At 43.1% G+C, this 144,179-nt stretch overlaps 1 protein-coding gene across 1 annotated transcript; it reads right to left on the bottom strand.

The window, feature by feature from the left end:
- Positions 1-1,280: 1,280 nt before the first annotated feature.
- FSHR (follicle stimulating hormone receptor) lies at positions 1,281-107,986 on the bottom strand. Its single transcript, XM_056852993.1, has 10 exons — positions 107,832-107,986; positions 67,204-67,275; positions 51,626-51,700; positions 50,178-50,252; positions 31,845-31,916; positions 28,691-28,768; positions 22,662-22,730; positions 18,987-19,061; positions 10,605-10,790; positions 1,281-2,542 (listed from the first exon to the last, which is right to left on the bottom strand). Exons 1-10 carry the CDS (start codon positions 107,984-107,986, stop codon positions 1,339-1,341), a joined length of 2,061 nt encoding a protein of 686 aa, XP_056708971.1. The 3' UTR covers positions 1,281-1,338.
- Between the last annotated feature and the right edge of the window lie 36,193 nt (positions 107,987-144,179).

Genomic DNA, 144,179 nt, shown 5'->3' on the forward strand with positions numbered 1-144,179 from the left:
GAGCATCCCTACTACATCCCAATAACTATGGAAATTTCTTGGAAAAGCCCCCCCCCCCCATCCTAAAAAGACTTGTGGGAGAGAAGGTGGCATGGTGTAGCCCAATCTTGTCAGATCTCAGCAGCTAAACAGGGTCAGTACTTAGAAGGGAGACCGCAGAGGAAGACAATGGCAAACCACCTCATCTTCTTACTTGCCTTGAAAGCCTCTTGCTGGTAACACCATAAGTTGGCTGCGACTTGATGGCACTTTGGCCAAATTAGGATTTCCCTGGTCTCCCAATAGTAATTCATATTCTAAAATCTTGTACCCTTTAAAACTTGTTGAAATCAGCAAGAATATATATATAAAACATTATGTGCTGAATTGCATCTTAACAATTAGGAAGTCTTTTAAAAAGACACTTCGCAAATTAAGGGTTTCTTTGCTGTGGCATTGATGCCAGTCATTTATGAAAATAAACGTACATTAGAAAATGTGAATTTTTCATGAAAAAATGCATGAATTGAGAGCTGAATAAAAGTTTTGTTCCTCAACCAGGCTAACCCCTCTGTTTTCAGATTTACTCTCAGAAAACCACCGAAGGGGGAGAAAACAATTGAAGTTCCACAGACATAATTAAGACATAGCATGGTGGGACCACTCACTTTCCTTGGCTTGGAAGGTTGGGACCAACAGGTAAAAAACAAAAAAAGGAGAAACCATGACCTGTAGCACAGGGAATATGGAACTGGTGTCTCTTTGTCCAGACACCTGGTGCCTGACATTTATTCCCATGATAACAGTTTGGCAGAGAACATACTTTGCATGCAGAAAGTCCTACATTCAATCCCTTGCACCTCCAATTAAAGAAAGGATCTGTGGTTGCAGAGATGGGAAAGACCTCCGCCAGGGAGAGCTGTTGCAAGTTAGGAGGAGATGAATTCTGGGCTAGATGGAAAAATAGTCTTGCTCAGAACAAGGCAGTTTCATATAGTCACTAAATAAGCCTCCAGCAATCAGTAAAGTCTTTGAGGAGGGGGCTGAAGTAAAAATAGAAGATTTTTTTATCATTGTCTCCCAGCACTGAAAGTAAATTCAGTTTGGGGAGTGTATTTTATATTGTGTGCACACTAAAATATAAAATGTGTTTTTTTAAAGTAATCAGTCAAGACCACACAGTGAGGCAGCCAACAGGCTGAAGACTGCCTAAATCTGTGTTACATTTGTACATTTGGAGTTTTGATGGGTAGGGGAGATCAGGAGACTCTTCTGTCTTGTTCTGAAATTGCCTGTTTTCCTAGGGAAGCACAGATTACTCTTTGATAACTCTTGGCAGAAATCTACTGTTGACCTTCTTTAGGTCACATGATTCAAAGGAACCAGTGAATAAATTGTTCCATCACTGGTTTTAGGAGCTGGTGTGTAGTGTCCATTTTTCATATGGGTTGTGTGAACAGAAGAGGAGGTTTCTGTTCTGTAAATCTGAGCATGCATTTCACAGCATCCAAATTTGCTTAGCAAAATGAAGAAATCCCTACGGAAAGTCTTGGTGAAGATGGCATACAGGAAGGGATTGGCACATGAGTTGATGGGATAGAACAAAACAAGGAGGATCTTTGAGTTGGTCACAGTGATGAGAGGGACCTTGAGAGAAGCTGATATGGCAAAAAAGGAGATGGGTGCCATGCAGAGGAAGTCTGTGAAGATCAGTATGGCCATGCGCTTGGCAATTTTGGTATCACTGTTAGACGAGAAGACGTTGGGATTCCTGACAGTGAAGTAAATGCTGATGTAGCAGGTACAAATGATAATGAAGGCCAGAATGTTCAGGATCAACAGAAACATTATATATGCCTGAGCAAGTGGAGTTTCTATATCCATGGGTAGGCAGATGCTGACCTTCATGTAGCTGCTAACTCGAAATATGGGAAGGATGGCCACAGTGAAGGCAAAGATCCATCCCACCAGCATGATGGCCATTGCATGTCGAAAACGGACTTTGCGGTCCAGTTCCATGGCGTAAGTGATGGTGTGCCATCTCTCCAAAGTGATGACGGTCAGAGTATAGACAGAAAGTTCACTGGCAAAAACAGTGAAGAAGCCAGCCGCGTTGCAGCCAGCACCGGTTTGCCAATCTATGGCATAGTTGTAATACTGGCTTCTGGTCTGTACATCTTTGAGTGCAATCAACAATAAATAGATGCCGGTGCACAGATCTGCAAATGCGAGGTTGCACATTAGGAACCGGGGGACAGTGAGCTTATACTGGCTGGTAATTAGAATTATTAACACTACAAGGTTCCCCATGATTGCTAGGATGTTGATGAACCATATGAGGACTCGGAGAATATTGTAGCCCATGATGTCTTCACATGGGTTGAAGGCATCAGGCTCAGGAAAGCAAGTGACTTGAACCTCTTTTTTACACTGGAAGTCAGGGTGGAGATCATCAGTGGAAAAGTCATCTTCAGCTGCAGATCTTTTTTGGACTCTATCTTCAGGATACTCATCAAGGTCTTCTTTGTCAGAAAGTTTATTGCATATTGGGTGCAATGCAGCACTGGAAAGGGGCGGCAGAGAATATAGTTAGAGTCTAAAAAACAAAGCAGCAAAAAAAGAGACACATTTTGCATTTCCCTGAGCAACATTATTAACTAGTTATATATTCCCTACATAATTGATTTAGGGTAGAACTGGTTTAGCACAGTTGGAAGAGAATGAGTTACAAACCAGAGTGTCCCCATTTAAAATCTTGCCTAAGCCATGACTTCTAGATGGCCTGAGGCAAATGAAACTCCCTTAGCCTCAGCCTTCCCACTCCACTATATTCTGACCTACCTGATAGGCAGTTGAAAGGATTAAAAGAAGGTAATATGCACTCTGAACCATCAAAAGTCCTATACAATTTCTAAGCCTTATTAGAACTTTGTAGGACCTTATCTCTAAGCATTTGTGCTTACAGGAAGCTGGCCACTGTGTCACAGGCTGTGGTAAATTCAAAACTGAACTACTCTAATGTACTCTGTGCGAGGTTACCTTTGAAGTTCAGCTAGTCCTGATGGAAGCAACCAGATGATGAGGCGGGAGCTGCCAGCAAAGAACATACACCGCTTATCCTCAATTCAATTCATTTATTACAAGTCAACACATGTTCTCAAACAACTACTTTGGCTTCCAGTTACTGACCAAACACCATCCAGAGTAGTGATCTGGAACATAAAAGCCTTGAGCAGTCTGGTCCTCAGGTCCTAGAGAAACATTTGCTCCAATGTTCCTCTGAGAATTCAGAGACCATCAGACTAGAGCTGTCGATTCGGTTCGTCCCGAACCGAAAAACAGCCAAATATCCCCCGATTCGGCGGTTTTTAGTTCGGGACAAGCCGAACTCAAAAAAAGGTGGGAAACGGGGGAGCCGAATTCGCCGACTTTGGGGTGAATAAATTCGGCAGATTCGGGGTTCGCCCCCCCCGCGCGCCTTCACGGGGCTTCCATGAAGGTGTGCGGGGGGACTCTTTAAACAGATCTGCGCCTCCCGGCTGGAAGGCACACATCTGTTTAAAGAGCCCCCCGCGTGCCTTCATGGAAGCCCCGTGAAGGCGCGCGGGGCCGAATTTTTCCTCAAACTCCGGATCTCGCGCCAAATTTCGCGGATCCGAAGCGGGGGTGTTTGGACTTCGGCACGTCCTGAATTAAAAAGGGCCGAATTCTGCCGAAGCCGAACTTTAACGAATTTTTTTTTCAACAGCCCTACATCAGACGACCCCTACTCTGAGCGCTCCTAAAGTTGGGCATGCAAGCTACAAACAGCAAGGTCTCAGTAATGGCACTCTTCTTGTGGAATGCATTGGTTCAGGATGCCCGTTAACTTGCTCCTTTTGCAAGTTGGCTAAAACCTTTCCATTTAGGCCAGCCCCTGTTTTCCGATTCCATTGTGGCTGTTTGACTGCTGTTGGAAATTGTTTTAAATGTGGTTCTGTTTTGTAATTGTATTGTAGCCCCCCCAGAAAGCTTTGATATTAAGTGGGATACTGACATTTTGAAATGAATAAATACATGCAGAAAAAGCAACCAAGCGAGGCTCCTAACTTCTGACCTCAAAGCCTCCTGAAACAAGAGTCTACTGATGCTGCAACAACATTTGTAGAGTGGAGTTCAATAAGTGACAGCCCGTCAAAAGACAAAAATAACAATGGTAAAGACAAGAGAGATATCATGGCAATGCAGTTCCCTAAGTGACAATCGGATCTTTACGTCAGACAGGACAAGAAAGTGGGCTGCATTTCCTGATGGGCTATCATCTTCACAAGTTTAACCATTTCACAGGCCTAAGTACAAGAGGAAATGAATTGCTGATTCCCAGACAGGTAAAGTAAGAACTTTTCACATCACCTGTGTGGCATACTTTAGAGGATTGGGCTGTAATATGAACCTCATTTGTGTTTTCAAACTTTTACGTGTCTGAAAATCTGTCAGATAATCATGTTCAGGATCAAACTGTAAATGTCTATTTGTTTATTTACTTATACTCTTCTTTTACCCACAGTGGCTTACATCATTTTCCTCTCCTCCATTTTATCCTCACAACAACCCTGTGAGGTAGATTACAGTGAGAGTGTGTGACTGGCCCAAGATCACCCAGCAAACTCTCATAGGTAGAGTGGGGATTCGAACGTAGGATCTCCCAGATCCTAATCCACCACGCTAGCTGCTACATCAAAGCAAGTCCTGCTGAGTTCAATAGTGTTCATTTCCAGGTACGTATGCATATGACTGCAGCATTACACTTCCCATCCTGTTCTTATTATGTGACCCATGATGCTGAGAAAGCCTGAAATAGACAAACTCATAAATGACCCTAGTCATTTATTGTACACTCCTCCTGAATTTCTCTAATAATTAATTCCAAAGTTGGAGCATACGCATTGGAGAACTTGACTTTGCTACCCTTTTCAGTTTTTCAGCTCATTTGCATCATTTCCTCAATTCTGTGTTACCAATATGTACATTGATAAAACACGGCAAAAAAGCCATGTTGATACAGTCATGTTTGATTCCATCCAGATTATTTATAAAGTCCTGTACACAAACAAAGTTCAGGAGTTTATAAGCAAACACTTTGTAAAGAAAATCTTGATGCAATAATAAAATCGGATCAAGATGCCTTTTTTGTGATATTTTAACAAATACAAACAGCTAAGATGTGCATAGGTAGAGAACAACATGAAAAAGGAATTTGGAATGAACTAAAGAAATTGAAATTTGTAGCAAACCACAGATACATTGATTTTGGAATTAATTTTAAAAATTCATCCAGTTAAGCCAGAATTAGGGACGAGTGTAATATTGTATGGAGCAAAATTACAGAACAACAAAAAAGAACGGAATAATCTGCTCATCCCTAGTTGTCATTTCCATTGCTGAGCCATGTGTAAAACACAACAAATTCATAAATGAGCACTTCATTGTGTGTGTGTTTGTGGAATTCAGAATAAGCTAAGTGGGACTCAAGACCTAGTCCCTTGTTATTCCAGGATGTCACATGATCTCTTTGAACAATTTCAGTCAATATGGAACTAGCTTGCCTGAAAGAGTTCATCTTCCCAGCCACATCTGAAATATCCTAAGGGGGGGTATGTAATAATATATGATGAAGCTGAGGAACATCAGAACTCTCGTCAAGATGAAAAATAATTTCTCTGCCATTTCCCTTAATTAGCCCTTGATCTAGCAGTCATCAAAGCTGAGCTGAATCTGTTGGGCAAGGCAATAAGGTCTCTTCAAGTATAACCGAACAGTCTGGAACTTGTCCACATCTGTAAGTCTTTTCAGCCTGGGAGTAAGAGAAGGGACATCTGCATGGAAAAGACTTTTCAGGGGTGACTGCTTTCAGTGGCCGTGGAAAGACAGAATTCAGTTAGTTGCTAGCCTCATGCTTCTTTGTTCCTGTTCCCCCCCCCCCCCAGGTACTACTTAGCAACTTGGAACTCATTCAGACATTCAGCATGCCACACTAAGGAGCAGCATGTCTGAATGTGCCCTAGACATGAAAAGCTTCCGGCATGTGTGCTAGTAATAAGTGATCACAGTGGCATTCTGTTTTTGGTCATTCAGTTGCACTCCATGTGATTCAGTCACAAATATTTCCAAACTATCTGGGAACCAGCCAAGCCATGCTTGCAGATTTACAACCTGCATCCTATTGGGCATGTGAGATTTCGATGAACGGCCTGTTTCTGCTGCCAATCTGGATCTTGCTGCACACCGCTTTCTGAAGTCAAATGGAGATGGATGATGAACGGAGACTCTGTGCCTTCGAAATAGGCTTCCTTGGGAGATTTGCCTGATGCCTTCATTAGTACTGCCTGGATGTCAGACAAAAAGACATTTCTACCAGGCATTTGGTGGACTGGATGTATCCTCTCCCAATTAGTGTTGCAAAGCAGTACTGGTTTTGGTTTGATATAGTGATGCTCATTTCTTTTGTCCCAGTTAAGATCTCTGAAACTTCTGCTGCAGATTGATCAATTTCAGTTGTTCTGTTGAAAATTGTTTATTTATGCTTTATTATTAGCAGCTTTGGGCAAATGTTGCTAATTGACAAAATGGAGTATAAATGATTTTAACAAGCAAATAAATGAAATGGCAACCCTCAGGCTGCATTTTTAGTCTTGGGAAACTACAGCCATCATATATTTTCCCATGCCCCCCCCCCAAAAAAAAGGAAAAAAAGAAAAGAAAAGAAAAAGAGGCTCTAGGGGGGTTATTTTCAGCCAGAAGAAATGTTAAGAAATTTCTCTCCATCCACATATTCTTCCTCTATTCAGGGTTGCAGCCTGCTACATGTTTGGGTTTTTAACTAGTGGGGTCTGGGTTTGCCGTACTCATCTCAGGTTCTCTGAAGCCACACAGCAGCTATCGGGAATGGCTTTTGAAAAATAAAGGAGAGCCCAGATTGCCTTAGAACAGTGCTGCGAGCTGAGAAATACCTCTTGCCTTCTCTCCCCCCCAATCCATTTTCCCGCTCCGAAACAGTGCTGGGAGGAGATTCCCCCATTTTTCCTGCTCCATGTGCACGGAAAACTCTAGGACCCAGACCCAACTTGTTAAGAATCCAAACATGTAGTTTGGCCTTCAGGCTACATTTTAAAACAAACAAACAAAAAAAAAAACAGAGGGAGGAAAGGTCACTCTCTGTGACGTGCAACTTCAGCTTCACTAAGGCAGCAGATTTGTGTCTGGAGTTATACCCTTCAGCCTTCAGCCTGGGGGTGGGGGTGGAGGTTCACATGATTGAATGTGGTTCTGTATAAATGTGAAATCCCCAGTATTCAGAAAACCAGCAAGCCCTTACTAGCAACTGCCCCAGGGATCTGCTACAGCAAAATCAACAACAGCAAGGCTGATTCTGTGAGCTGAGGCAGATCATGAGAGGGAGGGCAGGAAGGATTGTGTCAGTGTTTGGCTCTTTTGGCCTTTTCTTACTTGCTCAGGGAAATGCTGATCACCACCTTGGGGTCAGGAAGCAATTTCCCTCCCAGCCAATTGGCCAGGGATTTTGGAGTAGGGGGTCACTGAGGGTGTAGGGAGGAGGTGGTTGTGAATATCCTGCATTGTGAAGGGGGTTGGACTAGATGACCCTAGAGGTCCCTTCCAACTCTATGCTTCTATGATTCTAACAAAAAGCATCTTGTGGTTCTGTAAAGACTGAGGTTTGGGTTTTGTGTGCAGTTCTCTTCAGCCTTTGTGGAAGCTGCCCTCTGTTGTGGCTTGCACTTTCTCTGGTGCAAGGCACTTCTGTGTATACATAACCAATGTTTTTAAAGTGTCTAGTGTGAGAGGCATATATTCCACAGTGCAGGATTGCCACTGTAACAGCCAAATACCAGGCCATGTGGAATGAAGGCAGAGGATCCAAACCTAACCCATTTATTGAGGGATAGGCTTTGCCCGCGTTGTTAGATAAGACACATCAAGTGGTCACTTAATTAAGTGGTCAAATAAGACACACTGAATGGTCACTTAATGAAGCAATGCAAGAAATGGATGGAGGTGCATCATGGTACTATAGAAATGTCAAATGAATGTAGAGTCCCCTCAGTGAAATGGCATTAGGATGAATCATATGCTAGCAGCTGCTAGTGATGGCCACACACTTTTTGTAGATAACAACCATTGAGAGAGAAGCACTGAATCATTTGTTAACCCAGTGACCATCATCACATTTTGTGGTAGCAATTCTAACTATTAATTATGCACTGTGTGTGGAAGCACTTTCTTCTGTCGGTCCTGAATCCACCCACCAATCATTGGATGACCCCAATTTCTACTGTTAAGAGTAAGGGAGAGAAATTTCTCTCCATTTATTCTCACCATTATTCTATTGGCTTTGGAATGTGCTTCATTTGTTTTATGTTATTATTATAGTATCTTTTTTGTTACTGTACAACATCTTGAGAGCTTGAAGTGGGATGTAGTTGACAACCAACACAACAGAAACCCCGGCCTTCAGGAGAAAAGAGCAAGAGTCCAGTAGCACCTTAAAGACTAACAAAATTTCTGGCAGGGTATGAGCTTTTGTGAACCATAGCTCACTTCTTCAGATACTTCAGGAACTCACAGCTTCCTGCTTCCTGGGAGAAGCAGCTGTGTGGAACCTGAAATCAAGTCTGCATCATTGAATTTGACCCACTCGAAAGAATCATCACCTTTATTTCTTTGATTTGTTTCCTGTAAGCTTGAGGCAGAAAGAAAATCAACTCTTCTGATGATTGTGGCGGAGGCTGTGAGACTAGGCTTTTCATTTTGATGCCAAGGGGCAGTGGAAAAAAGAGCCCTGGCCAACTCCTCTCTGTGTGAGAGAGCTCAGCTGTGAGAAGGCGCTGAGAAAGTGTTTATCTTTCTGAAGTCAAGGGGGGAAACATTACTTGGCAAGGAAATCTTCTCCTACATGGCCAAGGGCACAGTCCTGAGAGGGCAGCTTAAAGAGATTTCATGTAACCCTGCTGTTTCTCCCCCACCTTCTCCTAGGTTTCCTCTAATTTCTCTCAAAAAATGCCTAAAATAATTTAATCTGTTGTGAGGTGTTCTAGTTCATCTTGAATTCTAAATAAATAGAACCACCACCATGGGCATTGCTAGCTGGTACTGAAGACCTCTATTTATTTTTACTATATCTGCATCCATAACCTTTGCTCTACCTGGAAAGCTGCTACAATCAGGGGCTGCATCTCAGTCGCGGTGGGGAGCAAACCTCAGCAAGGTTCAAAGGCCCATTCTTGGAAATAGTCAAAATAGATTTTTAAAAACAATCTAGTGTCTGTAAAGTGCCATTAGGGCACGACAGTTTCTGAAGTCGAGGTCTCAGAGTCCTGGCCTAATTTGTTTCCTAGGATACAAAAATCCCCTGTATATGCTATCAGGAACACTACCAAGAGAGTACTCTCCAGCAATAGTTTTCTTTCCCACGGATGCTGTACAACTGATGCAGAGAACAGGTGGGCAGTGGTCCACAGGCCAATTTCCATGGGGCCTCCTAACACCTGTAGATTATTTTACAAAGAATGCAGCAAATCCCTCATCACAAATCAGCCATACCTAAACTATTAAGAGACTGAGTATTCAGTCTTGCTTTGTACATTTTAAATAACAATGGTAGCCTTTGTGGAATCTAGTATATATCTTTTAAAAACAGTAGACCAACCAGGACAAGTCAAACTACCCCTGCTTTAATGCCTTAAACCAGTAAACCAGTTAAAGTATTATCAGTGACACAAACCAACAGAGCTTGTGGGTTAATTAACTCAATCACTGTGCAAATCTCAAGCAACACTTGAAAAGACAAAGATACTTGATGAGGACCCTTGATATTTGAAGCTCTGCATTATCCCACTGATGACAAATCAGTGGCAAGGAAACCTGATAGAAGAGGCTGAGAAGAATCCATGATTAGCAGCAGTAAAACTCCACAGGAGCGAGTCTTTTTCTTTTTCTTTAGTCAGGGAAGCAGGCACGCAGTGGGTATATCTATTTCATTGTGCACATTTCTATCGTCCTCCAAAGCTGAGCCTAGGGGCCTTATATAATGCCCAAGTCTGCTTTACTCTCTCCACTTTTCCCAACCAATAGGAAGCTCTAAGAGCAACCTAAAGCTGACCAAAGAGACTGTACAGTGTTCCTTAATAGTGGTCTATTCTAAAAAATACATGATGCAAATGGTGGAAATGGCGGAGTAGGTCCTTAAAGCAGCATCTGTTCCTCAAAAGCAAACATCTCCTTCCTATACCCAAAGATGCTTCCTGTGGACCAAGATGGACTCCAAAGTTAAGAAGAAGAAGAGTTGGTTTTTATATGCCGACTTTCTCTACCAGTTAAGGGAGACTCAAACCGGCTTACAATCACCTTCGCTTCCCCTCCCCACAACAGACACCCTGTGAGGTGGGTGGGGCTCAGAGAGAGTGACTTGCCCAAGGTAACCCAGCTGGCTTCACGTGTAGGAGTCAAGAAACAAATCCAGTTCACCAGATTAGCCTCCGCAGCTCATGTGGAGGAGTGGGGAATCAAACCCCGTTCTCCACTCCCAAGTCAACTGACACTCAAAATTCAAGGCTAATGGAGATACTCACTTTTGTTTGGTCCAGTTTGCAAACGCACAGCAGTGGCTTGGGTAAGTAAGGCTTGCTTCTATCAAGGCACGAAACTTCTCCATGGCAGGTAGTTTTTTTAAATTGTAAGTAGATTTTGCAACCAACTTGCTAATGTGCTCCAGTCCAATGCTGGGCAGGAAGCTGATCTTTGTCTCTGAAATATCCCTTTAAGAAGAAATGGGATAGTTTTTCATTCAGAACAACGCACATGGACAATGAAGCTGCCTTACACTGAATCAAACCTTTGGTCTATCCCAGTCAGTATTGTCTACTCAGACTGGCAGCGGCTCTCCAGGGTCTCAAGCCGAGATCTTTCACATTACCTTCTACCTGGTCTTTTCAATGGGAGATGCCAGAGATTGAACCTGGGACCTTCTGCATAACAAGCAGTTGCACTACCACTGAGCCACAGCCCCTCCCCAATTTTTTCTCCCAGTTAGCTGTAAAAAAACCCTTCAAATTCTGGAGACATTTTAGACTCTTCACTGGCAACTTGAAAAAAGCTCTCTGATAAGCCCTGCAGAGTAAAAAGAGAATGGAGTGAGTCCCATTGAACTCAGTGAGCCTTACTTCTGAGTAAGCATTCATAGGCCTGGGCTGGATGACCAGAATATATTTGTTCTCAAGGCACAAGAGCCATGTTCCATGCCATACTGGGGTTATTTTAGAAGAGCTGAAGAAGAAGAGTTGGTTTTTATTCCCGCCGTATGGAGTCTCAAAGCGGCTTACAATCACCTCCCCCTCCCCACAACAAGCGTCTGGTGAGGTAGGGGGGCTGAGAGTTCGGAGAGAACTGTGACTAGCCCAAGGTCACCCAGCAGGCTTCATGTGGAGGAGTGGGGAATCAAACCCGTTTCTCCAGATTAGAATCCACTGCTCATGTGGAGGAGTAGGGAATCAAACCTGGTTCTAAAGTCTGCCACTCTTAACCACTACATCACACTGCACTTTTACCTCCTGATTGTATCAACATTTCCCCCCAGTGTGGAAAAACATTTCAGGATGACATTTTTAGCAGGAAAATGGCATGGGAAGAAGGGGCTAGAAAGACCTTCCTCCCTGCATCCTTCTTCCCTTTAAACAGCAGCTCCAGCAACTGAATGTGGAGAGAAAAATATATTTGAAAATCAGACCAGTACTACACTCAGTGGCAGTTTCAGTCTCATTTGTAGATTCAGATCTTTGTGCTAAGATTACTGATACCGGAGAAACATTGGGCTGGCTATCTCAGCTAGAGTAACAGGATATACACAAAGGCAGAGCTCCTGTGCGCTGGGTTGTAGAAGAGGGAATTCTGGCATGGGCAGTTTTTCCTCACTTCTTCGTTAACAAGCTCCAAGCACTCTCCTCCCCTCCCACCCTAGCAAAGACCCAGGGCTGGACACAGTGGAAGTGCCTCTGAAGACCATCTTGAACAGCACCAGCAAAGACAATGGAGGTGACAACAGGTGCAGATCACACCTGCCCCCTCCTCTCATACTGCCATCTCCGGCCAGTTTGGCACCCCAGGTGGCGGCTGGGGTCACTTGTGTGTAGAACCAGCTCAGCTCCAATGTTCATTTGTTTATCTACTCCTTTCCCAGCCGACAACACACAGCCCTTTCTGTTCTTAGCTTTTGTGCGAAGTTTAATCTCATCCGTACTGATCTTTCACTAATCTCAGAGGAAACACCGCTGTTTGTCAAAGCTTATTTTTATTTATTGTTTTAAAAATGTCTAGCCTACTCCTTTGCAGTACGAAGGGAAAATATAAAAAACACTAAAGGTAAAGGTCCCCTGTGCAAGCATCGGGTCATTCCTGACCAATGGGGTGACATCACATCCAGACGTTTACTAGGCAGACTTTGCTTACGGGGTGGTTTGCTAGTGGCTTCCCCAGTCATCTTCCCTTTACCCCCAGCAAGCTGGGTACTCATTTCACCGACCTTGGAAGGATGGAAGGCTGAGTCAACCTTGAGCCGGCTACCTGAAACCAACTTCCATTGGGATCGAACTCAGGTCGTGAGCAGAGCTTGGACTGCAGTACTGCAGCTTACCACTCTGCGCCATAGGGCACTACATAAACAAAACATAGCGAGGAACATCAACAATAAAATAATTGGGCCCCAAGCTCAATACAAAACAGCCCCCCAAACACTTGAATCCAAACCTAATATCAACACAAGCACAAGCCCAACAAAAGGTTAACAAGTCCAGAAATGCACTTAACAATCCCAAAAATGTGTCAGCAGAGCTAGATTCATCAAAGGTTCTTCTAACAACCTGTTAACATAAAATGACACAAACACAACAGCCAGCAAGAGTGCCCTATGTGCATCCACTACCAGGCCATTCCAGATTGTGGTGTGGATGCAACCACCAAGATTGCTATCAGTGTAACAAAGGCCAAGTGTACCTTGTGAAAAGAGGGGAAGTACAGCAGGAGACATTGGGCAGACTTTCTTTAGATGGTCACCGAAGTTTGGTGAACTTTGGGACAGGGGGTCCAATGTTATGGGCCCACAAAGGGATCACCCTAATCCTCCAGGCATTTGCTGGAGCTGTCCATCAGTTTTCAGGTTCAGAAGTTCAGCATTGCCAAGGACTGGCAGAAAGAGCCAATTGTCAGGCAGTTGGCTCAATGTCTGGGGGCTCCCTTTGTATCTGGGGCACATAGTATGATGTCCATGCAAATTAGCTTCCAAAATGAAAAAAATGGCTTAAATGCAAGAAAAATAAGGCATGGGAAACATTTGTTTTGGTGGCAAATGACATCCTTGAACAGTCCTTTATTGTGGTAATCAAAAATCTGATTTCAAAAGATGGTCACAGTGCGGGGAAATGAAGCCTCTACATGGGGCGACCTTCATTTTCAGAGCAGGTTTTTTTTTTGGGGGGGGGGTTGATATCGGAGCTAGCCAAAGTCTCGACCATGAGAACTGTCTGAAGGAGAATGCTCATCTGCACGGGTGAAGGAGTCTCCTTCAGAAGCCTGGTGGTGTGAGCAGCTGTTGAAGCTAGTTCTTTTTGGTTGGAGGGTATGTCCCTCCAAACAGGACTTGGTGAGCCCCAACTTTTTAAAAAACCCTTATGCTTGATCCATAACAACCCACTAAATGGTTGGTCAGACCAAGTTGGCTCCAATTACACAACCCCAACCTCAAAAGGGCCCCAACTATGGGGCCCTAACCAACCCAGTCAAAAAAAGACAGAAAAATGGGAGAAAGCACAGAGCTGAAAAAACTGAATATTTATTCAACTTTTTCGAGAATTGCCTACTGGCTTTGGGGAGATCCCTTGGTTTCAGTGTTTGGTAAACCCAAAAACCAAATATTGCCAAAGTGGCTGATTTCGGGTTTATTTTCGGTTCGAGTTTATCGATATGCACAGCTTTATTGGTGATAGATCACAGCTAGAATTCCGCTTAGTAGTGAAATGGTAATTGTGTTAAACACAGCCACAGAGCCTGGCTTTCCAAGGGGCAGCCATGCTGAACAGCTATGATTGTTTTCCTTGAGAAAATAGCAATGAGAACTGACAAGGAGAAGGTAACAGGTAATCTAATAGGCTCCATGCCAGCAAAAGAAACTGCTTGTAGCATTAGCAATTAGGTACTGATAAGGAGATTCAGTGTTTTATATGCATCTTTAGAGCTGAGAGCTGCAATAAATGGATACTAATCAGTGTGTGTAGAAAGCATCATGCAAAGCATTCAGTGGCCTGCCATTTAGCCCAATGCTGTTTTCACTACACAACGGTGATCTAAAGGAAAGAATAAATAGAAAACTGCGGGCCTTGGGTGATGTCACCATCATCCAGCTGAGCAAAGAGGGCCAAGCAAGAGAAGGGAGGCTACATTTGAAAGGACCTGGATAGAGCGAGACTCCAGAGCCTGTGTTCATTCTAGAAAACTCCTAGTTACGACAGGATGAATATGAAATGGAAGAAAAAGACAATAGCCCTGTGGAAAGCTATGAGGGTGCAGACACCAGTACGATTGAGAGCCGCACTTCCACAGCTAAAACTCCTACTCCTTTGAGTCCACACAGAATCTCACAGTTCCGTCTGGTTTCTTCACCAACACAATGGGCGATCCCCCATAGATTCCCGAATCACTCCCAGCTCCTACATTTTATTTATTTATTTACATTTCAGTTTATACCCCCCTCAAACCCCAGCCGAGGCCAGGCTCAGGGCTAGCTAACATCAACAGAAAATACAAATAATAAAACCATGAATATAACTTTAAATTTGTTTTAAAATACAAGCAATAAAACCTTTAATATAACTTTAAAATTGTTGAAAAGGCAAATAATAAAACCATGAATATAACTTTAAAATTGTTAAATAATAAAACCATGAATATAACTTTAAAATCATTAATTGATATCTAATCAATTAAATGATTAAAAACAAGTGGTGCTCATCATAAAAGCATAAAGCCGCAGTGGCCTGAAGAAGCAGTTGGGGCCTCCCAATGTAAGTTGATGGCAAAGAGATGAGGGGGATAAGGAGGCCTGTTTTGATGGTAAACCATTGCTGCCCTCAACGGAATAACTCCATTCTACAGGCTCTGTGGAACTCTAAGATCCCACAGGGCCCTGGTCTCACTAGAAAGAGAGCTCCACCAGGCCAGGGCAGAGAAACCCTTGGCCCTAGTTGAGGACACATATCTTCCTCATCTCCTCCTCTACACACTCCACCTTCTTTCCCATAGAAGGGAGCAGAGGAAATGGGACCCTGGTCTCCTGTCAGAGATGGAATGTTGTGCCCAGGAAGTTCTTCCTGGCCTGTTTGATAATGTGGCTCAAAGTGGGTTAGAACCTCTTACATCTGTGTCTTTTTATCAGCCATTAGGCAAAGAGCAAACATCAGCTCCTGTAATCGCCTCATGCCACAACAGAAGTATTTGGCCAAGAATGTCAAAGATACAGGTTGCATTCAGACATCACCAACAAACCACAATTCCTTGGGCTTCCTTGTGTGTGTCTCTCTCCCTACTTTCCTTCTGCTCTGTTCTGCAAGTTTAGAACTAACCACAGTTTATCAGGATGCCCAGATTGGATGGTTTAACAACTTGTGGTTTGATTCTTATCTAAAGCCCAGGTATCTGAACTATGATTGAATCCTGATGTAGAATCCTGGTTTGCAGGCAAGAAACAAGATCCAGTTTGTTGAAGTGACCGATTTGGATGGTTCTAACCAGGAAGTTTTCAATAAAGGTGCAGCATACAAGGTGGTGGTGGGGAGCCCAAAAGCCCGAGAACCTCTGAGGCTGGCTATCACATTAAAACAAACTAGGGCTTATTTGGTCCTCTGAAAGCAGCGGTAATATATAATATTTTGGTCAAACAATGCTTATCAGCTAAGCTTGTTGCTGCTGATGGTACCATTATTTCATTGTTATGTTGCATAGTACAATGACGTAAGTGTGCCTACATACACACAGAATCCATCAGGTTTCAAGCGTTTGAACCAGTCTTTTTAACATCAGTTTAATCTGTAGCTATGACTACTTGATCAAAGTATTTCTGTGCCATGAAAAACTCCATCTGTTAGTTTCTGCATATTAAATGGACAGGAGATGGTAAAGCTATTTTTTGGCCTAACACACCCCTTCAAGGCACTGTGGGTGGATTTTGTTCATCCTCCATAACAAACTGGTACCATTGTTTGGTGGGTCACACAGGGCATTTCATGTCCAGTCAGATTGGCTACAGATTGAAGGACATGTAGCCCTACCATTTGGCATGGTGAAGTGGCCCATTTTAGGAGGTAGATCCTAGGGTATACCATAACAGCAAATCTATCAGCTATTTGATTTATTATATGTTTATATGGTGGTGGTAGTGTTGGAAATGCCATTTGGATTTTCAGCCTCAGACATTCCAATTTTTTTGAATTGGGTCTGATAGGATACTTCATGTTACCCAACTTTGGGTTTTATTGCAATAGACTAACATGGCTCCTCCATTGGAATATGATTCTTATGCTACAACTGGAGGGGACTTCTAGATATTGCAGCATTGGTTTTCAAACCACAGGGTAACCCTTTCAAGGGCTAAGTCTATTGATTTCCATAGAAGGATCCTGAGGCATTGCAGACTTCCTTTGCTCCTCAGCAAAGACTGTCAAATGCAACCTAGCAAAAATTCTTATTGATCCATAATAGATTTCGATTGCACTGTCTGCATCCCACCCCATCCAATCACTCTACCTTGATTTGGAAAGAAGAGACTCATGACTAGCTGCTGCTTTGACCTAATGGTAGTTATTGTTGGGCTCTTCTACACAAATGCCAGTATCCCTATTCATGGAACCTAACAAGTAAGAGCAAGCTGCATTCAGCTGTGTGTGAGAATCTCTGTTGTAGAATTATTATAAGCATTAGAAGAGGGCAGTGTTGGTGGGGTGGGGGAGATCCTCGTCAGGTCTGGTTACCTGGAAGTATTGCTGTCAAGACAGGCTCTTGCTACTGTGGCTTATTCAGTTGTTGTTTTTTTAATCCTGACTGCTGGTTTTACTGCGACTATTTATTTTCTGCTGCTTATTGATGAGGCTGATATTCTTGATCCCAATAATCCTGCTTTTCAGATGTGTTGTTGCTGCTTTTATGATGTTTTATTGGCTTCTGCAGGAATTGTAATTACACTTGTGCCTTGGAAGCTATTGGTAGAGCAGCTCAAGATAGTAGGCTTTCAAATAGATAAATGATAAATCAGTCAGTACATGCAACTGAAATGAATGCATATTCATTTCCTATATCTCTCTGTCTCCATCTCCCCTGCATTGTCTCCTTGGTGTCTCAGAGCTGGACCCTGCCTTCTCATTGTTAGTCTATAAAGCATACAAAGGGTACTATATTAATCAACAAATCAAACCATAAATATTTCTTCCCTCCCAAATACTGACTTGGGAACAACAAAACTCAAGACAACCGATCATGCCATGCCATTTATTAAAATATCATTCTCTGTGCGGCAAAAATATATAAGCAATTCTGTTTTTGCCAAGCAAAGATGTTATTACGGGTCAATCATTCCTGTAAGTGAAAGTATGTTTGGATGTACACTCCAGTGACAGATGACTAGAAGACCTCACTTTCATGATCTTGGCCAGGATAAGAAAGGCAATTTACCATCCACAGAATGGTGTAATAGAACAGAATAATTCTCATAAAAATAACTCAATGTTTGAATTTGAACTATTGGATGAATCTGAACTACAGTGAAATCAATTTGATAACCTATCAGAATGAAATTGTGTTTGGCTCCTGCTTACAAAGGCACTGCATTAACTTTTTATGACAGGAAACGGTGGTGTGGTTTGTAATTTCTTTCTTTTTTGCCAAAGAACTGTTTATTGCTTGGCTGCTAAAAAAGAAGCTTCAGTTACAGACTTATCCAAACATGAATATTATGGCCTCTTGTACCAAAAAAATAAAAAATAAAAAAAATAAAAAATTAAGAAAGACAAAAGAAAACAAAAGAAAAAGCAATAAACACTATTGGGAGCAGAGAGGATAAGTTTGGAAAATAGTGATTTATGTCAGGTTAGGGATGCTGCAAAACTCAGGGACTTTCTCACAGAGAAGCAGGGATCTGGCTGAAAACAAGTCCTGCTAGGATTCACTTCAACATGCACGCATATTAAACTATAAGAGCCAGGCAACACGACTAAAAGAATCACAGAGTGCAAACCTTGATGGACTCTAGGACGAGAGATGTAAAATTTCTGGAAATATTGAAGCCATGGAAGTTAGGATGTGGGTGAGGAAGCGTGTGTACTTTTTTTTTTTTTTTTAAAGAAAGAAATTCGAAGGGAAATTGAAATATATGGAGTACTTACTTGGTTAACAAGCCTAAACAGTTTTAAAGTCTTTAATGATAGAAAATAGTTTCAAAGGGTAGCTGTGTTGGTCTCCAATAGAACAGTTAGATTCAAGTGCAGCAGTGCCTTAGAGACCAACAAGAGTTTTGGGGTATAAGCTTTTGAGAGTCAAAGCTTCCTTCATCAGACACAAGTAGGAATGGAGATCTCTGAGTCCTTTTATCCCATTCAATTTATGCCCTGGCTTTTGCCCCAATGGGGATACAAAGCAGCATACATTATTCTCTTCTCCTCCATAAATAAATAAACAGTATAGGCTGTTTGCGTGGGAGACCACATTAGCCGCTCTGAGCTCTTCAGAGGTACAGTGGGGCATCATAAATATATAAATTTGAAACTGAGAATTTAATTTGGGATTAAAAATTGCGTTAAACATATTCAACCACTACCAGAGTTGACAACATGTCATATTACCTATGGAAGAACATTTATGTCTGATGTGAACACTGGGAGTGTAGCATGAACAAAAAATGAATGTGAATTGGTACTTACAAGAAAACTGGCCCTTGGGCTCCTTGAAAAACTTCATTAGGCAGTTTTTCTAGATTGGAATTACCGCTAAGATTTCTGAATGAATAAATAAAAAAAAAATACACTGTCACCAGTTAATGTTTATTCATCAAATAATTGGCTTGCTTAAATGATTAACATTTGATTGATTATATCTAGTTATCTGCAATGAGTGAAAATATTAGAAAAAGAATCTTAGCACATCCCATGAATTTAGAGATGCATCCACGAAAGCTTATGGCTTCATGAATTCTTGCCTCTTAAAGAATTCAGGGAATACTAGTCTTAATTTGTTATTTGTTAAATGATGTATATCCACAACTTTGATATAAAATAAAAAGGCACATAACCACAATACAAATTAAAACCTCAATATATCTGATAGTCATCTATGGATACTTAAATCTGCAGACTGGGGCTACACTGCGACAAGGGAGACTTTTCTTCAAACTTGGGGGACCCCATAGGTATGCAGAAAAATCCCCAAACAACAACAAAAGGTTTTAAAAACCCAAACAGAATGCAGTTGCCTGTGTTTGGACACTCAACTCCCTTAGAACTCACGCTGTCAGAGCCCAGAGGAAGAAGAGTGGGAGCCTTCCCCCCCATCAGACAATGAGGCCACAGTGTTCACTGAATAGAAAGTGGAAAAGTGGGCAAGAGCCAGTCTCCTCCACCAACCCCCAAGCCAAGGTGCAGCCACTGGAGGCAGATGGGTAGGTAAGGGGAAGTGGGGACATCTGCTGCCAAGCCCCTACCCCCTGCCAAACTGCCTACCGCCTCTACTGCTGCATCAGGGGTTGGGTCAGGAAGAGTAGGAGCCTTCTCCACATTCTTAACATCCCCCATCTCCTGCCAACGCATTATTTGACCTGGAGGCAGGCATGCAGCTGGGCAGCCACAGCAGTGGAGGGGGGGGATGGCTGGGGAGGCAGGTACAATGGTAGAGAGGATGGCCTGCCTAGTAAGCACCTCTGACAGCAAAAGAAAGAGAGAAACAGTGTTAAAGGGAGGTGGAGGGAGGAAGAGTAAGAGAGGCACACAAAATGAAAAAAGAGGTGGGGAAGGGAAAGAGAGACCGAGAGAGTGTGAGAGAGAGAAAGGGTGAGGGAGGGAGAAAGAGACAGAAACACTTATTGGGAGAGAAGAGGTGGGGAGAAAAGCGGAGGAAAGCAGAGGAAGCAAAAGAAGGGGGAATGGAATGCCCTCTCCCTGCAAGTTTCTTGCAGATCTCCGCTTGTATCATATAGAAAATAAAACAATATCCAAACAGATAATAGCAGCAGAATCAATTAGAACAGACCTGACTTGTTACAAAATGTAACATGTGTTTTGGGCCCCAGTTACAGGTTAATACAGTTGAGCAGAGCTGCCAATTCTGGGTTGGGTAATTCCTGGAGATCTGGTGGTGGAGCCTTGGAATGGTGGGTCTTGGGGAAGGGAGAGACCTAAGAAGGGTACAATGCAATAAAGTCCACCTTCCAAAATGGCCATTTTCTCCAGGGAACTGACCTCTGTAGTCTGGAGATCAGTTGTAAGTCCGGGAGATCTCTAAGCCCTCACCTGCAGTAGAGACCTCTCAAAATTTAACTGGAAGAGAATGCCTTGGCCTGATGGCTAAAAACTAACAAGGAAGTGGTATAACAGACCTCTTCAGGGAGGGAATTCCACAATCTTTGTGCCACTGTGGGAAAAGGCCCTGACCTGTCCAGCCATCTCCCGTAGGTTAGAGAGTGAGGACACAGAGCGGGGTCTAGAAAAGTTCATATGGCAGTAGGCCAATTTTGTAGTATCCTGGGTCTAGAATGTTTATGGTTTAACAGTTAAAATCCACATTTTAAATTAATCTTGGTCATATATTGGTTTTAAAATAGTCAAAATTAGCACTCTTTTCTTCAGTTAAATATGGAGAGAATGGGATTTGTTGAGCGTGTCTACGCTACAGACTCATGCTGTCTTCATACTTCTTTAACTCTCATGGCTTTCTGCAAAGAATCCTGGAAACTGTCGTTTGAGATAGTGTTAAATATTTGGGGTCACTAGCCACCATCAAATAACTACAGTTTCCAGAGCTATTTGGGTAGTGGGAATAACAGTTAAACCAGTTTAAGTCTATAATACCTGACATTGTCTATGGGAGGTTACAAATGTAGCCTGAAGATGGCCACTCCCCCCATAAGGAAAAGACAAAACTAGTCAGTGCAAAACAGAACAAAACATAACACCTATTTACTACAAACTATTTATTATTTACTAAATTTTTAGAAGAATTCCTAAAATTCACAATTATGCATTTCAGACCTCCGAGAAAATGTAAATAACCCATAATTATTGTGCTCAAACAGTTCAGAAGAACACTAAAAAGTATAACATTATTGCAATCATATTTACTGACCTATAAATTTCCCAGCATACTTTATCACAGATTGTTTTTGTTTTTGGTTCCTTTTGAGAACCAGTACACATGACGGATCGAGGGCAGGAATATATTCAAGTGCAGATTGCTTTGGCTGGATGCAATTCCAGGTACATCAAGTACACACTGGAGCTGCACATATATATTAATGCAGGCAGGGCATCATTCTGAGTGGCCAACCAGGCAGCTTTCAGAGGTGACACTAAGAACACTACGACACTGTGTGAGGGGAGGAACATACAACTGGGAGCCACAGGTTTTTCTTTAGAACTGCTCTAGGAAATGACATGCTGTTTTCTAGAGTGCAAACATTCTTACATTCAAACATGATTTATAAAGACGGTCATAACACAGATGTAGGAAATAAGCAAACCAAGCAGGGACATGCAAGGCATTGCAAGAGAAGAGGGGAGGAGCACAGAAGAGGAGAAAAGGAGATCCCTTCCTCTGCCACCCTCTGTCTGTGCTGTCCTCAACGGGAGAATCAATGTGAAGGCTCTTTCTTTCTGGCTTGCCCTGTGCCCTCCCCAGCCTCAGCTGTATTCCACTATTGAACTTGTCACAGGTGATTTCTTTGAACTTGGTGGAAGAACTCAGACCAAACCCACCATAACATCAATAGTTGGCCACCTCCTAAGGCTGGAATTGGGAGAGAACTAAGAGTCAAAAGAACAATATAAGAAAAGGTGCGTGTGTATCTTTTCCCCCTTTAATGGGCTAATAACAGCATGAAGGTGGTGTTGATTAGCAAAACCATGCAGGGGTGGAAAGAATGAACCCCTCTCTCCTTCCTGCAAGGGTAGAACTATTCTTTAAGAGATACAGGGAGATCTATGATCCCCATTTTGTCTAGCTTGACCCTTAGCTGACCTTCATCAAGAATAATCAGAGGTATTTTGCTTGCGTTGTCGGGGTGGGGGGGACAGACAATGACTCCATGACAGCAGAATTTCAAGAACAAGCTGAAGAGGTTGGTGGATAACAGAGACTCTATCAAGTCCTCCATGAACTCCCACTCTCCAATTGTAGTTGATTGCATGCATAGCAACCAAATTCAAATATAGATTGTGACGTTAATTTTTTAAAGCTGAAATTTATGTAATCAGGAAACCCAAGGAACAATATGCCCAAGGAACAATCATAATAGTAACCATATAGAAAATTAAAATGGGCATGTTTTCTACAGTAAATATTTCCTACAAAACGTGTCCCAAATAGCCAAAGAAGAAATAAATATTTACAGGTCAAACAAGATAGTCCCGTTGAAGGCATAATTCTCAATCTCTTGTATTCCATTTTGATTCAGCCTGCTGTAATAAAGTAAATAAATAACTTTTATAATTTAAAAAGTAGGTTTGTGTCAAAAATTAATAATCAAAAACTATTGCACTACAGTAGGAAGTTATACATTCTTGGAAACGGCAACATGAATTCAATGGATATTGAATTCAATATCAAGTCCCACTCTCTTCCCACTCAAAGATGGCCAAATTTTGCAACCATAGAGGAGACTTAAATAAAAGTGATAACCCAAACAATGTGAGTCACATTTTCCTAAGTATTGTACAAAGAGTCTGCCATAGATAAACTTCCTCAGTGAAATGAGAGGGTGGTCAAAACAGAGATATCTGCAAGGAAGAAATAAACAAAGGGAGGATGATTGCAAAGGGTAACCGTCCCTATTTTTTGTAGTAGTTAACAAAAGAAGATGCAAGGCAAATGATAAAGAACAAAGAGTTGCATAATTACCAACCAACTTGCAGAATATACAGATTAGATCACCGGATTTGGTAATCCTATCCTAGCCCTCCAACTTCCATCAACCTTTCAAACCAGTTCTTGATCAAGGACTTGAACATGAAACTGGAGACCCAATTAGAGCTGAGGGGGCACTAAGGAGATATAAAGGGCTCTCCGAAGCCATGTCCCTGTGGCTGAGGCTGAGCTCTGGACCAGATATATGCAGCAATAATAAGTTCTCTTCCACCAAATACTGGAGTCCCTAACTCAAACCCCACAGCTCTAATCATAGCCCAGATCTGAGCTAACAGTGGGCATAGTTTTGGTGTGCATCTGACAAGAGAACAGGTAAAATTGTTTCATCACCTGGGATGCTGACAATCATCAGTCTCCTTGCTGATTTACTTGCCCACTCTCTTGTATGATGTTCCAGTGATAGGATTTAGGGTTCACTGGCTTGACTGTTGGCCTTACACTGTGGATACTAAGAGCTAATTATATATAAAAGAGGTAAAGATCCCCTGTGCATGCAACGGGTCATTCCTGACCCATGGGGTGACATTACATCCCAACGTTTACTAGGCAGACTTTGCTTATGGGGTGGTTTGCCAGTGCGTTCTCCAGTCATCTTCTCTTTACCCCCAGCAAGCTGGATACCGACCTCGGAAGCATGGAAGGCTGAGTCAACCTTGAGCCGGCTACCTGAAACCAACTTCTGTCGGGATCGAACTCAGGTCATGAGCAGAGCTTGGACTGCAGTACTGCAGCTTACCACTCTGCGCCACGGAGCTCCTTATATAGTGGCTAAAAATGTAAGCTATGACCCATGAGGCCTATAGTTCAAGCCTTGTCTCAGCCAAGAGCTTGTTAAGTTACCATTAGTCAGGACAATAAGAACACTATTTTGCATGCAGAAGATGCCAGGTTCAGTCCCTAGTGTTTCCCATTGAAGTATCTCAGGTGGTGGGGCTGAAAACATCTTTAAATTTTGGCAAAAGATTAGGAAACACCAAAATGGACAAATGATTTGGCTCAATATAAGGTCGGAAGAGACTTGACGGCACTTCTCACACACACACACACACACACACACACACACACACACGGCAGCATTGTATGTCTAGGGGTGAACTAAAATGAATGGGGGGGGGGGAAAGTATTTTAATTTATATTCAATTTAAAATATTTCCAGTTGTGAATGTTAGTTTTCTTCTTCTTTTTTTAAACAAAAGCAAAAGTATTGAATATAGCAATTATGGCCTTAAAATTTATCCATTGGGATTAATATTTTAAGTTTTTCAAAAGCACCCTCCAAATTTGAATATCCTAAGTAAAACCCAGTCATATTTGATATTCAACTGATCAAAACATTTAAATGTTTGAAACACGGTACAATTTCAAATTTTCGAGAAATTTTATTTCTCTTTTACTTCACTCCTTACTGCTATTACCTCCCTTGGGACAAGTTAAGTTGCCATTTCCGTTTCCCTGCTATAAAGATGCAAGTGCCAAGCGCTTTAAGGCTTTATGGTTTGGGAGCAGCATTTAATGAGTTAAAGCCAACCAAGTTCTTTTGACACTCCAAGTGATACATAAACGACATGACAATAATAACCAGGCATTCAGCACTTGCAACCCCAGAGCTTGCTGGGATTTTTTTTCCTGAGGCACAAAGAAGCTTAATGTGCCTTTCCCTCTCTTGCTCTTAGCTGAGTCCCAGACAATCTCCTACAGTCAGTTATATTTATCACTTCCACTGCATAATTTGCCTTCTCTGCTCCTATTGTGACTCTGCAAGGCTCATCCACTCTTAACTCAAAGTGGCAGGCTTGAGTGATGGGTTGACAATGAATCATTTAATTAAAGTGTCAGGAAACCTCCACACTTGGCCTCTAATCCAGAGTGAAAGCTGCCCGTTCAAGCGATACGCTTATCTAAGGTCCGAAAGGGTGTGCTAAGGTTGACACGGAAATCAATTATGGTCATGGTTGGAGAGATTACCCTTTTGACTGTGAAAGGCACATGCCCCGTGGTGTCACATCTTCGATGTGTGTCAAAGCTGATCAGAGCTTACCAGGAAACCTTCCGTAACCCCCTTGGAGGTGACAAGCCAGCAAAAAATAAAGGGGGGGGGGAGGCTCACAGCCAGACTCTCTGACACAAGCCAGTGGAGGTTCAATGGAGAGAGAACCCATCAGGAGGTGGACGCCCTGAGGCCCAGCTTCCAGGCTTTGACAGAAGGTTCCAAAGGGGAAGTCATTCATTAGCCTCTGTCCTCCTGACAGGAGTTTCCAGGCAGTAAAAGATATCACTTACATTTGCCACTTCATCTTGGTCACACGAAAGAGACTGTAGGGTGGAAACCAGAGGGCTTTGCATGTGGCAAATGGCTTGCTCTTCACCAGTAAGCAAAATGGGTCCCCTCCCTTGGTTAATATGAACAAGGTCTTCCATTTTACATTTCAAACCTCAACGATGGAAGGGAGGATCTGATTGGTGGCCTAAGCATTCAGGGTCTCAGTGAAGTTGGCAGCCTCTATGCTACAAAGGATACCCTCCCGTCTTGCCACCTTCACATGCACACTAAAGGAGGTGGGGAAGGCCTTATTTATAAACTGAAGGCTGCACCAGGGTCTCTCTCTGTCCCGTCATACATTTATAAATTTCTAACATTTTCTACCCTCATACCACTTTGCACCATTTCAGGCTGCATACAAATTAAAGCTAAGAATGTACAGGGATTTGGCAAGATGAGGGAGGAATCAAAACAGCAGTGTTTTAAGTCAGAACTCAGATCTGTACAGTAGGTTGGCATGTCCCTGAATATAACCACTGTCTGTGAACAAAGCTCATGAAAACTTTAAACAAATGGTGACCATCACTATTATAATACTGGAGAGCAGGCATCTATTCCGTATAAATTTAGATATGCATACCCCATAAAAAACAAATTAGGGATGCATGCTGCTTCATTAAGAAACCCAATTGTTCCCACACCACAAGAAGGCTTCTAAGCACACGGCATGACACCACCCTAAGAAGAAGCCTGTAACAATGTTTTAAGATTATGCACAAGTATACCAGATTATCAGTGTCTCCAGCCATTGTTTGTCTGAGTAATGGAATGTCTGCAGCCGACTGGAAATATGAAGAAACCCTGCTGTCTATTAAAGTACCACTTGAATGATGGGGGACTATCTTTGCAAATGTAAAGAGATAATATCCTGGGCATCATTAATTTTTAAATTTGCTCCATGTTGCGATGCTTTAAAAAAAAGCAAGAGAGGGAAGAGAGGGAAGGGAAAGTTGCTGAATGCCTCTCTTCTTTCTCAGTTTTTACAATCTGGATCATTTGGAATCAAGGCCTGTTTTTGGAAGTTGTAAACCTAACCGGATAGAAAGCAGTGGCACCAGCTTCCTGCAGGTAAGTAGTATGAAAAGAAATGGGCAACAGAAGCTCCGGCAGGCTCGTTATTACAGAAGAGGGAGGATTTGGGGGCAATGCCTCCCCCCCCCCCCGGTATGTTATGCCTCACTTCTCCATTCTCAGCTTTCATTTTAAAAAAGCAAGTCTCTGTCCCTAGGGAAATGTGCAAGCACTATTTTTCTTGATTGCCTAGAAGGAATGGGGGAGGGGCAAATGTAACATATCTGGAGCCAGGGTTGATTTTAGGGGTGGAGTCTGAGGAGGGTGGAGTTTGGGGGGAGGGATTTCGACAGGGTATAATGCCATGGAGTCCATCTTCCAAAGCGGTAAACTGATCTCTGTTGCCTGGAGATCAATTGCAATCCCAGGAGATCTCCAGCCACCACCTGGAGGTTGGCAACCCTATCTGAAGTTGACTCAGTTAATATCTTCCTGACCAAATCCATTACCTTCTGCTCTATCCCAGGGATCCCCAACATTTTGCCCACCAACACCTTTTCTAGTGCCCACTAGTGCTTTTAGAAAATGGACAGGGCCAAGTGGGTCTTTTGCCCTGCAAGGCTTCTGATTGGCCACTGGAGATGTGATTGAAAGGGCAGCCCAAGGATTTTCACTGTGTGACTGAAGGTAAGCTGCTGCAGATATTTTGAGGCTAGTTCTGCCTCCTGCAGCAACCCTTTGTATGTGCTTTATTGAGCTTTATACAAGTGCAGACTTTTGATTTCCTAACCTCCAGGTACTAGCTGGAAATCTCCTGCTATTACAACTGATAAGAGTTCAGTTCACCTGGAGAAAATGGCCACTTTGGCAGTTGGACTCTATGACACTGAAGTCCCTCCCCTCACCAAACCCCGCCCTCCTCAGGCTCTGCCCCAAAAACATCCTGCTGGTAGCAAGGAGGGATAGGGCAAACCTAGGCTGTGCCCAACATACTGTTTTAGAATTCCAAAGGTGCTTGCAGGCTCAAAAATGTTGGGGACCTATCCCATAACATTTCCCCCCTGCCCTCTTTGCTTCTTTTGTGTTTGTTTTTTCCTCTTTATTCACCACACCAATAAGTGAGAACGTAGGAGAGCAAACTGAAGCAAGATTTACACTACTTTGGGGTTGTCTTCTCAGTTTTCAATGGGAAATTTGCTTCAGGCGAGGTGAAGCAATTGGGGTGAGGCAATTGGGGGGGAACAGTTTCATTCAGTCTAGTATCAGGTTTTAATTATCAGCTGCAAATTACTTTGCTGTAACTTTCCTGTGTGAAGGAGTACATGCCTCTGAGCATATTCAGAATGCCTTTTACTCATAATGATCAAAAATGCGTAAAGGTTTTATGATAACTGCAATTATTGGCTTGGATCCACCAGAGTGTTTCCTCAAAGACTTCTACCCCTGGAACATGCCTTTCTTGCCCCTCCCTTTCTGCTGCAGCCCAAAATGCCCTCCCAAATGCTGCTTCTGGGGGACAGGGGACCCCTAGAAGTAACAACTTGGGAGGCATTCTCAGCTGCAGCAGGAGTGAGGAAATGAGAAAGTCAAATTCTTTGGGTATAAATATTTTTGCTCCTGAATGCTCTGGTGCATCCAAGCCAACAGTTGTAGTTATCATAACACTTTTACATTTTCTTTAATCATCATGTGTCACCTAGCAGTTTTAGGCTTTTTATAAATAATACATAAAATAAATGCTTTCTTTTGACTTTTTAAATCTCTGCTAAAATTAGGGTTGCCAGGCTGGTGGCAGACTGGATGGGGTAGGGACATTGTGGGGGATGGCTGGCAGCGACTGCATGACTTCACTTCCAGAAGTGACATCACACCTGTCTAGGACTTGCCAGGAACTCTGTGGTAAAACTGTAGAACCTGGGACGATTCCTAGAGAGGAATGATCATGATGGTGCTTTTGGGGTTCCCGGAAAATGAAATCCTGCTGTCTCTGATGGTAATAAAAAAAAAATTCTTTCTCCCACCAGTTGCTGGATTGCTGGCCAGGAGCAAAAGATCTCCCACCTGCAGTGGGTCCATGGCAACTCTAGCTTAAATGAAAGCAGCTTCACAAAGGCACATGCACACTCAGGACCACAAAAATTACATTGAGGAGATTTCACTTACATATCAACACGGTAAGCACTTAGACCCAGGAAAGCATTTCTTCCTATTCTGCGAATGTAGATGTTGTCTTGGATATCTCTGTGATTAAAAAACACACATACATATCAAATCTTAAAACCTGCACTTTTGCTTTTGGCATATAATGCAGAAGCAGAAGAAGAGTTGTTTTTTATATGCCGACTTTCTCTGCCACTTAAGGGAGAAACAAACCGGTTTACAATCACCTTCTCTTCCCCTCCCCACAAGAGACACCCTGTGAGATAGGTGAGGCTGAGAGAGTGTGACTCGCCCGAGGTCATCCAGCTGGCTTCGTGTGTAGGAGTGGGGAAACCAACCTGGTTCACCAGATTAGCCTCCGCCGCTCATGTGGAGGAGTGGGGAATCAAACCCAGTTCTCCTGATCAGACTCCACCTCTCCAAACCACCGCTCTTAACCACTACACCACGCTGGCTCCCCAATCAGAGATAAACAGTTTTTTCCTTCTACCCCAACCCTGGATATCAAGGCTGTGTTATCTCCATAAACAAAACCATTTTATTGAATCAAGACTTATCTTTTGTGTCTTTTAAAAAGAATTTTTAAGGGGCTGGATCATTTTTATTTTATCTGGCTCTTGCTTTCTAAGCCATAATAATTCTGCCAAGGTTTTGGGGGTGGATCTTCACAGGAGTCGGAAACTTCTTTAATTTCCTTGCGATCCTTCAAAAATAAGATGTTACTTTTAATCATAAACAGTTATGGACCTTAATGAATGTCAATTGGAATTTGGAATGTCATAAATGAAATTTGTGGGGTTGGGATTCACAATGAAATCTTCAGCATCAAACCAGAGATCTGCAAAATGGGCAGCATTTGTTGACCTATTTTCTCCTCTGCTAAACACCCATGAGACTGATGCTGTCAACAGCTAGTCAACAAAGAATTGTGTCCAAACAGGTAGAAGGGCTTCATAAGCTCAGCAGTGGGAGACCAGAAGACTATGGATGCATCAACAGTTGTCTGGACTGGAACCAGAAACTACTTGCTCATAATGGAAGAATTTTGTCTTGTTAATGTGATAAGGTGATTGGTGCATTGGAATCTTCCTGAACACAAAACACTGCATTCAAGGCATCAAACTAACAATGATAAAATACCTATATAACATTGCCCTGAAAAAAAAAATGTTTTTGCTCCTGCAATTATAGCACATAGTTTACCCTAGAACATTATTCCTGAAATGTTTTAAGGAAGCCATTTGAGAGCACACAGAGGAATTTTTAAAACATTGTGAAGTTTTGAAGCCAGATTATTTCCACTGGTCTCAGAAACTGGAGAACGGTAAAGTGAACTGGTACAGAGTATTCGTAAGAAAGTAACCAAAGAGGTACATCCCATCTTCTGCTGTGAATCTCTGGAGAGAGACAGTACCAGTAAGAAATTTTCACCACTGAGTCTGGAGTACCTAGCATCTGTTATAGGAAAAAAAACCTTTTTGCTCACTCAATGGAAGGACACAAAATATTGCATTAGTATTAGTATTTTTCCATGGGGGATATTAGATATTAGACACCATGGGATTTAATATTCCAGTTCTAAAGACTTCTTTCTTTTTAACTAGAAATCAGAGGTGGGAGCTATAGCTCAGTGGCAGAGCACAATGTTTGGATGCAGAAAGTCACATGTTCATTCCCTGGTATCTTCAGATAAAGGATCAGGTAGTAGGTATTATGAAAGGCCATTCTGCAGGTGAGAACCACTAAAAGAGTAGACAAAATACAAAATACTGAGCTGGGAAGGGGCCGTGACTCAGTGGCAGAGCATGTGTTTGGCACAAGGATTCCAGGTTTAATCCCCAGTGTCTCAGTCTTAAAAGGGGATAAGGTCATGTGAAAGACCTCAACCAGAGACCCTGAAGACCTGCTGCCAGTCTGAGTAGAAAATACTGACCTTGATGGACCAATGTAAGGTAAGGTAGCTTCAGTGTAAGGTAGCTTCATATGTACATATAGATGGACCAATGGTCTATAGGTATAAGTCACACGTCTTGAGCCAAAAATGTGGTCATTTTAAAAATCTGAAATCCCAAGCTCTAAGAAATCAGGTACTTAAAAGTCAGTGCTAGATCTGGAAGTTTAAAATATAACTTCTGTTTTTTTAGAAGTTGTTTGAATGCATCTTTCAACTTTGAGTGAGATTTCCCACTAAATACATGTATCAGCTTTAGTATTTGCAAAAGAGGTACCTGCCAGGTTTCTCACAGGGGAGGAAAAATCCTGCCCTTACTGGTCCTCACTTCCCCCTGCTGTGTTGTTTTCACTTTCGCCTTTCCTGCCATCCACTGCTTCCTCCCTTCAGTCTTTGCTCTTCCATAACTGACAGCTTCCCCATCCCTCACTTCCACCCTGACTTGGCTTTCATTATCTCCTTGTCCTTGACCTCAGTGTCTCCCCTGCCAACCCCCCTCCAAGCATTTGCTCTGCTTCTCCCCATTTTGTCCCCTTCCTTCCTCCCATTTACCGCCTCCTCCCTGATGTTGTGGCTACTGCCATCACATCATTATGGGTGGCTGCAGCAATCTCCGACAACCTCTCATTCTGTTTCAGAGAATCTAGAGAAGGCTTTAGCATCCTCTGACAATCATCAGACAAGCTACCTGGTACCCAATTCTTGGCAGAGAGAACTAAACAGTACAACCTGAAGCAGAAAGTTCATTGCTATGAGGAGTCACTTCAGCAACCCAAAATGCTGACTCTTGTTTTTTTTGTGTGTGTGTGTGTGCGCGAGCGTGCAGATAAGCAGACAATCAACATTCCTGTTTTGGGTTTTTGTTTCTTCCCAATTTTTTTTGTTTTTAAAACATTTGGTATCTTTCTGCATACCTGGAGGATTCACCTGAGTTTTTTGAAACCTTCACCCTACTTTTAGTTGGCTCTACTGTGTGGGTGTGTGGGAAAAGGACATGCATAAGTATTAGATATATAGATTAATTTATTTTTGAGCTTTTTAATCCCACCTTTCCCCTATACTTATAGCACATAAGGCAGTTAATGAGATCTAAAATGTGTAAAATCACAACATAAAATAAAACCAACAATAAAACTAATATCTTTCCCCCTTGCTTGGGAAATATGTACCCCCCCAATATATTAGAAAAATCCAATAAGAACTTACAACACAAAATTCTGCAAAGAATATATCTGGTTAACGGTTGGTAAAAGCTTGATTCCAGTGTTTGATATCACCCTAGAAGGATAAGAAGTAAATGGATGTAATTAGCTATGGCTCAGAGGAAAACAGAACATAATAGAGGGGATGTTGTCTGAATTTCAACAGCTAAAATGATTTTGGGGAGAAAAATCCTCCATCCCTGATTCATCATTCCCAATTATGGGCATTGCTTGATGGACACTATGGTCCCTGAAGAACATGAGGGTCTTGCATTGAGAATTCTGGCAGCTGGACCCAATTGCCTTATTTGCTATGCCATTGTGCAGCTCATTAGAAGAGAGGAGCATTGGCCTACTGCTCTGTGCTCTCTATAAAGCCTCCAACTCTAGCCTGGCTTCACAGTCTGTGCAAGCGGTATTTAAAGAGAAGACCAAGCCAATGTCAGAATGTATGTACCCTCCTCACCTGCTGCCTCACCAGAGCCTACCTGCACAGTAGCCCATCTGCCTTGAAAGTGCCTCGAGATAGCCAGTTTTCTGACAGTAATTCAGTCTTTGATTCCTGCACTTCAGCATCCCCCCAGGAAATAAATGTGCTAGATGCAGGGGCAACTTATAAAACTATAATTCCCATGGGTCATTTATGCATGGTCGCTGTAACCTCCTTTATTCCCTGTTTCAGCCAGGAGCTATCCTTGTAGGTTATCAAATTGGTTGAAGGAACATTAACAATTTGAAATATGCAGATGACAACACTTTACTGGCTGAAAATAGTGAGGACTTAAAATGACTACCGATTAAGGTTAAAGCAAAAAGTGCCAAAGCAGGATTACAACTGAACATCAACAACACAAAAGTAATGACTACTGAGGAATTACACAAGGTTGATAATAAAGAAACTGAAATTGTTAAAGATGTTCTATTCCTTGGTTCAGCCATCAACCAAAAAGGAGGCTGCAACCAAGAAATCAGAAGGAGATTGAAACTGGGAAGGGCAACCATGAAGGAGTTAGACAAGATTCTTATGTGTAAGGATGTGTCAGTGGAAACCAACTATTCCCCATTACTAGGTATGGGTGTGAAAGTTGGACAATGAAGAAAACTGACAGGAAGAAAGTTGATTTATTTGAAATGTGGTGTTGGAGGAGAGTTTTACGGATACCATGGATGGCCAACAAGTAGGTTCTAGATCAAATCAACCCTGTACTCTCCCTAGAAGCTAAAATGAACAAACTGAGACTATAGTACTTTGGTCACATTAGGAGAAGACAGGAGTCGCTGGAAAAGACAACAGTGCTAGGAAAAGTTGAAGGCAGTAGGTAAGGAGACCCAACATGAGACGGATTGACTCATTAGAGGAAGCCATTGCCAGCAGTTTGCAAGACTAGAGCAAAGCTGTTAATGATAGGACAGTTTTGGAGGTAATTTGGAGGTCATAGGGTTGCCATAAGTTGGAAGTGACTTGACAGCACTTAACACACACAAAGGGTACCAAATGTCCCAAACCCCAACCATTTCCTTCTCTAAAAAAAGCTCGAGAGAGCACTGCCATACAAGCAGAGCTGGATTTATACACAAGCTAAATAGGCTACGATCTTGTCAGATCTCAGAAGCTAAGCAGGGTCAGCCCTGGTTAGTATTTGGATGGGGGACCACCAAGGAAGTCCAGGGCTGCTGTACAGAGGAAGGCACTGGCAAACCACCTCTGTTAGTCTCTTGCTTTGACAACCCCAAAAGGGGTCGCCGTAAGTCGGTTGCGACTTGACGGCACTTTACACACACAAATAGGCCTCAGCATTTTAGGGCCTCAGAATTTTTTAAAAACAAGACAATAAACATTACTAAATCACCATTTGCGGTAATGCTATGGGGCCTCTTAAACTTTACATCATTTAGGGCCTCAGCATCCCTTAATCTGCATCTTCATATAGAGGAAGAGGAACAACACAGGTAGGGAAAAAGTTGCCCTCTCTCACCAGTGCTATGGATAAGATTCCAAAATGCCTCTGACAGCACAAGGAAGAATAATCAGACATTCATGTACAAATGTGAGCATCAAGGCAGTGCATAAACTATTCATATGGGCATTCTAACTGACATCAGGATGAATGCAAGAGCCATTTCCATTCCAAAGTGAGCTCTCAAATACAGCATCCAAATACAAGCGTCAAAAACGTTCTGCACAGTTTCAGTTTGGCCATTCACATTCCAATGAGGGTTCATTATCCATCTCATTTTATATCCCCCAAGCATTTGCTTTACAGCAAACAGCATGAGAAAGAGCAGTTTACATTGCCATGGCTGCACGGATATGAAAGCTTATGAATTTTTGCAATTGTTATGTCCTGGAAGGAAAGGTTGCAAGCCCTGCATCTCAGCTGGTACGACGGGATGTGGCTTGTGTTGCCAACAGCACTGCACAGAAACAAATGTCCAATGGCCCCATCTAAAGTCATGGTTGTAGTTCAGTTCACTTTCACTCAGCCCTCTTTGGAAGGCCTCTGAGACCACGATGAGCAGCTCCCAATGTTCTAGGCAAAACTCCTAGGGACCTCTTCAGCATGGATGCAAAGAGCAACCACCAGCCATGTCAGCCCATAACTAATGGCCATAAAACAATGACAGTAAAACCACTGAAACGTGAAACAATTACATTGGCAGCATTAAAAAAAAATGGCAATGCATTTTTCTCTACAACATCCAAGAACTGGTCAGAAAAAAACTTTCAGAAAATATCATACAGACAGACAACAGCAGCATGACTAATGGCCCAGTGTGTGTGTGTGTGTGTGTGTGTGTGTGTGTGTGTGTGTGTGTGAGTCACAGCTGACTTATGGTGACCCCCATAGGGTTTTCAAGCAAGAAGGTAGCACAGGTGGTTTGCCATTGCCTTCCTCTGCATATCAACCCTGGAATTCCTTGGTGGTCTGTTTAGCTTCCAAGATCTGAGGAGATCAGGCTAGGCTGGAGGATCCAGGTCAGGGCAAGCGGCCCAGTGGCAGCAAGTAATTTCCATTCCACTAAAATCAAGGGGATTCAGGGGGAAATCAGATGAGACAATAGGATCCATGACTGGATTTTCTCAGCATTTTTAAAATAGAAATTACAACTGGTGGGAACTCCAATTCAGAACAGATTTAGCACTTCCAATGCTGCATAGTTTTGCTGTTATGAACTCTGGAAGAGAAAAAGACAGGCACCTAATTTGCTTAACTTTCCCCCCTTCTAGTAACTGTGCATGGATGGGGAAAGGGGAAAGGTTATCACTGGTGAAACCATGCAGGGTGGGAAGATATGAACTTTCTCCTAGCAACTCAGGGTGGCACACTTGCTTCTTCCTTCTTCCATTAATCCTTAGCACAACCATGTGTGGTAGGTTAGGATATGGGAGAATTACTCCCCACCCCCCCTGGCAATCTACTGTGTTTAATGGAAAGCAGAGATTTAAGCATGCATCTCCTCCACTCCTAGTCTGACATACTACCCACTACACCGCACTAGCTTTCTTCTAATGATTTATCTGATTTTGGTCCTTAGAATGAACTAAATATTACATGAAAACTTTACTGTATTTTTTAAAATTTAGAACATTTCTATGCTGCCTCTCCAGAGAACCTGCTTGAGGCAGCTTACAAACTAAAGCATGATTTAAAAAGTTGAAAATTAAAATAAACACAGTGCTTCTTTAGAAAATGGCAACCTCATATCAAATTCTCCTGCTCCATAACAGAAACAAAATGTAACTATGTCTCGACATCATCACACTCCGCTCCCATTCCATATCACTGGTTGCTACTAATGGGGGGGGGGCAGGATACACAACCCAGTGTGATGACATTAGACATAGGTAAAGTTAAAGTTTCTGTGTGGGAGAGGGTGTTCTCAACCCATAGCCACCATTTTTAGTTGCACCAAGTTTACGCAACTATTTACTTCATTTAGAGACTGCCTTTCTTGCTGAATCTCAAGGCAGATTACAAAATATATGTATAAAAAATCAGACAGCATAAGATATCCAATAAACAATGCAACAGGACTAGAATTACAATAGGGCTGCAATAGAATGAGGATTATATCATACTTCTGCTCCCATTTACATGCCAATTAAAACGTTTGAGGGTCTCTCTCTCTTGTCTCAGCCTCTCTCTGACAGAAAGCAACAGTGGACTGTTTATCATTAGTTATTATAAACTGCGACTCCCAGTATTAAACCTCAGCGTACTTTGCTGCATCATTACACAATGTAATGTAAAATTTTCTAATGCTGCATCATTACAAAAAGTAACGATTGGTGCAAAGGAATAACGTTTACTAAATAAAGTACCCCTACGCGTTTTGCACAAGCTTTCTCAGGGGGATCTATTTTCTGCTCAAGTGTCCCATGCAAGCAGTAAAACAATTGAGAAACAGGTTTCTTAATTGTAGGGGTACTTTATTTATTAAATTTTATTCCCTTGCACCAATTGTTGCTTTTTGCCTCCATTTTGTTTTGGTGCCGCCCCCTTTCTTTTTGCATCATTACAAGCAAACAAATGAAAATGCAACCACCTGTGTACTTAAGAATTTGCCTTCATTTTGACCAATCAAGTCTGAAACATTCGAAAATAGTACAACAAGTCAATATCAGTAAACATAAAAACCTAAGAAGAACCCTGTTGGATCAGAACACAAATACCAACAAAGAGCTCGGTGCTTTTTGGTATTGTCTAACAGAATGATACAGGTGGAAATGCCTCCATAATGAGATTTGCCTAGAGACATCATGGACAAAGCAATAGCCTTACTATGCAAGGTCATGACAAAGTTGTCTCTGGTATTTCCTAACCTACGCACATGTCTCTGGTTTGTAAGATAAATTTTTATCATTATTATGTACAAAGAAGAAGAAAAAATACTGTGCCAAATGTGCTAAGATGAGCCCTGATGGATCAGACCAAAGTGCCATCTAATTCAGTGTTTGGTTGGCAGCAGAGGCTGGGAAACTCACAAACATGGCATTAAATTTAGGGCTTAAAAAAAAAATCGGTAAAATTCGGATTTGGCAATATTCAGCCTGTTTTTATCGGGAAATGCCGAAGTCCAAACTCCCCCAATTCGGATCCATGGAATTCAGCACTAAGTTCGGAGTTTGCGAATAAATTCGGCCATTTGAAGCCATTAAAAACACATTCACGCCTTTCCGTGGCTCTGGGGGGGCATGTTTGGAGGTAGAGGTCCCACCTTTCAGTGTAGCTTGAGGGGGCCCTTCTTGCAAGAACCCCCAGGTTTTGTGATGATTGGGTCAGGGGTCCCGAGTTATGGGGCCCGGAAGGGGTCCCTATATCTGCCCATTGCAATAAAGCCATTGCAAACACATTCATGGCTTTCCGTGGCTCCGGGGGGGGGGGGGCATTTTTGAAGGTAGAGGTCCCACACTTTCAGTGTAGCTTGAGGGGACCCTTCTTGCAAGAACCCCCAAGTTTTTTGAAGATTGGGTCAGGGGGTCCCGAATTATGGGGCCTGGAAGGGGTCCCCCACCCATCTGCCCAGCCCGGGGGTCTGGCTGCCTCGGCAGTTGGGCCGTACCATTACCCCGGCCCGGGGGTCTGGTTGCCTCAGCAGTTGGGCTGTACCATTACCCCGGCCCGGGGGTCCCCCCCCATCTGCCCATTGGAACAAAGCCATTAAAAGGGATGTACTAAAGCAAATGACAAGTCAGCCCATTGGAAGCAATGGAAGATGCTGCCCAGCCCATTGAAGATAATGGGAGAGGGGAATGTCGGTTGACTTGCATTGACTCCATTGAAATACATTACAGGGAATGTACTAAAACGAATGACAGGCTAGCCCATTAGAAACAACAGGAGCGGCTGCACAGCCCATTGGAAACAATAGAAACCAGCCAGAGAGAGACTCACTGACCCACAGTTAACTCCACACGAAGTTGGCAACCGGTGAAAACAGCAGAAAGCACAATCCCACACAGAGGCAACCAAGCCCACCCCCCAGCAGAACAGGTAAACCCACCCCCTTTGGCTTCCCCCCTCACACACACACACACACACACACACACACACACACAGAATCTCCCCCCCCACATACACACACACAGGCAAAAATTATAGAGAAAAGCCCCAAAATGGGTCATACTGTGGATGTCTTCTTCTCTTCCATCAGGAGCAGGGACTGGGAGTCAGGACTCAGGAGTAATCCAATATAATTCTAGCAGACTCACACACACAGACTCTCTCTGGCCATTTATGCATGGGAGGTTTTGCCTTGGATTTGCTGCTCTCTAGATGCGCATTAAGGATTGCCTGCTCCCATTCATTCCAAAGGGTGGATGGGGGGACCCCATAACTCGGGATTAATTGCCTTTTAGTCAGACCCCCGGGCCGGGGTAATGGTACGGCCCAACTGCTGAGGCAACCAGACCCCCAGGCCGGGGTAATGGTACGGCCCAATTGCCGAGGCAGCCAGACCCCTGGCCGGGCAGATGGGTGGGGGGACCCCTTCCAGGCCCCATAATTCAGGACCCCCTGACCCAATCTTCAAAAAACTTGGGGGTTCTTGCAAGAAGAGTCCCCTCAAGCTACACTGAAAGTGTGGGACCTCTACCTCCAAAAATGCCCCCCGAGCCATGGAAAGTTGCGAATGTGTTTGTAATGGCTTTATTGCAATGGGCAGATGGGGGGACCCCTTTCGGGCCCCATACCTCGGGACCCCCTGACCCAATCGTCACAAAACTTGGGGGGTCTTGCAAGAAGGGTCCCCTCAAGCTAAACTGGATGGTTGGGACCTCTACCTCCAAACATGCCCCCCCAGAGCCGTGGAAAGGCGCAAATGTGCACACGCACCCCCCCCCACGGGGATCTCTCTCTTACACAAATAGACACTCTCTCTTTCTCTCACCAGGCCGCGCAGCAGCTGGGCTCACGCACTCAACCGTGCCTATTTGGCCAGAAGAAGACCCAGCTTGGCCACTGATTGGCCAAGCTGGAGAATGTTGCTTCGGGGCGCCGAATTTGCCCAAATTTATTCGGCATCCGCCAGTACTCGCCGAATTCGGCTCATCGTTTTCTCGCCTTTTTTTGAATTCGGTTCCATCCAAACTGAAAACCGCCGAATTAGGGAAAATTCAGCTGTTTTTCGGTTTGGAACGAACTGAATCGACAGCCCTAATTAAATTAACAGCCGACCCTGTTGCTTGTCTCCAGCACGTTGTATGCAGAAGTATACTGCCTCTGTGTATGGAGGTTCCACTGCATGACTAACAGCAATTGATAAAACAGCTGTTAAACACAGGGTGTTTTGTTTGTTTATTTGTTTGTTTGTTTTTAAAGAAAGAGGATAACGGAGTGTGGAAATTTCTGTATGTATGGTTCTCTGAAAAGCTTCTGAGATAAAATCACAAGGCTTAATGGCATGGGCAGCAGGATATGGCAACATTCCTGGAAAGAAGCCAAGATCTACACACAAAACAACAGCCACTCTCCCGGCTGCTTTTCCTATGCTGTGCTCCTATGTCCTCTCCAGTCCTTTGGACTAGAGTCAGTAACGACCAGAGTCAAGTAAATGGAGAGTAATGGGCACTCTGCATGTACCGGGCACTAGAGCGGCACTAGAATTTGACCTGTGGCATGTGCCCCCAAAGCAGGAAACTACTGCATACAGCTGGCCTAGGGTTTCCAGGTCCTTCTTCGCCATCAGCAGGAGATTTTGGGGGCAGAGCCTGAGGAGGGTGGGGTTTGGGGAGGGACAGGACTTAAATGCCATAGTGTCTAATTGGCAAAGCGACCATTTTCTCTAGGTGAACTGATCTCTATCGGCTGGAGATCAGTTGTAATAGCAGGAGATCTCCATCTACTACCTGGAGGTTGGCAACCCTAGGCTGGCCCCAACCATCCCTATTTACCAGGGAGAGAGATTTCTTATTAGTACTTTTCCCTGCTAAATTGCTTTCACCGTTTACCCTTTGGAAGGTTTTAAAAAATTGCTAGTGTGGATAAAGATGCGGCAGCTTGTCTTCCCTGTAGGGTTGCCAACCTCCAGGTAGTAGCTGGAGATCTCCTGCTATTACAACTGATCTCCAGCCGACAGAGATCAGTTCATCTGGAGAAAATGGCTTCTTTGACAATTGGACTCTATGGCATTGAAGTCCCTCCCCTCCTCAAACCCCACCCTCCTTAGGCTCTTCCCAATAAACCTCCTGCTGGCGGCAAAGAGGGACCTGGCAACTCTACTTCCCTGTAACTATGTATCCACAGAATGGCAGCTATATATACAACCAGCTATATACAACTATTTTGTTTAGATAGAAGAATCAGTCACCACATGGGGTGATTGCCACATAATGTTTTTGTCACATAATGGTTTTGTGAAAGCATTAAAGTCATCCTGGGAACTTTCCCCCTCGAGAACATAATCTTGCACTTTCATTGGTCAGGTGCCCCAATCACAAGAGGAACATTTTGCCGCATGAAAACTGAAGGGGAAATCCACTTTCTCATCTGCCTCAAAAATGACACAGCAACCCAACCTGGGTTGGCCCTGACAAGGTGTACCTGGATCACAAAAACAGGTACATAAGATCACTGAAGTTTCCTGGAACTTCTATAGATTAGGAAAGCCAGATATAATGACTGATATTTGCTGAATGAAGAAGTCTAAAAGCTGGTGGGGGGAATCAAAATTGGAACATTGCAGCTGGCAGAAACTGGAACTGCTATGAAGAACTGAAAATAACTGCTGAGATTGAACGGTGGTTCATGGATAAATGGAAAAGAGGAAAAACCCACCTGACTCACAATTACAGCAACTAGGTATGAAGAGCAAGAACCTGTTGTGAGAGCCTTATTGAAAGATTCAGAAGATTATCTCTTTTTTTCCACCTGTACTATCAGTGTGAGAGTTCAGAGGTTAAGGAGAAGTTCATGAAAAACTGTGATGGCAGGACCCCCCCCCCAAAAAAACACCCCTAAATCAGAAGATTTATACTTGTTTCTGCAGCTTAAGTGTCTTGACTTTATTTAGTAATTTAAAACAGCCACTCAAGGTTTCTCAGTGGAGTGTGCAGTTCTATGATGAAATGCATGTGGGTTTCTCCATCCTTCTTCAATTCCATCCCATCAGCAGGTCAGCGTGAAACAAAACCGGGGCCAGAGCAGGCTGGTATCATGTTTGTAAATACAATACCATGAAGGAATGAAAAATAAAAATTGACACAGCAACCTGGCACCAGCTGTAGATGGTGAATTTAAGGAACAAATGGCTGCCTGGCTTTCATATAGGTCTCAGCTCCTGAAAAACAAATTGAATCTTAAGGTCACTCTTGTTCCAGAGGTTGAGAGATACATTAGAATAGGTGAAGGGAAGCTCCTATGCCACTGAAGGCTGCAGAGACGCTGGGCCAGTCACACACACTCAGCCTAACCTACCCCACAGGGTTGTTGTTAGGATGAAATGGAGGAGCGGAGAAATGCAAGCCACTTTGGGTCCCTATTAGGGAGAAAGATGGGGTATAACAGAAATAAAGAATAAAGTAAATAATATTCTCAAACTCCTCTCTCCAATCATGAAGTTTGGGGAAGGCCAAAACGTAGTGGTAGAGCACCTGTTTGGCATACAGATGTCTCCCAGTCTAATCCTTTACTTATCCAGTTAAAAGAATGTGCTAGTAGGTGATGTGAAAGACTGCTGCCTGAGATCCTAGAGTGCAGCTGCCAGACGACAAAGTATTGACTTTGATAGGCCAATGGTCTGACTCAGCATAAGGCAGCCTCATGTGTTCACATGAAGCTTGCTTTTGTATCTTTCAGATGAGAGTTAGGGCTGCCAGGTGTCTAATGAGAGCTGACTGGAAGGGCCGTGACTCCATGGCAAAGCACCTGCTTTGTGTACAGAAAGTCCCAGGTCCAATCCCCAGCATCTCCCATTTAAAAGACTCCAGCAGTAAATGATATGAAAGCAGGGTTGACCCCAGCACCCTCCTCCCCTACTAGCCAGCTAGCTTGGGTGTGCCCCGAGTCATTGAGCTGCCAGGAGGCTCAGGGCTCATTTGTCTGTGGATATGGCATGAGAAAGTGGGAGGGGTAACTGCGTCCAAATCCCAGTGTGCCACTTCCAGGCAACACTCTAAGAATCCCTGAAATCTCTATGGTAACGACCACAGAGATTTGAGGGTTCCTAGAGCATCAACTGTCACTTCTGCATTCCAGTGCAACCCTTCCGCACTCCTTAGTCCCACTGCATTGTCAGGCAAGTGAGCCCCAAGATGGCTGGCCAGGATGTGCCCTCAACCACTGGTTGGCCAGCCATCCAGCCAGCTTGGAACCATGGGTACCCCTCCACCCTCTGGTACCCTAGGCTATTGCTTAGGGCTGCCTAGTGGGCTGCCCCTGTGTAAAAGACCTCTACCTGATGGAGACCTCTACCTTGGAGAGCTACTGCCAATCACAGCAGACAATACTGCCCTTGATAGACCAGTAGTCCGACTCAGTATAAGGCAGCTTCACATGTTAATGAGAATGTCAGCTGCAACCAAAATCTTTGTGGGTCATGAGTACTTTGCAAAAACCCTCAGCAGAATCCACCAACTGAAGAGACCTAAACTTTCTGAAGTGGTGGTAGACTTCCATTCCCTTTCTTAGGACTGCATCAAACGGTACACTCTCCTGTTGCAAGCCTGCCACACAGAAGCTCCAGAGCTAACCAAGGAGGCCCACCAGTCATTAGTCGACTCATGTCTGACTATTCAAAAAATAACAAGATGGAGCCATGGCTAAGTGACAGTGCACATTCCTTGCACACAGAACGTCCCAGGTCAAATCCTTTGCATTTCCAGTTAAAGGGTTTCAGGTTGCTAGTATTCAGAAAGACCTTTCTCTGCTGGACAGGTAATGCCTGTCAAAGGTCTAAAACACACGGTCACTTACTCCGGTTTCTGCCCAGTCTCCTCCCTGTTTATTCCCTGTTTCACCCAGGATCAAATCCTCACAAACAAATGGCATCTCAGTTGCTGCTGGCTGAGCACTGTCTCGACCCAAAACGAACCCGGTTTTGCAATTGAGGACCCAAACCGTTACCCCTGGCTCGTTTCAGATTAACATGAGCCGAGTCTTCCAGCATCACAACATCCCGCCCGCCTCCAAACCCCTCCCCTCGCAACCTCACCGCCTTTTTTGTATAATTTCCCCCCCAATATACCGGAAGCAGGGCGTGGACACCAGAGCTGTTACTCTCCTGAACGCCAAATTTTCCCACTCTCACCCTCCTGCCCATTATTTGGCATTCCTGCGTGCTCCCAGTCCTAGCCAAGGAAATGTCTGTCTCAAGCTGCCCAGTTGGGGTGAGGGGAGTCTAAGGAATGAGCTCCCATGCTCTCATTCATCTCCCTAGGGGGAAGCTCCCTCCCCAACATGCACTCACCGCAATCCTATGGATTTGCCGCTCTCTATGTGCACATTTTCCCCATCTGAATTCTCAAAGCTCTGCATGGGGGGCTTATTTTTGAGTTTTTGAGAATTCGGATGGGGAAAATGTGCATCTTCAGAGTGGCAAATCCAAGGCGAAACCTCCCAGGCGTCAATGGCCCATGTCGATTTCAAGGAGCTTTTAATAAGACGCGGAAGAACTCTTCATAGGATCTGGCCCCGACTGTACTGGAGGAAACTGTGCACAGGAGGTTTTGCCTTGGGTTTGTCGCTTTCTAGGTGCACATTTCCCCCATCCCAATTCTCAAAACTCAACAATAAGCCACCCAGGCAGAGTTTTGAGAACTGGGACGGGGGAAATGTGCATCTGGAGAAAGGCACAGGCAAAACCTCCCGTGCATAAATGGCCTGGGTCCACTTTTATCCATAACCCTACCCACCACATTACGGGTTCCCACGAGCCCCGTCTCCGGCATGGGGCTCGCGGGACGCCCCTCCCCCTGGAGCTACCGGACCCCCCCTTCCACCTCCCAAGCGAGGGGGCCTTCTGGGGCTTTCTGCCCCGGCCCGATCCTGCGCGCAAGGCTATCATCGGTCAGTTTGAGTCGACCAATCACCAGGGGGAGGGGGCGTTGCTGAATGGCCAGGAAGTACGTGTCTCCCGCATTTTCTGTTTTGATGGACGGATCAGCACGCTGTTTCGCCACGGATCAACAAAGGTAATGCGCACAGATTCTCCCCCCGCTCGGGTTCATTTAATCCTGGCTGGAACGGGGAGGAGACTGGGCAGAAACCGGAGTAAGTGACCGTGCGTTTTAGACCAAAGAAGACAATACTGAGTTCGAGATCAGTGGCTTGACTTGGTAGAAGGCAGCTTTGAAAGTTCATGGTTAATGTTTCTAGCCATTTTAACCTTTCCCCTATGCTGCCTGCATATTTAAGCCACAACGGAGAGAGCGCTCATGAAACCTTTAAAAACACAGAGAAGGACATAAGGCCAGTAAGGTTTTAACATATTACTGTTCCACCATTTTGTTATGGTTTCCTTTTTCTGTTAGGGTTCTGTTTATGGTTTGTTTTTCCTTTCCCCCCTGGAAAACGTTAGCATTTTATAAATTGATGTTTCCCCTTATCAAATATGGAAGTGCACATCATCTCTAAAAACAGCAGAAAGAGTAACCTCTTGCAGCAAAACTATCTCCCTCTCAGCATGGTTTGCCCACTGCAGCATGGTTTGCCCACTGGTGCTGATTCAGAGCTAGCGAAGCATAGCTAGTGATCCTACGACTTCCTTCAGCTAAGTTGGATCTATGACTCTCTTCTGTTAAGTCTTTCTTCAAAGAAAAAATACTTCCTGCAGTAGAGAATGAATTTTTCTGATGGAGAAAACTCTCCTCTGATGGAAAAATTCTTTTGAAGGAAGTCTGTCTCTGTTGGAGGAAGACTTGGTGGAAGAGAATATTAGGATCCAATTTAGCTAAAGGGAGTCATAGGATTCAACCCTGAATTGCTAACAATAAAATCAGGAGGGGTGTGTGTGGTTGTTAGAGATGCGTCCAAAATTCTCATTAGAATTTCTCCTTGGGATTTGGAGTTCCAAATTGCCTAGTTTTGTTTCTAAAATTGCACTGCTACAACAATTTTTAAAATTTCCACATTTTGCATAGAGCATCCTGCATGGTCCATTTGGTTCACCCTTCAGTTTATTTGTATCTTATTTTCTCTTCTACATCACCACTGGTAAAAGTATAAACAAGAGCAATCTCAAAGTGGTTGTATAAGTATGTATTTCACCCATGGCACTGGGGCACATGTTCACATCAGTAAAACACCACACAGAAAGAATGTTGATGTAATCAAACACATCAAGATTATTTTGGAGTATTTTATCAGTTCACACCTGCTCATCAGCCATATGTGTGTTGGGGGTGTGTGCATAAGAATATGATGAACAGAAACCTGTAGCAAATTGCACATGCTCCAATTCCAGAATTAATTTTAGAAATTCTCCTAGTTAAACTGGAATTAAGGAGGAAAGAGACATGACAACGAGCAGTACATTTCAATACGTGAGGGAATGGAATGGAGGAAGTCCTCTCACTCAGTTTGTTTTCTAGAAAGGTCCTAACCCTTTCTTTTCATTTTAATAGAGCCCACTGGATTTCATTAGTCTTTCTTTTGCTTTCAAATCACAACTGAAGAGATATTATCGGTTAGAGTCAGGTCAGGTGCTAACAGCAGCTTGAGTATTTTTGGATAATACTTTATTCTAAGGGCGGATTTAATTATCCATGAATTATGATGGAAACCCCATGGGAACAGATGTGGAGAGCATGTTGTGAGACCTGGATCCTTTGTGAAGAATGCTATTTAAATGAATGTGGAATTAAGCTTGACTATCAAATGAATTCTTTTTAAGAGGCAGCTCATCACCCAACACTGCATATAAATGGAAACTACTGCTAATGGTTTTCTGTCTTTGGCAGAATGAAGACTTTAAATGTTCACTGTGTAGGAGGTGGGGGGGGGGAGAGGGAGAGGAGGAAAGAGGGGAAATTACTTTCTTGGCTTATCTAGAGGATCAGTGAATGGGTGTCCTTTGCCCCATAGCTGCCCAAGTCCTGACCCAAACATAACAATGCAATATTTAATCCAGAGGTAACTTGTCCTGATGCCACAAGCAAGATCCATGTAAGGATATTCTACCCACGTGGCCAACATTGATGTATCTCCATCCATGCCACAATGCCCATCCAGGTCCCACAACTTGTTGGAAAAGGTATTTTGATGCATATTATTTCTCAGGAGTACATCTGAGTCATGGGTTCGGGGGAGAATCTTATTGGCTATTTTTGCTGTGCTTTCTCACATTGATGTTATGGCATCCCCTCAAAGTTCTATTTTGCCAGCCATGCTATTTAACATCTACATAACTGGCTGAAATCAAGTGAGATTTAGGTGTCATTAGTACATGAACCCAAGCTCTGTTTCTCCTTTTCATCAAGTCAGATGATGCTCTGAACAGATGCTTGGAGATGGTAATGAGTAGTTAATAAACTGTAGCTCAATCCAGACAAAGCTACTGTTGGTTACAGGAAGAGAGCTATTGGTAAAGACACTGAAAAAATCCGCCTCTGCCAAATGTCCCCCGAAATCTGGGGATTCTGTAATACTGGAAATTCCATTTGGAGTGAAACTTATAATGTTAGAGTCCAGGGTTATTTCAGAATTATGTTGTGTGTTTTCTTTTTAAATGCATGCAGAAAAATAAATTTAAATAAAATATAAGAAACCCATTAAAAACTAACTTGTTGTGTGCTAAAAAATGTTTAAAAAATAGATTCTAGAAAACAAAGGCTTATAGTGCAATTCTAAGCAGAGTTACACCCTTCTAAGTCCATTGAAATCAATGGGCTTAGAGGGGTGTAACTCCATTTAAGGGCGTAACTCTATAAAATTGCACTACCAATTTTGTAAGGGGAGATGGGGCGTCTACTTATTATGTTGCATAAGAACACAACTGAATTCTGATGTAACTCGCAAATGAGATAATAAAAGCATTTTTAAAATGTTTTTGGCTCCCAAAGGGCTAATTTTGAATGGGTTTATATTGTTCTTGTTATGTTTTTAACAAAAAACAAAGCAAAAAAAGAAGAAAACCCTTGAACGCTAGTTCTTTATATGCAAAAAATAATTTAAAAAGTAAACACTTTTTTTAACACACAAAGGGTTAGTTTTGAAGGGTTTCTTTTTTTATATAAGCGGCTATTCTTTGCATTTTTGTGGAAAGGCAACACAAATAAATAAAATATATTTTTCTTTCAAGGAAGCCATTGCTTTAATTTTTAAAGTGTATTTATAAATCTCAAAGCTATACATTTTTCCCTTTTGCACAAAATCCATTAACCACATTCTGAAATTCTCCTTTGTTCCTGGAAGACAAGTGGAGCCAGAAAATAAAAATGGAACAGAAATAAAGGAATCTGCACATTCATATTATCAAGCTGTGCCTGATGGGAATACACTCCCCCAAATAATGTTGGCATCTCTGCAGTGGTTTAGGTCCCCCCTTCATCTCTGACTGCTCAAGTGACATCTTCACCTTGAAAAGTTGCTCCCCTTCTTGGAAGAGAATGACCTTGCAACAGTTAGTCAGGCTCTGGTCAGATGGGCTGATCAAGCACTGTGCGCAGTATGCAAAGATGCCTTGGGAGACCACTCAGAGACTCCAAATGGTTCAAAATGCTGCAGAAACATTGTTAACTGGGAGAAGCCATGAGACATTGTGGGGGTTACCGCACTTTGTATTCCCAGCAATGTATTAAGAGTTTTAAAATGTTATAAAAAACATCACTTTAAAAGGGTTTTTGGATACCACGGCTTATAAATGGTTGGAAGACGTCTTCACAGCTAAAGGGGCCAAACAAAGTGCGAACAGTATTTTTTATAACATTTTCAAACTCTTAATACATCGCTGGGAATAAAAATGCAGTAACCCCCATTATCATGTTTACTTTGCAGTTTCCCCCCAATGGTTCCTAATCTATTTCCATATGCAATTCATAGTGTTGCATTTGATGTGGTGGTGATAGAAGGTGCTGTCAAGTCACAGCTGACTTACTGTGTGACCCTGTAAGATTTTCAAGGCAAGAGATGTTCAGAGGTGGTTTGCTATTGCCTGCCTCCGCATCACGATATTGCTTGGAGGTCTCCCATCCACATACTAGCCAGGGCTGACCCTGCTTAGCTTCTGAGAGCCGATGAGATCGGGCTAGCCTGGGATATCCCGGTGTACAAAGCCCTAAATGGCTTTGGCCTAAGGATCTGAGGAACTGCCTTCTTCCTGATAAACCTTTCATTTTTCCTTTCTCTCTCTGTCTTCTGTGGTAAGATAGACAGTGATCAGAGTCAGGACTTTTCTTTTCTAGAATCACACCTCTGGAAATCCCTCCCTTGTGAAGTCCATCAAGTACTGTTGCTGTTGGTGTTCTTGCAAAGAATGTTTTATTTTCATATCCCTGGGGTTATCTCCTCATTTGGGCTTAGCTGTTATGGTCTAACCCGATTGTTGCTCCATTTCCAGTTTTCTTGTTTTAATATTTTTAATGTTAAAAATCTTCCGATTATGTTTTATTGCTCTTGTGAGCTGCTTTGAACATTTTCTTGGAAAAGTGGGATATATTTCAATACATACATACATATACACATACTGTTAAGAACATAAGGAAGGCCTTGCTGGATCAGACCAAGGCCCATCAAGTCCAGCAGTCTGTTCACACAGTGGCCAACCAGGTGCCTCTAGGAAGCCACTAACAAGACGAGTGCAGCAGCACCATCCTGCCTGTGTTCCACTGCACCCAAAATAATAGGCATGCTCCTCTGATACTAGAGAGAATAGGTATGCAGCATGACTAGTATCCATTCTAACTAATAGCCATGAATACCCCTTTCCTCCATGAATATGTCCACTCCCCTCTTAAAGCCCTCCAAGCTGGCAGCCATCACCACATCCTGGGGCAGGGAGTTCCACAATTTAACTATGCGTTGTGTGAAAAAATACTTCCTTTTATTTGTTTTGAATCTCTCACCCTCAAGCTTCAGCAGATGACTCCGCGTTCTAGTATTATGGGAGAGGGAGAAAAACTTCTCCCTGTCCACTCTCTCCAAACCATGCATAATTTGTTAGTCCCCTGTGCAAAACTAATAAAGCCACTGTGGTGTAGAGGTGAGCATATCAGATTAGGATTCAGGAGGTCCTGGCTCAAGTCTCCATTCAGCCAAGACACTTCCCAGGTGACCTGGGCTACTCACTGTCAGCCTAACCTATTTCAGGGGTTGTTATGAGGACAAAATGGAGGAGGAAAGAACCATGTATGCCACCATAATCTCTCTGGGAAAAGGGTGGAGAAAATGCAATAGATATATAATAAAGGCAGGCCAGAGGTTCATTCTAGCATAGGATAAGGCATGCACATAGCTTTCAAAGAAATAAACAGAAGTTTAGATCCATGGACACAAGGACTGTGGATCTTTCAAGAGTTCCTCTTCCTCCAGCAGTCCTTTTTAACCCTGGGAAAGTTTATTTGTGGGTCATGGGATAGCCACTCTAGTCACAAGGCTGCAGGCTGCAGTAGGGAGGGCATAACATCGCCTTCTCCTCTGTCTTCCATCAGTGGAAGTACACTAAAAGAAGAGACGGAAGGGCAATTTTGTCCCTTTCCCATTCCTCGCTGTAGCCTCGTGACCTGTGTGGCTATTAACATGGGATCTGCAAACCAGTAACAAACATTTTTGGTGTCAGAAAAGTCTGTTGAGGGGAGGGGAACATGGGAAATATCCTCAACCATCAGCATCTTCCACTGGCAGATCATGGGATCCAACGCAGACTGTTCTTTAACAAGCAAAAAAGGTACCTAAAAAGTGCCTCTTCCTGACATGGGGGAGGGATTACCTCCTTGCCACTGTTTAAAAACAGAGGTACACTAGTTTTTATTGACAGTTGAGAATTCCTTGTAATTCTTAGTTGTACTCATAGTGGAGGAGTGCTCATATTCTAAACTACTACCAAATGTTTTTAAACTCAAATCATGATATATGCAGGGGTGGGGAAGGAAGACAAAATGTGTTGCACTTCTGAAGTGCTGTCATGGGCAAAACCCAGGAGGATTCCATCAGATTCAGACAACCATTTCTCAGTGCCCTCCCAACCTCAATGGAAGTGTTAGCTGCAGAATAAAAAATACATTTTCGCACTAACAAAATATCACTGGGAAAATGGGCTATACCCACATCTAAGTTGCAATCTTGAGGGACGACAACAAAAATGCAACAAATGAGCTATGCAATTATTGTGCACTCCATCAAGGCAGTGTGAAAAGACCTTTTATGACAAATAATTATGCAACAACAACGTCTGAAATACTTACAAGTACTTGAGGCTGGGAAGAGTCTGGAAGGCATCTTTCTCAATAATTTCAAGATTGACTGCTTTTTCAATTTTTCTGTGAAAAAAATTCAAAAACAATCATTGGAATTTGAACTGTAAGGATGAGGTTTTTGTTAACAATTTCTTTTCTAGTAATGGCTAGTATGGAATTTAATAGTTTCACTGTTGCTGCACACTGATATTTTCCTTTAGGTGTCCACCCCTGACAACCAGATCTTTTTCTTGGTTAGTGACATAACAAAGTATTGAGTCTAATAGAGGTGATTAAGCATGCAATCCTGAAGGGGGTGGTGATGGAGTGGCACAGGAACTGGGGTGACACCATGCAGGCAAGCTAACTGAGAAATCCAATCCCTTTGAAAAAATATATTCCCATTCTTGATCACTCAGTGGTTTATCTAAGTAAATGTTCCATTTCATTAGGAAAGTGATTGAAAATAAGATGGCCAATATTGTAGTGCCCTTGTATGGATCTATGCTGTGGCCTCATTTGGAATACTGCATACAGTTCTGGTTGCCAAACCTTTAAAAAATATATTACAGACCTGAAAAAAGGGCAGAAAAGAGCAATCAAGATGATTAAGAGGTTGAGACACCTTTTGTGTGAGGAAAGGCAAAGAATCAGACTTCAGTTTAGAAGAAAAGATGACTAAGGGGGAACATGACAGAGGTTTATAAAATAATCCACGGGGTGAGAAAGTGGATTAAGAGTTTTTCTCCCTTTCCCATTTTGTTGGAATATGGGGTCACCAGATGGGCAATAGATTCAGGACAGATGAAAGGATCTACTCTACTCAATGAGTAATTACATTGGGGAATTCAGTACCAGCGGATGACGCACAGATGGCTTTATAGAGGGTGAGACAGATTAATGGAGAATACTTCCTTCAATACTTTAGTGACTAAAGGGAACTTCCACATTCAGAGGCAATAAACCTCTGGTTACTAGTGCTAAGAGCCAGCAGCAGGGGAGGACTTCAGCCACTATGCCCTGTTTGTTGGCTCTAGTCTAGGGCAACTAGCTGGCCACAGTGTGAAACAAGATGCTGTACGAGATGGACCATTGATCTGATTCTGCAGGTCTTTTCTCATGTTTGGATGATTCTGCATTACCGCACATTCGATATAGGGTCTCTTCTTATGGTCACCAATGGCTCAGATTCCATCAATTTATATGTGAAGCTGGGAGGAGGCTGCCCCCCCCCCGTGCATCAGATTAAAGTGATTTACACAAGAACTCATTTGTCATTGTAATGGGAAAGGTTCAGCAGGAGGAAAGAGAAACTGGTGCTAAAAAACTTACAGTTGATTTTTGCACAAGGAAGAAATGAAATCAAAATGGAGATAAAGCAAGCCAGACAGCTTGGGAAATCAAGTCTCATCTTTACTTATAATGTCCCCCTCCTCCAGTCCTATTTATTTACTCACATTTCCAGGAGATTGGGAAGGTCAGAGAACACATTCGATTCTATCTTGTGCAAGACATCATTCTGAGAGATTTCTCTGTCAAGAAAATGGAAAGATAAGCCCAAATGACCTCTGTATTTGTCGAAAATGCCAATAGTACAAATACGTGCGAACTGCCAGCTTCAAAGAGTTCACTAATTCTGAACTGACAACCATTAAACCACAACATTGGCTTAAAAATAATAGGAGAGCATTTATACGAACCAGTAGCAGAAATAAGGAGGGGAAAGTACTACTGCACTTTAAGCCCCTTCTTTACACACACAACAGAATGAGGATGTACTGAGGTGACAGAAATCTGAGGTAACAGAATAGACTACAGAATTTCAAAATGTAGGATAATGACGAATAACATTTTGGAAAGCTTCCCCATGTAAAAAAACCCAAAAAAACTATATAAACCAAAAAGTAGCACGTCAAACAAAAAAAGAAGATATAAATTTTTTCCATACTTTCTCTTTTCAGGGAGTTTTTATGCAAAGGAACATGCATATCAATCAACTGTAGTATGAAGTGGTGAGAGCCAGTGTGGTGGTTAGAGTATGAGACTAAGCTCTGAGAGACCCACATTCAAATCCCTACTCTGCCATGGAAGCTGGATGGGTGACTTTGTGCCAGTCACACACTCTCAGCCTGTCCTGCCTTGCAGGGTTGTTGTGAAGATAAAATAGAGAGGAGAAACAATGCCAGCTTCTTTGGGTCCCCACCGGGGAGGAGGTGAGTATAAAAGAAATAAACAAACAAACAAGTAGGCTATTCTGCCACCTCATTCTTCTGCATATGTGAACCAGGCATGATTTACATAAGTAGAACAAGGAGTAGCATGAATTGGACCTCTTCAGACTGCATTTGGAGGAATACTTGTTTGAATGCTCTTCTATGCTAAAAAACATCCTGTAAACAGAAAACTTACACAGTAAGAAGAAGTCTATCTTATAATCCATTATTCTGAATGCTAGTTTCTCTGTGCAGGAATCTTTTTACATTCATGAACATTCCAAAAAAAGCACCCTTATTAGTGGTATGAAGGGGTACAGTCTACTATGTACCGTACGTAAGTGATGTCAAGTTGCAACAGACATATGGGGACCCCAGCAAGGGGCTTTCAAGTAAAATTAGAAGCAGAGGTGGTTTGCTGTTTACTTCCTCTGCAGAGTCTTCCTTGGTAGTGTCCCATCCAAATACTAAACCTGTGTAGCAGCGAAGATCTGACAAGACTGGCCTATACTATGCCACCTTCCCTCCAGTACAGCTTACTACCTCATTCCTAGTTCCACCACATTCTGCTACATGTGAGATGCACAATAGCTTGGGTATAATAACATTCTGTTATCTTGCACTCACGTCAGTATCACAAAAAGAAACCTATGGAAAAGATCTGGTGATGTGCTAATTTATTTAAATTTAATAAATTGAGTTATTGGTTAAAACTAGGATTGCCAACAACCTGGAGAGAGAAAAAATGCCCTGTCCTTTTAACAGAGATTTAATGGGAAGTCATTTACCAGGCGATGTTATTTACTTCTGTGTCATACAGAGCTTCAGCCACACAATTCCATACAACTGGCCATTCCCTTCTGTTAAAGGGGCAAGTCATTTTTTCTCCAGGTTGTTGACAACCCTAGTTAAAGGCAGGTGTTAATCAGCTTATCCTGAGTCAGCTCTGTCTCACCTTACTGAGTATGGTCTACTGAAGTTGGTTTTGGCCCTTAAGGAGACCATCAAAGAACTTTCCCAGCCACCTACTTATGACTCTTTCACCATGAGATGATGGGACTGAACCAGCAACCTAAGAATGCAAGGGCACATATTCTGCCTCTATGCTACGGACCGGTCCCTCATCTTTAACCAGTGAATATCCCTACTGGCTTTTAACCAGGGTATTTATACCGCAATAACTGCCATTTTGTGGTAAGAAAAGCTGATCTTTTGGGAAAGGATTTGGAACTGGTAGAGCAGCACCAATTACCTCAAATTACAGCTTCCTTAATTCTGGCAGCAGATCTGTTCTGTACAGCATCTAAGCGCCTAATGCATTGCTGGTATAAACAGTGAGCACTGGTATTGATATCAGTGGTAAGAGTGACAACTGTCCGGCATATTCCCCATATATAACTTGGCCTTCTGAGATGTCAGAGTGAGGTAAGCTGGTAGCATTTTTTTCTGGCAAGGAAGAAAGAGAAGAAGCACACTTTAACTAACCTTATAGAAATGTAGAGTGAATGGAAAATGCAAAAAAAGTGTATAAATTACCCACTCACACCAAGAAACACCATTAAGAAGAAGTTCTATTGTTAATTCCACTACATTACACATTATGATGAAGCAGGGAACAGCAGGTGCTCTACAGCAACACAGTATATTTCAAAGTTTTTTTTTAAAAACTAAAATGGTAAATTAAACAAAACTTAAAAAACCCAACCCATTCTAACCCATCTCCTATAAAAAACACGCTTTCAAGTTTATGAGCTGTCTCCTGCAATTTACCCAAGCTGAACAAGTGAACGATTCCTATCTCTTTGAATACAAACCCCTCTTAAAATGATCGTTTTTATTTCAAACCATGCTAGTTTCCAAGTAATTATTATCTTTTCTCTTACGGTGTAACAAGGAAAAGTTAGTTGTTTACGAGGGAGGGTAGGGAAACACCATGGCAAGCATGGGGAAAACAGTGGTATTCAGTGGGTTGTTTTTTTTTAAAAGCTTCTGAACACTGATTTGAATATCAGTCGGATTTGTTTAGACCAAACAAATTTTCATATCAAGCATTTTCCACACCTGACCCAGATTTTACACCCAGAACTTTGTTACTTTCTTACTCAAGCCTCCATTGCATTCACTGTCCCTCATTCACTGGGGTTTTCTCTGACTTACACCTTCATTTTGCATTTCCTTCCACCTCTCCACTAGAACTGCGGTGTTACATTACAGCTGTTTATCCAATGACAGCAGAGGTGATGAGACCCTTTTGCTGTAGGCTGGTGTGGGGGGGGATGTTATAGCGAAGGGGTAAAGAGTGCTTGGGCAGGGTCCCACCATATGAGGTAAAATTACTTAAGCCATCATGAATTGCTCTCCCCCTTCCAAATTGCTTGCGTTGAGTACCCCCTGCCTCACACATTTATCTTGCATGCGGGCCTTTGTCTTCTCCATTGTGCCTCCTAACTTTTGCTTTCCCAAAGAGGGAGGGTCAGCCTGATGCAGGCTCCTATATGCCCTTTCCTTGAGCCCCTTTCTTTCTGCATCAGGCCCCAGGTGAAACAGCTGACTGGCTCCCTGTTCCCACCACCAGTGACCAAACCACGCCCCTCCTCTCACTTCCTTCAAGGGTGAGGATGGGGCGGCCTTTGCTGTTCAGCTTTTCCGTGATATCAGACCAGCTCAGCCAATCACTATCAAAGGCATCACTACCACCTCTATCACCAACAAATGCTCACTATCCCTGTAATGCCTGGTTATATAAAGGCATGTAGTGATTATGTACTCATATGCACACACATGGAAGCTTTGGGGAAGTTGGCATCCTGGACCATGAACCAACAAATCATGCTCTCTGGGCCTGGTACGGCCTCACACCAGTAGAGAAAAAGCTCTGAATCACCTTAAACCTTAGGAATGTGTTTTCTACTTCCTAGCTCACAAGATCAAGCACTCACTCAGTGGCGCCTTCGGGCAATATCTATAGGCTATGCTAATTAACGTGGAGTAGAGACCTAATGTGTATTGGTGCTTTTGTGTATCAATCTGCTTGTCAGCAGCTATGGGCCTGCCCCATCCGAATGCATAAATGATACTGAGTTCATTTGTTCTCTGGTGAGTAACCTTGCATCTTATCTTTGGTTATTCCACCCCAGGTCTGTGTTTAGCTAAATAAAGAACTGTTGCCTTTACTTAACCTCCTCCTTGTTGTCTATCATTGGACTATATAAGACAACCAGGCACTTCACCCCTTTACCACAATGCAGTGTAAAATGTCAATTACCTGAGCTGACTTGTTTGGTGTGGTAACCAGTCTAGTACATGCCATATGTTCAGACGGTCACTTTGGTGATTCCACCAATTAAGGTCATAAGTCAACCAATGTTTCAAAGACTTTCCAGGAAGGGGCAAGGATTTGTTTTGGCATTTGTTAGAACATACACACCAGATCACTGTACCCCAAAAGTTTATGATGACAACACTATGTGATCACTTCATGAAAAACGAAGAAACAGTTTACCTGGCAAGCTTTTCCCTGGCATCAAGCAGATTGAAGGATCACAAGCAAAACCCCTCCTCATTCCTGATCCCTTTTAAAATGGTGTTATATCCCTTTATCACTAAACTCTGTGATAAGTACACATTTTAAATATGAAATATTTCACATGTGAGTTCATTAAGAACTCTTGGATTAATATTGTGCGAGCTTTAGGGAGAAACAGTGCTCATGAGATCTCATCCATCAACACTCTCTTCCACAAGAATAAGTATGTCAGAGATCGGTTCGAAATCCAGCGTGGTGTAGTGGTTAGGAGCAGTGGACTCTAATCTGGAGAACCATGTTTGATTCCTCACTCCTCCACAAGAGCGGTGGACTCTAATCTGATGAACCAGGTTGGTTTCCCCACTCCTACACATGAAACCTGTTGGGTGACCTTGATACTCCTTAAAAAAAAAGGTAGAGAAAATTGGCATATAAAAACCAACACCTCCTCCTCCTCCTGAACCACATTTATTGTGGGGAGAGGCTCCTACATACTAAATGAACTCACAAAACTGACCAAGTGAAGGTGAGGTGTTTGTGTCACCAAAATATTAGCAGAAGTTATTAATCACTGCCTCATTTAAGTACTTCCTGTTGCAGCCCCCTTTCAACCTACCGTTGCTGCTGGTTTCAGTAATGGTGTGGAAGGACTCCTACTTTCTCACTGTAGTCAGATCTGCCTCCCTCCCCATTCAGTATAAACCCACCATCCTCCCCTATTCCCTACTGTGGCGTAAGGAGAAGCAAAGAAATCGCCACTATTTCTGTATTATGGACCATTTATTTATAGCCCATCCACCCACACTGCCCGCAAAGGATTACATTTGTGGCTCATCAAGCCTTTGCCTATAAGTGGAAATGTACACCCACGCAGTCCCAACTGAAACTCTAGGAGGAAAGAGGAAAAGTTTTACCCAAAAGTCTCTTGTGGCTAAATTAATTTTTTAAAACACATTCATCCTAAAGCTGCATGGAATTTAGAAAGTTGGGAAATGAACACAACATAACAGGGGTAGCAGCAAGGGGGGGGGGGAGAAACTTCCCCTGTTGCATATCATATTCTTGGTAGAAATTCAGAATTAATTTGAATGAATTATTTCTTAATTTCTAAAGTTTCCATATATTTCTAGCCAACTTCTGTAAGTAGCTTTAAAAATACCAGCATTGTTTCTTTTGGCGCATGACCCAGGAATTACCATAGCAACTTGTCTCCCAATTATCCTTCAGCAGCTCACAATCAATATAATTAGACAAGGTCAGCATCAGAACAAATACTATGGATTTTGTTAAAAGGCAACATCACATCAGAGAAAAAGAGTGGACCACAGAATAATTTTCCTCTCAGGGACAAGAGATTTTTTCAAAAATTGCACAGTAGTAGGTTTTTTTCCTGTTTGTTAATTGTGCAAAAGTTAAAAAATCCAAATAATACAAGCATGCTGATGTACATAATAGACAGGAGAAATGTATGTGTGTGTAAAGTGCCATCAAGTCGCAGCCAACATGGCAAACTCAAGGCAAGTGAGAAGAAGAGGCAGTTTGCCATTGCCTTCCTCTGTAGAGTCTTCCTTCCCATCCAAGTACTGACCCTGCTTAGCTTCTAAGATCTGACAAGATTGGGCTATACCATACCGCCTTGTTTCCTGGAAAAAGATATACAAGGCTTTTAAGAGAGGGATGTTGTTTTCATCCTTTACATTTGGGCATAGATTAGGAGTGCTAAAATTAATGGCATCTATATATAGAAAAACCAGTTCCTTGGTGCCACTAAGAAACTCAACCCAGGGCAAGGTTATTCAGACAGGAGTAGGCTTGGCTCTCAGGGACACCTATTTAGTTCTTTGGAATAAGTTAATGGTCTGCAGTTTGGAACATAGCAGAGAGGGAACCAAACCTATTCCTTTGTGTCATATGGTGTGGTCACAAGGTAAGAGATGGCAGAGTTACCCCCCCCACACACACACAATGGTAGGATTCGCAATACTGCCAAGGCAAATTCCAAGAGATTTTGAGGGCAGTGCCTGTAGAGGGTGGAGTTTAGGAAGGATGCAATGTCACTTCTGGGTGATTCTCTATAAATTTCTGCTAATCTCTGTGGTAAAAACCATAGAGACTGGGGAAAATTCCTAGATCATCACTACAGAGGACATTTTCTCTCTCTCACTACTCACTTTCTTGAGGGTGGGAGATTAGGTCTGGAGGTGAGGAACTCTCTGCCACACACAGGCAATTGGGAAGCCTATGCAATGGTGTCATAAAAACATCAAAAACCCTGCTGAATCTAACAAAACATTCTGTTTCCTACAGTGCCCAGATGCCCTGAAAGACCTTCAGAATGGGAACAGAGGTCAACGCCTCCTGATACTGCTTCTCTCAGCAACTGGTATTCAGAAGTACACTGCATTCAAACATGGAATTCCCATTAAGACATGATTGCCGCTATCTACAGCTTCACCTTTCCTCAATGAATTTGTCCAGCCCCCTTTTAAAGCCATCTAAACTTGTGGTCAGCATTAAGTTCTATGGCAACTGATGGAACAGACAATGTCTGGTGTACAAAGAAGAGAGAAGAAGACCCTGCAGGGGGCAACAAGAGGACAGTTAGATAGGATAGTGAGGTCAGCACCTTCTCTCCTGTTAAGAGTAATTCCTTGTCTGCCTCCAGATTGCTACTCTCAGGGTAATATCCTGCTTCTTCTCAGAAGTTCCACAGTCAGTTTCTCTCTCTCTCTCAGCTTGTGATGTAGCCAGGAACCCATCTGTCTCTTCTCTTTACTATCAGTACGTTCCTGAATAAGGCATATTCTACACTTTAATCAGTTTGTGCATCTCTGCTGTGTTAATTACTCTGCCAACAGCAACAGGTGTATCTGACTATACCCCTCTTTCACCCATATACGCAAATGTACACTTCTGTACACTTTTACTGGAAATGAATGGGTTTCTCCCAGACTGTTACAGTACTAGCATTTTGTTGTATTCCACTCCTCTTTAAATTTGGTTCACCTAAGAGACTTAATAAAATTATTTCTAGAACTAGCATGGTGTAGTGGTTAAGAGCGGTGGTTTGGAGCAGTGGACTCTAATCTGGAGAACCATGTTTGATTCCCCACTCCTCCACATGAAGCCAGCTGGCTGACCTCGGGCTAGTCACAGCTCTCTTAGAGCTCTCTCAGCCCCGCCTACCTCACAAGGTGTCTGAAGATGCCTGCCACAGCTGCTGGCGAAACGTCAGGAAAGAAAATTCCAAGACCACGGTTACACAGCCCGGATAACCTACAAGAACCAATGAACTCTGACCGTGAAAACCTTCGACAATATTTTGAAATAGGGATACTTGCTCTGAACCAGAAAGCTTTTAAAATTCAGTGACATATTTTTTAAAAAGTGCAGTTAACACACTATGAACATCCAGACGTGCCAATGGATGCAGGAGCAGATTAGCCACTATGGCAACTGGGAAAAGCCCCAGTCGGCCAACTGTCTGAGGGGTGGCAGCTTCACCTCACTCTTAGTAAATAATTGGACTCCTCAAAGTGATTGGACTACTTAATTTTTTCCAGGTTAAAAAAGGGCAACCATCGTGTGACTTTGAGTCATATAAAAGTTTGGAGGAAAGTTCTTGGTATCCTGATTAAATTAATAGGCTCCATTTACAAACAATATTTTTGCTCTCTTAATTTGAAAAGTTTTGAAACAGACATCAGGAAAGGTGGCTGACATGGTTTTCCCATACCCATGATATGAAGCAGGTTAAACTGAGCAGGAACGAAAGGCCTAAGATCACTGTGTTTAATTGCTGAGTGGGGATTTCATCCCAAGTTCCCTTGGTCCTAGTTCCAGAAAGACTCTGAGAGTTGCAGCACATGTCAGAGCTGAACCCTAGAAGCTATAGTTGTCTACATGCAGTGGGATAGTTTTCTGGCCTCCAACCAACCAGCCATTTAGTGACTGAGAATCTGAATCAGCACTCTTCTTGAAAAACTGTTGTGGTCAGAAAGAGGTGGTTGGCTGAAGTTCTTGGACAATGGATTCTAATCCATTGGGCAATGACAGTGCAACCTCTCAGAATTTGCTTATTAAAACAGATATTGATCTGGCTCACTGGCTTTCAGTTGACCATTTAACTATCTTTACCATCTCTGGTGTTAATGATGGAAATATTTTTTGCTGGTGCAATGTGCAAAAATACATTTTTTTAAAAAAGCATAAAAGGTTGTTCTCAGTTGCCTAAGAGAAAATGCATATTCAAAGTCATGAAAATTCAGCAGTATGCTTATTGGGCTCAAGACAGAGAGGGGGTTATGCATAATCTTGAGTAATGTAAAGGAAGAGCGTAACACACAAATAGTTGTTCCTTGAAAGTACACCCTTGAGTATTTGAGACCACACCATCGATATGTGGTTCATTGTGCATTTAAATATTTTGGTCAGAGGCATGGTACTCATTCATAAATGCACATACATAAATGTGCATTTATGAATGCACATTCTTTGTCCAGCTGAACAAAATACAAGATTTTCTGCAATGGCTGCTTAAAACAGTATAAGAAAGAATAGTATAAAGTGGAGTGTGTGGTTGGTTAATTTCTGTAACAGCCATTAAAAACTTTTAAGGTAAGTTTCCATTGAGTGACAATTATCACAATGGAGGCATAGAATACATATCACTCCAGATGTTACAACATAATGGACAGTTCCTGTTTTCTGGTACTTTCCTTTTGTAACTCACTATTCCTATTTTGCCTTTGGCGAATACCATTTATATATGTTATTTGTGCGCACTTGTATACTCTAATGTTCCCATCATTGAGGGTTCAGTACCACCCCTCCTCCTAGATCTTGATGTTAAATCTCTGCATGAGTGAATTTTAGTATTATAATCTTTTTTTATTAAATATTTTATTAATTTTTTCAAACAAACAAACATATAATCACACATACATTCATGCACTGTTTATACTCCTTCGGAAAGTCTATTCATCTTACATCTCAAGAATCTTTTATATTATCCTTACAATTTACAAAATAATTTCCTTCTATTCTAATTATTATATTTTATATATGATCTAAATATTATTCCTACAAGTCTAGCCCTCTTGTTGAACATAATCAAAATAGCCTTCCCATTTTCGAAGAAATTCATCCATTGTCTTCTCTTTTATCAGGCTAGTCAACTTGGCCATCACAGCAAATTCTTCCATTTTCTGTCGCCACCTTTCCACCTCCGGGATATCTTCCTGCTTCTAACATGTTGCCGATACCAATCTGGCCACCGTTGTCATATACCCAAATAGTTCTCCCAAGTTTTTATCCAATATGTTAGGTTCAGTTCCCTAATAGCATAGTCTCTGGATTCAACGGTTGGCCAAGTTGGAAAGATACTGCAGACTTGGCCAACCTGAGAAATCAGCAGTGGCTGAACATGGACTGACACAAATAGGACACAGGGTCTTATTCCAAGACACTGAAAGACTGGACAATTCTACCAACTATTTTGTCAGATTGCACAGAAAAGCCATTGAAATTCATAAACATCAGCACAACTTTAACAGAAAAGAGGAGAGTTTAAGAATGAATAAGGCTTGGCTTCCTGTTCTAAAAAACCTCCAGACTAACAAAGACAACACTCAACAATAGCCATGCAGATTAGCTTTGGATTACACACATTAACAGATCACTTCACGATACAATGGTTCCATATTAACATACCATATCCTCATTAGCACATTATCTTGATACTTACAGGACAATGATTAGCACATTACTTTTGCAGGACAATACTCAGCTCAAACCCAACCCCTTTCTGACTATATATTACTCTTCCTACACCCTTGACACTGAGAGACACTGTCCTTCAGTGTTACTACTCTGAAGATGCCTGCCACAGTTGCTGGCGAAACATCAGGAAAGAAAATTCCAAGACCACGGTTACACAGCCCGGATAACCTACAAGAATCCTGTGTACAATTTGTCTCATAGATGAATTTTAGTATTATAATCTGAACCAGTTTAACTGATTTTACTTTTAAGAAGGGAGTGGACAAGTTTCTAGACTGGGAGAAGGTAGTTCTTTGGGTTGTTAGTGCCCCTCAGTTTTACTAAAATAAGCCAGGTGAAAAATAAAAGTAACATTGAATGATTGCCAAATCAAAATTTAAATGCTGTGACTCAGTTTTAGAAGAAAAAATGAGATATTTTGGATTTACTGGCTAGCCTGTAAATCTTTTAGCAATCGAGCTACACTTTGTGTAAAAACAGAAAAGCTTTCCCAGACATCTCTTCCTTTACAATATATTTTCCAATATCGCTCAGATACAAAAACATATTAAAAATATCCCTCTTACGATATCAAAGATCATTGCCCAAGCTCTGTTGCCCCCACTACTGAATGGCCTAAGAACATAAGGATCCTACTAGATCAGAACAAGGGACCACAACCTGTTTCCCACAATGATTTCCCTTGGAACTTCACAATGAGGCAGGAAAGCAACAGCCCTTCCCTCACAGTTACATCCTTGAAACTGGTACTAAGAAGTATACTGTTTCTGAGTCTGGAGGATTCATTCAGCCACCATGGATAATAGCCATTGACACACATCTCCACAGTTACTTTGCTTAGTTCCCTTTTAAAGATATCTAAGTTAGTGTCCAGGAGGGAAGGGTGCCACTTTCCCTCCCAGACACGGTACAGCCCGATCTTGGAAGCTAAACAGGGTTGGTTTTTGGAAGGGAAACCACCAAGGAAGACTATTCCGAGGAAGGCAATGGCAAACCACCTCTGCTTCTCACTTGCCTTGAAAGCCATTTGCTGGGGCTGCCATAAGTTGGCTGCAACGTGATGGCACTTTACACACCCACACATTAGTGTCCATCACTACATCTGTGGTAGTGAATGCCATAAGCTAAATATGCATTGTATGGAGAGATATTTTGTTTTGTCTCTGGATATATTTTCCATCAATGTTATTAGTAGACAATGAGTTTTAATCTCTCTCTCTCCCCCCCCCTTTCTCTGTACCATAGCTTTATAAATCTGGTGAACTAGGTTGGTTTCCCCACTCCTACACATGAAGCCAGCTGGGTGACCTTGGGCTAGTCACAGCTCTCTTAGAGCTCTCTCAGCCCCACCTACCTCACAGGGTGTCTGGTGGGGGGGAAAGGGAAGGTGACTGTAAGCCGGTTTCATTCTTCCTTAAGTGGTAGAGAAAGTCGGCATATAAAAACCAACTCTTCTTCTTCTTCGTCTTCTTCTTCTATTCTGCCTTTATAGTATGCTGTATTGATTTACTCTGCAGTATTCTGTTCTCCACAGATTTAAAAGCCAAAATGGTGTTTTTTCTCTTCTTACAGATATATTAGAAGAATATAATTATCTGACAATATGCTATCACAGTTCAAAATATACCTTAGCATCTCCAGCATGTGAAATGGCCGGCTGTGCACAGCATGGGGCCTTTAAGTGTTTGAGCAAATGAATCAATAGTCATGTGGTCTCCAAGACAATGTGCATCTGTACCCCATTCAGACATGGAAATGTGAGAGACTTGGGGGGGGGGTGCACCCTAAAGAATGCCAATTCTAGCAACCAACTTTTAAAAAGACACTTTCAAAAGGCAAAAATACATGAAGCAATTAATCAGGACAGGTACAAGAAAACAGGATGGAAGTAAAGGGGTAATGTACACACACTTATCTCTCTCCCAGTTTTTCATCCTAGGATCCCAACACCACTGTTTTACTATTTGTTTTAATTTCAGCAATTTTACTTTTACTTTACTTTATTTTAGACTTATACCCCTCCCCTCCCCTGGGTCACACAATTCGGGGCGGCTCACAACAATTCAATGAACAATCAATCAACAAAGATAAAAAATACAAAATCTTAAAACACAAGATAATAAGTCTATATCCTAACAGACATCAAGAGAAAACATAATTATTTGATCCAAGCCAACCTACATCCCAGATTGCTGGAAAATGCTTTAAGACACAATAATCTGTAGGAATGAAAAGGTGCGGAGACAGAGGCCCAAGTATCTTGCTTCCATGAAGATGCAACATCTCCCCAACATATTTACCCTTGCAGATCTTCCCAAACAGATACACCCAGCACCATTTTTGTAGTTGTAGCTCTCACCCCACAGTGAGAAAGTTAGTCAGGATCTTTTCCCAGTACATATCCCTCCCCCCACTCCTGGCCAATGAAAAGACATTTTCCATTGCAAAATTCAATGCAATAAAAGTTTTCATACAACACTATTTGCTATAGCTAGGCATTGCACATGGGTCCTTGGGAGCTTATCTGAAAACGTTCTTCCCTCTCATAGTCATGAAATTTTTAATTCACTAAACCTCTGCAGTGACTATAACCGTTGAGGGAATTTTTAGCATTTCAGCAATGTGCAAACACAGTATGCCGTATGTGTATTGAAGTATCTAATTTGTATACTCTAGGCAAAATGCATTTTACCACATGGAAGCATCACATTATTAATAGCCGTTTGCTTTAAATAGCCTACCGTTGACTTTAATCTTCTTTTTTGTGCATGATCCTATAGGGCGGGGGAAGGGGGAAAGGATTTCACACAAGGGGTCTCCTTTTTATATGCAAATATATCACTTGATTATATAGCTTGTATCCCTACATTATCATGAATATTTCCAATGAATGTTTTATGGGTGATATTTTTTATTTGTGAGCTATTTCACATTTCATTGCTACTTCTCATCTGCAGAACTCCACAGATGCTGATTGGTCTCATTTGCATATTCATCATCCTCTATTTTCATAGCTGCCATGGTATAAACTGTTTCCCCACAGAGAATGCCATGGCACATTGCTGCATTTTCAAATGAAAGTCACTTCTACTCTTTTTTTTATTTTGATACAATACTTGTCAGTTTACCTCAGACCCCCCTACACCCCATGTATTCTTTCACACCTTAGGCAAAGTTGGCAGGTGGTTTCTGGGTAATTAAAAGCAATGTAAACAGTGTACAAGTGGGCTTGGCAGCCGCTGTAGCCTCCAAAGAGCCAAGGTTTGCAGCAAAATCAGTTTGGGAGCCTCAGCCTACCATTTTGGTGGCCAATGTTTTTTGCCCACGTACCAGAAGCCAAGTCCAAAGCCCAAAGGGCTGCTATTTATTTAGACAGTTATACCCTGGTTTCTCCTCAATGGGACCCAAAACAGCTTATATTTTCTCTCCTCCTCTGTTGTTAGTGGTGGAAAGTTCTGTCAACAAGTTGCAGTCAACTTATGGCAACCCTTCATAAGATGAGATCAGGCCAGCTTTGTTATACCATATTAATTTTGTTCATGTGAGTTGTGGGAATTGTTATTCTTCAGATATTTTAAAAATTACATCTTGAGAGGGGGGACTGGAGGCCTCTTATCGCTAGTGTTAATTCATGCACGGTAAAGCAGCATGCAGCCTATCAATGCAGCTGCTGAGGTCTGTTTTGAACTGCTCATTGTAGAACAATTATATTTGTTTTGCATCACTAACTGAAAGCACTATCACCGTCTTGGTTTTAAAATCAATAGAGGCCAAGCTACTGTAGCATTAACAAATACAGTAGATAAAGTCCGCCGATGTGGATTGGGGGAAGGAGAGAGCAAGAGCGAGAGAGTGCTTGAGTAGTAATTATTTGCCAACCTACAGGTGGGGCCTGGAGTTCTCCCTGAATTACAATTGAACTCCATACTACAAAGATTAGTTCTCCTGGAGAAAAAGGCAGCTTCAGAGGGTGGACTCTATCATATCACATCCCCATTGAGCTCCATCCCTTCCACAAACTTCTTCCTCCCCAGGCTCTGCCCTCAAATCTCTAGGAATTCCCAACCCAGAGCTGGCAATCTTAGCAATAATCCTTGATAAAACAACAGGGATATTCCAAACATGTCCCTTTTTCACCTATAAAGGGTTGGAGGTTATGCTATTGGGTTAATAATCCAACTGCATAGCCCTACATAGAGTGAGTTATAGCAATCTGTTCTGGAGGTGACCGTTGCATGAATCACTATGGCTAGATCAGGGTGGGACAGGTTGGGTACCAGCTGCCTGGCTTGCCGGACATGAAAAATGCCATCCTGGCCATATTTGTGACCTGGGCTTCCAAGGAAAGGGAGACATCCTGGATCACGGCCAAACAACTGATGGAGGAAGCTGATGTAAGCTAAATCCTGCCAAGGGTTGGGAGCTGCAATCCCTGCCCTGGACCTCCCTGACCCAGACACAGGGCCTCCATCTTTGATGGATTCCATTTCAGACGCCTCTGCTTTAATAATCTCACCATGGCTTCCAGGCACAGGGCCAGCATGTCTGGGACAGTGCCCATCCCTCCATCAACAGATAAAGCTGTCATCCGCTTATTGATGGCACCCCAGCCTGAAGCTTTGGACCAGCTGGGAAAGGGGGAGCTTATAGATGTTAACGAGCATTGGGGAGAGGATTGCCCCCTGGGGGACCCCACACACTAAAGGGTGTCATGATGAGACCCTCTCCCCCAGCGCCACCCTGTCCCCAATCTTGGGGAAATGATGTCAGCCACTGAAGGGCTGTCCCATGTATCCCACCATCAGTGAGGTGGTGAGTCAGTAGGTCATAACTGACTGTGTCAAACCCTGTTGAGAGATCTAATAACAATAGCAGCATTGACTCGCCTTGATCCAGCTGCCTATGGAGCTCGTCTGTGAGGGTAACCAGCATGGTCTCCATTCCATGGCCAGGCCGGAAACTGGACTGAAATGGATCCAGAACCGATGCGTCCTCCAGGAAATGGATGAATGAAACAACTTCCTAGTGACTGACTGGAATAAGGACACTTAGCTCTTATTGCTACGCACTTTTATGATCATCATTTGTCCCCTTTGCTTCTTGAGCATGTACGAATTACTCCCCTTATCCAAAACCTTTTTTTGAGCAGATTTACAGACATACTAGTGATAACATTGCTTTGGAACACTAGTCTCTCTAAATATTGTCGAAGGCTTTCACGGTCAGAGTTCATTGGTTCTTGTGGGTTATCCGGGCTGTGTAACCGTGGTACCAAGACCACGGTTACACAGCCCGGATAATCCACAAGAACTAGTCTCGCTCTTTCTTTTTTTGTTCTAGTTTTTCACAGATGATTAATTGGATGAAGAAAACAGTCCCATTGGATTCACGAGTTGATAGCTCAGTTGAAGCAGAGTGGAGGATTAGGAATGAGAAGAAAGGAGGCCCCAAGCCAAGGCAACAGGTTTAATAAAACATTGGGTAAAACAGACATACTAAGTATGGAGATACATACATTTTTTCAACTTTGTCAAATCCTGAGAAAGCTCCTTTTGGGATGACTTTTACTTTGGTGAGGAAAAAGATCCTGAAAGCAAAAATAATAATAATGTGTTACTTATGTCTTATGTCATTAGTGAAGTTCACTGTTTTGAGGGTTGACAGTTGAGATTTTGAAGAATATAGGGGTTTTTTCCCTCCCCACCACAAGAGAAGAGGAATAGATCAGTGAATGTCAAGCAATAAGGACATGAGAGTAAGAAAACAGGAGGACAGGCTATGCAGAAACAAATCAAATTACTTATAGCATCATTGATGTTAATATCAATATCACACCATCAGTGGACACGGACCTTGATAGAAAAACATAAACAAAACTGGAAAAAAATTCCCCACAAAACTCATAATCAGCACCCAGAATTAATTATCACAATGACCCCATTCATAGGCAGTGGACTTCAGATTAACAGATGCCAGGAACAAACCTCAGGAGATGGCCATCATTCATCATCCCCCTCTTGTGAGCTTCTGAGAGGCATTTTATTGGACATTGCTGAGAACGGAAGAGCAAATGAGCCGGAACGCCTCCTGGGGTGCTGGAACGCCTCCTGGTTCGCTGCCGGCGCTGGGACCACTCACGCTGGCGTGCGCCTTCCGGCCACTGGCATTGTGGGCCCCTGAGCCAGCGGAGGCCTTTGTTGGCCTCCTAAGGGCTTGGGCCCACCCACCGGCGTGCCTCAGGAACGGGCTGTTACAGTGCACCTTGAAACTGCTTGGTAATTGCAGAAATCATGTTTTTATTTTTTTACAAATGCAATATGATATAATGCTTACGGGCACAACAATTTTTTGATCCTGAAATATACTGAAAAAGGAGACCATTCGCAGAAGCTGGAAGGGACCCCAAGGGTCATCTACTCCAACCCCAGCACAATGCAGGAAAATCACAATTACCCTTCCCTGTTCCCAGACACCCCTGCTTTATGCCCAGAGCACAGGTCAAATCTCCCACATCTCCATACTGCTGATCCAAGTTTACCTTTTTGCACAATTAACTATATTTATCATCTCCCGTTATTTTCTCTGAAGGAAAGTCCTTATCTTTATGAGGAAGAGTTAGATACTATACTTTCTCTCATAGCAATTGGCAGGGAATAGTGGTTCAGAGGGGAAAGGTTATAAAACTAATCACTCAAATAACATGTATTATGTAAATTTAATTTTTTTGCATTATGCTCTGCACCAATAATGTTCACAGGTTCAAGTAAAACCAACCAACCAACCAAAGGCCATGCTGGGACCAAAAACGTGTTCATGTATTCTGTAAATCATGATTTGTGAAGCATTCTGGTTATTTGTGTGCAGTCCAAACAACACACAAATCATTCTGGGACATACTATCATTTCCACACATTTAACATTGCGTGGATATGTGATTTGAAGAAGTTCATTTGGGTTGACTTCTTCATCTTGTATACCAGTTATGAAGGAGTTCAGAGTGGTTTATTGGTTAAAGAGTATTGGGGAATCTTAGGTTCAAATTCCCACCTATCCATGAAGCTCACTGGTGTCTTTGAGCCAGCCCTTTTCAGATGTTACAGTCCACGTGTACTGGAAGGCTGGTAGTTGCACACTCATCTTCCCAATATGCATGGCTGCCATGTTGTCTGAAAGGGGTAACATGGATTTCTGTGATTCAGATCTCTGAAAAATCAACTTCTAGTGTACTGTGTTCAGAGCTATGAAACCTATATGTTCAGAGCTATGAAACCCTTTCAGACAACATGGCCACCATGCGTATATTGTGGATAGCATGTACTCCTGATAGGCACAGTTGGCAGATTTCCAGTACTGTATATGTGGGATTGTAATGTAATTCTCTCAAAGGGCTGTTATGAGGATAAAATGAAGGATAAGAGCAACATGTATGTCACCATAAGCTCCTTGGGAGAAAGGTGGGATAAAAATGTGATAGATTCCAATATAGCTCATCATATCCTGAAGAAAGTTAAAAACAGTTGAGCAAAATCATGATCACACGATCTACTTGCCTCATGGAGTTAAATTCAGTCAGTTGTAAATCATATGGCTGAAAATAGCTCTATGAACTGCCCATAGGCAGGAGTGACTCTAGATTATCTTGTCCCTCAGAAATTAGGCTTTTTCCTCCCACCCCAATCGTAACACAAAGATTGTATCACTAACTACTTTTCACAGTCTGTTTCCCCATAGGAATGACAGCTAATTGTTTCATGAATTACTGCAGTTTTTGCCTCAGCAGCTTCACCTGATAGATGATTCTTCACTTTTATCTTCTCAGAGCACAGATCTCTTTCCTAATAGCAATTTTTGAACCAACTTCCCTTTCCAAAATTGGGTTTAGAAATACCATTTGCTTTTTCTTCCTAATATCTGTGCAGGTTTGCAGACTGAATTGTGGATAGTGTTCCTGAGTGGGTGACATTAGAGTTCATGAGTCTGGTCTTCAAAATACTTATGCTAGAGTAGCTCCATCAATAGCAATGGGGCTTTTCTAGAGAAAGTACTCAGAGGGCCGAACATTGCATTATCAGCAAAACATGTTTCTTTCATGGTAGCAGCTGAAATTTCAGGTTTAAAACAGACATTATGCTGGAAGAGCCATGACTGGCTCTTTCCCATAGTTCTGAAGCTAAATTGCCACAAACGCATGGCTACAATTTGACTGGTGCCATGTGAGGCAGGGAGAGGGGCTTTAATCCTTCTACCTTTGCCTAGTTTTGCCTGCACACCAATCAGCCTCAAAGGACAAAAAAAAAAAGAGAGAGGCAAAACCCATCATTTCCCCTGCCCAGGTAAGGATCACATTAAGGCACCAGTTGTGTTACCCTAAGTAGGCAGTCTCCACTTCAGTTGGGGGAATTAGCTGGAGACAAAGAGCAAGAGGGGGTAACTGGGATCGATAACCGATGTAAACCAGGATAGTCCCAAGTGAAAACTCTGAAATGAGCAGGCGATGGTATAATTGAATGGGTTTTATTAAAGAATTAAGATAATAAAGCAAGACATATATTTTAAGCAATGAACACACACACACACACACAAAGCATTCAAGAGCTGACTAAGAGACAAGGGAGGAAGTTGGATAGGATTTCAGGGATGGGTGATAGTTACCAGTCTTGAAGGAACGTCCAGGGAAAGCAGCGCTAAAGAAGAAAACGACCAGCATTTCCAGGAGCAAAGGAAAAAGCCTACGCATGCATGGATCCAGAACACACTCACACTATGAATGATTAAAGGACCAATATTTATACCCCAAAATGGGTCCTGAGGTGGCATGATGTAAGCTGGCAAGAAAGCCAGAGACAAAGAATTGATTGCTTTTCTTGGGATTGAACAAAAAGATAGGAGAGGTCTGATGAGTCGTCAGGACCCAAGAGAATGTGTGGACTGATTGGATTGATTGCTGACTGTGGATTGATTGCTGGGATGGGGGCAGATAGGGTAAGCAATGGTCTGCTTGGAGAACTGATTTAATCACCTTAGGATGACCCAATGGGGATTACCGTATTTTTCGCTCCATAACACGCACCTGACCATAACACACACCTAGTTTTTAGAGGAGGAAAACAAGAAAAAATCTTGTTTTCCTCCTCTAAAAACTTGTCTTATGGAGTGAATGCCCCAGGGAGGCCAGGTCTACCCATTGGTTTTCATGCAAACCAATGGGCAGCCTGACTGTGCCCGGGAGAGGGGGGGCGGCGGGGAAAGTGAGCCTGGCCCTCTCCGGGGCCAGGATTGCACGGGAGAAGGGGGGTGGCGGGGAAAGCGAGCCTGGCCAAATCCGGGGCCAGGATTGCACGGGAGAGGGGGTGGCGGGGAAAGCGAGGGGAGGGGGCTGTGAGCTCAGTGGCAGAGCCTCTGCTGGGCATGCAGGAGGTCCCAGGTTCAGTCCCAGGCGCCTCCGCTCACACCCGCCCCTGGCCCAGGTGAGCCCGGATCCTGCCCGTGTGCGCCTGGGGAAGGAGAAGGGAAGGCTTCAGCTGGTGCGCGAGAAGGAGGGGGGATGGTGGGGGAGGGGAAGCCGGGGCGGAGGGGAGGGGAGCCCCTTCTGAGGAGACCCTCCTTCCTTTCCGCCCGGCGAAGGAAGCCAGGCCACGGGTCCACTTACCTCCGGCGCCGGCTGCCCAGGAGCCCACCAGGAGCTGCCCCAGCACCACCATCTTCGACCCCCCCCACGCGCTTCCTGGTCCTGAAGCTCGCCCCCGCCCCCCGCCCAACAGCTGAGCCTTGGGACCGGGAAGTGCGCGCGGGGGGGGAAAGGTTAAAGACCCACCACCCCCCTTCCCAGGACTCCCGGGAAGGGGGGCAGTGGGTCTTTAAACTGCTCTGCGCTGCCGAGCAGTTTAACCCCCCCCCCGCCGGCTCTGTGTGCCCCGCCCGCCTCCCAGCTGGGAGGCGGGCAGGGCGCATGGCTCGTGTCGTTCCAGCGCGCCTAGAGCAAACGTGCACGGAGCCAGCTGGGAGCGCCGATCCAGCGGGCCCAGCCGGCTCTGTGCACATTCGCTCCATAACATGCACAGACATTTTCCTCCTCAAAAGTGAGGGGGAAAAGTGCGTGTTATGGAGCGAAAAATATGGTAGCTGCCCCATTGTCCAGCCAAGGCACACCTTAGGGCCAGGGGGAAAGTTCCGTGGCCAACTGCCTTTCTGCCCAGTCTTGACACGCAAGATGGATCCCAAAACTCTCTGAGAGGCATCTGTTTTGTAGGGAGCAGTGTCTTGCTCTTATGCCAGTCTTTGTCTCCTGGCCCTTTGTGCCACCCCTTAGCGGGAGGAGGGGACCAACTGCTTACAGTAGGCTGTAGGTGATGCATAAACTAGTGAAGCACAAACTAATGTGACCCTTTGCTTACCCTTTCTGAAGCTGAAACTACATGGCCTGTACTGGAAAAACAGTCTTCCCTCTCCTTTTGTTAGAGATTCATGTCAACACTTTTGGCAAATTCAACAAAATGATGACATCAAAGAAGACTAGAAGACTATTGCTCCACCAAGCAGGTCAAATGTTCAGCTATTGGGGTGGATCTTAAACCTATTCTCCTGCTTCACTGAGTGATGTCTGAAGCCTTCTTACAGTTTCAGTGGCTCTTCCTTTCATCAAAGTGCCACCTAAGTTGGAAGCAGGGTCCTTATGGGAAGGTTGGACCCATGCCATTGTTTCCCATACTTGCCCAAACCCAGTTCAGAAGTTATTCTGAGATATACATGGTGACTGTTTAACAACTTGCTCCAGTATGTGGGGAATGTAGTCAAGATGCATAAAATTAAAAGTGGAGTGGCGATTGGAGCAATAGCTGAGCATGACTATGAATCTTGGCTTCCCCACTCAAAGGGCGAAAACGCATGGTCGCTTTATCCTCCTTTAATCCCTGTTTTAGCCAGGATCTAACGCACATAAGGCGAAATGCATGTGTTTGATCCTAGCTGAATCCTGGCTGAAACAGGGATTAAAGGAGGATAAAGCGACCTTGCGTTTTCGCCCAAAGTAAAATATATTATTCACTATACCATACTATCCCAAATTATTTAAGGCACATGTGTATTGATCATAGTTAGGGTTGGAAAACTGGAAACCCCATCGCTGTTGCCCTTTCAAAAGGGGAAGGGCTTGGTGGAGGGAAAAGTGGCTATTCTGGGCTACTGACATGCTTGAGCTTGGTGAGGGAGGTAAACTGCCTCACCCAGAAGGCTCGTCATAAAGTGGAAGGCACAGAGGGAGGCAAAGTAGTGGTGTCTTTCTTTTATTTAGATAGAACATTTCATCCTCCAGTCAGCATTCCTCTCAGGTGTAAGTATCTCTCAATCCAGTAGGGAAGAATTGAACCCCCCTCACTTCTCTTTGCACAACCCCAGTCCAAATTGTGGCTGTATGAGACTGCAATTTCGCTTTAGAAAACACAGGAAGACCCAGTCCTGGATCTCCCATTGTCTCATCTAGTTTAACCCTCAGTGTATTCATAAGCCATGTTGCTGAAAATGTTCCTCCTGTGTTAAATATTTCAAACAAACAACATTCTTACTTCCTGACAATCTACAATTACCATACAATGAACATGCCATCATGTTTTAAAATTATCTTCCTACGTGAGTTCTGCTATAATAGGTCTTATTATGAAGTTTCATACTACGTAGTATTATGTAGTTTCATAGAATTTGCCTTCTGTTGGCTCAGTATATGTAAATATACCAGAGCGGTATAATGGTAAGAGCAGGGGGCACTCTAACAGGTAGCTCATGAGCTACCAGTAGCTTGCTAGCTGCTGCAGAGTAGATTATGCACACCCTAGAAGACCCAGGAAAAGAGCACAAAATGATATGCTTTACTTTTAACTCTTAGATTTTTTCCTCTGCACTCCTTAGCTGATAAACTTCATTTCTGGTGTTCCTCCTATTTCTTGCTGTTTCTAGGACAGAACAAAATTTAATATGCTGGGGAGGAATAGGTCAGAATATTTTTCATTACTCAGAAGTAACTCTAGTTAAACAAAAGTTTGGCAACCCCTGGGCTAATGTTGGAATATGATTTGAGAGTCCCAGGTTCAAATTCCCACTCTGCCTCACTAGGTTGTTGTTGTTGTGAGAACTATGTTATTTATTTACTTATGTATTTCCTTGCTGAGACTCCCTGGAGAGAAAAGTGGTGCATAAATATAATAAATACAGTCAAAAGTACAGCAATAGATCCAAGACTGGGAGACCATAATACCCCTGGATAGCATGAGAAGGGAACCGTTTACAGCAACACAGTTTGAATGGGAGATGGGTGTATAGTTCTTAATTGTCTTCTGGTTTTCCCTTCCAAACTTCTGCTCCTACCTGTTTTTCTTTGTGATATACCAAACATATGTCCAGAACCCCAGCCAAGGGAAAAACTTATGTGGAGAGAAGATTGTAGAGGAAGGGTTCCTCCCATTACTACAAGTTGCCCTCTCCTCCCTAGTGCTTAGGTTTGCCAGGCATGGCCTGACAACTAACAGGAGACTGGAGGTGGGGCAGGGACATGGGGGAACCAGCTGTCAGTGACAACATGATGCCACTTCCTGGAAAACCTGGATGTGATGTCAGTCCTCTCTAGAAATTGCTGGAAAAATCTATTATAATTTGCAATAGAAATGATGTCATGCTATCAGCCCTATGAAGAAACGATTTTTTTCTTTGGAGGTTTGAACTGAGCAAAACCTTCTCCTTGAGTTTTAAATGTTTTTCTTCTCTCTTGGCAAAGAACAGGCAGGAGGGGGGAAGTCAATTCAATAACTTTCCAGCCTTATCTCAGCCACCCTTTTAGAATGCTAATAGGTCCAAAGGAGCCCCATGGCGCAGAGTGGTAAGCTGCAGTACTGCAGTCAAAAACTCTGCTCACGACCTGAGTTCGAGCTTGACGGAAGTCGGTTCCAGGTGGCCGGCTCAAGGTTGACTCAGCCTTCTATCCTTCTGAGGTTGGTAAAATGAGTACCCAGCTTGCTGGGGGTAAAGTGTTGACGACTGGGGAAGGCACTGGCAAACCACCCTGTGAACATAGTCTGCCTAGTAAACGTTGGGATGTGATGTCACCCCATGGGTCAGTAATGACCCAGTGCTTGCCTTTTAATAAGTCTAAGCAAGAGACAATGGGATGGTCAAGCTTCTTCCCCCACCCCCCAGCTAGACAGGAGATATCTAGAAGGGAACAGAGATTTGGTGGACTTAAGAAGCTAGAAAGATGGGATGCTTTAGCATTCAACCCCCTCCCCCCCAATGATACCTTTTGGGGGGTTGAGTGCTAAAGTGTCCCATTGCGATGCGTGTTTCTGGAGTAAACCCAGAAGTGACACAATTGTGTCGTGCATGACCACATGTGTGGGATTGCCACCCCAGCCTTGCCCCAAAACCCTCCCACCATTGGAGAGGGGGGACCTGGCAATCCTACACTGAGGTTAGGCCTCAGAACTGGGAGGGGAAGCAGAGAGTCCTGGTACTCCCAGTGGGCAATTCCTACAAAGGCCAGATGGTGGTGGCAGTTGAACAGAGAGAAAGAAAAGCCCCTCCAGGTGTGGGGAAAACCTTGGAGGGCATGGTGGAGTAGGGCCTGTAGGTCAGAACAGGACTGTTCCACCATGGGCCAGCCACCCATGCTTTTTCCTCCCACCACCACTCTGAGCTGAGGCAGGAAATGGGAGCCAGGGCCCTTGCAACCCTGCTAACACTTTTCAACCGTTAGGTGCGCCCCAGTCTCCTGAAACTGGCTTTCCTGCTGAGCATCTACTAAATAGGCAGAACTCTACACAACCCTTTAAATTCCTCATGCAGCTTTTATTTGTGAAGAAAGAAAAGCTGTGTGAATTATATTTTAAGAATCCTTGGGCAACAGCTGTAGAGATGTTATTTTATCTTTTATTTTTAAATTTTTGATCAAACATGTGTACCTCAAAGTGAACCAGGCTTCATCACCCAATAATATATATATATTACAGTGTCTGCAACATTTCCTTCCTTTGCATAGATGCTAGGAGTGGCAGGTCCTCTTATTGTTGTTTGGGCAAATCTAGTCTATGATATTACATGAGAAATGATTCTAGATTCAAGCCATTTTCGTTGACTGAAATTCAGTGGAAGGAAATACATCACAGCCCCAGTCTTAATAAATGCTAATACTTATTTCCAACTTCCATATCTCCAATAGTAATCATCTTCAGGTACAGCATCTCTGTTCATCCTTCTGGATGGGTTTCACTGTAGGGATTGTTAGAATGATTTTAGGGAGATAGATTGTTAGAATGGATTGTTAGAATGGTTTTGGGGAGGGGACGGACTTCAATGCCGTAGAGTCCAATTGGCAAAGCAGCCGTTTTCTCCAGGTGATCTGATCTCTGTTGGCTGCAGATCAGTTGTAATAGCAGGAGATCTCCAGCTACTACCTGGAGGTTGGCAACCCTAACTAACAGTGGTATTTTGCCCAATTGAAAGGATGTGAGCCTCTTGCATATGAGGAAAAGACACCCTGTGTTGGTGGAGAGTGTAGGATCCAACCCACTGTTTTTTTCCACGGCTTTAAACTGTTCAGAAAATGTACATCTCTAGTCCCACTTTACAATTTCAGAAGGGGGGAGGAAGTGGAGGCATTAATTATAGTCACAAGACAAGATTCATAATGCCAGATTCTGGTTATATCTTTGAAAAATACTTTCAAACTCATTACTTTCAGCCATTTGAAAGTTATCTTGCATTAATCAGAAAGCATGCATTTTCAAAATACTCACTCTAGCTTGCAACAACAACAAAAAAGCAAAGTCATGATATTTTAGCCTGATTGTATCACCTCTGTCAAACATTATAACTTATGTGAATTACCACAATGAAGCAAAATGGAAGGAAAATTAAAACTCCAGCAAGATACAGTTGACCATAACCCTAACTCACTAGTCTCATTTCCAAGGCAATAACTATGAAAGGATTCTGTAGAACATTTCTTTGCTTTCATCTTGGATGTAATAGTGTGATGTTATCACTTTCTAAACCTCTGAAGCAATGTGTATTTTGTCAGAAATAGATATTTGCTGAGAAGTTTAATTTCCTAATGGAAGTCTGAGTACAATGGGGTTACGTATATGTTTGCTAGAACCCTGGAGTAACTTCCCAGCTGCAGCTGCTACTCAGGAAGTGGGCAAACACGGGCACCCACAGTACCTTCTGGAGCACAAAAGCTAAATTTGGTGCTAAAACAGGGAATGCTAGCTTGATGGGCAGAAAGCAAGAGGCTATTCAGGTACAGAATTTGCCCCCTAAGCCCAATGCTTGTTTGATAGCTGGAGATTCAGAATGCCAGAGGCAAGAATTTGATTCCCTCTGCCAGCTCAAATAGCACTTATAGAAGAATGCAGCACCTTGCCAAAGACCTTGCATTTTTGTGAATTTTGTTAGTGTCTGTGTCACCATCCATGTGGACTTGTTTGGTTGTGCTTGTTATTTTTGTATGCTTGTACATAACACTGTATGTTTATATGTATAGTTGTATTTAGACACCATAGGATAAACATTGGTTGCACTTAACAGTAATTGTTATTGTACATTTTTGTCGCCCCTGTACTGATTTCCTAAGTGCCTGGAGGTTGGCAACCCTATAAATGGTAGCCCCATTTAAATGGTAACGTATGGTGTATGTGTGTGGGGGGAGATGGGCTATCCAGGGTTGGTTTTGATCAGCATAAACATGAAAAGAAGGGTTAAACCCCCTGTCTCCACACAACAGGGCACTGATCCAAAATGGAGCCTCCCTACAGAAGCTATTTCTGCTTAAAAGACACCAGGAAGGTCCATTTACGGATCTCCCAGAGTCTTGTCGAATTTGCCTGTCAAACAGTGTTATGGTGAGGACAAAATCTGCTTTCCCCTCCAGCACTGAGTGGACCCACCTCCACCGATAGGGATGCCGCCTAGGGTGGTGATTGGATGCAGTATGTGTCTGTATAAAGAACACAAAGCATTGTCTTCACTCCCCCAGGGATCTTTAAAATATACAGGCCCTGTTTCCATACATATTCAGTCCTCCACAATGATAGCCAACTTTGCCAGTTACCTAGTAAGAAAGAGGGGGAAGCAAATGCAGAAAAAGTTTATCGGATCCTCTAGTAAACTTTGGGATACAAAAAGCATCTAACAAACATGCCCTTCAACGTTATGAGTTAGTCACCAAAACATGGTGCTTTCAGTCTCAACACTGATACCCTTAAAAAAAAAACATGTGAGGACAATGAATTCACTGTCTTTGTTATCACTCACTATGCAGTACCACTCCAAGTTATCCTGTGTTCAAGGCCGTGGTATGCAGGCAGTAAAAAATAAAGCTGGAGAGAAATTTTCAAGCATCATTCAGAATTTAACTCATGCATTTCAGAGTTTGTACTGAATATCCCTTTCAGAAAATAAAGAGTATTGCAAACCCACACACGTTTTACAGAATTTTTAAGAATTGGGGCATACGTTATTGGGGACTAAAGCCCATTTAATCAGATTCCTGTGACACGATCCTTATTTGGCAGGCACAGCTGTGACTTTATTCCAGTTTTCCTCAGTGGAGCTCAGGGCAGTGTCTATGACTTTCCCCATTTTACCTTCACAAGAATTCTGTGAGGTACATGAGGAGAGAAAATGGACTTACTCAAGATCTCCCAGTGACTGTCAGAGTGGACATTTGAACCCGAGTCTCTTGGTACTATTTATGTATTCAGCCCATTTTTTAGCTCACCCTTCTTCCAAGGAGGTCAGGTTAGGCTGAGAGAGAAAGTTACTGGCCCAATATGCCACGTTAATCTCTCTCACGTGCACACACATACATACACCATTTGTAATAGGAAAGATGTGGGGCATTAGAGTTGCCAACTTTTAAACTGGTCCCTCTCACTGTCCATTTAATATCAGTTTAATTAGCAAGCAATTATCTGGTGACATTATTTAACCTCATCCCATGAAAAGCTTCACCTTCCTATTTCTACTCAATAAATCCCTGTGAAAAGGAGATCCTATATTTTTTTCCAGTCCAGTTAGCAAATTTACAGGGAGCTCGCAGTGCTCCTGCATTCTTTCTAGCAGAGAGTTGCCAGCTCTGGGTTGAGAAATTCCTGAAGATTTGGTGGGTGGATCCTGGGGAGGGCAGGCTTGGGGAAGGGAGAGAGCTCAACAGAATACGATGCGATAGTTCACCCTCTAAAGAGGCCATTTTCTCTAGGGAACTGATCTCTGTTGTCTGGGGATCAGTTGTAATTCTGGGAAATATCCAGGCTCCACCTGGAGGTTGGCAACCATTACACTCTACCTGCAAGTCTTGCCCCACTTTGTTATGAGAGTAAGGGATGGTGTTTATGATGGATCTATTCCTGATCCTACCAAGTACCCACAGTTTTCTTCTTATGGAGAGTCACAACATACAGCTGCCTGATTTGATGTTGAGTGGGTTTTATTTTTCTTGGGCGCTTTATCCCCAAACAAAACAAAACCCCTCAGCCCAAGCTATATCAACCATTTTAATGGGCTGTGGTTTATTTTGTGGGATCAGACAGTCCACATGGCCAGCTTGTATCCCAGGCATCCTAATCATCCCTTGGTAGACATGGTGCCTGCCTGGAATGGGGACCAGAGGGAGAATCCAGTGACAATTGTATCGATTACAGGTTCCTCAGGTCTTGAGGCAGCATAGGCTGGGGACAATGAGTTCAGCTGGGAGCCTGATCGCTATCAGCAATCCCCCAATCTGCTTGTTGGGGTAACCAAAGAAAAGGGGCTGGTATTAGGGCTGGAAGTGGCAGAAGCTGCTGTTCCTGCCCATCACCAGCCTCCTGGGGGCATGGTCAATGTGTCAGCCCTGAAGTTAGCTATCGTGCACCCAGCCCCCACCCCCAGCCCCTTAGGGTCATGCTGGAAGGCCATCCTGTACACCCTGTCCTATGTTCCCCAGCCAATGCCTAGCCACCAGCATCCAGCTGTGTTATGTTCTTTTTAATGGTACAAGCAACAGACATAGCATATACTGTTTGCTATGGGGAAGGCGAAAACCCCAGGGCCGATCAGCCATTTGGAACCATGGGTAAAATTCCTTCCTGGCCCTGTTAACGAGAAACCTCCTGTGGACACAGCAAGGATGAATAGCACCAACAGAAGTGTTGGACTAAGATCTGGAAGACCCAGATTCAAATCCCCATTCTGCCATGAAGTATACTAGGTGACCCTTGGGCCAGTCACTTTCAGTCAGCCAAACCTATCACAGGGTTGCTTTCAGGGTAAAATGGAGGAGGGGATATGGATATATTATATACCATCCTGAGTTCCGTGGAGGAAGGGCAGGATAATAACGTACTAAATAAATAATGTCTACAAATACTGGGTTTTTTATTTTTTTGCTGTCTTCTGGGTATAGAGTAGGGGGTCACTGGGGGTGTGGGGGGGAGGTAGTTGTGAATTTCCTGCACTGTGCAGGGGGTTGGGCTAGATGACCTTGGGGTACATTCCGACTCTATGATTATCTCCAGCTTTTTTAAACTTTAGACCAGAGATAGCCAACTGGAAACTGCAAGACTGATTTTCCCAAAGCAATTTATCTGCCCTCCCCCTGTGCCCCTATTAAATGTTTTGGATCAAGGTGCAATAAAATATTTGACCACAGCTTCACTTGCAAGGAAACATTTTCACACTGCAAGAAATAGAAGTATACTATGTTGCAATAATACATCTTTGGGGGAGTTTGAGTGTGACAAGTATATAATATTTGTACATATATTGCATAATTAGGAATCCCTTACTAACACACGGTGCCAACTTTATTATGGAGCTTGAGCATTCATGAAGGGGACAGTTTGGGTAGTAAAATCATTTTCTGACCGCTGAATTTCTGTTTGGGAAATAAATTGATTATAAATTGACTTCTAAGAAACATATTGGGTTATTGACAAATGCAGGGCCTCTGAACAGTTGGTGTATTAACCCTGATGACCAGTTTGAACACTTTTCTTTAATAAAACATGCAGCTGTGAAGTTTTCCTTTGCCATGAGTTTTTTTTTTAAATCAGGGTTTCTGAGGACAAAACATTAACATTTCCCTTGACGATTGACCTTGGTATCAGAGCCTTCAACATCTTGAGATTCATTTGCCGTCATTGCACGTTCTCAGTATCTTCTAATACAATCACTGGCATACCTTCCCCACTGAGAAAACAAGGTTTGAAAACCATTCTGTAGTTAGTTTATTTCATCTCAGTGGATTTTTTTATGTAGAGTTCTTTTCCAGCAACCTAAGCTGACCCCATCAACACAAATGGGGTTATGGAAAATATCGGCACATCCATTTGGCAGCTCTTCTTTCCAGTTACTATGATCTTCAGAACTTTCTATTTTCTGACATTCAGGTGTTTTTTTTTAAAGTGATCGTTTCAAAACACAGTCAGTCACCCTGACCCCTTTTCAGCATCTCAAGAATGTCTCTGAAAGGTCTATTTCTGATTTATCAGGAAAGCTGAACAGCCACCTGACCAGATCTTCAAACAAAGATGGAAAGATACCACTGGCCTCCCCTGTTCTCCAGACAGTGGGGTTCCAGGGGCAGCACTGCAGTATTTCATTTTCTTTGGATGAGAGAGCACTGGAGACTTCTTGGGTCTTTGAAATATTCATCTTATTTACAGATGGCACAGTGAGGACAAACAGTCTGCTTCAGCAGCCAACTGTTAATTCTGCATCAGGTTCCCTTCAGGAACAAGTGCATTACAAGGATGCCAAATTAAAGCCCCCGTCTCTTCTCTACCCCCCTTTCATATTGCAAAATTGGCTGCAATCTGTTTCTTCGCTCCTCCCCTTTCTGGAGTGGGACAGCTTCCCTAAATTCCAATGGCCATTAACATTCCAAAGGCTGGAGAGGGAACCCCACAGCCTATTTTTGTCAATTAAGAAATGTACGGGGTGGTTTGCCATTGCCTTCCCCAGTCATCTTCCCTTTACCCCCAGCAAGTTGGGTACTCATTTTATCGACCTCAGAAGGATGGAAGGCTGAGTCCTGAAACCAAATTCCATCGGGATCAGAATCGGGTCATGAGCAGAGCTTGGATTACAGTACTGCAGCTTACCACTCTGCGCCACGGGGCTCCTACCCAAAAAGAGCTGATTGGTGTATCCATAGTTTAGATGGACTAGTGATAGAAGGAAGTTTCTTATAAAGGCTTCTCTCCTAGCTTCTCCTAGAACCTCTTATTTCATTGCAAGACTGGCAGGAGCTTCAGCTTCCCAACTTCTAGAGCCTTCGTTTTGAAATTTTTGGCATCAGTGAATCCTCTGAGAAACCCCTATGAATTCACTGTGGAATCCCTACACATTAGAAGGGCTTCTGGGAAATATGTTGGGAAGTGGTTTGTTTTTTTAAAAATCCAGGACTTATATATATATATGTTATGCCAATTTTCACCAATTCTCTCACCCTCTGTAGATCCCTGCTAGGCTGTTCCCGAAGAGGCACTAAAGTGCAGGAACAAAATCCTTAAGAAAACTTAATCTTTTGTAATGTTGTGGTTGGATTCAAACCATTACCTGATAATTCTTACAACAACCCTGTAAAGTAGACCAGTGTCATTATCTCCAGGATGTAAACAGTTGTCTATGACTAAAAAGCTGTGGCTTGCCTAACCAAAAGCTACTTGTGAACTCAAAGCAGTGGTGAGAGTGAATCTTGGGGCATTCTGGTTTTATTTCTGCTCTCCTTTCCAAATGTGCACTAAGTTCTTCTATTATTGATTTTCTGCCCCCCGCAAAAGGTGCCAGTACTCAAGTACCATCACAAAACAAAAACAAACAAAAAACCTTGTCCAGATGTCCATTCCATATATGAAAAGTATTAGGTAGACCTGTTGTCCCTAGTAGTTGCCAGCATGTAAACTGCCATATGTCATATGAATATCATCTCCTGTACACTAAAGAGAAAGATGGGAGCCAGCGTGGTGTAGTGGTTAAAAGTGGTGGTTTGGAGCGATGGACTCTGATCTGGAGAACCGGGTTTGATTCCCCATTCCTACACATGAGCGGTGGAAGCTAATCTAGTGAACTAGATTTGTTTCCCCACTCCTACACATGAAGCCAGCTGGGTGACCTTAGGCTAGTCACACTCTCTCAGCTTCACCTACCTCACAGGGTGTCTGTTGTGGGGAGGGGAAGGGAAGGTGATCGTAAGCCAGTTTGATTCTTCCTTAAGTGGTAGAGAAAGTCAGCATATAAAAACCAACTCTTCCTCTTCATCATCATCATCTTGAGCATTACTCAAAATTTCAAAGAGGCAATTGTGCTGCAACATCCACACCATATGTGTATCAGGCATGGCTGAATGTTCTTATGACATTTTCTGCAGAGACGGGAAAGAAGCAACCAGTCTCTAGCAGAGACTGATCAGGAAGAGGCAAAGCCAAAACAGCAAATCATGCAAAGACACAGCAGGCAGCCTCCTCTGTGAATAAGGCTTTTGGACTTACAGGAGCCCAGTTCATTTCTTACAGCACATTAGCAGTTCTCCTGAATCACACAGTTTGGGAATTCTTGGTATAAGTTGTATACAGTACATGAGAATCCTTATCTCTGTTGTGGCTGACATACAGATAAGCAGGCAAGGTAAAAGGAATAACAGCCTTCGTTTCCTCTCAACAGATCTTCTTTATCTTTCTGTTTTTTTGCAGGGTATTTGTGTGTGTGTGTGCGCGCGCTTAATTTCAAGAACACAGCATTGAACCTTTTACAATTATATTTCTTCCACTCAGAAACACATTTCTATCCACAATCTATTTTATTGTAAAGTTCATAATGTTCCGTAGCAAGCCAGTGGCTTGGCTCCTGCAGAGCAAATGCATGGCCAGAAGAATTTTCATCTGTGGAATTTGACTTTCTTGCCTCCCATTCCCAATGCAGCCCCAAATGCTGTTCTTTGGGGACAGAGACCCCCAAGAACAGTATTGGTGGGGGTTCAGCTACAGGACAGGGAAAGTGAGAATGTTTATTTATTTATTGTTCATGCTTATATCCTTATATATGTTGCATTCTGCCCATGGAAATGCTCTGCTGGCTCCAAACCACTGCCCTTATCAGCAGAAATATTGCTCTCCCTTGGAGAAATGCCAAGCTGACAATATTCTAGTTGAAACTTCAAATCAAGAAATCCAAAGTCCCAGTGATAATTCAGACATGGTATAAGTAGTTTCCTTTTCACCCAGGATGAATACATTTACATATCAGTGACACCTACACTATAATTACTATGAGATACAGAAATATTTGCAAATGATGACTAATAAAAATGAGATGGCCTGCAGATCAGTAGCTTATCTTGATCACTCACCTTGAAAGCAAAGAGTTCAAAAAACATTTTGCAGAGTAGTTTGTGCTAAATGTTTGAAACGTTTGCCATTTCCCCTTCTCTTATCCTACTGCATTCCAAAACATTCCCAACAACAATGTTGGCTCCATTAAACCAACCAACCAACCAACCAACCAACCAACCAACCAACCAACCAACCTGCATACTCTCCCACTATCCCCATTTATCAGGGATAGTCTTAATTTTATGGTTTCTGTCCTTGGTCAATCACTATCTTGCCCTTGTCTCTGCTTTGCTGGGGAAGGGGGGGATTAGGAAAATAACGGGTGCTCACTGGACACTAGAGTTGCCATTCTTCCAGCAATGAGCACACTTAAGAGTACCTATTTAACAAGCCTGGGCAGCTGCAGCGTGTAAAATGGCAGCGCTATGTGATATCAGAGTGTCATTTGTGCATTAGAGTCAAGATGCCTCTAGTCCCATTCTGAGATTTTCTTCAGAGCCATATGAGGGGCCTAAAGCTTGAAGAATGCCACTCTAGTGTCCAGTGAGCATGCCGTGATACAGTCATAGGGTTGCCAGCTCTGGGTTGGGAAATACCTGGAGATTTTGGGGGAGCAGTCTGAGGAGGGCAGGAACTGGAGAGGGGAGGGGCTTCAGTGCCATAGAGTCCAATTGCCAAAGTGGCCATTTTCTCTAGGGGAACTGATTTTCTATTGCCTGGAGATCAGTTGTAATAGTGGGAGATCTCCAGCCACTACATGGAGGTTGGCAACCCTTTACAGACACCACAGGCACGTGCATGTAAATCCCTTCACATGAACAGCACTATGATACCAATAGGGCTGAGCTTGCCACTTTACATGCTGGAGCTGGCAAGGTTCGGTTTGAATGCTTAAGTGAGATAATATGTTCTTATAGGACTCAGTGTTGCAGACCAAATTAATTCAGAGTACAGTAAGAAAATGAACGTTTGGCAGTGAGTTGGGAGGGGGGAGAGATAATTCCAGAGTGGTAGCCACATTAGGCTATTGCACAAAAACAAAAGAGGACTCCAGGGACAACATAAAAACTAAATAAAGCAAAGTATTGTGGCTCAGGGGTAGAGTATCTACTTTGTATAAATAAGATCCCTGGTCCAATGTTCAGTTAAAAAGGAGCAGGTAGTGTGAGTGTGAGTAAAGTGCCGTCAAGTTGCAGCCGACTTATGACAACCCCATAAAGTTTTTAAGGAAAGAGATGGTCAGAGGCGATTTGCCATTTTCTGCCTCTGCATAATTTTCTTGGTGGTCTCTCATCCAAGTCCTAACCAGGGCTGACTTTGCTTATACTTCTGAGATCTGATAAGACGGGGATAGCCTGGGCTATCTAAGTCAGGGAAAGCCGATATAGATGATGTAAAAGACCTCTACCAGTGACCCTGAAGAGCTACTGCCAGAGTACATAGGACAGATCTTGATAGACCAATGGTCTGACTCCGTATAAGGCAGCTTTGTGACTGTACCCAAAAAACCCTACCATTTTATAGCACTATATCCTTGGGTGAAATGTTGCAGGGTGTTTATTGTTTTATAGAAATGATTTGTATCTTAGGTTTCCAAACAATGTCTAGGGTAGCTCACAACAATGTAAAAAGCAACAATCCCCAATTCATTACAAAACAGCACATACATACAGACAATTGCAAACAGTATAAAATATAAACTGCAGAAAATAAGTCAGCCTTTGAAGATGTTCTGAAAACTTTAATTAGTCCACAATGCAGGGGAAAGCCTGCTAGCTTGTATAGACTTTTGGCAACATATGTGAAGGAAATGGCCAACTGCTTTGATCTTTTAGTGGCTATCTGATGATTTTTTATTTGCTGGTTCTATCTGATCGGCTAATTTTATTATATTTGATCTAGTGTGGCTGGTTTTATTTTGCTGTGCATTGTCTAAATAGACTTAATTAATGTATATTTTTATTATTTTAATTTTTGTACAGCTGCTAGATAAACGTTTAAGTAAGATGGATGCTATATTAAAGGTAAAGGTCCCCTGTGCAAAAGTCCCCTGTGCAAGCACCGGGTCATTCCTGATCCATGGGGTGATGTCACATCCTGTCGTTTTCTAGGCAGACTTTGTTTACGGGGTGGTTTGCCAGTGCCTTCCCCAGTCATCTTCCCTTTACCCCCAGCAAGCTGGGTACTCATTTTACCAACCTCGGAAGGATGGAAGGCTGAGTCAACCTTGAGCCGGCTACCTGAAACCATCTTCCGCCGGGATCGAACTCAGGTCATGAGCAGAGTTTGGACTGCAGTACTGCAGCTTACCACTCTGCGCCACGGGGCTCTTGTTATGCTGCCATACTGCTAGAGTATATTTTTTACTATTTAAATTTTTTTTTTTAAAAAAATGCTTTATTTTATTTTATTATTTTCTTTCTGGAAACCACCCTCAATAAAGACAGATGGTATAAAACAATCTTAAATGACCAAATACATTTCTAGTGTCATTTTCAAGTAGGAGAATGAAACCAGCATAACAGAAAAATCAGAGTTCACAAGATAATAAAATAATGAGTCTCAAAATAACATTGCCAATAACGTAACCAAATGAACAAAATGGTCTTCATCTGGAATCTAAATGATATTAAAGGTGTTACCAGAAGAAACTTCCTGGAAGGGGGCAGGAGACTGTTCTGAATTCATGGTACCACCACGGAAAAGGCCATTTCTCCAGTTATGAGGAAGGCCTCAGAAGATGTCCTCAATGTACAAATGAATATATTGCCAAGATTGTTGTTTTTATTTCAGAACTTACCTATAATTAATCAAGTAAAATATTTTGATTCATGGAGGAAGGATTTACTTTCTTTCATCTGGCAGGGAAAGAAACCAAGAATTGCATATAAATATCTAGTGGATTTAAAAGAAAGGGGTGGATTTGCATTACCTAATTTTAAGTTATATGCTGAACCTTCTACTTTGGTTTGGCTAAAAGACTGGATGGACCTAAAAAACTTACGTTTACTGGATTTAGAGGGATTCGACAACAGAAGTGGTTGGCATGGTTATTTATGGTATGACAAAACCAAGATACATGTAGCGTTCAAGCACCATACGATCAGATCTTCATTAATGAAAACTTGGCAAAAATACAAGCATATGTTAGAAAGCAAGACGCCACTGTGGATTTTGTCTCAAGAAATGTTAACACTACGACCTTTAAGACCAGACCAATTTATTACTTATCAAGATCTCTTAGAATGGCATGATAATGTATGTGGATTAAAAAGCTATGATGAAGTTAATGACTGCCTGACCTCATCAAATAAACTCTGTTTTTGTACAAGACATGAAAACAGGTTTTTCAAAGAATAAATCAACTTTTCAAAGGATATTGTTGGATACAAATGACCATTTGATTTCAGAGATGTATAAACTGTTGTTGGAATTGTATTGTGAACAAGAACGAATCAAACCCACTATGATTACCTGGGCACAAACATTGGGTCACGATATACCATTAAACAAATAGGAAAGATTACGGACACAAGATTTGAAATCCATATTGTCTCAAACACTTAGAGAGAATATTTACAAAATGATATACAGATGGTACTTGACACCCAAAAAAATGGAAAAAGCTTATAAATCAATGTCCCCAAACTGCTGGAAGTGCATTACAAATGTTGGTTCTTTCCATCATATGTGGTGGTTATGTGACAAAGCAAAAAAAAATTGGGACATGATATATAACGAAATAAGGTTAATAGTACAGACCAATATACCTAAAACACCTGAAATCATGCTACTCAGTATGATACCAGATATTATGTTATCGCATAGATCATTTTTGATTTATGCCACCACAGCTGCAAGACTGATATAGGCAGCTAAATGGAAAGTAAAGGAAATTCCTGACAAGCAAGACTGGATACTAAAAATGTTAGACCTGGCAGAACTGGCCGATCTCACAGCATTGGTGAATCAACAAGATGATGTTAAATTTATGGAAGAATGGGGAGCATGGAAATTTTATTGTGAGAATGTATTGAAAATGGGAGAATTTAAGGGTTATACTTTGATCTAACCCAACACTTAAAAGAATATGTTAATGTTATAAATTAAAAAATTAACCAAAGAAATGTAATAACATGAGATTAAATGATAAGAAATGTATGGGGGTTAGAATTTATAACACAAAAGGGGAATCAATTTTATAAAAGGATGGAAGAGGGTGAAGGAGAAGTCATTTTTATTTTTTTTATTTTTTTATTTTACTTTATTATATTATATTTTTTACAATTGAATATTTAAGATTAATGGGAAAAGTAAAAGGTATAATTGTATTGCATTAATTAATCTTACCTTTTGCGTTTGATGAATGTATTATGATAGTTGGAGTATTTGTTATTATATATAAGAAAACCAATAAAAATCTATTAAAAAAAAAGATGTCCTCAATGAACAGACTACATGGGAAGCTGAAATCCTGCATGCAGATGCTTAGCTGTTAAACATGTGTAATAACAATCAGATGTGATGGGATCTAACCGATTGTCTAGTCCAGGTGTTTTAAAACAATGTACTAGAGACTCCTAGGGAGCTACAGTGGACTTAAGAGAGGGAAATTCTGAAGAGCTTTTCTGGGGAAAGCAATGACAGGTGGAGAATTAGAACCCAAGTGTTTCTGAATACTGAATGTATGGGACCTGAACAGACATGACTAAGGAAGTCTAAGTGCCATGGAATCATGTATAACCCTAGTAAAATTCAACCACCACCTACTAGCAATGCTTCCTCTTTCTGTTCACCTATCTGTATAAGACAAAGTCTATCTCATTGGCCTTCAGTCTATCTAATCATGAGATCCACCTTTAATCACGGGTGGCAACATGGGACAGGTATTCATATGAGAAGTAGTCAGGTGACATCAGAATAACAGGAAGAATACAAAGGCTTGCCAACTCTGGGTGACAAAATTCCTGGAGATTTGGGGGTGGAACCTAGAGAGGGTGAAGTTTGGGGAGGGATGGGAGCCCAGCAGAGATGTGATGACATACAATCCACCCTCTGAAGCTGCCATTTTCTCTCTGGAGATCAGTTCTAATTCCAGGAGACCTTGAGGCTCCACCTGGAAGCTGGCAACTCTAAACAAGAGTTCCAGTGTTGAGAACATGGGCAGTTGACCAAGAGAGTTGTAGATAGGAAATGCAATCTGAGCTCCAAGAGGGGGACTAGAGTGAGCCACCATGAGCAGATGTAAACATACCCCTTATCCTCAGCAACAGCTTGTCCTTGCTTTTTCTCTTTACATGGCAAAGCCTGACCTGGCCCAATCCCATCAATCATCTAATATTCCTCTGAGCTTGCAGCACAGAGTCCTCCTTGTGAAAGCAACTTGGGCAGATGGTAAAGACCACAGAAGTTGGGGTAATTCCTAGACTGATGCTTGAAACAATGATGTCATTCCTCTGCCCCATTTTTCTTTCACTGATCCATTGAGCTCCACTGAGCAAGTGCAGGGAATGAGGAGCACAGGCCACCACCAACCCTATTCCAAAAATAAGCAAAACCCAGTGATGGTTCTATAGGGGCTCACAGCATAGCAAATCAGGCTCTCAGTTACACACAAAGAAAGACCACTGGTCTACACATACAGCAGAATGAAGGTGGTAGAGGTCTAAGGTTGACTGTACCACTTCAGGTGGTGGATCACATGCCTGAATGCTTCCCTGTGTGAAAAATTTCCTATAAGCAGAACACCAGTGTAAAATTTACTGGGTCTGGACAATAACCTTTTGTACCAATGTGCTAACTTTCTACTTATAGGTTTTGGTTTAAATAGGGGAGCATTAAAAAATGGCACCCCTCCCCTACAGTGTGAAGCGATACAATCTGTATTACTATTTCATTACCTACAAGCTTGTTCTGCTGCCTGTGTAGACCATGCCTAGTACAGTTGTGTTGGAGTACAGAAAGAGTAGATGGCCATATTGTAGTTTGCAAAGAAGTTGGAAACCACAACAGTGATCTGAACTACAATACAGTTTAACAGTTGATCATGCTTGTGCCTCATTCTGACCCATCAGCCCAAACACTTCCCATGGCAGTGTTGCTGGTAGCTTTCTTCTATATACTCTTCATATTCCTGTAGTGTTGCAGCCTACTAAACTATTTGGTCTTTCTTTTTGCAGTCCCAGGCAGGCAACAAAAGCAGCAGCCCCTGGTCGACTGCCACACATGGTCAGAGCACTGTGCTTAGCATGGTGAGTTGTAAGATATGCAGACATGTTCTAACCTGCCCTTGTCTCAAAACAATGTATTATATATCTAAAAATTTGCTAATGGAAAGCTGCCCAGCCTTGCAAAGATGTGTATCAAGCTATACTTGTTAGGAAGCTGTGACTGGATGCAAACCCAAGTTTTCAAACAACTATGTTCCCCATGGCCACTATCACCATCATCTATTACATTTTTATCCTTCTTTTGTTAGTGCTATATTCATTTTTACCCCAGTTCATTTTTCTCTATGTTTAAATTGTCTCCTCCCCTCGTCTCCTGTTTACTGTGCAGGCTTATTAGGCACTCTGGGATTAAATTTTCCAGGGTATGCAAAGTGATGGAGGATGCCTCAGGAGTGGGGGAGGGCAAGGTTCTCTGCCCACTCCATTGGCCCATGCTAGATTCCTGCCTAGCCTGGCCATGCCAGCAACAGTGGCATTGGAAGAGTTGGTTTTTATATGCCAACTTTCTCTACCTTTTTAAGGAGAATCAAACCAGCTTACAATCTCCTTCCTTTCCTCTCCCCACAACAGACACCTTGTGAGGTAGGTGAGGCTGAGAGAGCTCTAAAAGATCTGTGACTAGCCCAAGGTCACCCAGCTGGCTTCATGCAGAGGAGTGGGGAATCAAACCTGCTTCTCCAGATTAGAATCCGCCGCTCCTAACCACTACACTACACTGGTTCAATTAGTGGTACCAATGTCAGACCCAGGAATAGCCATGGGCCAAACAGTAAGTAGAGTAGGGAAAGAAATGCTACAATGTCAGTTACATTACCTCATTGTCCCTGCTGCTTCCTGCCTGAACCTCTGATCTCCATGGCCTATAAACTAGACGGCAAGGCACCAGAATAATGAAAAGAAAGAAATATTAACTAATATTAACAGACACTGATAATTTTGAATCACTCTTCATTGTAATGGCATTGATAAAAATGGTGCTTTATTATTTAATTAGTTTATAGATGAATGCACATCCAGGAGAAGGGCCAAAACCTCCAACAGTATGATGCTGTTAGGGAAACAGGGTTTGGGCAGCGATCGATCCTTAGAATCAAAATAGGTAGGGATGTTATGAGCATTCCATCCAAGAAAAGTTTCAGGGTTGTGACACCGCTGTTGAAATGTTTATATGAACTCTCCTAGAATGTCGGAGTTATTTGTTCACTAGAGAAAATTCACAGCATGGCTTTGTATCAAAACCCAGCAGTGCACCCAGAGTGCAACTAATTTATAATCTTTGAACTGCTGGGTTATAGCCTGCGCTCAGCAATTCAGAGCTTTTAGCTTGGGTTTCGTAGATACATACACACAGAGAGACAACAACATGTGTTTTGTTGCCTGAATTGCATCTGCCAAGTAGCAGGTACCATAAATATAGCTGGGGAAGGTCATCTCCAGCTACCTTAAGAGCAAAAATAAATAAATAAATAAAAACAATGGTTTCCCTGAGGGAAGAGAAGGACAACTCATTTTGAAAGCTCTTTTATTTGCAAAGATTGCTGCTTTCCTAAGGCCTTATTTAACACACTGCAATTTCAGTTGGGGCTTATCTATATTACATAGTTGACCCCGGATAGCTGTTATTCCATCTCCCTTGGTGATTCTGGGAGCTGTAGTTCAAGGAGGCAAATGGGGGTGGGGGGAGAGACTGGGAATCTTTTAACAGAATTCTCAGCATCCTCACCAAATGACAATTCCTTGCAACCTTTGAGGGGAACCCTGACAACCAAACTGGTATAATGCCAAAAGAGTGCAGATGTGACATTAAAACACTCTTGGCTCTCTTCTCTCCTTACAAAGCAACAGCATAGTAGAAATTATCATTCTGCACCTAGAGGCCTAGTTTATCCTTAACCTGCATACATTTTGCAAACACTGCAACATCTTGAGTGACATTTTCTAATCTGGAAAGTGTCCCCACCCCAAAGGGCCTGATGGTTTTAATACCTTCATACATAGCTCTTTGTGGCTTTAGGATTAAAAAAACAAACTTAACTAAAGTTCATCACATTGTTCATTCTATTATGAGCTACCTGAATGGGGACTCTGCAGATCAACTGGGATTATAAATAATAAACCCCTTAATCTCACACAGCCATAAAAGAGATAGAAAGCAGTGAAGGAACTAACAGGAAAAGTTGGAGTATTGCAGGAAAAGAAGGTGAGTCCTGTGAATGCATAAATGCTTGAAAAGGCCTTCTCAGTGTTCTGCACAACTAGAACACATGCTTTGCAATCACAAAGTTCTAGTAGGTTCAACCCCTTGGCATTTCTACTTGGGAAAAAAAAGGGATTTCAGATAATATACTGGGAAAGCCATATTGCTGTTTCAGGACCAACATTTCACACTCAGACAGTAAACGTGTGTTATTCATTGCTGCAGGGTATAGTTATGGCAACTAGATTTGCTGGCTTTAAAAGAGGATTAAGGGAGGATAGGTCCATCAATGGCTACCAGCCAAGAAGACAATAACCATCTGAAGACCATGTGCTGGAAGACAACAATAGGGGAAAGACTTTGCCTCTGGGATCTGCTTGTAGGTACTCTGAGGGCATCTGGTTGGCCCCTGTGGGAAACAGGATGCTGGATTAGAGGGACCATTGCTCTGATCCAGGAGGGCTGCTCTTACGAGATTTTATGTAAAGACCCCTGCCAAAGACCTTGGTGAATAATACTGGGCCAGACGGATCAATGCTCTGACTTAACGGAAGGTAGCTTCATGCGTTTCCAGCATAGTGAAGCGGCCTGTTTGTTCAAGGTTTTGAAACTGCCCTTAGCCCCACTCCTTTCCTCTGGCTACATGCTGCCAAATAACAGCCTTGGTTTTAAGTCAAGATTCAGCTGCTTGATGTCCTCCAAGCTGAAGGAATGCAGCCCAGGGTTATCAGCAAAAATAAGTGAAAAGGCAAGGTACTTGCAACAGAGTCGCCTTGAAGGTATTCTGCATTCCATCCAGAGAATCCATCATGCTAGCCTTTATTTTGGAGAAAGTTCTCCTTACATAGCCCACTTAATCCCTTTGCTGCTGTTAGAGTGTTTACGCATGATAAGCAACATTGCCACATGTGCTGTTGGTTTCAGTAATGTGATTACAAAACATACAATGGCCAGAACATAGAACTACATTTTCACTCATAGGAACAAGAATATGTAACTAGAATTCCACAAAAGAGGCTCAAAAGTGCTTTTAAACGTGCAACTCTGTGCACACTTACCTAAGAATAAGTCTTATTGAACAAAGCAAGATTTGCTTCTGGTTGCCCCAGGCTAGCCTGATCTCATCAAATTTCAGAAGCTAAGCAGGGTCAGCTCTGGTTAGTATTTGGATGGGAGACCACGAAGGAATATCAGGGCCCTGTGACGCAGAGTGTTAAGCTGCAGTATTGCAGTACTTTTGACCATTAAGTCAAAAGCTCTGCTCACGACCTGAGTTCGATCCCGACAGAAGTCGGTTTCAGGTAGCTGGCTCAAGGTTGACTCAGCCTTCCATCCTTTTGAGGTCGGTAAAATGAGTACCCAGCTTGCTGGGGGTAAAGGGAAGATGACTGGGGAAGGCACTGGCAAACCACCCCACAAAGTCTGCCTTGGAAATGTCGGGATGTGATGTGACATCACCCCAAGGGTCACCGGTCCTTGCACAGGGGACCTTTACCTTTTTTATGCAGAGGAAGGCAATGGCAAACCACCTTTGTTAGCCTCTTGCCTTGAAAGCCCTACTGGGTCACCATAAGTTGGCTGCGACTTGACGGCACTTTACACACACACACAAATGTACACAGGGATCTGGCTGCAGGGTTAGGGTTAGGCCAGCCTGCAGGTTTCTTACATGAAAACAGCTGGTTTCCCATCTAAGAAACACTTTTATAGTTGCAGCAAAACACTGTGGTCATATGGCTTTTGTCCATACAGCTCCTATAACCACAGTCTTTTTTGGTGGTCAAAGGGGACCACTCCATTCTTTTTCATTAGGCGCTTTCCAACCCAAGAGCTTTTGGCAACATATAACAGTTACTTACGTGCATAGAAAAGGGGTTGATTCATGGATTAGGTATAGAAAGTCTTTATATTTTGTTCTGTGAAATGTTGGAGGACCTATGTTGGAGTGGATGGTATCTGTTTCTCATGCCTGCTGACCCCAGCCATTCAGCATCAAGTTTGGTCCTATCTACAGAACTCCGCCCCTTCACCTGCACATCCTCATCCTGGGTTTTGATTCACTGGGCACACCAGTGTGACAATGGGATGGAATGATGGAGAGAAGACTGGCTTATACAGAGGTCCGTAAAGTTTTAATCACCTCCATTATACAAGTGGTGCAGTTATCCTTTAGGTCTTTCCAACTGATTTCTACCCACTCCTTTAACCAGAAGCACCTGGATCCTCTCATTTTCTACACTCTGCCTCTGTATACTTTTCTTCAATTAGCTGCTGCCGCTTTGTTAAAGGAAAAAATATTTCACAGTCATGTTACAGTCAGTAAATTTAAAGACAGCTGAGGCAGAAGCTTAATTTTTTTTTGCAGGCATTTCAAGGCATTTCAATTTATTTACAGATAAATGTTGGATAGCCTCTGGTGGGTGGCACATTGCATATTAATTTTGAAACTTGTAACAGTGTACGGGCAATGTTTCCTTACTGGGTTTGCTGTTCATTCCTTTGCCCTCTTGCCAGCACACTGTGTGTGTGCAAAATATGTTTCTAGAAAAGAGTCTTATAGTCTTACTATAGCCATTGTATCACTGGTTTTGGGAGGAGGGTGTGCACCTGAACTTAAAGAGAGATGTCTTTTATTATTCCAGTTCAGCTAGAGGCCATATGAATGTGGAAATAGGCTTCTCTGTGTATTTATTTTATTTATTTCATTTATATTACACCATTGTTTAGATGTGTCTGAAATGCATGATTTATGACCTTTTTGGTACCATTCAATTTTCTCCTCCCTGATCCACCACCACTTGTCTATTGTTGCTTCCAATTTTAAAAGGGCACACAGTATAATAAAAAATAGCCTCAGATTTTTGAGCTGAGCAAGGTTGGCTCTGAAATCTGCATCCTCTTAAAGGAGGCAGAGATCTTGCAAGAAGAAGGAGAGGTGTTGGCAGTGCTCATGGCCTGCTGGGCAGAGTGGGAACCAGCCAGGGAGGAGATGCTCCGTGTCTTGACCTGAGCAGAAGTCAAAACAAAGAGGAGGAGGAGGAGGAGGATGACACAGGGGTCCAGCAAGCCCTCCCCTCTAGCAAGCCCTCCCCTTAAGAGCATATGAGAGTGAGGTGTGACTCCTCTCTGGTTTGAATCTCATCTCTACCTTGAACCCACCAGGTCAGCTGACGCAAGCCATAATCTCTCAGCTGTAACCTCTTGGGGTAATAGGGTTACTGTAAGAATTACAGCAAAGTATCCTAAGTGCAGCACTCTCAACTCCCACAATTGCTAAGTAACTTGGACAAAGGTGGCTGGCCACATCCTTGTCAAAACTGAGGTTCTACCATACTTGTATCCCTTTGGGAACTGGTTGACATTGCTGCTGCAGAATGTTGAATTGAAATAGACTACTTTCTTATGTAATTGATTTACTTGAATCAGTTCACCTGGAGAGAATGGCTGCTTTGGCAATTGGACTCTATGGCACTGAAGCCCCTCCCCTCCCCAAACCATGCCCTTCTCAGGCTCCGCCCCCAAAACCTCCTGCCAGTGGTGAAGAGGGACCTGGCAACCCTATCCTTGTCTGAAGACAAATTAGTTTGGCAGGAGCTTAAACTTAACATTTATGTGAACCCTCCTTTTCTCCATATTCTGAAACCTGCACCAAGGCTTTCTGAAGAAAGGGATTCTGGAGGCCTTGGTGGCCCCAGACCCTCTTTCGGTTGAGCCAGACAACTACCCCCAAGAAAAATGGGACAGGAGGGGAAGAAGAAATCAAGCAAATCCAGTTACCAGTTCTTAGATAACTGGCACCTTCGCCATAGAATCATAGAGTCGGAAGGGGCCATACAGGCCATCTAGTCCAACCCTCTGCTTCATGCAGCATCAGCCTAGAGCATTCCTGACAAGTGCTTGTCCAGCCTCTGCTTAACGTCTGCCAGTGAGGGGGAGCTCACCACCTCCCTAGGTAGCTGATTCCACTATTGAACAACTCTTACTGTAAAAAACCTTTTCCCAATATCCAGCTGGTACCTTTCCACCCGCCATTTAAACCCATTACTGCGAGTCCTATCCTCTGCTCCCTGCCATCCTCTAAGTGACAGCCTTTCAAATACTTAAAGAGAGCGATCATGTCCCCTCTCAACTTCCTCTTCTACAGACTAAACATTCCCAACTCCCTCAACCTTTCCTCGTAGGGCTTGGTCCCCAGGCACAGGACATAAATTCTGGGAGGGGAGAAACAAAACGGCAGATAGTGCCAGGTGGGTTGAGAGAGGAGTCCTCCCTAACAGAGCAATCCTAAACAGAGTTAAACCCTTCCAAGTCAATGGGATTAGAAGGGTGTAACTGTTTTTAGTATTGAACTGTTAGCTACAAATTTGTACAGACTGGGCTACAGCTACAATTTTTTGCAATCTTTGATCTAATGGAAAGGATATATATGACACAAAGGAAAGATAAGTTCTCTTTGCTGTGGCATCTAAAAAATAATCAGCCAGAAGTACTGAACAGGGTCGCTGCCGGTTTTATAGAAAATTCTTTGGTCTAGCTGCATGCTATTGTGAAATCCCTTTGTTAATCTTCCCTGCCATTGTCAGGTAGAGTTGCCATTCTGTTGTAATAGCTTGTGTCCAAGTACAATAAAGGGACTTGACCTGAAGTATTATAAGAATTGCTTTTCACAATTGTGCAGAAGGAGGAGCTTGGGCCACTGTGGGTTTTCTCATCCCAGCATGACAAGTCACACTTGTCCAAATTTAGATTTCTATGCAGTGATTACAACCTTAATTCTATCTCTCAGGATAAGCTCTGAGCTCCACCCCCCCCCCACACACACACACACATACATACCGGTACATGTTATGACCCACAGCCACTTTCTCCAAAGATGAGAAACACGCAAATGGTTTTTAAATCTCATATCTTGTATTATAAACAGCCAAAAAGCCTTTAGCAGAGTCCTCCCTTTCATCATGTAGCTGAGGAATACAATAAACGTGTGTGCCTGCGGGGGGCGGGGTACCACATACCAAGGCTCAGGGGAATGTTGGCAAGCAGTTCAGATCAATCAAAAGGAAAGTTTCTGCTTAATCCTCTCTTGCTGTTAACTCTGGAGAAGGAGTAAAATAGTCCTTTGCTCAGAGTCATGTGGGAGTGGGTGGAACTTATACTGCTGGTTCTTCAGTCCTGGCTCTATGGAAAATACGTGTGTGTGTAAAGTGCCGTCAAGTCGCAGCCGACTTATGGTGACCCCTTTTTGGGGTTTTCATGGCAAGAGACTAACAGAGGTGGTTTGCCAGTGCTTTCCTCTGCACAGCAACCCCGGTATTCCTTGATGGTCTCCCATCCAAATACTAACCAGGGCTGACCCTGCTTAGCTTCTGAGATCTGATGAGATCAGGCTAGCCTGGGCCATCCAGGTCAAATATGCCCCCCATTAAAACTTAGTTGCCAGCCAGGGTATCCTACAGCACCATTATAGGAAGACCAAAAATTCATTCTGGCAAAAAGGCACTGTCCCTCGGTTCTTGGTCCTTCCTTTGCAGGGATATCAACATTTCATAATTTATATTTGGAGATTAATGCACACTTTTCAGAGACTATGTCCATAATAAGTAGAAAAACTTTATATGGACAGGGTATGCCTATATTTTCTCATAAGAAACAAAAACCTAACTGATAATAGCACATTTCACATGAACAACAAATCACAGGTGATGTTTGCATCACTTTGAAAGGCTGGACTAAATAATACATTTTTCTTCAATGTGCTGCAGTCCACATTGCTGTCTACCTTGTTTAACCTGATAGCAGGCATGAAAATGTGCAGGAAAAACCAGAGCACAAATTCATACAAAGGGGGAAATGAAGGGTGTAGCTCCCAAGTGGGCATAGGAACCTGCCCATGTGGGGAGGGATCAGCAAAGGCCACAGAATAGCGCTGTGCACTCCCTTCTCTCAGTGCATGCTGCAGTGCACTTATGAGCACCAGGAAAGCTGTGCATGTATCATAATTTTTCCCTGAGTACAAGTTGCTTGAGCTCCCAGATCACAGCCAAACAGATGTTGAATGGCAAGAAGAGGGATAACATGTCCTCATTGAACACTGTTTGGATCCCTGCATGAGCTGGCAGCAGAATCTGTATGTGATGGATCATGCCTAAAATGTTCTCAAGGGAAAAAAAATGCTGGGAAATTTGAGTCCCCCCCCCCCCCCAAGCAGTCCTTACATGCTGCACAACCTTAAAGAATATGCAAAGCACATTCCACAAATCCCTGGAGCAAGAGTCCAGTAGCAAGAATCCAGTAGCACCTTAAATTTGGTTAGTCTTTAAGTAGCACCTTAAAGACTAACAAAATTTCTGGCAGGGTTTCTACTGCTACAGACAGACTAACACAGCTACCCATCATGATCTAAACCCCTGGATGTTCTATTTGCTGTGTTCTATGGATGCAGAGAATGGCTGCTCATTTTTTCCCCTGATTATACTGTAGCAACCCCATTCCTCCACAGTGTGGACGTGCAATTTATTTCCTCTCAAATCTGAATGGGAGAAAGGAGTTGCCACAGCACACACCATACTAGCAGCTGTTTCTTAGCCTCAGAATGTTGGTTCTGGAAAAAAAAAATCCACACACTGTCAAAACATGTATCATTCCCAACCCCAACCCCCATATTAAGGCAAAAATATTAACAGTGTGTGTGTGTGTGTGTGTGTGTGAAATAAATACTGCTCTTCACCTCTGAGAATGGAAGCAGTGTGTTTTGTTTGCACAGACATTTTCTCTCTGTATTTTAATCACTTGCTGTTCTATCTTGCCATTTGTCTTGAGAGCATTTGTTTCAAGGAACTGCCACAAAGTACATCGAGTCCCCATTCCTTCCCTTACCCGTTGGAGACATGAACTTGAGAAGGTCTGTGCTTGAGATCTCTGATAAGTCCAACATGTTGCAGTTTAGGAATGGTGGTTACTTTCCAGGACTCATTTGACTTGAATTAGTTTACACAAACACAATGAACGGGAGGTCATCTCATCTTTATAATTGTATAACAGTTTTGCAGCTACATAATTGACTTAGGGAATTCTGAACCACAAGTTAAAGCAACAGTCACCGTCTTAGATGACTTTAAGAAGGGAATTAAACAATTTCATGGCAATTCTCCAAGAAGAGTTGTTAGCCAAGATCACTCCAGGTTTCAAGACCATATGAATATCTGCTGCTGGAAAGCAAATAATGGAAAATGACTGTTGCCATAATGCTTTGTCTGTGGGCTTCCCAGACACATTTGGCTGGTCACAGTTAGAAACTAGATGCTGTTCTCAATGGATCCAGCAAGACTCTCCTTACGTTCTTATTCTCAAACAAAGATGCCAAAGCAGGAAAAGGCCAAATACCAAACTAGAATTCTATCATAACAACTTTTTCTTCACTGAAAACAGACAAGATACCCCTCTTACTGCCTAAGGTAAGGAAAGTAGTGCAGAGAAATGCTGCAAACCCATCCTGGGTCTCTCTGTAAAGTGTCCATATTGAATGCAACCCCGAGTTATAACATATCAGACAATTCCAGGTTTCTATTTCTTTGTCACTCAATCAGTGTGAACAAGAAATGAAACGTACAGTGGGTCATGCAGGTGAAGACGTTATGCTATTCAGAGAATACTAGGCAGTTGGAAGCAAGCTTAGTTCTCAGAGGTTTTTTCATTCAGTTCTATGAGGGGAAAATAAATGGCCTACAAGCGGCAAGCGAACTCCCCCCCCCCCCCGCAACTGGAACTTGTGCCCACAAGAAACAGGAATTGGCAATGATAGGAGCAGGTCCAGCCAACTATCTAAAAATGCTCCTAAGCATTCTCTTTTATGTTTTCCCATTGAAGTGAATGACTCCTGGGAGGGAAACTTTATTGGTGTTCTTGGGGAGAGATTTTGCAGAGGACAAAAAAAGAATTGTCAATACCATCAACGAAACTGAGTGACTGAACTTCTTTGTGATGTCAGAAACAAAAAGAATTGAAAGTGGAGACATTCATCCATCTTTACTACGATGTCCCCGTTATATCGTAGTATATCCTTTCTCGGTCCCTAATCTGCTTCCCATAGTGACAAGCATTTTATTAGTGCCTAACAAAAACGAAGACATTAGCTCACATTTACCCATTACTGCACTGCAGTTGCTTGGGTGCTGTCTGTAATTAGTACTCCAGTGTCATTAAGGAGACACTGAATCCCCTATAGTGCAAATCTTTTTGGAAGTGGGTGCCACAACATGCTCTTCCAAGTGATAGCTGGAACGCCGGTCCAGAAGTAAATCTATTTGCATGTAATTATCCAAGCCTGCTGGTTCCAAACAGCAGGCTGGAGCACTTACCTGCAAATAAGTGTATTCACAAGACGTTCGCGTTTAAAAACTACACACATTTGAAGAATTTTCTAAAGACATTAGGAATATTTTGGCACAGCCTCGGAGGTACAGGGCAATAAAAGAAGGAAGGTATGTCTCGCTGACCCAGATTTGCTTGGAATTTAATTAAACAGAACTCACCCACCCTTATTTAATATTTTAAAGATGAGAAAGCAAGAAACGATGGAATGTAAACCCTTGAGAATGTTTCTGGATGATACATTTAGATCTTTCAGGGCATGACGCCCTTTAAAGTTGGGCTATCAACATGGTGGATTTTTTAAAACTGTTCTTCTGAGGTAAAACTGGACAAACAAATCTGGTTATTTAATTTAATTTAAACATTTCTCGGCCATCTTTTTACCCAAATAGGGTCCCCAAGGGCGCAAAAATTGACAGCAGAAGTAATCAAAAGTCATCTGTTTAAGCTCCTAGTTTAGCCTTCTCATCATCTCTATTTAGACATAACAGTTGCTGAATGGGAGGCACTGACAATCCCATGAAACCTTGATCATTTGTGAAATTCATAGGAATATTTCAGACAAATGAGGAAAGGGAACTCCAGTAACCTCTGATAACATCGTGTCTGACTCCTATAAAGAAAACAATGCTTTGAGCCCAACCTACCTGCACAAAATTTGGAAAGGGGGAGAGGAGGTTCTCAGTTTCGTGCCATCATTAATCAAGAGGGAGGGGTTGAGGTACTTGGGGTGTACAGACATAAGCATATGCACGGGTGAGCACTTTGCCTCCTAGTTCAAGAAAAATATACTCCTGTAATCTTGTGGAGAACCAATGACTGCTTTTATATCTTTAGTCTAATTTCCTGCTTTATCATCTCCTACATGTAGGCTGTGTAGAGTAGGGGTACAAAATTAGGGATCTTGGGGGCCCAGGGATTCTGATAAGGTGCCACTGGGGGAGAGTAGCAGCATCGCTGGTTTCATCAAGTATCTGACAGCGTTTGTTTGACTGTCAGGGGGATCTAGTGGAAATTTTTGTCCGGGGCCTATAGTAGCTCACAGAAAACCTCCATGTAGGAAATTATGGGCACTCTAATATGACTTTACTATTATTCATCAACTCTTTATCCTAACCTTTCTTTGAGAAGCTCACTGGGACATAAGAACATAAGAAAAGCCCTGCTGGATCAGACCAAGGCCCATCAAGTCCAGCAGTCTGCTCACACAGTGGCCAACCAGGTGCCTCTAGGAAGCCCCCAAACAAGATGACTGCAGCAGCACCATCCTGCCTGTGTTCCACAGCACCTAAGATAATAGGTATGCTCCTCTGTTCCTGGAGAGAATAGGTATGCATCATGACTAGTATCCATTTTAACTAGTAGCCATGAATATCCCTTTCCTCCATGAACATGTCCACTTCCCTCTTAAAGCCTTCCAAGTTGGCAGCCATCACCACATTTTGGGGCAGGGAGTTCCACAATTTAACTATGCTTTGTGTGAAAAAATACTTCCTTTTATCTGTTTTGAATCTCTCACCCTCCAGCTTCAGCAGATGACCCCACGTTCTAGTATGATGGGCAAGGGAGAAAAACTTCTCCCTGCCCACTCTCTCCAAACCATGCATAATTTTATAGACCTCTGTCATGTCTCCCCTCAGCCGCCTTCTTTCCAAGCTAAACAGCCCTAAGTGTTTTAACCGCTCCTCATAGGGCAGTTGCTCTAGTCCCCTAATCATTTTGGTTGCTCTTTTCTGCACCTTCTCAAGCTCTGTAATATCCTTTTTTAGGTGTGGTGACCAGAACTGTACACAGTATTCCAAGTGTGGTCTCACCATGGATTTGTACAATGGCAGAATGATATCAAATGACACCCATGATTTTTGTCCACATATGTTTAAGTGCATACATTCAGTTGTCACTAAACCTGTGAATTCGATTAAAACCCGAGTTGGTTCAAAATGCAGCTGCAAGGATGCTAACAGGTACTGATTATGTGCAAAGTATCTTGTGTAGTCTCTGAAGTGAGCTAGATGACCTCAAGAGGCAAGGACTTTACTGTTGTGGTGCCTCGCTTGTGTTAGACGTTAATGCTGCCACTTTATATTGTGTTTTATTGCTGATTTTATTGTATTATGTGCTTTTTATCTTGACATAGCCTTAAACACATACAGAGAGACTGATACTTCATTTACTCAAAAGGAAGACCTCCCTGAATGTATGATATCCTCCAATGTTATACAGAAAAATGTTTTAATTATTTTACTTAACTGTAATGTGTGTGCAAATATAAGATGATTTACTCTTTTTCTTGATGGCAAAAACCCCCCACTTTAGTCTTCCTTTTAAATAAATGCAGTATATTTACCATAAATAAGTGAATAAATTAATAAATTACCAGATTTTGGGAACATCTTCCAATCCTTAAGGTATTAAGCTCATTTCCTACTTTCCTGGACTACTAGAAGCCTTTTTCAATAGACATGGCTCACATAAATACTTTAACTTAAATAATTAAAAAGCTATTGTCAAATTCCATTTAAAAAGCAGAAGTAGTATCAAGAATGTTGCCCACATACATAGTTCATCACTGGGCAACTCTGGTTACTTAAAACCATAACAACTTTTTCAGTGTCAGTTTTCTCCCAAAGTCCCTGTTTTCATCACACATATTCTGGACCACCTTCACCACGAGGGTTGCCAACCTCCTGGTGGTGGCAGGAGATCTGCTATTACAACTGATCTCCAGCCGATAGAGATCAGTTCACCTGGAGAAAATGGCACTTTGGCCATTGGACTCTATGGCATTGAAGCCCCTCCCCTCCCAAACCCCACCCTCCTCAGGCTCTGCCCCAAAAACCTCCCGCCGGTGGCAAAGAGGGACCTGGCAACCCTATTCACTTCTGTCTGTCCACTATAGAAACCCTTGGTGCTTAAAGACTTAAGAGATTTGCAATAGGATGGAGAATGAACTGTTAAGAGTCCAATGTATTCTTTCTCTAAATACTGTGACATAGTTACTCTTAATTAATCACCAGAACCTGCCCCCCCTCAAAGAAATCTGTTCTACATACAGAGGCTGTATGTCTGTTTCAATTTGTTGTATGTCCTTGTTGTTAGGCCACAGTGCCTTAGCATGGAAAACTGCTTCCTACTATCAAGAATCCAAAAGACCTCACCCAGATATCATGGGTATGACCTGGCAGTGCCCACAGTCTCTTAGAAAAAGGATCTCTACTACTTGTTATAATGCCCAACAAAAATACCTTGCTAAGTATTCTTTTACATGGGTTCTCCATTGATTAAGACTTGATTAATGGCCATTCTTATCTCTCTCCCACTGCCATCTGCCTTTGTTCCAATTTTGGATTGTTGAGTGATTAGTTTCACATAGGAACAGATGAGACAAACAGATGAGATGAACAAATGTTACAAATAGAATTGCCACCAAAACGTAGCCTAAAGAGAAATTTGAAGCAAATTTGGGGGGTTCCTCTACAGCAAAACATTTAAGATATATTGAAGGGAGACCAAGAGTTTCTGTAAATGCTAGCAAAATTTCCTCCAGGGGGTTCTGCTGCCCCTCTCTGATATGCATCCAGATTTTGACTACAGGAAAATCTTTTTGAAGTCAATTTGTGTGTTCTTCCTCAGGCAGAACATCTGAGGGGTTTGAAGGGGAGCAATAAAAATTCTGATAAAAATAGAGAATTTTCTCACATCTCTAATTACAAAAGAGCAAGGGAATTAAACATTGTGCTATCTCTGCGAGGTTTACAATCAGGAAGATTGACATTTAAAACAAGATTAAAGTTTATGGGTACACAACTCAAATGATGCCTCATAATTATAAATCTATTAAAAAGGAGAAGCAAGAAATATGTGGATCATAAAAAGGATATAACAGCCTGCTTATATTGAAATTTAGCAAAAAGAAAACTGAAAATGCTGGTGTGATTCTTATATTAAAAAGATTTAAGTAACTACTTTGAATGTTATGTGAAGACTAGCAAAAAGGTACACCTAAAGGTTTACAACCTTTTGTTTTCTATTGACACATATAATAAGAAAACTTTAACACTTCTTCCCCTACATACAGGACCTCCTTTAGAGATGCTTTTCGGAGGCACTCACAGGGGAGCTATAATATTTGAGAAGGGAAGGAGAGTCCAGTATGGCTGCACATATTTGGAAAGTTCTACCTCAGATGGTAGGTCATGGAAACCTTGGTGAAGTACCTTCCTCAGGCAATTTCGGTCCAACTACATGACAGACTTTTCCCAGGTGTGTCCTCAGGTCCTGCCATGAATGTGAGCTCTCGGAGTTCCAGGTTGAAAATCAGATTCTCAAGTACATGGGAGGTGATTTGGATTGGGACCACGGCATGTGATTAGAGGGGGCTTAAGCCTTCCACCCTGCACTGTTTTCCCAACTCCCCCCAGGGAGCTGCTATTTACTTTACTGGGAACATTTACTTGTCCTTTGGTACACTTGTAGCCCCATCAGTATCCATATATTTCCCCTAATGAGACAAATAGTGGCTCCCTAAAACTGTTTCTGGCCAGGAAAATGAGATGGAGGGAGGAAGGTTTGAGCACCTTCTCCCTGCACACCAAACCCCTAATCCAAATAGACCTCCATGCATCAGAGAAGAGGAGTTTCAACTGGGAACTCCCAGAGCACTTCTACTTGACAGAACTGGGGTAGAACCAGGGATATACCTGATGACAGGGTATCATGTAGCCCATTCATGACAGCAGTGATAAACCTGTGTTTGGACTGCGCTAACACTTCAGACTGCAGGTGGAGACTCACAACTGGATGTCAAGTGAAAAGGGCGAAGAAAGGGTTCTGGCGTAGCCTTCTCCCATTCATGCTTGTTTTCAGCAACAGGGTTTTTATGGGGTTTTTTTTTTTTTGGCATACAGGAGCAATCAGTCATGTGATTACCATCCTGAAATCTAAAGCTCAAATCAGGTTTCCCATAACAGCAAGAATTACTGTAGGCCTTTGTTTGTTGATAGGTAGACAGATAACTATTGACACTAAGTCAATTAAATCTTGAACGATTAGGAACAACTTAACATAAAAATCAGTAGATGCTGTTCAGTACATGCTAAGAGTTCATGCTAAGAGAAGTTATGGGGGATGTACATTAATGTAATCTTGAGTTCTGTCACATTGTATGTCTTCATTCTGTGACAGGGCATAATTTACTGCAGGCTGAAGCTGGATTCTCAAGTTCTGAGGGATTCAGCTTGGAGACAAATAATAGTTTTTCAGAGATTTGAGAGGCATCATTTTTCACATTCATCCTGCTATCCTTATTTTCAGGTTTGCAAGGTTGGTCGTGTTTTTAAAAAGCCTACAACATCTGTTGGACTGGAGGGAACAGCCAGACAAGAGGAAAGAATTTGTGAAAACCAGGAAATGATTCCTGTACAGGCCAAACTAAAAAATGGCAGTGGGTGCTTTCCCCAACTGCTAATAGCAGTGTGGGGTGGGGTGGGGGTGGAAATATAAATCAGATCAAGGCATTAGTACTAGGGAGAGCTTTTTAAAGATTTTCACTGTCTCATTTTCCTGATTGAAACCACCCCCAGAAGTTGCTATTTTCCCAGTTGGGGAAAACGTATTGGCATGGTTTCTCCCAGAGAGCAAATAGCAGTGTAGAGGGGGCAATTTAAATCAAGAAAGTTAAAAACCCTCACCCAGTGCCATGACCTCAGTATTATTAGCCCACAGTTGTTATTAAAACTTTTTAGAAATGCAATAAACTCCATCATGGATCTCCCACATCACATCTGCTTTGGATGTCCCATGTCATCTTCAGTTTCATGAAAAAAGTATGTGTATCGCCTTACCCCCCCCCGCCCCCGCAAAGAGGTAATATTGTGAGATAACCTCTGATAATTGACACAATTTTGTTATGGCAAGAACTCCTCTCTCTCTCTTTTTTAATCTTCTTGTATAATTTGACATATTGTAGTTTTGTTGCATGCAATCTTGGCAGCCATTCCCTTTAAAAAGACCCTAGGAAACCCATCTATATAAAATTATATTAGCCTGGGGCGGATAGTTTCCTTACTCTTCACTAATGTGGACTATTAGTATTTTTCTTTCTAGAAGCATGTGATGTCAGCTCCAGGGATATCCTCATGAACCCAGTGCCAATTGCTGGAGTCATATCATCCACATCTACACTACCTGCCTTCAGAAGCCAGAACAAGAAATGGCAATATGTTTTTTTTTTTGGGGGGGAGGGGGGGCTTGTCATCTTATTTCAATAATTTCACAGTTTATTAGTTGGTATTCTTTGTGTTACAGAACTGTAGAACATCTGATAAAGAACACTGTAAAAAAGGGGGAACATTAAGAAACCATATCGTAGCTGAGAAACGCAACACAGCGCAGTCTATTTATTTTCATTTGCTGCTCTTCTACAGCTTCACTCTATAAGGATAGTTTGCTTAAAATAACTTTATACAGGACTTCCCTCCCTATTTTGGGAAACTCCACAAAGTATTAAGCGATCATATATGCAGATCATCATCTACTTGCCAAGAAACATTTTGCTCCGGCAACAACGGTTTGATAAATGTTAGATAAAAATGTTGTTAGGCTCTTTTCTGCCAAGGTGAGCTGTTCTTTAAAGGAGAGCAGCTTAGTACATTTAATTTTGGTTGCATTAGAGCAAGAGCTTTTAAGAGAAAATGCCAGGCATTAATTATCATGAATTATTTTAGAAACACCAGCTGCCAAGTGAAACTTACTTTTAAACTTTGTCAAACACAGCTTATCTTTTCTTAAAAACCATAAAACATCTTAAGGGAGAGGTTAATTGGTCCAGAATTGCAGTTGTCCTGGTGGCAAGAACAACACCCCCAGAGCTGTACCAACAGTGGTCAGCCCGACTTGCCAAACAATGAGCCGACCCCGAAAGGCAAAAACAAGAACTGCTACATAACTTGGCAGAGGTTTTATCAGTTTTTTTTTCTTTTTCTTAACTCACAGTTCAGTGGAGTTCTTGGGGATGTCCTGCGGCACATAGGTCACCTTGCTCTCCTGGCAGATGAATGCCCCCCGATCTGAGCACCAGCAGATGGGATGCCGGCATCCTGTGGAAGCCCCCAGGAGAAGCAGCAGGCTGAAGCTAAACAGAGGCATGGCTATCTCTACAGGGTCCTCTCCCTCAGTCACTGAAAGAAAACCTCCGACTGTATTGGGATGGACTTTCCACTATCACTCCCTTCACTGAAGACCCGCCTTGAGGAGCAGTGGTGAGTCATGTGATTGCTAGGGGAAGATTTCTCAGGATGTCCTGCCCTCCATCTGGGCAGCAGGGAAGATGTGGTGTTGATACCTACGCTAAACAGAGCACATAATATGCAGTGCTTAATTGTCACATGGAGAGGTGCTAGGTGGGGTGGGTCTGAAACCTGCTGAGAGACCCTTTCCCCTATTCTTGATTTCTACTGGCTGTGCATGTAGAAATCAACTCAACTTAATCCTCTACATATGCTCATAGCATTCTTGCTTGCATGCTGACTTTCAGACAGCTCTCTTGGATTTGATTTTGGATTTCTGCTTTCTTTCTCTAATCAAGTGCTGTGTGCTGGTTTCCTTAGACTTCTGGCCCCAGCTAAAACATACTCCTGTTCTGGCTTGTGTGGAGGGTTGGATTAGCCAGGTTTCTTAGACCCCATTCATACGGTCCCTCTTCCATATTGGCTACACACAAAGATGACATGAGGTCATAAGACTCGTAACTAACGTTACCGGAGAACGAAAGATTAGGTTATTGGTATAACTAGGGAGCAACAATCACTTACAACCAGGCCTCAAACACACTGCTAACTGCAGCACCAAACTGGAAATTGTAGGGCAAAGCAGAGAAACAGAAAGTATACCTTAAAGGGACAGGAACATTTTTTACAGAAGTGCTTCATACACCACAATGCACATATGTAAAAAGCAAAGCAAATGCAGAGTGTTTTTTACATTATGATTAGGTTTATGACAAGTAAAAGAACAGAAATTCAGTTTTAAACATATCAGTCCTCAGCTGATGGCTATGCTTAATTTACAGTCACACAGCTTTCTATGCATTACAAGGCTCTATTGGTATCAACTTGATACCTGCACACATAGCATATGAGAGACATATACTAACCAGTATTACAACTAGAACCTATCTGACCAGATGTCTGAGTGATTGGGAATAGATTTTACAATCTATGCACATGCCTGGTTGGGTATGAACTGTTTGTATATGTATTTATTAATTTATTTCCGTAAATGTGTGCAGTCTTAACAAGGGTTTTAATTCACCACTGATGAAGGCCCTATAGGCCGAAACGCATTTGGTATGTGGTTACAGTTATCAACCTCAGGAAATGCCATTGTGCTATTTTAATGCTTTTAAATAATTTTAACCTTTACATAGCGCTTCTAATAAATTATACTTTCAGTATTTATAGACACACACACACACACACACACACACACACACATTTCTTTCAACCCAACCTTGGGTACCCAGTATCTGAATCAGGGCCCAGAAATTTGTTTTCTGAAGGGTATCTTCTGTTTGGGAAAGAAAGCTTCCAAACCACGCATGCCGGAAAGTGCCCCATAAATATCCTTTGCTATAATTCAAATTTGCCTTTCATGGCAGAACATGCCAAGCTTTTGAGTAGGACGTATAAACAAACAAGCCAGCACAAAGTAGTCTCCCTCCGACCTGAAAGCAGACAAATAAATATTACTCCTGCTGAATAAATGTCATCACTTCTGTACTTTTTGTGTTGCTTGGGTACAACAATATTTAAGGGAACATCAAGTTGGGCAGCGAAAATGGGCTGCTCCATAGAGGCAGTTAAAATCCAGAGTCACTAAATAAGCAAAGGCTGAAACAGAGTCACTGGGTAGGGTTGCCAACCTCCAGGTACTAGCTGGAGATCTCCCGCTATTACAACTGATCTCTAGCTGATAAAGATCAGTTCACCTGGAGAAAATGGCCATTTTGGCAATTGGACTTTATGGCATTGAAGTCCCTCCCCTCTCCAAACCCTGCCCTCCTCAGGCTCCACCCCAAAAACCTCCCATTGGTGATGAAGAGGGACCTGGCAACCCTAGGGGTCATAATGCCCACGATTGCCATGTTTGGGAACACTGCTACACATCATGGCTCAACCTGGTAGTTGCCTCCTCTGCTACATAACAGGAGTGCATTGAAGAAATTGCTAGTCTTATCCATTAATGGCCTGCATGGCTTTTCCTGCATGTTGGTATTGCCTTTTTCAAGTTCACAGCCAACTGTTTGGGGAAAGGGGGGCAGGAAAAACTGACTTCTGTGAACATTCTATGTTGGCGCTGCATAGAATCCAGCCCTTTGGCATCAAGGAAAGACTCATCATTTTGGGGCAAGGGGCCATCGTTAGCTACATGGATCTGTAGAGTTCACCAGGACCCATCTGCAGGATCATGCTTCAGAGTGATCCTTCAGAAGGGGCTCAGGCAACACATTTTTCTACCAATGCAGGACATTATTGATCAACGTCTACATGGGAATATTAGTGATCTACCCCACAGGTTTTCTTCGAGGATAATGACATTTTGAAGGGTGGTTTAAAGAATAAATATGCTGCAGAAGAAATCTGGGAAGGAAGTCAACATTTTGAGAGGCACCTGCTCTCTGTTTGTCACACCTTTCTCTGGATTCGCCTGCTTTATTTAGTGACGGATGGAAACAGGCGTTAGACTTTTGGGGTGTGAGGCACAAAACATTCCTGCCTGTGCTGTAGTAGCAATCCCCCTACGGGAAATCCCAGTGGTAGTTGCAAGGCCTGTAGCCTGTGGAATGCCTGAGGTTTAATGTGTGCAGTACCATGGGGTAAAAGAAAGGGCCGTAACAATATGAATATAGGTGTAACTGCCTTACACCTAGTCGGACTTTATCTCTGCATGGTAGCAGTTCTTTAGTGACTCAGGCAGAGACATTTCTAGTCTTACCCCCCAAGATTGTTTTAACTGGAGGTGCCAGGGATTGAAATAGGAGCAAACCTTCCTCTTCACTGTACAGGAACACTGGAGAGACCACATTGAGAATGTGCTACATGCATCTATATCAAGTCCCATTGCTCTGAAACCATCACCATACATGACAGCTGACCTTTGTGCCAGCCTAGGTTCATTGTGCCATTACACTCCTATGCACATTCGCACATGGTGGTCCATCTATCCCAATACTGCCTCCTCTGACTGACAGAACATAACTTAAGAACGTAACTTCATGGTCTCAGGCATGAGTCTTGTCCTTCCCTACTGTCTGAGATCTCTTTCAATTGTGGGGAATGATGGTGGGGAATGAATGTGGGACTTTCTGCACTGCAAACCATGTGCTCCACCACTAAGCTATGCCACCTCAGCACAGTTCATTCCATCATTTCAGCACACAGGGGAACTCTTGTAGAGGATGCCCTTGATGGCTTTTATTGGATTCTTCTATGGCTCTGCTAATTTTCAAGTTACCCTGCAATGGGCAAGCCAATTGCATATCTCCTCACTTCTTGACCCCATGCTGCTTTGGGGGATACCAGCTTGGCATGAAAGAAGGAAAAAGCTCAGCACTGACAAAGACATGAAAGGCAAAGGACAGCCTTCATGGAAATGCATTTTATCCTGACACTGAATGAAACAAATAGAGAGGTAAAAATGACAAATTAACATTTGTTAAACTCTCCCCCAAAAAAGATGCAAATGAGAAACTAATCCCCAAAGTGGGCTGATAAAAAAGAAGGAAAATATGAAAGCATTGTGCAATTACTGAAGGTTATTAATATTGATAGAAGACAGAGAAAATGGCCTAATTACTTGGCAAGTATTAAAAGATGCTGCTGATGAGGGGTGAAGTGGGAAACCAGAGTGTGGCTTCAATGGGGAAGTTGGAGTCGAAAGGCAGAGCCTAGAGAGTTGCTGTGTGACTGTTCCACTACAAGCCTCTAACTGGGCTTTGTGTGCATCTGCAGGGCCAGGAAATTGGCAAGATCAAATGGAGGAACTCCAAGGGTAGCTGTCATAAGGGGTAGGGCAGAACTAGGTCCCCACCTGACACCAGACAGCATCAGGTCCAGGAACAAAAAGGCAATCAGCAGCAAGGATGGCAGAAGAATCAATTTGGGAAATTACGGAAGGGTAGCCTTCTGGTCTTGCACAGGATTCGTCCATTCTCCTTTGTACCTGGTCACCCAAATAATGAGAACCAGGCCACGTTATTTCCAACCATCTGTACCTCGTGACAGGTTCAGGAATGTAGTTGGAGAACCACAACTTTCCTCAGCTGAATTTCTCCTCAGGTTTTAGAATCCCGAATTATCTTGACTTATTTCCAAAATGGAACTGACACACTAGGCATTCTCCATTAGGGGTGTGTGTTCAGCTAATGTTGAACAGAAACCCCCCCTGAAAAATACCTTTTTCGTATTTTTTTTTGGGGGGGAGGGAGGGTAGTCCTTTTCTGGTAATTTTTTTTTTTTTGGCAGCAATAAAGGAGCAGCAAAAGTGGATCCCAAATAATGCCATTTTTTTCCAGCATTATTCGGACCACTTTGGCTCCACCACCATTTCCTCCCCCCTCCCTCCCTCCCCCTCTCCTGCCCCTCCCCCTACTTACCTGAGTTATATCCACGCTGCTTGCTGGCTCCGACCTCCCTGTGATCCAAGTCGTCCCCACCTTCAAATCCATGCTGATTGCTAGCTTAGGTCTCCTCAGGGAGGTTGGAGATGGCGAGCAGCATGCTTCTGAAGGTCTCCACCTTTAGATTCATGCTGCTTGCCAGTTCAGATCTCCATGCGGAGACTGGAACTGGTGAGCAGCGTGCTTCTGAAGGCCCCAGCAGCACAGAACTCTGCATCACATATTTTTCAGGTTTCGGTTTAATAAACCTGAACATTTCCCAATTTTTTCCAAAAATCCGAATCCATTATATTTGGCTTTTAGGTTTTTTCCAAAAATGTCTGGATTTATTAAACCCATACCCAAAAAATACCGAAAAAGGTGCATAGCCCTTTTTTCCATTGTTCTGTCTTTTATCTCTAAACATTGTGCAGCATACTGCAAATGCACAGTTTGCCATAATTTTTATTTACATCAGTTCATTCATGCCTTTATCTTGCCTCTGCATTACTGATACATCCTTGCACTCCTGGGCGGTGAGACATTGCACAAAAAGGTTGTTCATGCAAAAATACATACATGCTAATTGCTTTTGTAGAGTTTAATCAAGACACATGTGTCCACCAGTGACACTGAGAGAGGAAAGAACAGATATGAACTGAAGGAACTGAAACCTTCAGTAAACTAAACACGATCCAATTCTGGAATTAATTTGATAAATTCTTTTAGTAAATTGTACTCTTTTTTGTGTTGCCATCAAGTCATAACTGACTTATGGTGACCCTGTACGGTTTTCAAGTCAATGGGACTGTTACACAGAGTTTCGGGGGGAAATGCATTTTCCCCTTCTTCACTGGGCCACCAAGCCGCTCAGGAGACAGTACAGCTGTGCCATCCCTGAGCCTGCCGTAACTATCCCTTCTTTTTTAAACATATTTTATTAACAGATATAGATATAATCACAGTCACAAATACAAGAACACATAAATACATAAAGCAAACAAAGAAAAAGAAAGAAAAACAGTGAAACTACAATTACAGCACTATTGGTTGAGGGCTAAGTATTTGTTGCAAATTAGTGTGTGTGTGTATGTGTGTGTATGTATGTATACACACACACACACATATATGTGTGTGTGTGTGTGTATATATATATATATATATATATATATATATATATATATATATATATATATATATTTTTCTTTTGATTTTCTTTTTCTTAGGATTGCTCTATTAGTCTGCTAAGGCTGTAATCCAAAGAACACTTTCCTGGGTGTAAGTCTCACTGAATAAAAATGGGACTTACATCTGATTTATTTTATTTTATTCAATTTATAACCCACCCTTCTCCAGCCATGCCGGGCTCAGGGCAGCTGAGTAGGCGTGATTAGGATTGCTCCATAAATATTTTATGCTGTGTTTACTCTCTGATTTTTAATGGCTGGGTTTTTATTAGTTCATTAATTTTTAACAATTTGTATGCTGTTTTATGATTTTATCATGTTTTATTCTGTAAGCCATCTCAAGCAGGTTCTCTGGAGAAGAAACTAAATAAATAAATATTTGTTTGGTATTCCTATTATGGTATTAAAAACCCAACTTTAGCAACACAGTGCACACTTCTGAGGTATACATATGTAGCAAGATGAAAATTTAATTAACACAAATAGTTTTTGATGATCCTCCAAACATGTATGAATTTTGAATACAATAATTTCAGATTTAGGTGAAACGTCAGTACCACATGCTCAATGGTTCCTTCCAATTAAAACTGGCTCCTGGGATTTTCTTTTCATTTACATTATTCATCTTAAAATTAATAACACTTTAAAAAAACCACCAGTATTTTACTCAAGGCAATTCCTCCCAATACTAAAAGTATAAAAATAGATATAAAGTACACATTTTAAAAGTCTTTGGAATGGATTCAAAGAAATGCAATCAGAACTTGCTTCGCTTCTTGCCTCTCCGGATCTTCACCAGCCCCCTGAGCCATTGGCAAAGTGAGTCAGGGGATCCTCAGGCACAATGTGGGAGGTAGGATGGGGGGCTCTCCAACTCAAGGGTGAAATCCACAGAATTACCAGATCTTCCCTAGTGTGGCCAGCAGTGCCTTCTGCAGGCACAAGGACACCTTCAATTTGGATCTAACACATTGGCTTTTTAGGATATCATTGAATGTGAACTTACACTTGCTAACAAGTTATTATCTCTTGCTTGTTTGATAATGGCTTGTAGATCAAGCAGATTACAATTCAATCAGCAATGAGCTGAAATTAATATGCTCATTGAGAACTGCATTTTATAAAAATTGATGGGTTTCCCTCCTTTTTTTCTTTGCAAGGCATCCAAGGAAAGGAAGCTTCTGAATTACAAGCTTCTGTTACAACCACTCATTCATAACTATGACCTAACGTGGAAGTTTGAGCAAGAACCAAAAAGAAGAATTCTCTACACTCTAGGGCTGTTGAATTTTTTTTTTTTTGGTAAAATTTGGATTCGGCAAAATTTGGCCCATTTTTATTCGGGAAATGCCGAAGTCCAAACTCCCCCACTTCGAGTCCGTGCAATTCGGCATGAGATCCGGAGTTCGGGGAAAAATTCGGCCAAATAAAGCCATTAAAAACACAATCACGCCTTTCCACGGCTCCAGGGGAACATTTTTTGGGGTAGAGGTCCGAAACTTTCAGCGTAGCTTGAGGGGACCGTTCTTGCAAGAACCCCCAAGTTTTGTAAAGATTGGGTCGGGGGGTGAGATATGGGCCCCAAAAGGGGTCCCCCCTCCTTAATGTGCATCTCTGACAATGGGGGTTTGCAATTAGCAGAGCTTGCCGCCCACTCCCGAAGCTCCCAGGCCCGACAAACAGCTGAGCTGCAGGGAGCAAGGGCTGGGCAGGTGCAATGAAGTTTGCAAACCATGCAAAGCAACAGGTTTGCAACCATGCAAAGCAACAGGTTTGCAACCATGCAAAGCAACACGTGACGCCTGGGAGTTTGCAAACCATGGAAAGGGACAGAGGCATGCTAAAGGAGCAGGAGGGGGTGGAATTTCCCCTTTTGCATCGGACTCGGGACCAGGCAAATGCATTCTTTAAGTCACAATTTGAAAACCAGTTTTGAGCAAGCATCAAAATAGACCTAACCGACCTTATGAATGAGGGAAAACCTGAGGACACACAACTGAAGCCCCCCCCTCAAACCAGGGAGAGAGAGACTCGAGGGGGCACACACACCCCAGGCAGAATGGGTGAAAGCCCCCTTTGGCTTCCCCCCCACCCACAGAAACTGCTCCCTCCCCACACACACACAGACTCTGCTCCCCCCCCCACACACACAGGAGAAAAATTATAGAGAAAAGCCCCAAAATGGGTCTTACTGTGGATGTCTTCTGTTCCATCTTCTTCGCACCTGCCCCGCCCTTGCTCCCCGCAGCTCAGCTGTTTGTCGAGGCTGGGAGCTTTGGGCGTGGGGGGATCCCTTTCAGAGCCCATATCTCACCCCCCTGACCCAATCTTCACAAAACTTGGGGGTTCTTTCAAGAAGGGTCCTCTGAAGCTATGCTGAAAGTTTGGGGGCTCTACCCCAAAAAATGCATCCCCTGCAGCCACGGAATGGTGTGAATGTGTGCTGTAAATGGAATAAAAATGCATATTAAGGGGGGGACCCCTTCTGGGGCCCATATTTCGCCCCCCTGATCCAATCTTTACAAAACATGGGGGTTCTTGCAAGAAGGGTCCTCTGAAGCTGTGCTGAAAGTTTGGGGGCTCTACCCCCAAAAATGCACCCCCTGCAGCAACGGAATGGCTCGAATGTGCACACGCATCCCCCCCCAAGGGGGATCTCTCTCTCACACAAACAGATACTCTCTCTTTCTCTCCCCGGGCCACGCAGCAGCTGGGCTCATGCACTCAATCGCGACTGATTAGCCAGAAGAAGACCCAGCTTGGCTACCGATTGGCCGCGGGAGAATGCTGCTTACTAACTGACGGTTATGCTGCTGCGCCGAACCCTGAATTTGCCGAATTTATTCGCAGAACACCCTGAACTCGCTGAATTCGGCTCCCCGTTTTCCCGCCTTTTTTGAGTTTGGTTCCATCCGAACTAAAAACTGCCGAATCAGGGGAAATTCGGTTGTTTTTCAGTTCGGGATGAACCAAATCGACAGCCCTACTACACTCACTGCATGATTCAAAGGTAGCATGATTTGAAAGGTTCTGGTCACACTTATTTGGGAGCAAGTCCCACTGAATTCACTGGGACTTGCTTCCAAGTAAACAAACAGAGGACTGGAGTTAAAGTTTCTTAAACAATCTCTCAAAGGAGATAAAATGCATGCTCCATGTTTACCCTCTTTGCCTTCACTTGCAGTGTAGCCTATCATGTCTAAAAATATATCTCCTCTCTACTTGACCTCGCACCACTTAAGACAAGCCACATCTGTACGAGAAAAAGAAATGCTCTGAATGAACCAAGACACAAAATATTCAGAGAAGCCTTTTGGGGAATGCAGCCTATCTGGATGGGTTCATTAAATCAGAGCATATTAGGGCAGGAGATAGGGAAGAAACATGCTGCTTACGGAAGGCTGCACATGAGATGCAAACTCCTGGCATCTTTCTAAAGAAAGTAACAAAGATGGTGAGCTGAATCAGGTCACTGAGAAATAAGAAGTCAGGACAGAACTATACAAGAGATGCAGGAAGTATGTGGTCTAGTTTACACTGTGGCCACACATGTTTCTCTGGCAAGGAGTGAGGACAAGCTTGAAGTGTGCATGCCTTCTAAGCCCACGTAACTTGGATTCCATTGTGGCCCCAACTGTGGCCATGGAACATAAAATCAATTTTTGGTACCTGAAAATGACTAAAGTGAAAGAATACATGCTAGAAATACATTTATTTTAGTGAAACACCCCATTATGACCCTAAATTTACCCTACTCACAACACCTCTTTTTCTCTCAGATCAAGCACCCCACACACTTGCTGCTGGAGTCATGCAACTCAGCATGCCTAGACATTGGGGGGTGCTACATTGCTTTAGATGTATATATATATACACACACATATCCTTAACATGATGCCTCTCTTTGTTCTTAACCTGGGAGTTTCTCTCTGATCCCTCCTCTTTCTCTTTGGCCTTTGTTCTATACCTCTCTCCTCATGGCTCTCCAAGGAGCCAGACGAATCTACAGGTCTCTCTTGTAGAAGCTCCCTGCCCTAGGATGTGGTGATGGCTGCCAACTTGGAAGGCTTTAAGAGGGGAGTGGATATGTTCATGGATAGGGTTGCCAGGTCCCTCTTCTCATCCGGTGGGAGATTTTGGGGGGCAGAGCCTGAAGAGGGTGGGATTTGGGGAGGGGAGGGACTTTAATGCCATAGAGTTCAATTGCCAAAGCGGCCATTTTTCTCCAGGTGATCTGATCTCTATCGGCTGGAGATCAGTTCAATTAGCAGGAGATCTCTTACTACTACCTGGCAGTTGGCAACCCTATTCATGGAGGAGAGGGCTATCCATGGCTACTAGTCAAAATGAATACTAGTCATGATGCATACCTATTCTCTCTAGTATCAGAGGAACATGCCTATTATATGAGGTGCTGTGGAACACAGGCAGGTTGCTGCAGCAGTCGTCATGTTTGTGGGCTTCCTAGAGGCGCCTGGTTGGCCCCTGTGTGAACAGACTGCTAGACTTGATGGGCCAGCATGGTTTTTCTTATGTTCTTAAGCTATATCCTCTTACTTCCAATTACATGATGCCAAATTAGCCAATCATTTTTGATAAGCAACAGTATTCTTTAAATTAGGATTCTTTATCTCCTTTTGACTGCAACCTGAATGTGAACCGAATTGACCTGAATAAAGTTTTACCTTTTGCAATATACTTCTTGGGATTTTATTTACCGCATGCAATACCACACTTCTATGACTGGGTAAACTCTGCTATATTCACTAATACATATCCCCAATACTTCCATTGATGATTTGGTCACAAATGAAAATGAACTGTATTCTGGGTAGTTTTGGGACAGCACAGTTGGTGGCATTCAGCTTATTACATGGCTTAGTAACCGCTGTTGGTCCAGGATCACAGCTGGATTGCTGGCTGCTCATGTGCAGGTAATATACAATTGCCTATGTGATGCAGTAGTTAGAGTTTTATTTTTTAATGTTTTTATTTGCTTTTAAAGATATGGGGTACAGAAAAGAAAAATGGAAAAGGGAAGAAAAGGGGATCCACCCTACTCATAACTCCAGAGGAAGAAATAAATGCTATTTACATTTTGTTTATATTCTTAACTTGTACTAGTATACTCTTGCTACAAGACTGTGCGCTAATCCTCATTTTATACTTAAATACTTGAATTCCTATTAATTACCTTCAATATGTTACATATCAATGTTACTCAGAGAAAGAGGGATAGACAATTGAAACAGTAAAATCAAATCCATTTTCCAACTTACGCTTACTTATATCTATTTCGTTAAATAATATTTATATTTAATTTCCGATATACTCCGTCTTGTTTTTCCCTCTTAGTTCTGTCTTTCTTAATACTGATACTACCGTTGGCAAAAACTTCTGGGGGATTTTTCTCAGTAAACCCTGTTTCTTAGATACTCCTATTTAACTTTTTGGGTCATAAATCTATAATATGGTTCACAGCTGTTTTGGTGCTGTTTAGCTGTCTTATTGTTGATATAATCAGTCAGTTTGGCCATTGTTGCATAGTCGTCCAGTCTTTCCAACCAGGTTTGCAGATCTGGTACTGTGTCAGTTTTCCACATGGAGGCTAGCAATATTCTAGTAGTTCTAGTAGTTAGAGTGTTGGGCTAGGATCTGGGTTCAGATCTTCTCTCTGACATGAATCTCACCGAGTGACCTTTGGCCAGTCACTTACTCTCAGTCTAACCTAGGGATGTAGGGTGGATAAAATGGACAAGGGAGAACTATGTAAGCTGCTCTGAGCTCCTTGGAGGAAGGGCAGGGTAATAATTTACCAGAGACACAATTAGTTATCTCTTGAGGGTGTGTGCTGCTTTTGCACCTACACAACTGGTGGCTTTTGCCAGGTACCGACATTCATCATCTTAGCAGATGCTCACAACTTGCTGAATCAAATGACAGTTCCCAGCTGATGGTCCAGGAATGTGCGAAATACTGTGTCCAGTTTAGAATAATCGATAAATAAGCTCAGCTTCAAAAGTCAGCAGGAAGGCAACCTGGGCAGGGCTCGAATACTAGAGAGACAAACCAAGCTCCCCCCCTGCAATGTAGGCTTCAACCATCCAAGCAAAATACCTCTTTTATTTATTTTTTAATTTATTTCATTACATTTCTACCCCGCCCTTCCCAGCCAAAGGCCAGGCTCAGGGTGGCTCACAAATAATAAAAACAAGATAAAAGCATTAAAACCACAGTTAAAGCAGCCCGATACCGCCTAGTAAGTAAGGACAGAAATGTCCAATGGCGCCAAAAACAAATATCCAGCTGCAACCAAGTGAGCAGATGGGCTTCATCCTTGTTGGGTGGAGTGGGCAGAGAGCATGAATGCTAGGGCTGTCGATTCAGTTCGGCTTGAACCGAAAACAACCGAATTTTCCCCGATTCGGCAATTTCTAGTTTGGATGGAACCAAATTCAAAAAAGGCGGGAAAACAACGAGCCAAATTCAGCGAGTTCAGGGTGATTGCCGAATAAATTCAGCAAATTCGGGGGCTCCAAATCAGCAGCATAACCATAAAGGTATTAAAAACACATTGGCGCCTTTCCGCGGCTTCGGGGGGCATTTTTGGAGGTAGAGGCCCCAAACTTTCAGGGTAGCTTGAGGTAACCCTTCTTGCAAGAACCCCCAAGTTTGGTGACGATTGGAGCAGAGGGTCTCGAGATATGGGGCCCGGAAGGGGTCCCCCCAAAATTGCCCACAGGAATAAAGGCATTAAAAACACATTAGCGCCTTTCCGTGGCTCCGGGGGGGGCATTTCTGGAGGTAGAGGCCCCAAACTTTCAGCGTAGCTTGAGGTGACCCTTCTTGCAAGAACCCCCAAGTTTGGTGATGATTGGGTCAGGGTCCCCCAGGTTATGGGGCCCGGAAGGGGTCCCCCCACCCATCTGCCCATTACAGCCTTTAAAAACACATTCAAGTTGGGCCGTAGCATTATCCTGGCCCGGGGGTCTGGTCTGGTGGTTGCCTCGGCAGTTGGGCCGTACCATTAATCCCGAGTTATGGGTTTTTCCCCATCCACCCATTGGAATGAATGGGAGCAGGCAATCCTTAATGTGCATCTAGAGAGCGGCAAATCCAAGGCAAAACCTCCCATGCCAGAGAGTATGTGTGTGTGAGTCTGCTAGAATCGTATTGGATTACTCCTGAGTCCTCCCAGTCCCTGCTCCTGATAGAAGAGAAGAAGAAATCCACAGTAAGACCCATTTGGGGGCTTTTCTCTATAATTTTTTTCTTGTGTGTGTGTATGTGGGGGGGAGATTCTGTGTGTGTGTGTGTGTGTGTGTGTGAGGGGGGAAGCCAAAGGGGGGTGGGTTTACCTGTTCTGCTGGGGGGGTGGGCTTGATTGCCTCTGTGTGGGACTGTGCTTTCTACGGTTTTCACTGGTTGCCAACTTCGTGTGGAGTTAACTGTGGTCAGTGAGTCTCTCTCTGGCTGGTTCCTATTGCTTCCAATGGGCTGTGCAGCCGCTCCTGTGGTTTCAAATGGGCTAGCCTGTCATTCATTTAAGTACATCCCCTGTAATGTATTTCAGTGGAGTCAATGCAAGTCAACCGACATTCCCCTCTCCATTATCTTCAATGGGCTGGGCAGCATTTCCCATTGCTTCCAATGGGCTGACTTGTCATTCGTTTTAGTACATCCCTTTTAATGGCTTTATTCCAAAGGGGAGATGGGGGGACCCCTTCCGGACCCCATAACTCGGGGGGCCCTGACCCAATCGTTACCAAACTTGGGGGTTCTTGCAAGAAGGGTCACCTCAAGCTACACTGAAAGTTTGGGATCTCTACGTTTAAAAATGCCCCCCCCCCCGGAGCTGCGGAAAGGTGCGAATGTGTTTTTAATGCCTTTATTCCTGTGGGTGATTTTGGGAGGGGAACCAATCTGGGCCCCATATCTCGGGACCCCCTGCCCCAATCGTCACCAAACATGGGGGTTCTTGCAAGAAGGGCTACCTCAAGCTACACTGAAGGTTTGGGGGCTCTACCTCCAAAAATGCCCCCCCCCCGGAGCAGCAGAAAGGCGTGAATGTGTTTTTAATGGCTTTATTCAGCCTAATTTTTTCCCGAACTCTGAATTTGGCACCAAATTCCACGGATCTGAATCAGGGGAGTTCGGACTTCAGCATTTCCTAAATCAAAACAGGCCAAATTTTGCCGAATCCGAATTTTACTGAATTTTTTTTTCAACAACCCTAATGAACGCACACACAGAGAAGTTGTGATTGAAGAGCTGATTGCGCATTAACAATGCATACTTAGCAAAATAGAAGGGTGGCAGTACTTATTTATTTATACAGCACCTGAGTGCTTCACAGATTCATTTATTTGTTTTGACCATTTATATTCCTCCTGTGCTGTGTGTAAAGCTGCTTCCAAACATAATCAAAGCCCAGCTCCAACAAGCTCTGCCAAGTGCTCAGTCAGCAGCTACGGTGTTCGGAATAGTCATATTTAACCTGAAGGCTTACTGGAATAAAGGAGATAGATCATGATGGGTTAGCCATGTTAGTCTGTCAATAGTCTGTCAATAGCAGTAGAAAAGAGCAAGAGTCCAGTAGCACCTTAAAGGACCCGTGCCCCCTCCCCCCGCAGATTGAATAGAGATCTGGTATTCTTGTCTCATTACCAATGCGAATTTCTCCATGCCTAGTGTGTGTGTTAAATGCTGTCAAGTCGCTTCCAACTCATGGAGACCCTATGAATCAATGTCCTCCAAAACGTCCTATCTTTAACCGCCTTGCTCAGGTCTTGGAAATTGAGGGCCGTTGACTTCCTTGATAGAGTCAATCCATCTCTTGTTGGGTCTTCCTCTTTTCCTGCTGCCTTCAACTTTTCCTAGCATGGTGGTCTTTTCCAGTGACTCTTGTCTTCTCATAATGTGACCAAAGTACAATAGCCTCAATTTAGTCATTCCTCACCCAGTACCACATATCACACCAATCATGCCTGCTAATGTCATTTACTTGCTTTTGCCATTTACATTGCCACTGTGTGTCTAATTTACTCTTCACTTAAGGACTCACATTCTAGTTGTATCTGAAGAAGTGAGCTGTGGCTCACAGAAAGCTCATACCCTGCCAGAAATTTTGTTAGTCTTTAAGGTGCTAGTGGACTCTTGCTCTTTTCCACTGGAATAAGGGAGCTTTATGCAACTTTGTGAACTTTGCCAGGGTGGCACCCTTTATGTCTCATCTGGCAGGCTATGCCTAAAGTGGAAGGGGGTAGCACTATGGTAGGATTTGTGGATGCCAAACGCATGTCATGGAAGGAGGGTTGATGTAAACTGACAGGCACCTCTACATAGAACATAAGGACCCTGCCTCAGGGAGCTTTCGATCTAAAATACAGCACAGAGGAGAAAACAAGGAAAAGGATGGGAGGATAAGCAGGGATAAACAGAAAAAGAATATGAATATTGCATAAGAGCTTACATTTTCCTCAGGTTAATGGCACTCAGTGGATTTCTAGTCAGTACATCAAATACATGGAAGCAGCATACCTCATTCCTGTTCCTTCACTCCAGGGTCAGCTTTTTTTTTTTTTTTTTTAAAGCATAATTTTGTGCCTGAATTACACCTATTTCACTGAAGTTCTTTGAAATCTCTTTGAGCTGCTTTGTTCTAGAGAAGCTAAAATGTGCTAAACAAACAACAATTTTTTTGGTACATTTCAACCTCTTCTTGATTTGTGCTCAAGTCAGTTGATGTCATTCAATAATACTTTACAGTGAGAAAAATCCATTCAAATGTCACCCAGTGCTTAGGCATCAACACTAGTACCTATCAAGGGTGAGTGTGAAATGTGTAGGGGAGCATAAGAGGCAAGAGCAGTTTTCTCTTTCATTTCTGTCCTGGCAACATAATTGTTTATGCAGATTAGTTTGAACAAACAGCCTTCTATTTTACCTGGTCTTTTGTGTGGGCAGATGTATGGCAGAAGAGGGGGGAAAAACCACCACAGCAACTATGTTTGTCTATGTTTCCTTGTCTCCCATGATCAGGTATATATATATTCACTGGTAACTTTTCAAATGTGAAGTTTTGTGATTTCACAGGCTGGCTGTCCAGAAGCTCATTGTATGAGTGTTCCAGGCTCTTTTTGGAGGAGCACAAGCAAAATCTAGCAGGGATATTATGAAACTGAGCTCTGGCTTGCTTTCTTATGTACCTTCACATCAGGCAAGGCCAGAGGTCCCAAATGGATGTTAAGTAGGGTTGCCAGGTCCTTCTTTGCCACCGGCTGGAGGTTTTTGGGGCAGAGCCTGAAGAGAGCATGGTTTGGGGAAGGGAAGGACTTCAGTGCCATAGAGTCCAATGGCCAAAGCAGCCATTTTCTCCAGGTGAACTGATCCCTACTAGCTGGAGATCAGTTGTAATAACAGGAGATCTCCAGCTAGTACCTGGAGGTTGGCAACCCTAATGTTAAGACTGCATACTTATTAAGCATGCAACCACCAGGAAGGCTATCAAATATTTGCAAATCTGCAGGTTCAGTTCTTCAAATTGAACACATGAGTTCAATTCCTCGTGCTGAATTTTGCCCATAAAATGTATGCATTTTCCAACCTTATTCGTGCATCATTAACTCAGTGTTATTTTGTTTATTTGTTATTTCAATTTCTGACTCGCCCTCCCCAGCCAAAGCCAGGCTCAGGGTGAGTAACAATATTAAAATCAACAGACAAATCACAATAATTCTAAAAATGTTAAAACTATAGTTCTCCATTTAAAAAAGGTAAAGGTAGTCCATCCCCTATGCAAGCACTGGGTCATTACTTGCCCATGGGGTAACGTCACATCCCGACATTTACTAGGCAGACTATGTTTATGGGGTAGTTTATCATTGCCTTCCCCAGTCATCTACACTTTTCCCCTAGCAAGCTCGGAAGGATGGAAGGCTGAGTCAACCTCGAGCCGGCTACCTGAAACCGACTTCCGTTGGGCTCGAACTCATGTCGTGAGCAGAGCTTTTGACTGCAGTACTGCAGCTTACCACTCTGCGCCATGGGGCTCCATTTAAAACATAAGCTAAAATCTCAGATGGTGCTAAAATAAAATAATTGCCGAGAGGGTAGACACAGACGAGCCCCTCTAATTCATACAAACAACATAAGTGGGAGGGGTTATATGTATAAATGACATATATGGTACATACAAAAGTTTCTCCAATGATGGAGAAAGGATTCCTCTGATGGAGAACATTCTTTTGTTCAAGGAAGTCTTTCTTGTTGGAGGCAGACTTGGAGGAATATATTTAGCAATGGGCTGTAAAAAAAATGAATTCCCAGTTATTTCTAGCCATGTCACATATGAATGGGATGTGTTTTTTTAAGGCTTGCAAGTTTCAATCAATTTTATTGGCATTCTGGCAGATTAATCTAGTGGTTTTTCTTAGAAAGAGAACTGTCCTGTCTAGAAAATAGCATTTTATCCATTGCAATTGTGCTATATACATGTCAATTATGATGAAACAAGTGGGAACTTTCAAGGACTTGTGGGGGGGCATCTCATTTCCTCTTTTCCTTCCCTGAAAGCCCCCATAGCCTCTCTCCTCTTCCTGCTTCCTTCTCTCCTTCCCACCCAACTGCCAACCTACCTTTATCTGCCTCCCTGTCTTTAGCTCCCTTCCTGTAGCCTCTGCTTAGGAAAACTGTGGCCCAGTTATGTGGTGGCGGCTGCTGGGCCAGGCCCACTTGCATAGGAGGGAACACTCAAGAACTTGAAGGGAGGGCACATCACTTTCCCCTGTATCCCCCTCCACACATTACTTCCCCTTTCCCTCCTCCTGGCAACCTTCATATCCTCTCCCCTTTCCCTGCCTCATTCTCTCCTCAGCCATTCACCAACCTACCTTTTTTAGCCTCCTATCTTCAGCCATATTTATTATTTATTTCCTTCATTTATACCCCACCTCTCTCCACAGTGAAGAAAAAAGCAGTAAATATAATTCTTCTCTCCTCCTTCTTATCCTCACAACAACCCTGTGAGGTAGGTTAGGCTGAAAAGTATGTGAGTGGCCCAACATCACCTAGTGAGCTTCCATGGCAAACTGGTGATTTAAAGCCAGGTCTCCCAGACCCTACTCGGAAGCTCTAACCACTACACAACACCAGCTTTAATAGGGTGGCTGCTGTTGAACAGTAGCAAACAGCCAGGCCTAGGTTAGTCATGCAGCTGGTGGTATCAAGTCATGCAGTGGCTGATGCCCAGGCTTGGGCCCATGAGTCCTCCCTCAAAGGCTAAAACAACACTGGAAATGGCCCTGACCCCTTCCTCTGCCTTTTACTGACACGTCAAGCTAGATTGCTGTGGTTGCTTAGCAACTGCCACTGAGGGCTTCTGTTTATTAAAGCCACAGGTGTTCCTTTTATCATTTTGGATTTTTTTTAACCTCCAATGTTTGTTTGTTTTTAGGTTTCAGATTTTTCTGCAAACCTCGGACGCTTTTCAGGTTTGTAGAAAGATCTGTCTTGCTCATTCGCAGCTCCAGTCACCGGATTGAAGTATCCTCAGATTCAGCTGACTTGGATATTAGAATATACAAGTGGGGATCTACAGGAAACCTGTGGAGAGGGGGCATCCCCCCACATTTGTTTCCTTCCCTCTCCCCCTACTTCTCTGTCTCCCACTCTTCATCCAAATCCAACCCAAACCATGCTCATTCATAAATACATTAAATGTTCCACATTTGAACAGATTTTGTCCCAGCATTAGACTGCAGATGGAGGCTCTCTGATCAGACAGTAATTTTGGTTCCTCTTGCTCTAGTTTCATTTACCTGGGTAACGGGAGATGAAAGGGTCCAAGAGGAAAGGAAAAGTTTCAGCATTCATGTGCCTGACAGGGTCATGGTGCAATCGGAATAGCTAGCTGCTCTTCCTACCAAATATGACCATCCCAAATTCCATTTCTGTGCATGGTGTTTCCATGCTCCTTCCAATAATTATACCATTTCACTGGCTTTGGAAGGTTCTAGCTCTGTATAAGCACAGGACCTGTGTTTGTATGAGTGATTTCACCCTCTGGGGCAACGCCTGCTAGGCAGGGGCAAACACTTTCCTGGAAGGCAGTAAGACAGGCCAAATAGGTGGGAGAATACAAGCTCTATTTCTCTCCTTTGCTCAATAGGCACCTTGTCTGGGGACTGGGGGGATGGAGGCCCAAGTTTTGCCCTGCTGGCTACAGAAGGAAGCCTGCCTGCCCTGCAGATTGGAAGAAGAAAAGCAAAACAAACACATATTTAAGAGATGTGATACATGATGACCACTGTTGGAAGACAGATTTAGGCTCCAAGAAACCTTAGACCTATTCATGATAATAAAAGGAACTCCAGACTTGGGGGAACCCAATATGCCTGCACATTTACATATAAAGCTTTTAAATAAAACTGGATTGTATGGTGGAGGGAAGCGAATCCTGCTGTCCCCTACCATACTTCGCTGCGTTTCTTTATTTGAAGCATGTCTAAGCTATTCAAACACAACATCCATTTTTATTTTGAAAAGTCCCCTAAACTCTCTGATTAAAGGTCCTTGGGGAGAGGATCACTCACAGGGAAATTCATAGCTCTCTGTGCCTGCTTTGCAAGTGAGGGGGTTAATTGCTTGTAAAACCAGGATGCATTTGCTTGTCTGCCTGAAATTTGAGAGTGGGGATCCCTTGCAAGAGGGCTGAGAATTTCATCCCAGTTGGGAAGATACAGAAGTGACAGCATGAAATGAACTTCCCACTGAAACCAATGGAAATAACCATCAGGTTGATTTTCCAATGCAACAAACTTTACTTCCAATATTAAGGAATATGGCTCAAGTTTACTTCCAATATAAGGGATCAGAAGCTGGACGGTGAGAGATTCAAAATAGATAAAACGAAGTATTTCTTCTTCATACAACTCATAGTTAAATTGTCGAACTCTCTGCCCCAGGATATGGTGATGGCTGCCAACTTGGAAGGCTTTAAGAGGGGAGTGGACATGTTCATGGAGGATAGGGCTATTCATGGCTACTAGTAAAATTGGATACTAGTCATGATACATGCCTATTCTCTCCAGGATCAGAGGAACATGCCTATTATATTAGGTGCTGTGGAACACAGGCAGGATGCTACTTCAGTTGTCTTGTTTGTGGGCTTCCTAGAGGCACCTGGTTGGCCCCTGTGTGAACAGACTGCTGGACTTGATGGGCCTTGGTCTGACCCAGCATGGCTTTCCTTATGTTCTTAAGTTTTCAAAACTGAATCCATCTTCAGTTTTCATAAACTGAATCCGTTTTCATAAACTGAATCCATCTTCACCTTTTTGGAGGGAGGCACAATCCTACTATGACACACTCCACCTATGAACCAAACTATGGATTCTTTTCCACGTAACCCCTCCACTGGGGAGGGGCTGTGGCTCAGTGATAGAGCATCTTCTTGGTGTGCAGGTACAACCCCTGGCATTTCCAGTTAGGGACTAGGCAGGTAGGTGATGTGAGAGACCCCTGCCTGAGACCCTGGAGAGCCACTGCCCGTCTGAGTAGACAAAACTGATTTTGATGGACCAAGGGTCTGATTCAGTATAAGGCAGCTTCATGTGTTCAGTAGGAGGCTGTACAGGATAAGACCTTCTTAATAGCGGCACTGAAGCTCTGGAATGCCACCCCAAGGGAATTTTGCATCATTTCCTCTCTGCTGGCATTGCAGTGGCAGGAAAAGGCAGTGCCCTTTTCAGAAGAGCCCTCATTAGCAAGGAGTATTCCTTTCTTTCCCTGCTGTTTCTGATTTTGTTGCTGGGCACTTTTCTCCTCTGTAGCTTTAGAAATCTGCATGTGGTAGTTGTTCTGCTTTGGTCTGGATTTGAGTGGGTATTGTTTAACTTAATTGACTGTTGTTACCAGCCTTGGGGATTCTACACAATTGAAAGAAGAGATATAAATGTTTTAGTAAATGTAATACGGTAGAGAAGCATCTCTCTTAGGGTAGCTAAAAGACCAATCAACTTTTAAAGACAGGGTACCTTGGCTAGTGATTTCAAGCCAGCTTTGCAGTTCAGTTTAAAAGGGTGAATGCTTCTTTTTTGCTTGATGCTCGATTGTTTACCTACGTTGGCATCTATTTGCTAATGTGCTTGTTGTCTAAGATGCAGCTGGGGCTTTCTGCAGACGCAATGTTTGACCTTCTGTGCCTGCAGGTAAAAGCATAAAGGGATTGTACAAAGCATAAGGTTGCAATCTGAAGATTCCCCCACCCCCACTTTTCGCTTCTAGACAGCTTTTGTTAAAAGTTACTTCTTGAATAATAAATAGAAAAGCCACACTGGAAAAACCAGAATGCTTTTGAAAATTAATGCAAATCTCTATTCTTATCCCTCCTAGGCTGATGGCTCTTTAAAGCTCAAGTTTTGAAAGTACATTCTAAATGCTCCCACAAATTCTTGTAAGCCGTGGAGTTGCCTAGTATGTTCATACTTCTCAGTTAGGGTGGGAAATGTCCCCATTTTGTATCCCAGATAAGCCTTGTGTCAGGCTCTGGCAGGGTCTGGCCAGGGTCCAAAGCTGTCCCCCCTCCAGAGTTCCCTTATGTTAAGTCTCACCCTGGAAGATCCTCAGAAAAGAGTGAGAGTGTTCACTCTTGTCCCTCTCCCATTCCTGCCTATTGCCTATTCTTGGATTTCTTAGGTCAGGTCTGGCTCTTTCTTAGGGTTGCCAACCTCCAGGTGGTGGCTGGAGATCTCCCACTATTACAACTGATCTCCAGCCAATAGAGATCAGTTCCCCTGGAGAAAATGGCCGCTTTGGCAATTGGATTCTATGGCATTGAAGTCCCTCCCCTCTCCAAACCCCGCCCTCCTCAGGCTTCACCCCCAAAATCTCCAAATATTTCCCAACCTGGAGCTGGCAACCTACTCTTCCTTCCTGGCCCTCACCTTTTAAAAGGTTTCCTGGGGAGGGGTACCTCTGGACCCACCCATTCCAGGGGCTGGGCCTAGCAGAGTGGTGGGTTCCCTGACCACTGGACTGTTTGATGGGGTTCCCAGCCCTTCTGCCCCTCCCTCCTGATTCTCTGTAAAGGGCTCCACTTGCAGCCTCTGCGGGCCTAAGGAGGCTACCATAGCCTGTTCCTCCCCTTCCTGTCCAATGGGGCTGTCTCAGGCCCAAAGACCTATGAGGCTAGGGATGTCAGCCTCCAGGTGAGACTAAGGCTGCCAACCTCCAAGTGGTATTCAAAAAACAGCTAATAAGTGCTTACAGGAGTGTGGAATTCAAAATATGGCACTTAAACAGAAATGTCCAAATCAGGAGAGTCACGATGCAAAACTTGCAGTTAGAGTAATGTATTGGAACATTAGAAACAAAACCACTTCTAACGCAACAAATATACCATTAGAACAAAGTTCCAAAACAAATACATATACAAATTGTAAGCATATGCCGGCAGCGCTCGGCTAAATTCAGTTCGTGATCTGTGGTGTACTTAACAGTCACTTCATACAGCACCGGGAACCAAGAGTAGAGTAGCAATGCAAATCCGGTAAAGTTCCATTTCGTATAGACTTTCTCAAGCCTTTTGATTGTTCCGTGCAATATTCTGTGAAGAAATGCATAGTTCCATAACAGGCCATCCGTTGTGAAGCATCAATAAATAGAATAAATAGGAATAAATAGTTAAATAATTTAAACAGCATACCATTCAAAATTTGAAGGAGTGTGCCTTTCCTTTTTCTTGGGACGACAAAAGTAAGACGCCTGATTCATTCAGTGAGCCACGTCATTAAATAGGGTCTCAGAGCAAGCGAACTCATTACCGTAATACCCTTAAAAGTGTTGCCCAGCTACTTAAAGTGCCACGTGTAATAAAACAATTTGATGTTATTATAAATAGCTAGATAAATCCATGAATGTATTTAATCCATTAGGGATGAGAGAATTAAACATAAATATAAATCGGGACTCTTGTTGGGACATCAGACGATCAATGTCAACGGTAGAAAAAGACCTGCCCTTATATTGCCATACAACAAAGAATTGCATCTCCGAGTCTTGGTGCCTTTTTTCTAAATAGTGGGCGGTTAATGGCGCCTCTAAATTGCGGTTCCCCATTGATGTCCCTCCATGTTCAGAGGCATTATTCCTCTGAATGCAAGATGCATGGGGGGCAAACAACAGTGGATGGTCACTGCATTCATGGCTTATCTGCTGCTCTTGAAAACAGGATCCAGGCCTAGGTGGATGTGGCTAAAAATGTGAGCCATGAACTCCCTGGGCTGGCCTTCAGCAAACTACCTCCTTTCTATCTCCACATCTTCATCTGTGATATGGGGCAACAGTATTGCAGTACTTACCACGGTTGTTGTAAGGCTCACAATCAGTCCAGTACTAGTCACGGTTATAATTAAGCCCCATTGATATCAATGGGAATTACACCTGAGAAAACATGAACCCTGGTCATAGACTGAGGCTTTTAGGTATTTTATCTGTTCTGACCCTCATCTGATGAACTTTATTTCATTTATCACCATCCAGTTTTGACAAATCAAGGACTGTGTCCTGATTTTAATAGCATTAGAGCAGTAATTTAAGTGATCATTTAATCACAGATAACTTCTTTTGGGGGTATATATGCTGGGGGAAATTTTCTTTCCCCCCATTATAGATTCTTTGGATGGTTGTTCTTGAACTTTTTCAGAATAAGTAGTGAGCACTAAGAACCACTGTTAGCCAGAATTTATCTGTTCCAATCCAATGAATTCAAATCCGGAGGAAAGCAGCAACAGGACCAACGTAACCTCTTTAGAATATTCTTTTCCTCTGTTGCTGCAAGAGTTATCCTACTTCAGCTGCATTTGTGTGGAATAGCTTTTTTGTTTTGTTTTGTTTTGAGTACAGCAAGCCCCTGTGGAATCTTCTTTTAATGTCTAAAAACTTCTGATCTTAAAGGGCATGAATTATTCACCATAAATTCCATACATCTTTAAAAAAATGTTAAGTAAAACTGCATATTTAAAACCCTTTTCTTTTCCACTTGATTAAATGAAAACCATGATTAGAATGGAGATGCTGTCACTGAGCAGGGAAAGAAACTTTCATATCTTTTTTTTAAAAAAATGACGACATTCCATTGCATCCTGGAAGGGTCTGAAAGACATCCAGCACATTTTGATAGAAGTGGAAAGAATTGGAACGACAATTTGCTTAAAATGCTAGGAAAAGTTGAAGGCAGTAGGAAAGGGTGAGACCCAGCATGAGATGGATTGCCACGGCCTTCAGTTTGCACAACTTGAGCAAGGCTGCTAATGACCGGTTGTTTTAGAGGTAGGGTTGCCAGGTTCCTCTTCGCTACCAGCGGGATGTTTTTGGGACAGAGCCTGAGGAAGGTGGGGTTTGGGGAGGGGAAGGATTTCAATGCCATAGAGTCCAATTGCCAAAGTGGCCATTTTCTCAAGGTGAACTGATCTCTATCGGCTAGAGATTGGTTGTAATAGCAGGAGATCTCCAGCTATTGGAATGGAGGTTGTAGTAACAAACAGTAGTCGGCTCTGCAGACAATAATAATAGTGTAATAAAACAGTGGCAAATTTACAAAAGCAACAATAGCAGAATTACAAACAACAAGGTGTAACAATACAGAAACACATAACAATATGCAAGTGAGGTAACAACAATGACAAGCAGCAATAACAAGCAACAACAGGCTTGTTGTTTGTTGTTGCTTGTTATTGCTGCTTGTCATTGTTGTTACCTCATTTGCATATTGTCATGCGTTTCTATATTGTTACACCTTGTTGTTTGTAATTCTGCTATTGTTGCTTTTGTAAATTTGCCACTGTCACCTTTAGTGTTTTATTACACTATTATTATTGCCTGCTGAGCTGACTACTGTTTGTTACTACAGCTTAACTGTACAGTTTTTAGTGAGTCCTTTGTACCACAGTACCTGGAGGTTGGCAATCCTAGAGGTCATTAATTCATAGGCTTACCATAAGTTGGAAATGACTTGAAAACATATAACACACACACACACACACACACACATGTACTGATAAAAGAGTAATATTAGAGTTAGACCAGGAACCTTTAGGTAAACATAGCAAGCCCCCATCAAGCTCTGTATTGCCTAATCTGACAGGCAACAGCTCTCCAGAGATCCTTTAACTGGAGATGCCAGAGATAGAATCTGAAACAGTTATCTGTATGTGCTCAATCATTAAAGGCATGGCCCCTCTTCTGATGAAGTCTTTCTGCTCTGACTTTTCTGTTTCCTTCACAAAAAGAGGTGATAGCCCAAAAGTTCTTCTTGCTAAACAGCTGCAAAACCAGACTTCAGTCTCAACTGTGGAACACAAGAAAAGCCATGCTGGATCAGACCAAGGCCCATCAAGTCCAGCAGTCTGATCTCACAGTGGCCACCAGGTGCCTCTAGGAAGCCCACAAACAAGACAACTGCAGCAGCACCATCCTGCCTGTGTTCCACAGCACCCAATATAATAGGCATCCTCCTCTGATCCTGGAGAGATTACATTCCAATTTCACAATGTATCTATCCAGCTGCCAACCAACCAAGTAGGTTTGTTCAGCAGCTAATAATCAGCAGATTAAAAAATCAGCAGTGTTTATTAAGCACCTTGCAGCCAATAACAGTTCCCATAATGGAAGGAAGAAAGCAATGGGGTTCTGTAGGGATTGGTATTGAGACTGGTGCGTTTAATGTGTTCATAAACGATCTGGAATTGGGATGGATCAGCAAAGTAGGCACATTTTCAGACAGCACCAAATTAATCAGGAAGGTAAGAAACAAAGCAGCCAAATGGATGTCCCCAAACAGGGTGAGTGGGCAACAGTGCAGCAAATGAAATTCAAGACTAGTAAGTAAAGTGATGCACACTGGCACCAGAAACCTCCAGACAGATGGTGATGGGGTCAGAACATGTTGTGGTCAACAGGAGGAGGATTTGGAGGGAAACAAACAAAAGCAAGTTCGTTTGGGAGCCTGCAGAACTGAGCCCCATCTGGTGGGTAGATGGAAGGCGAGCTGGAGTTGGTGGTGAGAAAAGAAAGCTGGATCCAGTGATGAGCAGGAAAATGAAATCTCCCCTCCCGTCAGAAGTCCTTGTGGGTCCCCTCTTGTTATATCAGCTATGAAAAAGCCTAGAGAAAGGGCTGTCTCCTTACCAGACTATTATTTATTGATGTTGTCATTGTTTTTAAGACCTTGTTTCTAACAAAGCTTTTTTAAAACCTCAGTTAAAAGATCATGCGCCAAAGCATACAGGCAAACTCTGTTTAGATGGATGCCCTTGCAACCTGTGTTCATCCTACCTATTAAATTTAATAGACTATACTGGCTCAAATGCCACATAATAACATGGCAATTACTAGGAACACAATACCTAGTTTGGATGTAAGAAGAATCCATGACAACCTTTGCTCTGATGCTGAACAAACGAACATTGCATTTTCATCGCACATGCTGCCCCGATTGCTGCCCCCCGATCTCCCGCCAGTTGCCAGGAGGGATCTGGTAACTCTACCATCTGCCCACTTGCAGTGGGTGTTTACCATTAATCTACTCAGTTGCCCACTGATGTGGATGGCCATAGTGGGAGAAAGTGTGTGTTTGTGTGTGTGTGTGGGGGGACTGTGTCTGAACCCAGAAGTGATGGCTGATGGTCTAGGAATCTCTATGGTCTCTACCATATAGATTTGAAGGATTACTAGAATGTCACTTTGGGTTCAGATGCAACTCCCCCACCTTCACCTTCCATGATGATCAGCGTGCCTGGCCATCCTACCTATTACCCGATCCTTTCAACTGGAGATGCTGGGGATTGAACTGAAACCATCTGCATGCAAAACAGATGTTCTATCACTGAGCCACAGCCACTTCTCAAGTGGATTGTGTTATCTAGAATAGGTTCTGCAGTTCATTATAGATCTTTATATATATTGATTTAAGATATTTATAAACTGTGTGGGAGGAGTCCCTAATATACCCAGGCCTCTCTGCAAGTCACCTTGAGACCTCTATTATTGTTGTCCCTTGGTACATTGAAGGACTCATAATGGACAAAGAGAAACACAGCACAGCCTGAGGATGTCCCTGGCTTGCGTTTGACCTCCCTTTGTTAGCTCCAAGGCCTCCAAGATTTCAGGGAGGTAGCCATCTTGCAATCCAGGCCTGGGAGGTTCCACTGGAGAAGCAAGGGAGTTGTGCCAATAAATGGGGAGGAATATTCAAATGTGTTATAGATAATCATAGAATGTGCTTATAAGTAACCCCCCAAGTACGCCAAAGTACAAAGATATATAAATACATTTGAGCATGGAACATTTTCTCCCGTTTTTGTAAAAAAATACAGCCAATCTGCTAAAATACTCTGCCCTACTTCACGTTTTTGTAGCTTTACGTTTTAGTATCCCTGAGAAAGAACTTTGTCTCAAAATGTGATAGCGAATGTCTACAATAATATATTGATCGATTGCTAGGGTTGCCAACCTCCAGGTAGTAGCTGGAGATCTCCCGCTATTACAACTGATCTCCAGCTGATAGAGATCTGTTCACCTGGAGAAAATGGCTGCTTTGGCAACTGGACTCTATGGCACTGAAGTCCCTCCCCTCCCCAAATCCTGCCCTCCTCAGGCTCTGCCCCAAAAACCTCCCACCGGTGGCAAAGAGGGACTGGGAAACCCTATCGATTGCCCATGACAACAGTGGCTATTTTCATCTGGTATTTGGGTTTCCAGACCATGATTTACCTGCCTCCCCTTTATTTCCAGGATGGGCCCAGTGGCTTCCAGATAGCAATGGGTTCCAGGTCTGCTCCAGTAATGCTTTCATTACAACTGAAAGCAAAAGTTACTGTTCATTCTAATTAAAGTAGAGCTTGGGTCCATCCCTACTTCAGTTTACAATACCTCATTAAAAACGTTTTTTGTTGCTTGTGTAAAGTATCGAGGCACATTTGCTCCATGGTGTCCGCTTTCTTGGAAGCAAGTTGGATTGTCTCTGCATCAGAATCACATAACGTTGACTTCATTTTCATTTTCAGTCCAAAGATGTATTTAAAGTACCATGGAAACATCGATTGTATTTCTGGACAGAAAACAGCTCCTGACTTACAGTTATTGTCTACTGATTTGTCAACACCCGTCTTGTTTCACAGTGTGATAAAACCTATTATTTATTGAAAATATTTACACTCCACCATTCTGCCTTAACAAAGGGATCCAAGGGAGCTAACAAACAATAAAATTTTAAAAATATAACCAATTATTCAATCCAACATAAAAATAACGCAATCGTAACACACTAGCAAGATAAAAACAAATAAGCCAGTATAAAATACTCAGCTCTATCCTTCCCAAAAAACTCTTTAGAACAGCAACATTTTAAACAATTTCTTGAAGGAAAGATGCTAGACACATGTGCAGAGGAAGTTCTATAATCAAGGAGCTAAGGCTTTTTCTTTGGTGGCTATCAACCTAGCAAGAAGGAGGTGGAACATACAGCAGAGCTCCAGATGATACCTTAGGGCCAAAGTTGATGTTACGGTGTCCAAAGGTGTGGCCCATGGACATCGGTGCCATTTTAGAGCTGACCTTGGCCATTTAAAAATACTGTGAGTGACGGCAGTGTGGCAGGACCAGGCGATCTTCTCTCCTGTGCACTTTTTCACATGAAAAGGCACGGGGGGAGGAAGAAGATCATCTGATCCTGCCCTTGCAACATTTTAAAATGTCCGTGTTCAGTTATCAAATGGCATTGGAACCCACAGCTTGAACCCATCAACACTGTAATATATCATTTGGCCCAAAGGCAGATTCATATAGGAGCAGGTGATCACCTACTAAGAATGGTTCATTGTAGTGCCTAAGACGCTCAGTAATCAATCAGATGTCAATTCTGCCACCAACTTATTGCATGGGCTTAGGCAAACCACATGGTCTCAGCCATAGCCCCCTCGCCTGCAGCACAGATACAATAATACTGTCTCACCTTCTGAGCTTTGTTGTCAGTGATACAATCATGCTGGGCACTCTAGAGTAAAATATGAATGCTAAATATGATTCTCGTAAAGTCTACGCTACAGAATCCTGCATTCAGCCCAAGCTACCTTCCAGGGTTAATGCCTTGGCACTATAGTAGAGCTAACTGCATCATCTGAAACCAAAGAAGGGAACTCTCCATGTCAAACTACAAGTGATGAGGGAAATCTGTGACTGGATATCCTGATGTACTTTTTAAACTTAAAAAGCAGCTGTGTGGGACCCAATTTGCATCAGGGCCATAGACCTGAGAGGTTTAACTCTTTACTCAACACCATTTTCCTAATAGAATTGCCCTCTTTTGCAAGCTATTATGAACCATAGTACAGAAAGTGAAGCAATATAATGCAGGTGATGTCTTTTCTTACAAGGCCAAAACCTGTTCAGAGATGCTGATTTCTACTGGGGAAAGTTAGAAAAGAAAGGGTTCTCCCCATCCAAAAGTCCTGGTTCCAGTCAGATTGGATCTCTGTTTATCTGCTTTCAAAGGTTAAAAATGCATGGAGAGATCCAATCACGGATCTCCCTGGTAACATGGAGTTTGGCCCTCAGTAGTCCTGATGACAGATTTGTGGCAAGAAAGGACTCTATCTACAAAGTTCCTAGCTATGGGGAGAGAGCCCCATCGGCACCCACTCGTGAAGGACCATTACTTTCTTTTCATGCAGGTCTGGGATGCGGCTTGCTGCTGTTTTCCCCTTTACGAACATTCGGCCTCTTTGGCATGCTGTGTGAAAAGAGTTTTTGTTTGGTCACAATCACTGCATCACTACCCATTGCACTAAAGGCAATTTATTCTTTTCATCTGGCTGTCCATGTGTTGCCAGAGACCACAGAGCACAACCGCCAGACAGCATTGGGTATTTTTTTAAAAAATGGCCACCATTTTTCATGCTAGATGCCTGCCACTGAGGCCGCACGAGTCCTGTATCTTTCCCCACCTAAATCTTCCTTTTCCAATGCATTCTGTTTACCAGCACTTTATCAAACAGGTTTCTCTCCCCCCCAACCAACCCTTTTGTCAGCTTAGCATATGGTGTTCAAATCCTTGATTTCTCCCTACCCCTCAGGAGATAAAAGTTTATTAAAAGCATTTTATCTGTGACTTTCTACCAACACAAATTTACATTCCATCAATAAATGTCTGTCTCCTCCTTACCCTGCTTTTGGCATTGTACAAAGCCCATCTTTTCAATTTAATTTAGTTTTTGAGGGTTATCTTTCTGCTAATCATCAGAGACGGCAAACAAATAATTCTGCACTTGTTGTCGCCTTTCCACCCTGAGGTGTGGTATATGTCGACACGCTTTTCATACTGTTCCTGTTTCCCTGCCTCTCTTCACAGGGAGAATCTGTTTGGCACACAGGAAATAATTACCAGTAGGATTTAGTAAAAATTTCAGATGTCTTTTACAAATCAGTTACCTAAGCAGGGGAAAAGCCGTTCCCTTCTGCGACAGCTGGATTTCCTGTAGGGTTGCCATCCTCCAGGAAGTGCCCGGGGATCTCCTGCAATTACAACTTATCTCCAGACTAAAGTTTCCCTGGAGAAAATGGCTACTTTGGAGGCTGAACTCTACAGCATGATACCCCACTGAGGTCTAGGGAGGCTAACCTCCAAGTACTAGCTGGAGATTTCTTGCTATTACAACTGATCTCCAGCTGATAGAGATAGTTCACCTGGAGAAAATGGCTGCTTTGGCAACTGAACTCTATGGCACTGAAGTCCCTCCCCAAACCACGCCCTTCTCAGGCTCCACCCCCAAAACATCCCACCAGTGGTGAAGAGGGACCTGGCAACCCTACTTAGGTCCCTTCCCTCCCCAAACCTTGCCCTCTCCATGATCCATCACCAAAATCAGCAGGAGTTGCCATATATGGAATGAGATGTTCAAGCTGGATTCAGAAAACAAAGAGGCACTAGAGATCGTATTGCAAATTTATGGTGGTTACTGGAGCATACGAGAGAATTTCAGAAGAAAATCATTTTGTTTCATAGATGACAGCAAAACATTTGACTGTAGCTCATGAAAAACTGTTTGTTTTTAAAAGAAACAGGTATGCCGCAACATCTGATTGTTTTAATGCATAACCTATACTCTGCACAAGAGGGCAGAATATGGAATAAATGGTTCCCAGTTGGCAAAGGTGTCAGACCAGGATGTATTTTATCTCACTATCTGTTCAATCTGTATGCAGAACATATCATAAGGAAAGCCGAATTAGATTTAGATGAATATGTAGTGAAAATTGGTGGAAGATCATTAGCAATTTGAGATATGCAAATGATACCACATTATTGGCAGAAAACAGTGCAGACTTGAAATGACTACTGATCAAGGTTAAAGCAGAATGTGTCAAAGTAGGATTATAGCTGAACATCATGAAGAGAAAAGAAATGACTACTGAGGGATTACACATCTTTAAGGCTGATGTTTAAGAGACTGAAATTATTCAAGGTTTTCTATTCCTTGGCTCCATCATCAACCAAAAGGGAAACTTCAACCTAGAAATCAGGAGACTGAGACTGGGAAAGGTAGCCATGAAGGAGATAGAAAAGATCCTTAAGTATAAGGATGCATTGCTGGTGACCAAGATAAAGAAAATTCAAGATAAAGATAACTCAGTGTTCCCCATTACTATATAAGCGTGTGAAAATTGGACAGTGAAGAAAGCTGACAGGAAGAAAGTTGATTCCTTTGAAATGTGATGTTGGAGGAGAGTTTTATGGATACCGTAGACTGCCAAAAAGACATATCAGTGGGTTCTAGATCAAATCAAGCCTAGAAGCTAAAATGACCAAACTGAGGTTGTCATACTTTGGTCACATTATAAAAAGATGAGAGTCACTGGAAAAGACAATTATGCTAGGAAAAATTGAAGACAGCAGGGAAAGAAGAAGACCCAACATGACTAAATCAAGGAAGCCGTGGCCCTCAGTGTGTAAGACCTGAGCAAGACTGTTAACAATAGGATGTTTTGGAGGTCATTAGGGTCGCCGTAGGTCAGAAGCGACTTGATAAATTATTAATAAAACACTCCTCCAGTTAGAAGCAGATCATAAAAAGCAGCAGAACAACAACAAAAAATGGAACCCCTCAGTCAAAAGCCTGGGTCAGAAGAAATGAGATTCTTGCAAGTTTGAAGCCAGTTGTTCATGGCCCCATTGTGCCGAATTCTGATACACACTTCGGGGCTATGTTCAGAATTAGATATATGAATAGATGACATAGCACAGTATGGCAAGTGAAGAGACGTTGCTTGCTTAAGGAAAATGTTGATTATAAATAGGCTGAAGTTATGCATCCCCCACCTAAAAAGGCAGGATGTGTATGGTCTTGACTACCATACAGTTTACCTATTGATTAATCTATACCTCTCACTTTCTCAGCGAACATGCTGACTTTTCTCCAATTTATTAGATGCACCAGGCATTCCTTATCCGGTATCCTTTATGCTGCAGTGCAGTTAGCGTGCATGTTTAGCCAGCCTTTGCTGAATCAGCAGTTTGCATACTTATTAGGTTATGAGCCTGCAGGCAGGGTCCTGTTTATTTTTTTCCCAGTATATAATGAGCACCAAATACAGCGCAGGTGCTTTTTATAAATATTAAATGATGATACTTTATTTTAATTTTCCGGTATTGTGGGAAGATAAGATTTAATGAAAGGACACCTGGTAGGAATACGAATGCTGCCGGTGCTAACTCTGCTCATGAATTTTAGTTGGCTTGTACAATTACAAGTTTCATTGTGAAGTAATTACGAAAAGCACGAAGGGAAAAAAACCCATTCTGACATGAGGAAAATAATTCCAAACAGTAATGGTATCACGGTGGTATGACACTTTCTCTTATTATGGGGCACTGTGGGGGGATTCATAGAGCCCCTCTCCACCTGGTTATAAATAATGTTCTTTCCTTGATTTTTAATGAATAGTTTCCTTGGGTAATGAGCTCCCCCAGTACTTGGTGGAAAAATCAGAACAGAATATACCATGCTAAAACTTTTTTAAAATAAAAAGGCATGAAGGAGCAAGTGTTTCTTCTGAATTCAGACCTTATTTCTGTTACTTCCTAGTCTACAAGAAGACTGCTGGTTTCCTTCTATCAGTAGAAGGAGATGGCTAGTATGGTATTAAGTCTCAAATCAGGCCAGTCACCAGTCCACCAGACCAAGCATGGCTGTTTTTCCTCCCTTCTGTAGGGTTGCCAGTTCTGGGTGGGGAAATACCTGGAGATTTTGGGGTGGAGTCTGAGGAGGGTGGGATTGGGAGAGGGGAGGGACTTAAATGCCATGGAGTCCAATTGCCAAAGCAGCCATTTTCTCCAGGTGAACTGATCTCTATTGGCTGGAGATCAGTTGTAATGGTGGGAGATCTCCAGCCACCACCTGGAGGTTGAGAACCCTAGGAGGGACCTCATCAGGTTATAATGCCAGAGAGTCCACCCTCTAAAGCAGTCATTTTATCCAGGTGAACTGATCTCTGTCATCTGCAGATCAATTGTAACAGTGGGAGATCTCCAGGCCCCACCTGGTGGTTGGAAACCCTATCCCTTCTGGGAATGATGGAACAGCGATGGGAGCAGCTGCATCACTGACTTCAGCCATGGTCAGAGAATTGGCCACTTTAAGGACCCTGTTTCCTCCCTTCCATTGTTGCACAAGAATAGTATACATGCCGCTTGCTGCACAGAGTACGCAGAAGAGGAAGTGGGATTGTGCACATTTGGCTTCACTTGTTTTCTATGTGCATTTAGCATAACTTGTGAAAGAGTCCATCCACATACAAACTGTACATGCATAAACTCTATATGAGAGAGTGCTAGGGTTCCCAGGTCCCTCTTCACCACTGGCAGGAGGTTTTTGGGGGCGGAGCCTGAGGAGAGCGGGGTTTGGGGAGGGGAGGGACTTCAATGCCATAGAGTCCAATTGCCAAAACAGTCATATTCTCCAGGTGAACTGATCTCTATTGGCTGGAGATCAGTTGTAATAGCAGGAGATCTCTAGCTAGTACCTGGAGGTTGGGAACTCTAGCGAGTGGGGACTTCGATTTTTGCAGGAGCCCAAATTGTGTGGTTGCCATAAATCAGTTGAGACTTGTCAGCACTTTCTACCACCACCAGGTCTGTTTCCAAGTTACACAGGAGGTACATAGTGTTCTTCAGCCCATGGACGCCATGACACCCACCAGTATGTTTCCTGAGTGAAAATCCAAATGATCTTGCATGGCACGAGGGGGGGGGGACTTCAGATCACTCCCCACCTGCTGACAAAGTGCTGCACTCATCCCAGGCAGGGATGTCTCAGCCATGAGACCGCAGCCTTGGACACAGATTTTAAAAATGTTTCTGATCTTGTCAACCTGTCCTTGTGGCCATGGAGGGAGCAAACCCTCCCCTTTCTTTGGAAGCTGAACTCAAACAGCATTTCTTCCCCCAGCCAAAACATCAGCCTCATCATTTCTCTGCCTCCTTGGAGAAACTGTTGCTTCAGAACAGCCCCAAAGGCATACATTTGTATCTGCAAAGAGTAACCATTTGGAAGTAGTTGGTCGAAAATGCATACCGTATATACTCGGGTATAAGCCGACCCGAGTATAAGCCAACCCCCCCAAACTTGAGGCCAGAAAAGGGAATTTCTTATTGACCCGCGTATAAGCCGAGGGTCAATAAGAAATTCCCTTTTCTGGTAAAGCTGCGCTCTAAAATGGCGGCCGCCATTTTAGAGCGCAGGGAAGATCTTGCCCCTGCCCCAGGTCGCCCTCCCACCGGCCTCCCGGGACCTCCCAACCCACCCCAACCCACCCCGACCCCAGTGCCATTCAAGGGGGGGAGGGGGAAGAGCTCCTGAACCCCCTACTCACCAGGAGAGTCGGCGGCGGCAGCAGCGGCGCAGCCTTCCTGGCCCTGCAGGAGGCCGCTGCCGGCCGGAAGAACCCTCGCGGGCCCGGCGGGGGCAGCGGCGCAGCCTTCCCGGCCCTGCAGGAGGCCGCTGCCGGCCGGAAGAACCCTCGCGGGCCCGGCGGGGGCAGCGGCGCGGCCTTGCCGGCCCTGCAGGAGGCCCCTGCCGGCCCCTGCCGGCCGGAGGAACCCTCGCGGGCCCGGCGGCGGGGGCGGCGGGGGGGGGCGGCGGCGAGGCCTGCATGCTCCCAGGCAGGCCCCGCTGGCCGCTCCCAGGCGAGTGGGCCGGCGACGGGGGGGGGCGGCGGGGGCGGCGGCAAGGCCTGCATGCTCCCAGGCAGGCCCCGCTGGCCGCTCCCAGGCCGCAGGAGGCGAGCGGGCCGGCAGCGAAGGATGGCGGCAATGGTAAGTTTTCCTCCTCCCTCCTCCCCCCTCCCCTACCCTACCGTATTGACCTGTGTATAAGCTGAGTTGGCTTTTTTCAGCCCTTTTTTTGGGCTGAAAAACTCGGCTTATACGCGAGTATATACGGTAGTTGCTTTGTCCTGCACTTCTCCCCTGGATGTCGCAAATCTCCAGAGGTGAAATGCATGGTGGCTCCCCGCCTGCGAGATCAACCCACCCCCCTCTTGTTGGGGATTAGGTAGTGACCTTCGTTGCATGTCAGACAGACAAGGATTAATATTGATTGTATAGGACACTGACCAGTTGTATCAGGTGATGTAATCTGCAATGTGTTAGTTAACTATTGGTCAGTGAGAAACTTCATTGAATACATGGTTGTTGTCACGTACACAAGTAATCTGCATTTTACTGCTTTCTCAATATCCTTTGAGAAGAAGAGAAAGAAGACAGTCAGTTACCTTTTGGATCTCATCTAGAGAAGATGGGGTATTTCTCTCCTTTAGGAATACCAAATACATAAGCTTAGTAACTGCCAGAAAGCATTCTGGCAAGTATAGGAAACTTAGCTATGTAGAGAGGATTTATTGTTTTAACCTCCCGTGCACCCTTTCCCTGATTTTAGCAAGTAAAGATTGTTTTATACTAAGACAAAGGACTTTGTCTATTTTGTGTGTCGTATGCTTAATTTGACTTTCACCAGCCATAATCACACGATCCTAAAACTCTGATTAAAGATAAGTATAAGGTAGCAGAACTTAACACCTCTGAAACGTCCCCGGGTTTTCCTGTTCCAGGGTTGTCCCAAATCTAAGGCAAGACTTGCATCAGTTGTGAGCTCTTGCCAGAGTGTTTGCATCCACCACCCACCCACCCCCTGCTAGGAAGGGCTCCTCCAACTGGCTGAGAGCCTGCGAGGAGCTGAAGAGAAAGGTAAGCTTGCTGCCGTGCTCCTCCACCCCACTGCCCGCCCCCGCTAGGAAGGGCTCCTCCTCCAACAAGTGAAGAGCCTGCGATGGGCCGCAGAGAAAGCTCGCTGCTGGGAGACTCCCCGCTGCCACCTCCACTCATCTCCACCCATCAGAGGAACCCTTCCAAGCAAGGCAGCGGGGAGGAGGAGCGCAGCAGCTG

Source organism: Euleptes europaea, chromosome 7 (genome assembly GCF_029931775.1).
Source record: "Euleptes europaea isolate rEulEur1 chromosome 7, rEulEur1.hap1, whole genome shotgun sequence".
NCBI lineage: Eukaryota > Metazoa > Chordata > Lepidosauria > Squamata > Sphaerodactylidae > Euleptes > Euleptes europaea.

Coding starts and splice junctions, on each gene's coding strand:
- FSHR (XM_056852993.1), bottom strand. CDS start 107,986: ATGCCTCTGTTTAGCTTCAGCCTGCTGCTTCTCCTGGGGGCTTCCACA. Junction 67,276..107,831: donor CCCAAGAACTCCACTGAACT/GTGAGTTAAGAA, acceptor TTTTGCTTTCAG/GATCTTTTTCCTCACCAAAG. Junction 28,769..31,844: donor TCTTTGCAGAATTTTGTGTT/GTAAGTTCTTAT, acceptor TTTTAATCACAG/AGATATCCAAGACAACATCT.